Source organism: Rhipicephalus microplus, unplaced genomic scaffold (genome assembly GCF_043290135.1).
Source record: "Rhipicephalus microplus isolate Deutch F79 unplaced genomic scaffold, USDA_Rmic scaffold_41, whole genome shotgun sequence".
In the NCBI taxonomy this organism is placed as follows: Eukaryota; Metazoa; Arthropoda; class Arachnida; order Ixodida; family Ixodidae; genus Rhipicephalus; species Rhipicephalus microplus.
This window is the reverse complement of record NW_027464614.1, coordinates 299563-421927: the sequence shown is the minus strand read 5'-3', so window position 1 is coordinate 421927 and position 122365 is coordinate 299563. Positions and strand designations below refer to the sequence as shown.

The window sequence follows — 122365 nt, the reverse complement described above, 5'->3', positions numbered from 1 at the left end:
GAGAAATTTTCAGGAAGCAATACAGGACAGTTATTAACGGCAAATAAGTATTCCAAGTAAAAGTTTAGCCCCAAAGCAGACATTATACCGTCGATTATAAGTCTTTATCTTTTACACATTCATTCAAATGAGTTTTCATTTGGTAAGGACAATAGTTAGTTATTGTATTGCTTTGAGCAGTCTTTGGAATCTGGCGTCAGTTTCGAAACCGTAGCTGAAACCTTTTCTGTGGCCCGTGAACGATGATACTCGTACTTCCGTCTGAAGGACCCTTAATCTCAACATTGAAACCTGAAAAAATGAACAACACTAAGCCGATTTCAAGTTGTGTTCGGGGAAAATCTGTAGACAATCAGCAGGCTACGCCATATCTTTTCTTCGTGCGTATGTAGCATTTGGTGTAACGTTCCATATCGGAGAAATCCACATTCGTAGAACGCATCTCCGAACTACTTGCCATGCAACCACTTGCCGGCGCGCCTGTTCTTTTCAGTTGAAAGACGGTCGCGCACCTGATTTCTGCTCAATCTGCAAGTGTACGGTTGCCGGCGAATATGCACTATGCATATTACCGCGATAGCGCTAAAGAGCTCGTTATATTAAAGACGGTAATCTTTTTAGGATACTTGAACGCAGAAATATTGGTCTGTTTCTCCGTCTCTCTGCCGGCCTGTCTCTCCGTCACTTAATGCAGCCAGCCATCTTAATGTGATGACTGCGTTCATACTTGTTTACATTGTCGATCGAAATTTATGGTGCAACACCGAAACCCATTAGATGGTTAATTCAATTTCCTTTAAAATGCGTTGATACGCACTTATAAGGACCCTGGTTTTTCTTACGCTGTGCTTTAAGTGCGGCGCTTTGCTAAATAAACTGGCCCCGTATATGCATGTTACAGTGCAAATGTCGCCAAAAGATGATCTAGTCTTGCGCCTGAAGAGAGTGAACAAAACATTCATTTGATGTTCTGCGGAAGAAAATCAGTGCATGGTATTCTGGAGGCGCTGCGTTAGAGTGCCTCGAGCGTACAGCGGAGGCAAACGAGCGCATAAAGTCACGTCACACGTGAGACATGAGCGCATCCGGCAGTTATCTTGAAAAACGAAGCGCGCGCGTCCTGCGAGCCCGTTGTGGAGATGATAAGGTGTGGAACGCAAGGCGACGCGTAGGTGCCACCACCGTGTCGTCTTAGCAAAGCGTTGAAAACGCTTGCCTTTTCGTGCAAGTGCTGCATGGTCAGCACGACGTGATAAACGCTACGGTCTTTAGAATTACTCATGTATGCTTTTCTAGTAAGAGAAACATACAGAATATTGCGGTGTTGTTATGGTGCCTCAGATGTGCAGAATAATTGCTTTTTAATTGACAATCGCACAAAAATGAATGCTGAATCTTGAGCAATATTGGTGGGTGCTGCGGATGGGGTCGGCCGTTTGTAGTACTGTGTGACCACTTTAGAGCCGTTCAGTGTGCGGTTAAGGTCGGGAAAAGAGACAAAAGTGCAGACAAATAGACAAAAGACAGACCAAAATTTTTGCGTTGAAGGTCCCCAAGAACGACTACCGTGATTAAAAAGCGCTCTGCCGGCGAAAGAGTGCTGCCACGTGCCAGTGCTTCTGCAGAAGCACTGGACCCATGGGTTATGTGCAAGCACAGCTGGGCTAGACTGCACCTGCACGCTCTCTTTTTACAGCCTTCGCAACGGGTGTAGTACATACCTCTCGCCACTTTTTTGAGAAGGGCGCTGCGACCCTGCCATCTTCCGCTGCTCCGTACAGCGCGTGCAACGCCAGCACATGAGTTCAGGCGCACTTCTCCACTTACTACGTGTCGAAAAACAAGTTGCGTAATCATTGAAGACGCACAAATGATCTATGGCATTGCTCCTACCAGATGATACTGGGCTTGAACCGATACACCTTTGAAGAGTTCACCTTGCTGGCAGTGTCACACGCCCCAAAGTGCGCGCATGAACGTATCCTCCTTGTTACAAAAAAAGTGGCATACCACACAGCCCTTACAAAATCGTCTGGGTACGCTGAATGCTTTCTTATGTTTCATTCTATTTGATGCAAAAGAAGCACTGCCTTTCTTTCTCTTTTCTGTGCATCTGCTGCGATTTCGTTAAGGCCATGACATGATTAACGCCATGTCATGATTATCATGTTTGGATGTGTTGTTTACCTTCGTCATCTATTCACGTCACGTGACGCCAGATTTAGTATATGCGGAGCTAGCGAAGCGGACGTGAGCACGCTACGAGCGTGGTATGTTGTCATGTTCTTATGTGACACGTGTCGCATGATTATCATGTTTGCACCAGTCATATACCTTCGTCGTGCACTGACGTCACGTAACACCCAAATTTAAGGCCATGACATGATTAACGCCATGTCATGATTATCATGTTTGGATGTGTTGTTTACCTTCGTCATCTATTCACGTCACGTGACGCCAGATTTAGTATAAGTGGAGCTAGCAAAACGGCTTCGAGTGCATCATGAAGGGCCAAATATACTCCGACGTAACCTTGACGCAATCGCACGTGGGGCACAGCGACACTACGTTAGCAAATTGCACTCTTTAGTCTGACGCCAAGTGCGACCGGCGCGACCATCGTCCGTCGGCGCGGCCCGACAGCATCCGGCGCGAAATGCGATATGCTGCATTTGGCGCCAATGCGTTGCACAGACAGCAGCACTCCGTCTGCCTGTTTTCGAGACGGAAGGACGCCGGATGTGCTGAAACGCGCGCGCGTCAAAGCAACGCAGCGCGCGCCTGCGAGTATATGGCAGGACCAGCGCCTGGCGTTGCAACGCAGGCGTGACGCGACGAAACGAAAGCCGGTGCGCACGCGCCGCGTCACGTTGAAGTGTATTGGCGTCTTGACTGTGGCATGCAGTCATGTTCTCACATGACACGCATCTCATGACTATCATGTTTGCACCAGTCACATACCTTCGTCATCCATTGGCGTCACGTATTAACAAATTCAACGTATGTGAAGCTAGCGGAATGGCCGCGAGCGCATCATGAGTGTGGCATGTAGCCATGTTACATAACACGCATGTCGTCATTATCATGTTCGGATGTATCGTTTACCCACGACATCCGTTTGCGTCACTTAATACCGAATTCGGTATATGTGAAGCTAGCAAAACGGCTGCCAGCGCATCATGAGCGTGGCATGTAGTCATGTTGTTACATGAGACGCATCTCATGATTATCATGTTTGAACCAGTCAGATACCTTCGCTATATATTCACGTAATGTAATACCGAATTTGGTACATGTGATGCTAGCGAAATGGCCAAGGGCGCATCATGAGCGTGGCATGTAGTCATGATGTTACATGACACGCATCTCATGATTTTCATGTTAGGGTCATTCTCTTGCGTTCGCCATGCAATCATGTAATACCATACCAATTTTGCAACATGTCATGTGAATGAAACCGCCGCAAAAGCATCAAAACCATGAAATGTAAATCATAATAACATTGACATACATGTCATGATTTTCATGTTATGACAAATCAAATATGCTCGTCATTTAGCCAAGTTATTCCATACCTATACAAACGGCCAGGAGAGCTAAAAGTCGCAGGTGCACGGCTCGATAGATAGATACACTCAAAGTCACCGAAGTTCGCTAAGAAATGCCTCGCATTTTTTTACTTATTTTTTTATTTATTACATACTGCAGTCCTATAAGGACCAAGCAGGAGAGCAGATGGGAAAGTTACATGTATTGCATGGTAGCGTTGAATACATATCAATAACCATGCTTTGTTCATACACACGTGCAGTATAGATGTATAAACAAATACACCCATACAGACATTTATGCACACATTTTTTTCAGGTAAAGAAAAAACATTGCACAGTGCAAAACTCATTGTAAACTAGAAAGTTGCAACGATCACACTGTCTCTAGGTCAAGCAAAACAAAACCATTATACAGTAGAGCTCGTATTATGCAGTAGAGCTCGTAAAAGACAAATACGCACTTTTCCCAACAAACAATGAAAAACCCACGACTAAAACATCTTCAACCGTTCGAGAGCTACACAAAAACTAGAAAAGCACCAGCAATCGGTCAGCAAACCTCTGAAACAAAGATGATAATTATTCTAGGGCAGCAAGCACCTTCGCTGAAAAAGCAGCCGCAGTTCGCGCAGAGAAAACAGAACTCGGTAATGCATTTCAATCCACAATTGTCCGCGGGAAGAAAGTGTATTTGAATAGATTTGTGCGGGCCTTGTAAGGAAGAAGATTAAAAACGTAGGCGCGCGCACAGTGAGGAACAAGTTTTCTTATGTAGAACGCAGGCACATAGTCTTCATCGCGCAAGTGTCTGCTGCATACGACTGTCAATGCAGACTTGTCATTGATGATGAGGTTGTCTCCCGCAATATTTTTTTGTCAATTGCCGCATAGTTCGGTATTGTTCGGGAATTGGTGAGGAGGAACACCAGGTGTTTTCCCCGAACGGTAGTTGCAATACGGAACCACGGTGATCGAGTGGCCGTGACGGAACACAGCACTACACCTTCATGCAGCTAATACATATCCATGTGCGTAGTGCACACACAGAAAGCTGTGTGACTGCCTTTTCGACTAAAGAAATTACTGTTGTCTGAACACTGACGAAGCACCGAATTAAATGCAGCCGTGGTGGGTAAATCACAAAGTAAAGCAAGCCACACTAGAAATAAAAGGCAATTCACAACAACCTGCTGGTAGCCATGAACTACAACAGTATTTATACTGATTTCCCGAAAAACAGCTGCTTACTTGCCGAAACGGTGTAATGTTGTCAATTTTTATTTCTAATCTTGTTGCTCTAGGAAGTAGAAAGGTAGCGCAGAACTCATTCGCACTACAGTTTTAATTCCGGGGCAAGTGGCTTGCGAGCGTAAGCAGCTGCGTACTTCGTTCGCATTCTACATGGACGGGGCTTGCAGTACAAAGGAATGAAAAAGGGTTTGGAATCTCCGGAATCAATATTTCCAGGTGGTGTTAACATTTTGACAATACACACCACCGCACTATGTGCGTGCCATCTGAACACGTTATTGAGCAGCAAGGGCCCTCTCTTTTTTTTTTACTTTCTTTCTCTTATATATATAAGCAGTTGTTTAGTCATTAGATGTACAACAACGTATGTGTTTAAAAGAGTTTTCAGGCTGCAGACAGCAGCTATTAGCCCTAAAAACACTCTCAATGTATTTGAAAGAATAAAGCAAAATGGACAACAGCTAGAAAAAAGAAGGCACGCTTGTAATTCCGTGAGCGACCTCTCCTAATTGCGACGTCGTTGTCCGACAAAACCAAGGGTCAAAGGTGTTTAGTGCTCTCTGATTGCAGAACAGGTGCAGCATTGTTCTTATACCTCTCGGATTGTAGCTGGTGCTTTATGCCTTCTGTATTATGCCTCTCATTAGCCGATTCTTCCGCATTTTGAATGAGTTACAGCTCGTATTATTATCCACGAGCACATACATACCTACATTAGACGGCAAGGCGTCTGATAAATTAGTTTTATTTTAGTAGACAATCATCTCTCTATCCTCGATTTCTTTAATAATCCCCCCCCCTCCTTTTAGTAGAGAACCCTTAATTTGCGGTTTCAGGTCTACAAACTCTCTTGTGCTATGTGCGCGGCGCAGTAGATCTAATGTGTGGGTCGCTGCACCCCTACCGCCGTTGGGGGCTGAAACATACTCAAAAACTCTCCCATCGTAATCGCGATGCGTGAGAAAGCCGTAAGGAAAGAAGCGTCTTAGGTGCAGTCTAGCCCGGACGTGGTGCAAACTACCGTTTCCTGACATCACTGCCAGAATAAAGCAAATGTTTCATTTCTTTCTACGCAGCGCCTTCAAACAGAATACTGGGGTTTTTCGATGACATCAGCTGCACTGCACGGAGGCACGCTGCCAATTTAGTTAAGGGTTCGTGGTTATTTTACTAAATATGATGTTTGACTGCCACGTGGTGTAGAATTAATAAACAAAATTTACCAGAATGTTTAAATTTTCGAATTGACACAAGCGACGAAGTTCTTGGTCTTTATCGCAGCGGTTGTAGAAGCGCGGAGAAATGAACGGACTTGAGCATGAGACACTAAAGGCTTCCGCCGTATGTTTGTGCTGTTTCGTTATTGAGTTTATGGGGGCATTTCTTACTGAACGTTACATACGGACGTTAGCTATAGGAAACTTCAATTTGGTCTTAATGTAAACGTGAGTGCTCAGTAGGCCCGTGTGCTCAGATTTGGGTGCACGTTAAAGAACCCCAGGTGGTCGTAATTTCTGGAGTCTTACTTTACAGCGTTAAACCCCACATATCAATAAAAAACTCGAGTTCTCATCTGGGTTGCCAGCACCTCACAACATTGTCGTGATGAGCTTGCAACTGAGATGAGCACACACGAGTATTGTTATTGTGGATTATTGTCAACGCCACAAATGATTTACAGAGAGCACAGAATACTACGACTGCCACTCTACTCTGGCCACGAATGGTCTTTATTTTCGAGAGAGCACGTTCTGAACAGACGTAATATACCGATGCTCCCACATCGTTTCATTTCTTTCTACGCGCGGCACACGGGCATGATAGTGCGTGTTGTGGTCTTAGGTGGGTGCTTCAATATGACATGAAATTGGTCGCATTAATGTAGCTAGCATTATTTACACTATACGTTAGAAAACCCATGATTCAATTTCGGGATTGCGATTCACAAAAATACAGATACAGTAAACAAAACAAAACAAGAAAATCATAAACAAGTATCACATGTGAGCAGTCCTTCAACAATGGTAGAAACATCAGGACGTCCCGATGCAGACGCTACTGGTTGTGCTTGCAAACTCAGGCAGTGCCACGTGTACCTGCGCGAAGGCAGTGCGTTCTATAGTTTCCCTATTTCGCAAGACCATCCTGAGCCATTGTTTTAGGACAACCTGCACATTCAAAGTTATCAGAAGCATCTGTGCTCCGCGAACCTGCCTGTGCGCCAATCAGAGATTCATTGAAATAACTTATTTTGGTTACCTGGGAAGCATAACCCGGCAATGACTAACGGCACATTGGTTGATATTCAGAAAAGTTCGCACTATGGCTGTCTTATTTTAACATCACCACGAGCTTTCAACACAAAGATTAGTTGTAAGCTTCTGTATAAACTGATGGCACGCTTGTGACCCCTGTATTGAGTGAACATACGAAGATGAAATTGCTTTTTTGAAGACGACATCACTTTATGGGGAAATAAATAAAGATTTAAGTGACCTATTTCCGTCATAAAACTGCCCATATACAACCGACCTATATCGGTCGTAAAAACTGCAGTTGCTTCGCAAATGTGAAGCTTGAGCAAGTTCGTTGTGACGCGAATCCCCAGAGATTCACGTCACAATGTTGTTATTGTTTTGTTATTATTATTTGTGCTACGACTGCTGGTGTTGGAATGTCGGTATTATGGCGTCGTCCGTTTTTAGCCTTCTGTGGCATGTGGTAATGTGTAAATACGATTAGATGATGTTATTCTATGGTACAGTTTTCGCGCACAGGAGAGGCAGTTGGGTTTACTGGCGCATTGACGTTGCACCGCAGCTGCCTTTTTATACACCGCGGCTGTATTATTCAGGTGATGTGAGCGCCCTACTCAAGCTTGCTTTTTGTTGAGTCTAGAATGGTCTTAGCAGCGCTGACGAGCTGCCGTGGTCTGAGGGTGAACGGTGTTGAGCTTTTGTATTCGCCACTTACGTTTTGGAGATGCTCACTTAACTTTCCCTTGCAAAGGCACAGGCTGATATCGCTAACCTTGTCGCGCTTGGAAAGCTGCCGCTGTTGACTGAGCCTTCAGCTCGCGATTTTCGGGCGTCAACGCTGTCGTCCAGGGGTGGTTTCCAGATGGCGGACACTGATTTGGCGCTATGGAAGTGCCGTTAGCCGGAGGAATTGCGTGTCCGGCGAGGTGGTGTTGCCCTCTTTGTGTAGCGCCCCAGTTAGCCGCAGGTTTGTGAAACGTTTCTGACAATCTTTGGTTAATAATGCCGGTTACTTCTTGACTACTTCTGTTAACCGTATTGATTTTCTTCTTTTAGTTGATTGTTTCCATGGAAGAAAAACAGAGTAGAAAGCAACATCGCGTGAAATTTTCGAAGCTGATCGCTCAAAATGAAGCAGCAGCATGCTCGGCAATAAGCGCACCGTATAGGTAACTAGACGGGGGGGAGGCAGTGGGGGGGGGGGAGCGACATCTGAGGAGGTTGGCTTGTGGACGTTAGAGGCAATCGTTCGTCAATTTTTGTTTTGGTTTACGAGCCCACCAAAAAGGACAGAACAGGAGCATCGTGGAAAATGAGCACAAAAGCAAAGAGCAAGTGCTTTTAGAGGAGGTAGGCTTGTGGAAGTTTGACTTGCTCCTTCCCATTTGTACATGTGAAGACGCTTATAGCAGAGCTCAATCAACACCTTCTAAAAATTTTCCTAGGAAGTGCTGGTTCAATCCGGTGTATCTGGCAGTTGACCCAAGCACTGCCATAACGCGCCTACCCACTAGCAAGTTCGAACCGCCGTAAATGGCTTTGGCCGTGGCCTCTCCCCTTCACAGGATCTCCGCAATCATGTAATAACGTCGGGGAACGAGATTCTGCAGATGCGCGATAAAGCCACGTGCTCCTGCGTGGTGTGACGATTAATCCGCGTGGCATGCTCCAACAAGATTGCGGGACGAGTAACAGCAACATCTTGCAAGGAGGCGTTAACATCGGGAAAAGTGCCCCTGATGAAGGAAACTTTTTATTCAACACATGCGCTGCTTCGCGATCTACTGATGGTTCCCATTAGTGGGAGATGGCGTACTTTAAGGGCGAAGCTCCTTAACGTGACACCCGTTTGTCCCTCGTAGTAGTAGTAGTCGTAGTGTGTAACCAGTCTTACGTTTTGACCTGCAAGGTGGTGCCGGTGGGAGATTTCTCCTGTGCGTTGTTGAACAATCGAAAATTCGCAGCGTGTGTGTTACCTAAAAGCCGAATTCTCCTGTCTCTCAATCCACATTAACAGCCATTGGCAGGTACATTGAGCACTATCTGACAAGAAAGGGTTGCTATGTTACACTCGCTGGGCGTAACTTCCTTCGTTTTAGAAAGGTTTAGCGAGCATTAGGCCGCAGCGCCATTAATACAGTGAACCAGTATATACCATGAACTCGAGGTGGTTAAAGGTGGGAAGTAGACACGAAGCGCAAGCCGTAAGAAAGTGTGCTTGTGCCACCTCTCGTTTAGTCCTTCGAATTTCCGCTAGATGGCGGTGCTTCTATATGTGGAATATGTGATGAAAATATGCGAGATGTTGGTACTTGGAGTGTTAAATAGATGGACGAACGGACACACAGACAGATGCATGGACGGACGCACGAATGGCTGCATGGACGGATGGACGCGTGGACGGACGCAGTGGCGGATGCAAAGATGGACGTGCGGACGCACGAACAGACGCACGCACAGACAGTGGATGGACGCACGGACGGTTTCACAGATGGACGCATGGACGGACGGAAGCAAGCACGAATGGACGGACGGATGCTTTGCCCCACTCGCCATCATTCACTCCGTAGATATTCTGCAATTTTTTTTCTTGTCGCATAGGTGAATCACTCTAAATTCAATCAATCAATCAATCAATCAATCAATCAATGTTTCTTTATTAGCATCAGAAGTGTACATTGTGAGTAAGTATGCAGGAGGAGGTCCCAAGGTAATAAACCGCAGGCGGGACCTCCTATGTTATCACAATGAAAACGCTAAAATATGAATAACGAAAGAGCAAGTCACGGAACATTTCGAACTTTTTTCCTACAAACAAAGCAAGATATCAAAACTTAACAAAATCTAGCAGTTATACGCTTAATAGAGACTTTTTCAATTTCCTCTTAAAAACATGAATGTGCATTAAGTCTTTCACATCATGTGATAAAGAATTCCATAATGAGATTGATGAAAAACAATGCTCATTTTTTTCATAATTAGTGCAAACTTTAGGTAATAAAAGGTTATGGGCGACCGCGAATCTGGTATTAATGGAATTATCCAACAAGGTAATAGGAAAGATGTTGATAGTGAGGGTACGGTGGAAAATTTTGAAAAACAAAACACACAAATTGTAAACGTACATTTGGGAGATCGGTAATACGTCAAGCTGGCGAAAAATCTCATGTGATGGCGGTAGACGTGAAGCGAAAGTTATGAGTCGAATTGCTTGTTTTTGCAATACCTTTAACGGCCAAATGTGCACCGAATATGAATTACCTCATGATGTAATGCAATAACTGAGATGACTGTGTATGAATGCATTATACAATGCCTTCAGAGTTTTGATGTTAAAACACATCCGTGACTTGACCAATGCCCTGATAGCGTACGAAATCTTTTTGCAAACAGAATTGATATGTTGCTGAAATTTCAGATGTGTGTCCATTATAACTCCTAAAAATGACGTATGATCACTTAAAGGAATAACTACTGAGTTCACATAAAGGTAAGGAATAAATGCTAGTTTTTGTTTGGTGAATAAAAAAGCATAAAACAGGTTTTGCAAGGATTAATCAACAATCTATTACAGTTGCACCACTCAACAAGGCAATTAAGGTCAGCTTGAAGTCTTCACACGAGAGTCGCTAAATCCAAGTGATGAGAAAAGAGAGTCATGTCATCAGCGTAAAATAAACTAGAAGAATAATAAGGCAACGTGGTAAATCATTTATGAATAATAAAAATAATAATAGACCCAAAATTGAACCTTGCGGAACACCTCTTGTAATGGGGTTCGGAATGGATGTAAAATTATCGACCGAGACCACCTGCAACCTATTAAGAAGAAAGCTCTGTAATAGCGTTAATGCGTGACCAGTTACGCCGTAGTACTGGAGTTTGCGAAATAGGATGAAATGATCAATACTGTCAAATGTTTTAGTAAAGTCGACGAAGACAGATCCTGCGATGTTACCATTATCAATGAATGATCTGATTTTGTCAGTGAAACAAGTGATTGCAGTATCAGTAGAAAGACCAGCCCTAAAACCAAACTGACAAGGAGAAAGTATGCTAAATTTGCTTAAATATTTAGATACTGTTATTTTAATTAGTTTTTCCAAAATTTTATCCAGGAAGGGAAGGACAGATATGGGCCTGTAATTGCACATGCTGAGGGTATCACCTTTTTTAAATACTGGCACTACCTTCGCAACTTTTAATATTTCCGGGAAACACCGTTTTTCAAACAGCGGTTAAAAACGTGGCTTAATATAGGAGCTACAAGAGATCTTACAAGTTTTATGTGCTTTGAATGGATGTTGTCTAACCCAGCTCTGGTAGCTTTTAATCCAGAAATAATTGAGGAAATTTCAGAAGCAGATGTAGGAAAAAGAAACATCGACTGAGGGCTGTGAGAAAACGGAGGTACATTGTCTGAGGAGAAGGGGACGGCAAGGCTAGTGGAAAAGTGTACATTAAAAACATTGGCCACGTCACTGGCCGCAGTGATGGTGACGTTGTCGACACGAATAGAGGTCACTTTTCTGCGCGACTGAGTGGAATTTAAAAATTCTTTTAAAAGCTGCCATTTTTTTCCTGAGTTATGTCCACAATTCTGTAGTTCCCGCTCATAATAACTTTGTTTAGTCTTTCTCAAAAGTGTGGCTAATGTGCTGAAGTAAGTTTTATAGCGTGATTTCAAGCGTGAATTAAAAGGCTGACGTTTCGTCTTTTTATATAGGTTCTCTTTTTTGCGAAGAGATCGTATCAGTGATTGTGATAACCAAGGGCACCGTGGGGCGAAGTAGCGTCTGTTAGATGATTGCAATGTAGTTGAGCGCTCAACTCCTGAATAAATAGCGTCGTAGAACCTGGTCAAACCTCTTCAGGATCATTCGCGGCATATACACTGGACCAATCTTCATCGGCAATGAGCATGCAGTACTTGTCTGAATGAAAGCGATACTTTTGACGTATTATGTTGCTACGAGTGATGACCTGTTCAAAATATAGGAATACAAGAAAGTGATCTGTGATGTCACTGTCAATGACACCAGCGTGACTGACGCCATCAATGTTTGTGAGGATGTGATCGATTGATGACCGTGAGCCGTTATCAGAACAGCGTGTTTGTACGGATATTAGCGATTTAAACCCAAATCTATGAAAACACGTCCTATACTCGAGAGCAGAATGGTTAGAGGAATTCAGTAAATCAAAGTTCATATCGCCCATAATGATTATATTCTTGCGCTCAGCATTAAGTTTATCAAGCAAGTGATGAAGCACATTACAAAAAGCAGAGGGGTCACTGGAAGGGGATCGATAGACAGTAGCAAGAATAGTTTTTCGTTGATTCTGACAAAGACCCGGCGGATCGATTTCCAACCAAAGAGATTCACATTTCGCCACATTTAGGTTTAAATCATCGCGCCTTTTATACAGAATGTTGTTTGATATAAAAATGGCGGAGCCACCATGACGATCATCAGTTCGGTGAGCATATTCGCTTACATACCAGGGAAAGCCATACAAGTCCCCATGACCACGTGATAACCAAGTTTCGGAGCAACAGATAGCCGAGAGCTGACGATTAAGGGAAGCTAGTAGAGCGGTAATACTGTCATGATTTTTAGGGAGGCTACGAGCATTGAAATGAATCAAAGAAAAACCCCACTTTTGCGAAGAAATGTTATTAAAGTCACCCGGAAGAACATAAGCCATTATGTTTTTTTTTCAAGCTTACGTTATTTCACACCTATGAGTTGAACACATGTAGATCGACATCACTGACAATTCTGTGCACTACACTATCGAGAGTTTGTCTTGCCTTAATAACACAATTGTCAGTCCACAGAAAAGCCCACTTCATTTGTTTCTTGAGTGCAAGTGCTTTAGAAAACAGCCGCTTATTATCAGACGTCAGGTGCTCATTAACGTATATTGGCTTTTCCTGCGCTGCCGAAAAACCGAGCAAGTCTGTTTTTGGGCGGAACTTCCGAGCCTTCTTCAGAAACTCTCTGCACATGTCGCGCGAGCAGAAGCGCACAATGATGTTTTTGTTATTCATGTCGCGCGTTGGTACTCTGTGTACAGTATCGATGTCATCGGGTTTGATAGGACAACCGACCTTTTTGCCGAGAAGCTCGACAACGTTTTTGCAGTTTTCGCCTTGCGTTGTTGGAACACCCCTTATTTCCAAATTATTGAGGCGAGAGTACTGTTCCAAATGTCTAATCGTTTGCAGCAGCATCTGATTATTTTCATTTAGGAGCTTATTATCAGATTTGAGGCCGCTGTTTTCCGACTTTGCAGCCTCAAACTACTGCTCATAAAATCCATGGCTTTTTTGATGTCATCGATCTCAGATTGCAGTTTGTTCACACTTTCAGGATGACACCCAGTCACTGCAGATTTTACAGATTCCAACGTGTTATGAACGGTAGCTAATTTTCTTTCAATTGACACCTTAAAGTCTTCAAACTCTTTGGAATGCGATGCAACAATAGGAGCCATATTAAAACAAGCGATCAGAGCACTGCAGTCACGGGGGAAAATAATATAGAATAAAACGTAAGAATGAGGCACTTGAATCACCTGTGTAGGAAAGGTATACGGATTAGATGACCAAAATACAGCAGTCCGCAGGCTCTGATCGCTCGCTCAAATTGCTACCAGGCTCAAAATGAAACACATTTTTCTATGTATATGAGCCGTCAAATATAAACCACAGTGGAAGCAAGATGGATTTTTTTGTCATCCCATTAGCCATCTTGCGATGTCCCATCTTGCTGTTAAAAAAAAAAAGTCTTCTGCTGGCGTGCGTCTTGTCCCACTTTTTGCTCATAGTGTCCTGGCAGCACAAGAACACTCAAGTACCAGCGAACCAAACCATAGGTACCATCTGTGACACCACTGTGCGGGGAACTCGAGTGCTATGACTCTGCTTCAGCCCTGTTGAATTGTGTCATTGGTTTTACTTCGGTATGCCAGTTCACATCTCTCGAGCACCATCTTTGCCCTTACACAGATGACGCAGCGGCTTGGTGTTCAAGACACACTACCTAAACTCAAAAGGATAAAACTGAAAATGTGTTCAGCCATCTGGGTTATTACTCCTGTACAAAATCTAGAGTCGCGCACGTTACCGTTTCGCCACCGAGTCAGTAACGATATACGTTACAAAAGTAGACACGATACGTATGGAAGCGAAGCGCCTCCTTTATTTTTTCAATGTCACCCAGTTGCACCCGATTCCATTCGCCACTCCACCCTTTTCTCCTCTCACCCATCGCCTAGCCTTTGCGAGTGCTTTGCGGTGTAATAATATGAAAGGATTTATCGTTCAGTTGCGTATGTACCCGTGGGGCAGCGTCTTCTACTTCTCGTGATCGCAATGTTTGTGGCCACGCTGGCTCTGTAAAAGATGCGGTGTTTTGAGATAGGATGTACCCGGTTGTGGCGCTATGTGGGCAATCAATGGGGAAGCGTCATTATGACCCTGTTGCGTGCGCTGATTTTAAAGGGGTGGTGCCACCGAATTTGTGGCCTGCGTGCTCGTACTGTTTGCTGTAAACGTTTCCTTCAGAGCCAGGTAGCATGATACACGCACCAACATTCCTGTATTTTCGCGAAATAATTTAACATTGCTCTACCTATGTAAAATATTTTGGTTTCGCTTTCACGGCGCTCAGTCGGGCAGTGACGTCGATGCATAGGTGGATTAGTCACGTGACCTCACAAGGCTGTGACGCACATCGTGAGAAGTTTGGTCTGCTCTCTCACACACGTGACATACAAGCGCCAGCTAAACAAACGCCCTGACACTCGCCATGGCCAGCTGCTGTAGCGTCCAGGCAGTGGCAAGGCAAAAAGCAGCCAGAAAGAAACAAATTGTTTATATTTACAACGTATGTACATACCGAAGGCGAGGAAGCCGCCCGACGCTAGATGCGCCGGCTTTTTAGGCGCCTAGACGCTGAAGCAGGAAAGAGCAGCCACGCTTGCGGACGCGCGCAGCGTCTTTGACGGACGCCTCCGTTGTCCCTTAAAGACTCGTTAAATGGCTTTTAGAAAGCACCCAGTATCCTTGACGGACGCACACAGTGTCTCTGCAAGGGACGCCAGCACACTTGTAAAAGCAGGCATTCGAGCTCTTTCCTCGTTCACAACTTGCAATCCCATCCGTTGTACAACACAGTTCTTCAACAAAAAGATTATAGACAAGTATTTGGAAAGGAACGAAGTCTGTCCAGGCGTTTCTTTGTTGTTCGCCTTTGGCGAACTTGTGAAAATTCACTGGGTCACTGAATCTGCTCGGTCAGAAGTCTAGCACACAATAGCATACAGCCATGGTCGCTACGTGGGCAACCCACCGAGAACGCTGAATGCCTTCGCAGGTTTCGATGAGTAGCACTTCGCCAAGAAGCAATCGAAAATCGGCGAGTAATACAGAAACCGATCCTTCGTGGTACGTTGGGTCAATGTTTCCTACATTTCCCGTGCCTGCAAGATTATCGGTGGTCACTTGGGAAGCGGCCGTCGTCGGAACTACAGTGGTGGCGCTACTCAAGTAGAGCTGCTTTCAAATAGGTTTTTACATTTTTGGAGCTTATGTGAACAAAAATAACGTAAAAAGTTATTAAAAAGCGTAAACGTTGTTATGATTAACTCTACGTTAGTGACGCCGTCATTCAGCAAGCAACTTTTTAATACAAGGCATCCTGTGAAATTAGTAGCAAACACCAAAGTTGCTGATCTTAAAGGCCCAGTTAAAACACCCTTACTCCTACATAAGCAGCGCCGCCATAGATAATCGGCGTTTCGCACTCATTCGACAGGCACGGGAAATCTAGGAGGCGTTGGTTGAGTATGCTCGTTTCAGAGATGACGGAGGTCACTCACGTTACTAGAGATGAGTTTGACGTCATGACAACTGCCGTTGCTCCTCATATTCTGAAACGTTCATGTTGCTGCGCAAGCGATTGGCCTAGACCGTGAGATTGAGCGCTCAGCTACACTTTTAAAAATGAAAAAAAATATATTTTAGGCGTTTGTTGTGTGTCCGACCCTTCGCGTGGAGAGTCCTTGCATACAGAGGAAACCCACAGCATTCTTGGGATAAATTCAAAATTTGGTGACCCCGCCCATTTATAAGCGCTTTGAGGCAGTGGTGGCATTGCTTTGAGCGACGGAGAAGCACGAAGTAACAAATCTTCTAAACGTAAGATATCGGAGAGGGCAACACCTCTATCGTATTTCCGTGAGAAAGTGCTCGGACGCACGTGTGACGCATCATGACCACTACCTTAGCCCTTTCCGCCCTGGATTTTTTATTTTGGTCGGATGCACTTTTTGTGCGCGTTTTTCTCGTAATTAAGACCTCAGAACACCACAAATAAAAAATTCAGTCACTGATACAAGCGTTTTCGGATTATTTAACGTGGCACCGAATCAGATAATATGAGCCCATTGATTGTAAAATGAAGAAATGGCTTCTCTTTTTCTGCCAATCAATCGTGTACACACATTAAAAACCAACTTCTTACTTTTCTAATACTCACTGAAACAGCTTCGGTACGTTGTCCTCAAAATGGCGCTTACCCATCTCAACTTACGCACCTTGTCTTGATGATGATAATGATGAACCTTCAGCTTTGCTGGCACTCGCCCACAAAGGGGGATCGGCCAAGAACCGGGCGGCAGGATCATCAAGTGTGCTAAGTAGCCGTAAATAATAACAATAGGCTAACAAGGTAATCTCTTTGTTGCCCTTATGTACTCGCACACAGCAGAGAAAACCTCCCTGTGGCTGTAACCTAATGTAATGCCTCCGAAGGATAAAATTAGTTCCACGTTTTTTTTTAAACCTAGCTTCTCAAGTGGTTCGACCAGGTATCTTTTCCTTCGGTAAGCATAACGTTGACAGGATAAAAAGAAATGATCTATTGATTCCAATTCCTTGCAAAAGAGACACAACGGAGAGGCTGTTAGTCCAGCTTTATGTAGGTAGTAATTCAGATGCGGAATTCTGCATCGTAATCTCGTGATTGTAATTTCTAACTGCCGAGATACACAGCACTGTTTGTTCCAGCAATATTTTAGATGTACGAAGTCTCTGACTTTATGCAATGATAATTTTTTTTCTATTTCTTTGTGCAAAGAAGCCTTTCTATATCTGAGTGCTGTTACATAGGCGAAATCAGGTAATGCCCCTGACACACGGGCACCCTGAAGTCCTTTAGACAAGGGGACATCTTTCGGAAAGGCGTTCGGGCGCAGTGACACACGACAAAGGTGTAGCTCCTTTCCGGCAAAGAACCTTTTCGCAAAAGCAGATCCCGCATCTACTTTTCTGGCAGGAAGGGAGTACTCTCGCATACAGTGTGCATAATTCATCAATAGAAGAAAACGTGTCGCAACACTGCGGTGCCCTGTCAGTATTTTTTTGCGCTGAGAAAATGTTTTCGTTTTCATCAGCAGTGCAATTTGTTAAAAAGTAAAGGCCTATAGTCTGTCCATACTCTCAAACACCTGCATTACGTCCCTAGCGCGATCATGTTAGGGTTGGCAGCGGCAGTTGCTGTGTCGGCGACGTAGTATCTTGTAACAATGGAGTCGGCTCAGTCGGTGAAGAAAAAAACTGCGTGTCCAGTGGACTGAAAAGGAGACGTGGGCGCCGATAAAGGTATAAGAGGACCACTTGGGCGCCTTGCGAGGGCAAAACCACAACGGTGGAGTGCACCAGGCGATTGCCGAGAGCCTCACCGACGCCGGTATTCCCCGTAAACGGGCGCTTAGTCGCAGCGTTTAGCTCATCTTCGATGGAGCCGAGGGCGACAAGAGTCAGGTCCACCTCAACTGTTGCTTTATCTCTGTCTCTGCGCTGAGACATCGCAGGACCACGATGAAACGTGGCACGCCGTCATTGACCCAGCTGGACGCAGCCATGTAAAAAGCACGACAAAAAACAAAAACAGCTAAACATCGACTGTTCATAGTTGCCAGACGAACCTAAGTTGCTGCTAAAAACGCAAAAAAGCGAACGGAAATTACAGGTATGCGCATTATAAGCCACAAGACAATAAAAAAAACGGTTTTATGCTCCGGTGTCGATAAATGTGATGTACATCCATGCACTGATTCTTTTTAATATTTCCTATCTTGCTGCTTCCACAAACAGCGCCATTTTTTTCTGCAGCGTTCTTCTGAGGTACCGCCTAAAGCAGTAGTCTGGTGCCGTGTGTCATCAGCGCCACTCCTTTTTGCAAATGGTCCCCTTAAGCGACAAAAGGGGTTTACTTCAAAGTACTTTACCTTTGCCCGTGTGTCACGGGTATAAAATAGGTAAACGTTTTCTCGGAGAACCTCGGTCGCGCTTCTTCTTCTTTGTGACTGCTACCTCTGCAAACCTGCCGCAATACTGATGTCGATTGCGGTGGGGATTATTTAAGAACTATGCCCCCAAGAATGAGCAGTATTGGTCAGGTTTTCGAGATATTAGGGGAAATGTTGCATGGGGGTGTCAATCGGCACCCCCAGGGCCGAAAGGGTTAAGTAAGGCGCACCAACGGCTCCTCTGAGGAGCACGCGTCCCGCCCTGACTGCCATTGAAAGAAATAAAAGAGGCGTTAGGTGTGACCTTGCAAGATGCTATAGGATCACACAACTAGCAAAGCTCGAATAAATAACAGCTGTAGTAAAAAAAAATGTTGCTGCAATTGTTCCGGATTATCTTTAATGAAAAATAGTAAGAAATGTTGACAAAAACAAAGAAACGTTTTGTGTTGAAATGATTTCTCAGCGATATTTATTTTACTGATGTCAATTTTATACATACAAGATGAAATGCTTTTATTGTACATTCAAAATGAAATAGCGATGAAATATTTGACACTTCTGGATGAATTTATGTTTACCACTGCACTGGCACTTCATATAATTCAGTACTGCACCATGACAAGGTACGTTGGACGGGAATGTTTTCTCTCCTTGATGGCAAGAGGCGAGCACCTGCTGACACATTGTGTCATATTGTCTCAGTAAGAGCACAGTCAACAGGAGTCGATCGCCGCAGTTCAAGGAATCAATAGAGGGCCGTTATCGTGCTGGGTGCCCTCGTCTTTCCCGTCTCCATGTACCGACCATCGCCAATGTAGACGAGGCGGGGGTAATAGGAGAATCTGCCTGATGCCTGTTCCGATTTCTCTCCGAGGACTGTGTCTGGAGTCCACGTGCTGCGCTTTCGCCACATGAATAAGTTGACGAAGACCCACGCCAGTGACGTCGCTATGGCAACCAAGCCGCACGCCACGAACAAGAAATCGTAGGAGCCGAGCGTGTCTCGAAAGTACCCTGCAGTGAAGGCAAGTTAAAAGTGATGTAGTTAGCGTGCTTCACAATGACACTCGAATGAAAAAATGTTACCGTCTTGTGGTGAACTGCGCACCAGGCTGGGTACAAAGAAGGCACAAGAAAATACACGCTGCAAACATCTGCCGGTATTCGTTCCTTCTTTGTGTTCCGTCCGCGGCGCAGTTTGCTATCGACCAGCTTTCAACCCTTGTGACCCATGATCGGCTGTTTAGTTTTGCCTGAACAGAGTGCTAGGATCACCGTGAACAGCTATTTGATGTAAGACAATGCACACCTTCTTCGGCTTTCCGAAGAATAATAATCAAGTATATCTGCCCATGACGATACAGACGTTGTACATAAAGCCAAAGGAGGCACCGTATTATTGTTACTCATGGCTATAGCTCAGAGGTGAAAAACAGAAAAAAATAATGAACAGTGAAAGCACTGGCACGAACAGAGCGCAAACTCGCAAATAAAAAGAAATGCGAAGAAAAATGAGTAAATGAATTGTTCATTTCAATGTTTACACCAAGAAAAGTAATGGTTGTAGTTTGCAGTCTGGAATTATTAGTGTGGAAGGGAGCGTCAGTATAGTTACACTGCTATTAGTCTTCCTTATATCATCGTGTGCGTAAAACTCCATCCGCCTTCGGGGTACGTTCAGTACAGTCGCTGATAACGTCGATCCATTTACAGCCCTTCCGACCAGCCACTTTGACTAGAATAATACGAGAGTATCGTTATGCGTCTTGAGATAATTCTAAATAAGGTTATGACCAATACAGCATACATCGCTGTGTGTGCTTGAGAAATAGATCGGAGAAGGAGATATGATTACAAACACTACTACTCGATGCCAACGCTGCCTAAAATTATAAGAAGCAGCTTCCTGTCCTCTCATTTGAAGTTTTCAAGCGCTCTCTCACCCGTAAAATAAGTAAACCAACCAGTAAATCTCACTACCTAGCTGCTGATACGCCAAGGAGAAAAAAAGTCCACCTGTAAGAATATAGGTAATATACACGCGATATACAAGGTAATGGTAGCTGACACAATCTGTTTGGCAAGAGCAATGATGGGACGGCCTCAAAACTGTCTCATATTTCAAAGGTTTTTTTACTTGGACAGCTGTACTGATATAAAATGTCTCCAAACAATATGTCGTTTTGCGACTCTCACACCTGCGTAGAATGATTGTTTGTTGACGCCTAAAATTCCCAGATCTCCACAATAAACAGAACGTTAGGTATATTAAGCGTAAAATGCCCTGCTCCAGTGACCTGCGGGCTATCTTACTCTGGTTAAACGGGTCAGTGTCGTTATGAACGCTCGAAATAACACACTTATCAAATACGCTCATTCAAAAGCTCATAAAGTAGAAATAAAATGATGATAATCTTGCAAGAAACTGCAGGAACTACACATGTAAAACGAAATCTAGCTCATGTTTTATCGAAGATAGCTGCTTTGAAAAACCAACGCGAAAAATAATCGAAGCAATCAGAATTAGACACTTAAGCAAATTATATGTCGGCATGGTTTGTCTGTCTATATCTGAGAAGAAAATGAATAATCTTGTGTCCAGTGTGCAGTGATAAGGCACACAGCTTTATATCACGTGTACATGCACATATAATGTCCTTGTATTTACACAATTTAGAAATACCGCACTATGTTTCCTGGTCGCTTCTCGTCATGCGCGAAATACTATTTGATTCTATTGCATAAAAGAAGCGTAAAAAGCAACCTGAGAATTAAGTACTGTGAAATAATCGCAACTTCAAATGATTACTCTATTAAGTAGTGTGAATTATGCTGCTTTCAACTGGCTGTGTCTGAAAGAACCGGCTGCGTCTGTTTCGTATTGGGACAAGGGACATTGAAACAGTTTTCTCTATCTCGTACTAACGGAATGAGCACCCAGCAATAAAGATCAGCGTTGCAGTAGAAAAAAACCTTTAAGTTCATTGCCAGACGAATTTCAGTTTTCTTCATAAAATCTGTGATAACCATATAAACGTTCTGATATGTACATATGCATGAGCATTCAGAGCCCTAGGACGATGAGCGATAGGCGCGACATTTTATACTACCAACGCTGCGAGGATCCATGCTCTGCCTGCGGCCGTTTTCTGCGTGGAGTGCGTAGGGCGCATTTGATAATTTGTTAGCGTTTTTCAAGTGTATCAACTCTATAGTAACAGTAATGTTTATGCACTTGTCGAAGGTGGTGTCTTATTTATTACAGCTTAAAGCCAGGCTCAGGGCTGCAGAATGAAACGCCGCAGTTCCAATACAACCGTTGAGCGAGGCCTTTACGTAAATCACTGCGAAATTTCGAGATGAAGCTTTCACAGGGGTTGTTCAAAATTGTCACAGACCAGCAGAACATGTTGCTGTTTTTTGTTGAAGTCTATGAATGCTGGTCAATAACTGTAGCTGAGGTAGCATTTCCATCGAGTGGTGATGATCTGCTACAACAATGACTACCGTTGCACCAAGAATGGCGATCAATATCTGCATGCCCATCTGGTGTATTTCCTTAACACTGACATAAATAGCAAATGCTCTTTCGTGGCTATGAATTCCGCCACAGTTATAGGCCACCTGTAATGAAGGACGCCTCCAACTGTAGCAGCCAATATGAAACGTGAGTTAAAGGGTGGGAGACATAGTGCAACACTGTACAGCAGTCAGTTGGGCGTAATAGTAAAGAATGATGAACAGCGTCATTAATTCTTTGTGCCTTCTTACTATGCCTATTCATTATCATATCCTTTATTATCTGTCCTTCATTTAACTACACTTCATCTGTCTTTCTTCCCTAATACAGCAGTTGGGTTGGCTAAATTGAATGTCCTCTGTTCCCATCATAAACTTTTCGTACAATAAATTGAATAATGCAGTTGTACCACTAGATCATCAGACTTCGAAGCGTGTAAAGAGAGCTTTTCAAATGAATTCGCAGTTCTGTGTGAGCCCAGGTAGTCATTAGAGCTGCTTCGACTAAACAAACGAAGAAAAGCCGAAGTTTTTTTGCTATAAAAGAAGGTCATTGTGTACGGTTTTGCTGTAAATTTTTTACAGCAAAATAAAGTGACACTCCAATGCCATGAAGCGTTGTTGTTATATTCTTGTGAAATTTTGAGACCGTCTGAAACACGGAGGACCAGTACCAATAGATGTGCGAGGGTAAAACAGAATGCATTTGGTGAAATGAACGCGGCATTATCTTTCAACGCCATTCCAGTTTTCTGTTGATACAAAATGAACAATTGTATAAAACACTTGGCAATGCTTTCATAACCTGTTTTTTGAAAAAAAAATGGTTATGAACATATTGCCGAAGGAGTATACTTAAACCAAGTTTATTTGCTGAACAGTTGTGGGAATGGTAATGAGAGCCCACAATTTTGAAGCATTGTTAACATGTAAACTGACCCGTATTGTCAGTATTCGATATATGCACCATGCCCACAGTGAAGTTTTCAAAAAAAAAACTGAACAGTTATGTGTGGTGAAAAGCCATAAAGTTCACGCAAAATCACGCGAGAAGTATAATGCACAAGCAGGAATGGTGGCAAAGTAAATGGTGACAACTAGAGCTAAAGCTCGTTGCCTAGCCTGAATGTTGGGAATAGGAAGTGCGAGGTCACGTTATCGGTCGCCTTCTTGAGTCGCCCCTACTTAATGATTAACGTATCTGAACAGGCCAAAACATTTGCGAGAGTAGTTAACTTAAAGTACTGAAATGAAAAAAAAAGCGCCACGACAACTTCATTGGGATTATAAGTTAAAATATTACACCTGTACGTTTGCGCAATGTTCTGCGTTATACGCGGAGAGTTCATCCAAACAACAAAACCCCTGGGCTCGCTGAAATAACTCTCGCTTCAAAATATGGTGCTGCAAAAGCCATTGAAAATCGAAAGCGTCGTATGAGACCGAAGTTACTTATTTCGCATAGAACCATCGGGCGGCAATGCTAAGTGCGGTGTGACAAGACACGAAGGCACAAGAACTAAACAAGTCAAGCGCATTGTTGAGTGACCCTGTAATATTAATCGAGCATTCTTATTGTGCGACACTCTCTTCACACGGACATAAACTCACAAAAACGTTATATCCATGTTATTCAACCTGTTTTGCCTCATGAGTAGTAGCGTCAACAGCTCACGCAGAGCATTACATGATGCGTTCTACCACTGCGTCTGGTGCGACTGTGCGTGATTGGTGACACCTCGTCCCGAGTAGACGTTGGGCAGCGTATCAGTGTAACATAATTCTCCGTGTCTATCAATAAGAAAAAGACAAAAAGAGTACGCTGCCAGACGTTTTTTTTCCTTTAAAAAGAACACGTCATGCGAATGCGAATTCGAAAACCACCTGTTCGCTTATCGGAAGTTATCGCTGTCTCTGATTCAAAGCATCTAGGTTTTTTTTTCCTTGCAAAATAAAGGGTACATCCACTGACCTTCAAAGAAAAAAAGAACTGAAGTGACACTTCATCAGGAATTGCAGATATCTGTCACGTCATCATTCCTCCAAGTGTAAAATCAAATACATATTTCGACATGCTTGGAATACATATTATTGGATTGGTGGCATTCTCTTATGAAAATTAGGCTATATTGCATTGATGAAAAAGCAACCTATTCTGGTTTAGGTTACAACATGACAGACTGCCGTCATAGTCAGCCCTACGTTTGCTAAAGTGGTTCTGTCGAAATAGATAGTTTGGAAAACGCTGATTATTTGGCATCCAGTGCACAATAGTTGATATTGTGGTGCTACCGGTAAAGAAGTCGTGCGCAATATATGTACCAAGTGGACACTTTTTATTGCCATCAATGGCTTGAAAACATGCTCGGAAATTATTGACCAAGCCTACACGTGAATTTCGCAAGCCCTATTGAGTGATGAAAGACCGTACTGCATCATATAATAAATATTTTACCTGTACCTTTATACGTTACAACAATGTAGCTCTAGCGGCGCCGCTCTTGAAGCGTTTCGTATCTGTAATATAGTTGTGATATTCGAAGAAGGTAATACTTACGGTCTATACACTTTACCTGAATTGCAGCAATTTGCAGGTAGAACTGCTCCCAACTTTCGTTAACACTTTACTAAGCTTGCTGAAGTTATAGGCGCTTTCATTAATTTAATCAACCTCAAAGGCTATTACAGAATTCAAAGAGCTGGATTTTCGAAAAGAGGAACTTAATTGTAAACTTCTTAAATCCTCTTGTACTGTTCGTATTGAACCAATTATGTTTCTCAGTGGCAACAAATAATCCTTCCTGCCGCTATTTCAAAAGATCAGTAGTGGTGGGGTTAGCATTAACATAAAACTGCCTGAAATAATTCCAGACTTATGTTGCAAAGGGATACCCACTAGTGAGAAAGCTTAACCGCAATGTTAAGACAGCCTGGTCTTCGCAGAGTGCATTAAACCAAGAATGCATTGCTACATAAAAGGTCCTATGTGAGAGAAATCAAGATTTGGATAAAATCTCGGCTGGTCGAGATGAAATGGTACGGCATATATTAAAACAACATAAGTGCTTTCAAAAAAAGTTAAAAATAAAATAACGACGCCCACACGGAAGCCATCGGCTTATGTTTGAGCTTCCGCACAGAATCCATGCAAAATATAAGAGCGTGGGTAACAGTAAGTTTCCAGATAAGCTATGGTAATGGTTAGGTTGTCACATGGAAGCCAATGGGTTGTGTTTAGGAGCCGAAATTCTATCAATCTTTGGCATCCTTTTGGTGAGCTTTCGCTGTTTTTATTTTTCTCATGATATTGATGCAAGCCATGATGATTATCAGGGAATCGTCATCTTTGTCGCTTTGATGAAGCAGTCCTTGATGTTCATCATGGCTTGTATCATACACCCCGTAACAATATTTTGTACAAAAGCTCTGCAGGCCTACCAATAAAGCTGTTACCAACCAATCGCCTTCGGCAGCAAAGTAAACATGGTTCTATGTTTCTCACGTGTATTAAAATAAACCACACAATCTCATTATCTTCTTTTCGAAAACACTGGCGAAAAGCGAAGCTGGTGCCCCTCCTTAATCAGGTCATTGTAATTCTACGCGATTCAAGCTTTCCGTTCGTTGGCCCTCAGCATAGCCTTTCTTGCAGAAAATTCACCGGTGCCCCAGCTTCGACATGCCCGTTCCTACCCTAGCTTACGCTTCTAACGTGCGGTGGCTTCGTTTTGAGCACTATTGGTCATTATGAAAGTGCAAATTCGCAAATAACCAACGCCCTCCTGTGGACACTGAGATATTCACTCATTCTCCAGTGACCATTTATATAAGTCCACTAATACGTTCAGAAAGTCTAAAGCGCACTGGAAACAAACTTTCGAAGCGCTTACGTGAACGGAGAAGCCGGTGAGAACGAACTATGTATTGTCTCCCGTTTTACTCCTCGGCGCACGAGCATGCTATAAGTCAGTGAAAATTTGGCAACTGTGGGTACGTACATATCTCTCGTAACTTGATTTCAATGATTGGTTCTTTAACGTGACCATAAAGTGAAATAAAAGTTGCTCTCGATTTAAGAAAAGTTGTCTGAAAAGTATAAACGTTGTCAATCTTACTTTCATAAGTTCATAATTACAGGAGAGAAAAATGCTCAAAATACAGTTTTTAAATTTCGCTCTAAAACATGCATCCGTGACGTGACGAATGTCAAAGTGTGTCTATTTTCTCAATATTGGCACGATGGAAATTCCCTGAAACTTTCAATGGTACATAGGTATCTCACTCCATCAGCAGTCATTTTGCTTCATTTTTCCCCTATTAGGAGCCAAGTAGTCAGGCGCCCTAGTAAACACCATCAAAATTTATGACATCACGATGTTTAAAGCAGAAAATTCAAAGCGACATCGCGACCCAAATTTTTTGGCACGTTTTCTTGCTTACCAAGCCTCCTCTCGGGGTGAGTGCGGTGATTGTGGAACAGTATAGGGGTAACTCAATAACAACTAAAATACTTTTCCGCATTAGCATCCGTTTTAGAAGATAATAAACTTTCAGCCACCTCATTGGCGTTTGGCTGGCATATGCCAATTATGTCGAAGACCGAGCTTGTAATGTGGGTTGGGTAGGCACGGTGAATTAATGACAGTACCGACTGCTATTTTCTTCGTTGCGTAAATGCTCGTAAAAAAAATTGCCCGCAGCTTCCCTCGGAGGAACACTGAGGAGGATGCGGAGCATATAATTGGTTAACGGGGTGTTAAAGTGCGACTTACTTGGGTCGATGGCTAAATTGGTTAACGTGGTTGTGAAATGGGGTGTTAAATTGCGACTTACTTGGGTCGATGGCTAAATTGGTTAACGTGGTTGTAGGAGGGGGTGTTAAATGAGTGAACACGTACACACGTATGCGAAAGGGCGGCGCTGGTCGAAGGGACGTCGATCATTGTGTTTGTGGATTCGTTGGAATTCATTTCACCGCGACCTTGGACGTCGACGCGCCGTACAAACCAACCGACGAGCGGCAACTGAGCGAGCGAGCGCCGACCTTGAGTATATATACAGCACGACGGCGCATGCACTGTCAGCTGTTGAATGTTCTCGAAGCGCGACGCCACATGCGCGTCCACTGGAGAATCAGGAGAATTGTAGATGTCGAACGCGGTGTGTAGAGGAGGAAGGGTGCACAGATGGTGGAGTGAAGCGCGCGCGGTGTGTAGAGGAGGAAGGGATGCACAGATGGTGGAAGAGTGGGCGACGGCGCGACGGCGCATGCGCGCGCGTCAGGTGTCGAATGTTCGAGAAGCGGTGTGGACGGCGCGGACGGCGCGGACGGCGCACTACAAGACGCGAGTATAAGATGCTCCGCATCTAAAAGAAACAATTCAATAGAGTGCCATTTGGCACTCTATTGAATTTACACTCCCATTGAAGGTCAATTCAATATAAGTGTCACCTTGTAAGAGACTGTGTAGGTCATGTGCTTGCGAAGGTACAATTATATGCACTAAGTTGCTGCTTACAAAACTTACACCCTAATGTTTAAAAGTAATTTCAGGGAAAAGGTACGTCACAGACTATGGTGGCGAATTTTCGGAGGATTATTCAATATTCGGGGGGTTCATGAGCAACGTGGCGATGGCGTGCAGTGCGAAGGGTTTCTTTTTTTTGTTCTGTGTGTGGATCAATGTGTGGGGTGTGTGTTCTAACCTGTAGAAAACGTGTGACGCTAAGCACATGTAAGCACCACTACGTATACATCTACTATGCACGGCCTTTCTCCCACAGCCTGATACGCCGTAGGAGCCGAAGTGAAACAAAGAACAAAGAGTAGACCTTGAAAGCTAAAAGCGAACAAATGCGGCTTGTCGGAAGAGTTAAACGACGGAAGTTTCGACACGTTTTGCGGATGTATAATCTTTTTTTGCCGCGTAGGTTTTCCCGAGAAGAATATCTTTGCTGTGAAATGGCCTGTTGACGTCGACTTCAGAATACTGACGGCTGTCTTTCGTACTTCTCGGGGCACATATGACATTGCTTTTCGAGAATCAGCTTTAGTATGTAGTTCGACCATGACAATACGAATGGTATAGCAGCATAGAAAATGTGGTAAGCAATTAACGCTGAGCCAACGCTAAATCGCATTTGCACACGTTCAATAGTGGGAATGTGTTCTTGTCCGAAAAACAAGAATTCTATATTGTGGTAAACCAGTGACGTTTTTTTTTTCGTTACCGTTGCGTACAAAGCTCTGTGTGAGACCTCGATCGCATCTCCCTGCCCGGCCCCCACTTCTGATAAAGGATCCAACCCCTCCCTGAAAACTATTTCTGCCTAAGCCTCTGCCACGAATAGAAATTAGCGAACTTCCATTCCATAAAGCAGTGTCGGCAATGACCTAATCACACGAATGCATTGCTTTATGTACGGAAGAGTGTGCTTCTAGATTTTTGTGAGCCAGGTAATTGGTTCCAGCCACTCCTTCTCAATATCGAAGTAATGGCGGTGTTTTCGTTTTTTGGTGCTTCGCCCCCGTGTTACACTTCTGAGCAGCAACTTTTTTTGGTTGTTCAGTTGCTTTAGGATTTATTTCGGCATAAATTCTATTTGTTATACGAGGTGCCTCGAAAAAGAACTCCGTGTCAATGCTAAGATTGGGCAATATTAGTAAAACATAAACAGTGACAGCTTTAACGAACGAGCTCATTGTTTTTTTTTACATTAGGTCCCTGAATTTGGCTATTAAGAAATTGGAAGACTCTTGAGCTTCGCCTTGAAGAGCAGCTCGCGAAAGCGTAATCGGGTGTCATGCACACCGCATTCGGAACTCCTAGCTTGCTTCTGCTCTCGGTGCACGCCTCAATGGTGTCGTAAGGAAACGAACAACTGTGCACGTAACACTGACCGTTCACAAGTATCAAAGAACACCTACTGCATGCACAGTTTGAATTACCCAGTAGGCCATAATTATTCCTTTTGCGAATCGGCGGAGCAACCTATACTGCAACTCGTGAACCTATGCAGCTGTTGAACTTGTTGAAAGCTCTACTGTTGAGGATCGAAATACACGAGTGCTTTATGATAGAAGAGCCTTTAAAACACCCAGTATTTTCTGAATACACTGTTTTAACGCCTGCCGAGAATATCCACGTCTCCTATGTGGGATGCTCTAAGAACACCCATTCTGCTAAAAGACGTTATAATGGTGTTCTTTTCCAAAGTATTTTTAACAAACACGGTGGCTCTGCGGTTGAACTTATGCACTCCGTCTGTCTGTCGTTTTTACCTTTTCCGTTGCTTTTGTGCTCAGCAGAACACCTGCTAGCCGCGCAGATGACTTGAGTGTGATCGCCACTCGGAGAGAAAATTTTTACTGTTTATTTTATTCGCATTTTTTTATTTTTCGCTCACTGACAAGGTGTTCATTTTCGCTCAGAACCAATGACAACGACACCGATGTCTATATTTCTGCAAAACGAGCTTTATGCCGCTCTTGCGGTGAAGTGTGGGCCCGCACATACATTTTCTTAGGTTCATGTTACCGTTACACCTGCTACCAAAGTCCGCCGCAGGTGTCGTGGGAATGTAGAAAGCTTCATAGCTCTGCAATGGGGTAATAAAATTACGCACACCACGTGATAAGTCGATTTTTTTTAAACTAATGAAATCACTACACTTAAGGTGGAAGACTAGATTCCGACAGTATAAGAGATGACGCGGAAGATCATCCGACCGAAAACCGATGATTGTGTTCGCCCCTATTTTGCACTGAGTAATGTTTTCCTTTTTGCCGCCATCGCAAAATGAAACGACGCCTTGCTTAGCAGAGTAATCTTTACGTAATAAACTGTTTCAAAAGGAGTGCTGGCGATCATATGCGGCTGTTCTATCTTGAAAACAAACTCAGCGCTACCAAAAAAAAAATGTTCGCAAAGTCAATGCAGCACACAAATACGATAAAAAATAAAATAAAAGAGCGTGTTGCAGAAACAATGGCCATTTCTGTGTATACTTCATGAATACGCAGAGTTATTCACAACTGCCTCTTCGCCGCAATAAAAATGGCCCCTTTAACTTCCGCGAAGACTTAACGCCTAAGGGGTAGCAAGTCCATATTGATTTAACTTTTGCCAATTTGAAGTGTGCGAATGGAGATTTTAACCCGAATAATATACAAATGGAATTGTGATGTCTTCGAATCAAATACAAATATTCATCGAATACCATTCCAAGTGTTTTCGAACGGTGAGGTGACAATTTCTCAAGCAGCCCAATAACTTCTTATAACTGATTTGAAAGAAATAATCACCTATTTACCAATATAATGCTATGATTAAGCTTCACCGACAAAGTACAATACATTTATTCAAGCTGAGACGTAACTATATAGAGCTTTCGATATAGTTTTAACTGCAAGCTGAAATATAGCAGTTACTACAGTATTCGAAAAGACAGCTTATCAAGAGCTTTCAAATCAAGGTGATGCGCACTATAGAGCAATTTTTACGAGTAGACTGATCATGAACTTTACTGTGAAGATAGCTAACAGCTGACCCTGCAGTTTTGGGGAAACTGCAGTTAAAAAAAAAACGCCTTTATATCTTGATCAATATGGCGTCAATATAACCATAGGTGCATGGGCTGCATGCATCTGAGTAATTCGATGATGAAAAACGAAAAAAATAAATTACGCCTTTTTGTTCCCGCATCGCATGTCTTTGAGCATTTCCCGTGAGAGGTGATTATTGGAAAACAACACGAAAAATACTCGGTATTTCGTCGAATATGAACTGCCAAATCGGAAATCGAATAGAGTGCTTTAGATATATATATATATATATATATATATATATATATATATATATATATATATATATATATATATATATATATATATATATATATATATATATATATATATATATATATATATATATATATATATCGTTTTTTCGTTTTTCAGGATTTTCGAATACTTGCACATCCCTACTGCAAACTACTACATTCTATCGCAGAAGTACCTTGCAGCACTGTGGCAGCCTCAAGGCTCTTGTTAGCCAATAGGAATGGCGAAAGCCCTTCCAAGACGCCTTCATCCGAGTCGCATCGTCTGCTCGTCGTCTCTTTGGCGTCAACTGCGTGCTGAGGGCTGCTTAAACCTCGTCACGCTGAACGCTTCTACGCATGCAACACCGCTGTTCCCCTGCGACATCTGCAATCACAGCACCGGAAATCTGGTCTCGCAACCATTCAGCAGACTGCCATGTCATTCTACGTCATTGGATGCAGAGGACTACGCGCATGAGCTGCGCGGAGCGACACCTTTCAGGGAGCCTATAAAGAGACACCCATTCGACGACTCGGTCACAGGGCATGGTGGCACCGCAACGATGTGGATCGCTCACAACCCTTTTCTTCTTGCCGTGCAGGTGAGAAAACACTATGGCAAATGTCTTCGTTCAAGCGATCCCTTTTTATTGGTGCTGCCGTGCCCGCGGCCGAGTTGTTTGCTGCATGCTGTTCGTTTCTCACTGAGAAGGTTGCTACTTCTTGGGGGACATTGAATCAAACCCTGGCCCTGATCTTACTCGGATTTCAAAGCAGCTGAAAGAAATCTCGTGTGACATTAAGGATATTAAAGAGAAGCGGCTGTTTGAAATCGAAAAGCAATTAGGCACGCTTTCTAACCTGGACGACAAGATAAACACTTACCAGGAAAAACTGCGCAGCATTCGCAGTGTAGTTTAGTCACTCGAAAAGAAACTAGACGAACTAAAAAACTACAGCCGCCGATCTAACCTAATCATTTATGGACTAACTGAAACAAAAGGTGAAAATTCTGAAACTTTGGAAATGACCGTTAACAAAGATATTTTCCAGATTCTTCTGGAACTAGGAAAAAGTACCTATGGAACGAATACATAGATTAGGCAAGCCGGCAAGTAACAAAAACCGCCCAATTATCTGAGGCTTTCGAACTCGAGAGACAAGTAAAATATTCTAAAAAAGGAATATAAATTAAAGAACTCGAATATTTCAATCGGTGAAGATTTTTCTCGGAACACTCGGGAAGTCAGAGGAAAGCTGTGGGCAAGTGTGAAGCCAAACCGTGAAAAGCATGAGAAGGTTACGTTATCATCTGGCAAGTTGTACATTGGCGGGGTGGCATATGTCTGGGATGAAGAAAAAAATGATAAAGTACCGGTTAAAAAAAAACGAGGCTGGAAGGCCAATTCGCCCAATGACAAGAAGTCACACGCAAGTGTTGTCTTAGTTGGAGAAGCTAGCAAGGTTCCAAGCAGCGCGATAAGTTCCCCTTTCACAGATAACGACAATAGTATTGCTCACACGCGTTCACCACAAACAAAGCAGTTGCGTATCACCAACTTAAACGCCCGCAGTGTTATCAAAAAGGCAGATTCATTAGAAATTCAGCTGCTCCCACACGACCCTCATGTCACTATCATTACGGAGACATGGTTGCATGGTCAGGTAACAGATGATCTTGTATTTCCACCGTGTTATAAAGTTTTTCGTAGGGACAGAGCACATAGGGGCGGAGGTGTGGCTGTCCTTACTAAAGAACCAATTGATGCAACACTTATTGATGATTATCCTGACATCGAGTGCCTATGCATTCAGTTGTCATGCTGGGGACATTCCTTTGTATTGTTCGCATGTTATAGACTCCCAGACGCTACACCCGATTACATGATAACACTAAAAGAAAACATGTCTCCTCTTCGGCATAAAAAAATTTTCTCGTAGGCGATTTTAACCTGCCTAGTATTAACTGGGAACGTCTTCGGGCAGATTTAAAAAAGGTCAGAAATGCTAACATTATCTTTGACCTTATGCTAGAACACGACTTAGTTCAAGCAGTAAGTGAACCTACCCATGTACAAGGTTTCTCTAGCAATATTTTTGACCTGCTATTTGTGAATCGCGATTTTTCGAAATGCGTCGTTTCAGTTGATGAAGGTCTGTCCGATCACAAGCTTGTAAATGTTTCCTTGCCCATACCTACGCCTGATGTCTCTAAACGTACAAAAAAACATTGCTTCAAAAGCTTTGCTAAAGCGGATGATGCAAGCATATTAGATTACATGGAAACGTGCCTTGGTGAATTCACTGATGCTGACAACAACGCATTCACGCTCTGGGAAATGTTCCTCAAAATGTGTCGCCACTGCATAAATAGGTTTGTGCCTCACAAAACAAAGACGGTCAATAAACAAACGCCATGGATGACGCGTAACATATTGCAACTGAAGGGCAAACTAAAAAAAGCAAAAAGAAGGGTGACCCGTCCCAAGGTATCGGTGTTATAAAAATCAAATTGTCATCAGCGGTTCGAAGTTCAAAGGATTACTACTACAACGTACAGCTGCCTGGTTTCATGAAAAGTGCACCCGAAAAATTTTGGGGATATTTAGGCGAAGCTAAGAGACCTGTCTGTGAGATAATGGTCGATGGAACCACTGCAAAAGACGTGATTATAATCGCCGAGCATTTTAACACTTACTTCCACAGCGTTTATTCCCAGACAGGTTTAGGTAACGTGTTTCATTCTACTGTCTTTGAGTCGCACGAGGTGGACTTTATTCCATACAATGGTATTGTGTCAACGCTTTTAAACTAGAAGACAACGAAATCATGTGGCTCAGATGGTATCCCAAATATGTTTCTTAAGCGCTATGCGGAACGTATCGGTAGATTTCTTTTTATACTGTTCAAAGCTTCTTTTTTGTCTACTCAGGTACCCAAAGACTGGAGGACAGCGCGGGTAGTGCCAATTTTTAAAAAGGGCAATTTTTTATCTGAAGAAAATTATCGACCAATATCTTTAACTTCATCCTGCTGTAAACTAATCGAGCATATCATCGCCAACCAGATGACCAAATTTTTAGACAGAAATTCAGTGTTAACGAACTGCCAGCATGGCTTTAGGAAAGGCTACTCCACTACGACGCAACTGTTAACTGTAATTCATAGTTTTGCAAGAACATTGGATAGTAATAGCCAAATCGATGCTCTTTTTATAGACTTTAGCAAGGCGTTCGATAGAGTAGTTCACTCTAAACTTATACAAAAACTCAGAGATTACACTCTTCCTAGCATTATAGTATCCTGGATAGCAGCTTATCTTTCGGATCACGTGCAGTGTTTCACTATTGAGGGCAACGACTCAAGCTGTCTTCCAGTGACATCCGGAGTACCACAGGTTAGCGTCCTGGGGCCATTGTTGTTTTTGGTCTATATAAATGACATTGTCAACGTTGTTACACCTGGCACACAAATCAGATTATTTGCGGATGATTGCGTTTTATATCAGAAAATAACTACAGTGCGTAACCAAACCGACCTCGAGATTAGTTTGCATAACATAGAGGCGTGATGTGACAGATCAGGCATGTTTTTAAACAAAAAGAAAAAACTACCTGTCTTCGTATCACAAGGAAAAAAGCCCGTTAAAATACACCTACACACTGGCCGCCTCACAGCTAAAAGAAGTTGAAAACTTCAAATATCTGGGAGTAACATTTTCAAACAACCTTTCGGGGGATTTACATATAAGTAATATATGTTCCTCAGCTTTCCGTAAACTTTGTTTCCTGAAACACAAGCTTAAAAATTCACCCGTCCACATTAAACTACTGAGTTCCCTTACTTTCATTAGACCGAAGTTAGAGTTCTTGCATTACATGGGATTCCTACACTGAACACAACATTAAAATAATAGAGAAATTCCAGAGAAAAGCCGTTCGCTTCATTTACTCTAATTCTAAGCACACCGATTCCCCCACACAGATAATGACAGAAAATGACATCCCCCTCCTCGAAACGCGTAGGCAGATTCTCCGCCTCAATTTCCTACAATCACTTATTAAACGTGAATTATCCATCGACCCCGCATTATATGTAACACCTCTGTCCACAAGGCGTAAACGTCACGATCACACACATGCTTTAACCCCTCATTTCGCTAGAACAAATATTTACAAACACTCATTTTTTCCCAGGACAGTGTCGGAGTGGAACTCAAGGCATGAAAAGAATGACCTTTGTGTTACCACAATGCCCGCGTTAGGTGTTGTGTTTTGATTTTGTATGTTTTTTTGTATGTTGCGTTTTGATTTTGTATGATTTTGTATGTTGGAGTGGAATTCTAGGCATATAATGAAAGACCCTTTTTTACCGTAATACACGCGTTAAGTGTTGTGTTTACATTTTGTATGTTTTACTTTATTTTACTTACTTCTGTTGGAACTACAGTACTGCATTTTTTAATTTACTATAGAGTGCAGTCTGAGTGCCTTTACTAAGGTGAGTGTAAATATTTGCGCATATCTTGTACTAACTGTATTGATATTTTGGTATTGTATTATTTAGTGTACTATGAGTGCCCTTCTTGCAAGGACCGAATTCTGGTCTGCAGTATGTTATAAAAAAAAACTCGCCTAACTTGTGGACACTTGCTCCAAGCACACGCAAAAACTTTTTTGGTAACGCCACCTCACCGCTTATTTGATGTTCAGAAACCCACTTGTACGGAGTGTGTGCTGCCGTTTGTAGTTAGAAGCACTTTTCAAATGCGAAGCATTTCTTAGCAAACTTCGGCGACTTTCAGCGTATCTATCTATCTATCATCTACCTATTTAGCCGCCTACGGCTTTTAGCTCTCCTGGCCGTTTCGATAATGGTATTGATACCAAACTTGGCATGGCATAACATGACTGTATGAAGAACTTATTGACTAGTAATAACATGAGAATCATGACATGTATATTATGAATCTAATGATTTACATTTCATGGTCCTGCAGATCTTGCGGTGGTTTCTTTCGCATGAAATGTTCCAAACCGGGATGGTATGGCATAATTGCATGGCGAACACAATCGACAGACCCTAACATGAAAATTATTATATGCGTGTTATGTAACATTATGAATACATGCCACGCTCATGATGCTCTCGGGACCGTTTCGCTAGCATCACATATACCAAATTATGTATTACAGTGTGTGAATGAATGACGAAGGTATACGACTGGTGCAAACAAGATAGCCATGAGATGTGTGTCATGTAACAACATGACTACATTGCACGTTCTTGATGCGCTGGTGGCCGTTTCGCTAGCTTCACTTATACCAAATTTGATATTACGGGACGTGAAAGAATGACGAAGGTAAGATACGGGTGCAAACATGATAATCATGAAGAACGTGACATGTAACAACATGACTACATGCTACGCTCATGATGCGCTCGAGGCCGTTTCGCTAGCTCCACATGTACCAAACTCAGTGTTACGCGACGCGAACGGACGACATAGGTAAATGACACATCCAAACATGATAATCACGACATGCGTGTCATGTAAAAACATAACTACATGCCACTCTGATGATGCGCTCGCGGCCGTTTCGCAAGCTTCACATGTGCCAAATTTGGTATTACGTGACGCTAATGGATGACGAAGGTATGTGACTGGTGCAAACATGATAATCATGAGATGCGTGTCATGTCAGACAATGTGTGTCACGTGAGAACAAGACTACATGCCACGGTCAAGGCACCAATACTTTTCGACGTGACGCAATGCGCGTGCTCGCCGGCGTTCATTTCGCCGCGTCAAGCCGGCATGGCGACGCCAGGCGCCGTTCCTTCCATATACTCGCAGGCGCATGCCGCGCTGCGTTGCTTTACCACATGTGCGCTTGAGCGCGTCCGGCGTCTCTCCATCATGGAAAGAGGGAGACGCAGTATTGGGTAACGCATCGACGCGAAATTCAGCATGTCGCGCTTCCCGCCGGTTGCCGTTGGGCCGCGCCGACGGACGCTGGTCGCACCTGGCGTCAGACTATAGAGTGCTCGTGTTTTGCTAACGTCGTTGTGCCTATAGCGTGCGCGCGAATCAGCGCTACATTGGAGTATATTGGTCCCTTCATGATACGCTCGCGACCGTTTTGCTAGCTCCACATATACCAAGTTCTGTGTTACGTGACGTAAATGGATGACGAAGTATATCACTGGTGCCAACATGATAATCCTGACACGCGTGTTGTAGGAACATGACAACATTTCACGCTCATAGCTTGGTCGTGGCCGTCTCGCTAGCTCCACGTGTACTAAATTTAACATCACCTGACGTGAACAGATGACGAAGGTAAACGACACAATCAACCATAATGATAATGACACGGAAACCATGCACGGCGTCATTTACTTCCACCTCGTAACGCTGTGCTGATTTTAAAGTGACATATCAACATTCCCTATTCGTGCTTCTCATATCATCGATTCCCAGTGTACGTGGGATCTGCCAATTTTTCGTCCCCCTTGGTTTGTGAGAAATGCTTTTCCTTTCGTAACAATATTTCTTAACAACACTCCAGCGCTTTTTGCCTGGTTCTTTTCTGCCAGCACAAACGAATCTAGCGCTAAGAACCCCACTTTCAGTGAAGTCTCAAAGGGTCTAACCTTTGGGTGTCGCTGCAATTCGTCACCCGAAGCCATTGTACCTCTTTGGTAAGTTACGCTCAGTACTGTGCTATGGCCGCCTCAAGTATACCGCGCGTGCACTCGTCGTAGCTTGGGCAGTGCTGCTAGGTAGCTGCGAAACTGAGTATGGATGAGAGTGATGCGAACATTACTAATACTTATTGCACAATTACTGAGCTCAGTTTCTTGCCTAATGAATGTTACAGATGCCATTTTTTTTGTAAAACAACGTTCGTGTACTCGCTGCTTGGTTACAACCAAAGAAATATATTTTCTCGGTCCACAGTCCTCACCCTAACACGCAAAATTAACTGTCCTATTCAATACTAGTTGGTCCTTTTTCTGACGCGACAGTTCTTGCATGCTTCTATTCAGTCCAACTTCGCCACTCACACAGGAGGTCGTGCAGCTGTAATTACGCATGAAGCTTGACCATGGGAATCAGCGTTACTGGATCGTTCTGGTGTCAATATTTAGGCATTGTGGAAGAGGTCACAGCAGTTCACTCTACAGGCTCGGACTGACCCAAAAGCCTGGGCACAGCCTGGCCCACGATTAGAAGTGCCTTCTGGCGGGCCCTGGTCGGGCTTGATCTTGAAAGAGCGGTCCCGGGCCGGGTCCTGGCTTGTGGCTGCAGGCCGGGCAGGAATCGGGTTCACTCATTAAATGCCTGAGTTGGTTCGTCAAGCACACGCTATCATTATGTATTACGTGGTCTAAGGCATTCTGTGCCAAGCGGAAGTGACACGTGTAAAGTGCTCGCTAAAGCCTACGTAAGTAAAGTAAGCTTTCAAAAGAGAATAGAAAAAAAGCACTTAATATGCTTTCTCTTATTTGCATAAAAAATGGCTTATATGTGAGCAAAAATATATTATACAGAATACCGCTCGGCAGGAGATTTCTTCTTTGGCATTTCACGATTACACTCGATAATATTACATTATTATAACGCTAATGCTAAGCGCGTATATATATATATATATATATATATATATATATATATATATATATATATATATATATATATATATATATATATATTGGTACACAAGGCAAGGTAACTTAAAGAAGGTTTTTAATGGGCCCTGAGTCCGCGATCACAGTATAATGATGATAATCTCCACCACCATGGCTTGTACCCACTCAGAGGGATCGCAGTGGAAGCAACGTCGCCTTCATTCTCTACCCGCGCTTGCCTTGTTTTTCCTGGTAGTGATACTTCTTATCATTCCTCCGGTCTCAGACGAAGCCCTCTGGGCGAGTCATTCTTGCATCCTTCGTGTAAACGGCTTCAGGCGGGCAACATGCGTCACCTCTGTCTTGCATGAACGTCGGTTACTAGTGGTGACACGTGCAATTTCATAGTTGACCTCGCGGAGACGATGGAGTATCATGAAAGGACTGGCGTAGTGTGCCAGTAGCTTTTGGCTCAAGCCACGCCTGCGTTTTGGGGTCCACGCCCGCACTAGATCACCGGGAGCATAGGTTGCATGCCTGTGTTGACTGTCATAGCGAGTTTTGGAGGACTTTTGCGCTGCCAGTGTACGCAACCAGGCAAGTCGACGTGTCTCTTCCACACAACACAATGTTTCCGCAATTGTTAAATCGTCATGGATGACAAAAGGAAAGATAGTGTCTAGCGTATGTAGAGGTGAGCGAGCGTACGTAGAGCAGATAGAAAGGGCTGTAGCCTGTCCTTTTGTGTTTCAACGTGTTGAAGGGATACGTGACGAATGGTAATACTTCATCCCAGTTTTTGTGGTCGGAGACGACGTACATTGACAACATGTTGATCAACGTTCGGTTTGTGCGCACGGTGAAGCCGTTAGTTTGTGGATGATACGCAGTTGAGTGTCGGAACTTGGAGGCACACAAACAAAGTAATGATTCGACAATATCAGCGGTAAATTGTCGTCCACGGTCACATATTATCACGCGAGGAGGTCCGTGTCGGAGGATGACTGAATGCAACAGGAACTCCGAAACCTGCACTGCCGTGGCGGAGCATAAGGCAGCCGTCTCGCAGTACCGCGTCAGGTAGTCGGCGCATACAATTATCCACCGGCTACCTTTTGCGGAGCATGGAAATGGTCCCATCAGATCAATGCCGACCTTTTCAAAAAGGAAACCGGGAGGCTTTACAAGTCAGGTGACCAACTTGACCCGAGGAGGGCCGCTTGTGGCTCTGGCACTGCGTACAGCTGGCCACGTAGATCAGAATTGTCATGCTGGTTTTCAGCCAATATACCCGCTCTTTCGTTCGGCTAAGTGTTTGTGCCGTGCCTAGATGGCCAGAGGTGGGGTCAGCATGCTTGAGACGCAGAAGAGAAGTTTGTAGGGACGCAGGAACAATTAGCAGAAAGCGGGCGCCCGTCGTGGACAAGTTTCTCTGGTAAAGAAGACCATTTCAGACGCAGATTCAGCCTTCGCCTAATGAGTTTCTCGCTCCAGGGAAAAGAGCTTTCAAGCTTGGGTCATTACGCTGCTCAGCGGCGAAAGTCGCGGCATCGAAAAAGCCAGATGACAGAGAAGCGATTAGGTGGTCAAAGTTATCGCCTTCACAATCTGTCGATGGTAGCGTCATTCTGGAGAGGCAATCCACATCAGCGTGTAGACGGCCAGTCTTGTATGAAATGGTGAAGACATGTTCTTGTTAACGAATGGCCCATTGTGCGAGGTGGCCGGATGGGTCACGAAGGTTGACCAGCCAACACAGGGAATGGTGATCTGTAACGATAGTGAACGGGTGACCATAGATGTATGAGCGAAACCGTTGCACGGCAAAGACTACCACTAGGCATTCCTGTTCGGTCACTGTGTAGTTGCGTTCAGGATTGCTTAAAGAACGACTTGCGTACGCCAGAACATGTTCCTTCTTGCCAGAACGCTGAACGAGAACGGCACCGATACCGATGCCGCTTGCGTCTGTGTGAATTTCCGTGGGCGACGAACGATTGAAGTGCCCAAGTATTGGCTGTGAAGTTAACAACACTTCAGCTTGTTAAAAACGGTATCACACTCGGAGGTCCACTGATACGGGCTATTCTTGCGTAGAAGGCTCGTCTGGGGGTGAACGACATCCGCAAACCTGGGTACCAACCGGCGGAAATACTAGCAGAGCCCGATGAAGCTATGCAGTTGTTTCACAGATTTAGGACGCTCGAACGAGTCAATGGCCGCTACCTTTTGTCGGTCAGGTCTAAGGCCATCTTTGTCAGTGAGATGTCTTAACACCAATGTCTGTCGTTCGCCAAAGTGGCACTTTTTTGAATTAAATACAAGACCAGCTTTTTCAATGCAGCTGAGCACAGGTCTAGGCGAGTGTTGTGCTCCTCAAACGTACGTCCAAAAATTACGACATTATCAAGGCAACACATGCATATATGCCATTTTAAACCACGCAATATAGAGTCCATAAATCTTTCGAATGTTGCAGGAGCTATACATAATCCGAATGGCATAACGTTGAACTCGTAAAGTCCGTCGGTCGTAACGAATGCCGTCTTTTCTTTGTCAGCTGCGTGCATCGGAATTTGCCAGTAACCTGATCTCAGGTCGACAGATGAAAAGTAGGACGCGGAATGCAGGCAGTCTAGAGCATCATCGATGCACGGCAGTGGATGGACGTATTTCTTGGTAACAGAATTCAGTCGGCGGTAGCCAACGCAAAATCTCCACGTACCATCCTTCTTCCTCACTAGAATGACAGAAGCAGCCCGCGGACTTGCCGATTCCTGTATTATTCCCTTTTCCAGCATTTTTTGGACTTGCTCGTTGATCTTGCGCTTCGATGGTGCCACTCGGTGAGGTTTGTGCCTAATGGGATGCGCTGACTCAGTGTGGATCTGATAACGCATCCGGGACGCTGGGATTAAGAGCCTTCGGCTGTATTTAGAAAAATCGAACACTTTCGAGTGCTTAGATAGAACGTCAAGCAGTGTATGACGTTCGCTTTGGTCAAGAGACTTCCTGACCGTTTGTAGCAATCGGGCATCTTCTGAACCTTCCAAGCCTAGATGTTCATTTCGGTTTGTAGCATCAACAAGGGCAACCAGCGTCGTACATGACTCGGGTCTAAATACTGTAAGTTTCATGCCGCCTGGCAGAATCGCAAGGTCCATGAAACTGTTCATTGTCCACACACCTCCCCGTCCATCAACGACTGACACTATACAGTGGGGAATGAGAATGTTCTTTTTCAGGCATGCCAAGGGAATCGGTTAGAGCGTGGCGCCAAACTTGCCACAGTTTTTACTGGAACATGTCACGGGAACACACACAGCAGAAAATGCAGGAACAAATATATCCACGGAGACGAAACAGATGCATTCGTGCGGAAAGAAATTTTCCATGAGCGCCGTTGGGAAAGTACCGTGTATAGAAAGATGCCTACTTCTGCAGTCTACAGTTGCCCCACACTCACAAAAGAAGTCAGTACCCACGATAACGTTATCTGTAGACCGCGGAATAACCGCAAACTCTGTGCAAAACACCTTGCCACACAGCGAGACGTTTACAGTACAATATACCACCGGACACAACACGTCGCCACTTACACCACGAAATGTCACCCCACGGTTCAGGAAAAACATCACTTTTGGTCCTAGCAGGTTCTTAAAATTTACACACATCACCGAGACTGTCGCGCCTGTATCCACAAGTGCCATAGTAGCTATTCCATCGACAACTACAAGAACTTTGTTGTTCAACATAAACGCTGTCGGGGATATATCTGTAGATAGCACCTGTGATCTCGCAGCCCTACCCCAACTGGCCGCACCGACTAGTTTTCCGGCGGCGGTGTACGTGCGCGTCGCCGTGGCGATGGCGATCGTAGAGCACGGGGAGCTGGAGCTAATGGCGGCTTCAAACTTCGATCAGAGGCCGGCGAGGGGTAGCGTAACCCGGTAGGTGCACGTGGTTTCCGTGACGTGGAGTGTGGATGGTCTAAAAGTTTTTGAGACATGTGCCAAGACTGTCACTGATATGGGCGGTGGTCACAAAAACGTGCATAATGACCCGGGACACCGCAGTTGTAGCATACCAGAATCAGACGAGGGGCACGTGGCTGCTCAGAGTAACGACTCCTCTCGGAAGGCATGGGATATAGTGGTGCCACCTTTTAGGGGAACTTTATGCAGGCGATGTTGGGTAAACAGGCGGGCGAAAAATTCGTTCGTAATTGGGAGTTGGTTGACGGGGGAATCCAGCCTGCCGTGTGCTTTGATATTCATAAGCGTCTGCTGCGTTGATCGATGGTTGCCATGGTGGAAGAAAACAGGAGTCCGCACACGTTCTGGTTCGTTTACATACACATCCTGAAAATTGCTGGGGCGATGATAGGTCTGCTGATATCGAAGCAGCTTTTCTCTGACGATCTGCCGTATGGTCAAAGCAAGGTCGTTAGGCGGCACTGTTTCAACACTAGCCACAGTGGGGACGTTGGACAGGCGGCCGTATTTCGAAGAAATTCGTAGCATCTTGCGAGATTCAAAGGTACGACAGTGATTCATCACCTCGGACACGTAGTTCAAGCAGTCTTTCTCAATTAAGAAATTGTACACGTCTTCGGCTATACCCTTGAGAACATGTCCAACCTTTGCCTTCTTAGACATCCTCCCATTCACGATCTTGCACAGCTTCAATATTTCTTCAATGTATGTCGTACATGTTTCTCCTGGAAGCTGTGCCCTTTGAGACAATGTCTGCTCCGCGTGTTTCTTCTTTATGTCCAAATCACCGAAACACTTCTGCATTTCTTCAACAAAACGTTCACAAGTCAAGAACATGTCCTCGTGGTTCTCGTACCACAAGAGGGCGGTGTCAGTTAACGAGAATGCAACATGATTGAGCTGTTCGTTCGAGTCCCAGCCATTGCTTCTGCTCACCTGCTTGTAGTTCTTGAGCCACACGTCGATGTCTTCACCTGAGGCCCCGCCTAAGTTTTGTGGCACTCTGTAGTACGGCACCAAACTCATCAGAGTTGGCCTCGAAGCGTTGGATGGCTGCTCTTGGGTCATTACGATCGGCGAAAGTGGAAGTCCGGCGAGGCGGCGTCTGCGACGAAGTCCTGGTAGTGGAGCTCCCGTCTTTGGGTTCGTCCTACCCAGCACCTTCCACCAAATTGTTACACAAGGCAAGGTAACTTAATCGAGGTTTTTAATGGGCCCTGAGTCCGCGATCACAGTATAATGATGATGATCTCCACCGCCATGGCTCGTGCCCACTCAGAGGGATCGCAGTGGAGGCAACGTCGTCTTCACTCTCTACCCGCGCTTCCCTTGTTTTTCCTGGTAGTAATACTTCTTATCAATGTATATATATATATATATATATATATATATACATATATATATACACAGATGCGTTTTGTGAACTATTCACATTTCATCTGCCTTTGGTGGCTTTTCACCCTATATAACGCTAACGTTTTATATTTCCTGCAAGAAATCATTTATCAAAAATTATATGTCAATAGCCTCATTTGAAGTAAATGTGTAATTAGTGTTTCCAACACCAGTGTAGAAAGCAGCATTAAAGACAATGTCTGTGGTTTGCTTGCATCAGTCTTTTCATGTCATTTGTACACTTCTTTTTAATACATTTTGTTGCCATGCTTTATTGGAAGTAAACTGTCTCTGTAAGGACTTGTCTTGTGCCATATGGGCAACATTACATGTACATTTCTTGGTATTCCACGATAAACCCACGACGTGAATACAAGGCACGCCATAGTGGGAACCGCATTAACTTACACCACCTGGAATTGTTCAATGTGCAACTAAAGAGAAGTACACGGATGCCCTTGCATTTCGCCCCCATCAAACGCGTCTGCCGTGGCTTCGAGAATCGCATCCAGGTACTAGGAGATAACAGTGAAACAGCTTAACCGCTGAGATACCACTGCGGGCAGGCAAAACAATTTTTCAATGCATGTACAGGTGACGTTTCGTCCGATTACCTGCCACAAAGCGCAAGGCATCAATAAAAATATTCATCAACAGCTAATATTTATTAGCGGGCCCGGGCCGGGACAGGGTTTAGAACCATGCGCCCTGTTCACGCTCGTGCTGGGTTAATGTACACCTGGGCCCATGTCGGGCCTCAGAGTACGGGCCGGGCTTGGCTAGGGCTTTATAATGTGGGGCCAGGCTGGGCCCGTGTAGTGTTCAAGGTCAGAGTGCTCGAATATTGACAGACAATATCATCCACAAAGCTGAAGAAGGTGGAACCAAAATGCAGTGTGCTGATAGTCTTTTGTGCTCTAGAAAAGTGGATTTGCATATTTCAGGTGGTAGATTGGCGGAAATGCAAACGTTCATGCACTAAAAAGCATGCGACGTCGTTTGTGCCTCGCGAGATAGGTGTTGAGTGCAAGATATAGCTTTCATTCAGTAGATGCCACATCAGGCAAACCAGGTGCTGTCTTGTAGACTGCGAGAGCATCTTGCGGCAGCTAATGTGCAGGCAACAAAGGAACATACGGTTGACCGTATCTGCAGGTCCATCTGTGCTCCGGAAACTAATGCAACACGTGCGCTTCGGAATGGCAAAGACCAAGTGACGCCCGAAATAACAGAAGCGTTTCCTATCAGCGGGAACAAAAACATCTCAGTTGGTGTTCTTTTGGTTGCCCTATCACGGTAAGAGGTTGACTCTGTGAATGTATATCTTGCACATGCAAAGGGTTCACGTGTGATGTGGGCGAGTAGGAGAGTGTTGTTACACGCAAGCGCCTGTCCAATGTGTTGTGGGTAGTGTGTATTTCCTTGCAGCAACTTCAGTCGATGCAGAGTGCCCACCCTGTTTAGGCACCCTCTCCTGTGTCTGCGTCTTTATATTTTTGGCTACGGAAATGAATGTCGCGAAAAACCCGGTGCTAGCGAATTTACAAAAATGCGGGCAGACACAAATAGGCACTTTGTGGTGCGCATGTCAAAAGCATGTTTCAATGGCCTATTTTTTAATAACTGGCGCTCTCTCAACCAAGCTCTATTCGGTGATCAGCCGTTCCTGATATGACTATTATTTATTTTGCCATAGACACCTGTCGATTATTTTGTGGGTATTGCAGTGTTGACTGTCAAATAAATAATTCACGCATGGCCATCGTTCTTCTCTGTAGCAACAGAAGTGTTGGGCCGCTAAGCATGCGAGTGAATTTGCGATTCCCAGAGTATACAAAGAAGTGCTTTATTAAAGGATGGACGCACGTAGAGGAAAGATGGCGACGAGGAGGTTCCAATTGACATCATTTGTCTGCGTCAGCCTTTCGCGTTTCAATACCCCGCATAAAGGACTGAGTTTGGAGCGAACACCGAGTAATGTTGAAATAGTACACAAATGAATCAATGAATAAATAAAAATGGTTATGAAAGGCGCGCACATGCCAAGCTTTCCTTGCTCACACTTTCCCCGTAGGGAAGGCTTTGTTATGTTTACCCCACCGGTATGTTGAAAAGATTAAACAGGGAACTCTTCTGCCAAGGAAACGCCTCTGTTTTGACGAGTCTAGTGGAAAAAATTATCTAGCACGTTGTATTGCGCAAAAGACATTTTCCTTCAATGTTACAGAAGTGCACGAGGAGACTGGTTGCTCGAATTGTGCTTGCAATGACATAATAACCTTGAGCTCTTTTTTACTCGAGTTGCACGTTCTTGAAAATGCCGTACCATACAGTACGTCATACCACAAAGCATAGGCGTCTTGAAACGCATTCTTCCATAAAAATGTAAATTGCAAATATGTGCGAATCACTAAGCAGAGTTTAGCCAACGATGAACCTTACCTATAAGAGATGGTTTGGCGAAGGAGAACGTGGCCGACAAGGCCGTCAGCAGGCCCGTTGCTACGGCGATTCTGTCGAGCCCGACACAGTCAACGAGTATCACGGGAAACAGGACGACGCCACTGCCTAGCAGGAAGGCGACAGCCGTGGCCAGCGCGAACAAGGACCCGTACCCCGAGCACTGCGGCATAATGACGTACATCAGTCCGACTAAGGCCAACACCATGGCCATCAGGGTGCGCCTGGTGAGCAGCCGTCGGTCGGCAAGGACGGGCAACCCTAAGCGGCCCACGAGGTCGGCGAGAGAGCTGACAGACGTCATCGTGACTGCGCTGCTTTGAGCGATTCCTCTGTCCACGGCGAAGTCAACCAGCAGCGAGTTGTAGCAATCGTAGCCGAGGTTGAAGGCCACGGAGGAGAACATGACTAGATACAACATGGGAATCTGCAGCACGTCCAGACCGCACAGCAGGGAGATATTTCTACGGTGTTCATGCACGACTGCAACGGCTTGATCCAAACGTGCTTTGGCTTCAGGGTCCTTGGAATCTGGACAGAGCAGTAAAATTTCGAATGACACCTAAGGGTACATGAGATAAATTCCTATGCAAAGTTGGTTGCTGCAAGTACGCTTTGTTGAAATAAGGTTATGTTCAGTTTTTTTTGTGTGTGCTCACATAAACAGTGTCAAAGGAGAGCAATGCAAGGACAAGCACATCCTAAGAATTGGTTTATACTTTCAAAAGTATCCATTGTGTACTTGTCTGGTAGCGCTGATCTGTATCCTCTGAAGCGAACATTTTTGAAAAAAAAAGAGAACGATTTCGTAAAAAGCGCCCACTCTCATTATGCTCTTCTTTGTTCCTGTGTTTCTGTACGAAAAAAAAACTTTGTAAAAAATTTTTTGAATCGAAAGGATGACATTCATTTTAATGGTCATCGTAGTTCTTGAAAGGCAGGCCGTCAAATCAAAGCATTTGCGAGGTATTGAGTGAGTCTACAGTTTTAGGCAGTTTGGCTAAGGCTTTGGCAGTAAGACAGCTTGAACTTGAAAACGAAACGGCAGGAGCAGAAAAGCTTGTCGAACATGCATAGGAAATGCGTTGATATTAGATGAAAAAGAATCCGCGCATCATGTCGAGTAGGCGAAGGTCTGGGTAATGTATTAGAGAGTAACCGAACGTTACTAGTGTGTTGTCCCGTATAATCTATAATGAGTCGTGTAAAGTGTATTTAGAATGGTATATTTATTTCGCCTTCCAATAGTTTTAGGTCATTCAAGGAGGATTTAGAAAATAGCGGGAGTGAATGATACGCCTCCAAAGTGAATCCAAGAACCATTCATCTTATCGATGGTTGGATAACATTTTAATATGAGTAATTTGTTGGCACATGCAGTTCTCAACGTGTGCGTTTGTGTTACATGGGGCCTCAGGAAGCCTCAACGTCTAGGCACATTTTAGTAAATATCAACTAATCAATACTCTTTTTGGTATGTTATTTTTGCCGAGAAGACTGATCTCGTAACTTATAACTAGCCCATGCTTGCGTTAAAGTATACTGTATAGCTTTTTTTTTTGCGTCGCACATAATTTTGACTACAGAGCGGCTCTATACAGTAAGCACAACAAAAGACAAGGCTATATGTCCCATAGAGCTCCCCTTCTAATAAAAAGCAGTGTGATGTTAGCAATATTGTTATAGGGAACCCGTATATGTCGTTAGTGCGTCGTTGAAAGGAAAACTCGTTAACTATCAAACGCTTTTTTTGTCTTTCTTCTTCCTGAAGCTTTCACGAGGCGCCATTTCACATTTTTAATCTACACGCAGCCTTCCCTTAGTAAAACACCTGTCTTACAGCATCACCCGGTTGTCTTTTGAGCCTCAGTTTATTAATTTCTGGGATGGCTTTATACCATTTCTTGCACAAAAAGTGCACTTTGAGTACATGTTTAATTAGAAATACCTGTTAGAAAATGTATCCTGTAAGCTCATTGCATTGACAAGAAATAAACAACACTACGCCTAGATACAGGACACAAGGAGAAAGAAGTCGGTTGGAGGAGCGCACACTCAAAACAGCGCTGGTCGCATTCACTTGGTAACAGTTGTTAGTCTGCGCTGGTCCCGTTGACTTATTTCTCCTTGTGTCCTGTATCTAGGCTTAGCTTTGTGTTTTCCATTTGCTCACCAACTAGATCCCCACCGAACATTCCTTCAGTTCACCAACGCGGGCTGGCATTACGAAGTGCGCCGTGTGGCGTCTGAAACTTATGAACTACCATCGTGCTGTCTCTTTTGAAACAGTTTAATACAAGAGCGGATGCGCTTCTCTGCATAAACTAGCATCCAACGGAGCAGCAAGGCAGTCACTTTGTAAATGTATTTACACTAGGTGACGACGAAGCATTTCTTGTCAAAATTACTCCTTATACTGAGAGCGTGATAGCCTCGACTCCAAGACTTGCGTCTTTTCAACCAGGAATTCTGTCCGAATTGTTGGATTTGATCATCGCCACTATTATTTCGCGCAATGCCAATGGCTAAAATGTGGCGTTAGGGGTTCGAAATGTATATTCTCCACAGAAGGGGATGCGTTCAAGTTTCTGCACTTTGCTGTGAGACGCGCTAGAGCTAGCGTGGATTGCAAAATTCCCCCACCAGGGAAGGTTCAGTGATTACAGTGCTTGACAAGACACGCAGGTCTTGGGATCAAATCCTGGTCTCGTCGGTTTTCTTAGGGGCGAAGCTTCTTAAGGTGTGGGTCTGTCCTTCCTCCTGTTCTTGTCGTGCGTAGGCACCGGTGGCACGTACCCACTCTTAAGCGGCTATGCGCCGCAGGGGATGCCAGATGGCAGAGGGCGGTACTTGGAGTGTTCACTAGATGGACACACGGATGGACGCATGGACGGACGAACAGACAGACTAGCAGACTGACGGACGGATGAATGAATGCGCGGAGTGGGTATGTGCGGCAGGAAATGCGAGATGGCGGTACTTGGAGTGTTCACTAGATGGACGCATGGATGGACGGACAGACAGACTAGAAGACGGAAGGACAAATGGAAGCACGCGCAGACGTACGTACAGATGGACGCACAAACGGACGGACGGATTAACGGACGGACAGATGTACAGACGCATGGATGGACGCACGTGTCGTCAGGCGGGCGGACGGAAGCAAGAAAGAACGGACGGATGGAAGCATGGACGGCTGACGGACGCTTAGCCCCACTCATCATCATTCACTCCGTGGATATGCTCGAAGCCTATATATTTAGATGTACGTGTACATTAAAAAACCTCAGGTAGACAAAATTTCTACAGGCCTCCACTACGACGTCCTTCATAATAAGAAGGCAGTTTTATACGTTAAACCACAATTCCTTTCCATGTTCTTCTTCCTATTATTATTATTATTATTATTATTATTATTATTATTATTATTATTATTATTATTATTATTATTATTATTATTATTATTATTATTATTATTATTATTATGGTAACTCAACTCAAGCCCGAACATATGTTTTGTGGCCATTTAAGTGGGTAAGTATATGTTACCCGCGCGTATCTTTCTATGCCGACTAAGGCTGCCACGAGCGCTAACTTTTGTGACAAGCGATACATGTATTTAATGGTTTCATTGCCTGAATTAAATTTCAAGAAGCAACATTGAACGAACACTAGCTTACCTGTATCTCGACCCACTGGAATGATGTAAGGCAGCTGCGCCGAAGACTTCTCGTCAGTGCTATTCACAGTGATGAGTGACTCCACCGAAGTGCCGCATCGCTTGAGCCAGTGGGGTTGACGAAGGAAAAGGCTGAAGGCAGCCGCATTCAAGATGACAGCGCCGAAGATCAGCATTGCTTCTTGGAAGCCGTACCATGCGATCAGCTTCTCAATTAGTTTGGGGAAGACGAAGCTGCCTAGCGTGGAGCCGGCAAAGCACACACCCGTAGCCATCGTTTGGTACTTCACAAAGTGTTCGCTGATCAGCACAGGGTTCATAGCATACACAATTCCAGAGCCGAAACCTGTCAAAAAAAGGCACCCGGCAATAAGTTCAGCAAGTTGTACAAAAACTATTACGTTGTAAAGCGTGGTTTTTGAGAGAAAGAGAGTGACAAAGAGGAAGGTTAATTATATGCTAGCAGACAATTTGCTACCGAGAGTTGGGGTGGGAAACTGCGGATGACAGTGTAGGTGCTGTTTTGTCTTTTCTTTTCTTCTGCGGTATGATCGGCTACCTAAGGTTAACACTTTCCATAGCGCAGTCAGAAAATTTTCTAATAATACAGAATGGCCACAGTATTTAGACTAATCACTACCGCTTCTTTACAAAAAAAAAATTGTGACAACTAATATGCTGAGTAAGTGTCCTGCGTGAGCTACAGTTAGACGGAATGAGCCAGAACCGAGTGAATAGCTGCGTCCGGCCAGCCGTGGCAGAAACTAAGAACCGTAAAGCTCCTTCATCTTGGAAAAGTACCGTCAGCATTTCTTTGCGAACTTCGGCGACTTTGAGTCTATCTATCTATCTATCTATCTATCTATCTATCTATCTATCTATCTATCTATCTATCTATCTATCTATCTATCTATCTATCTATCTATCTATCTATCTATCTATCTATCTATCTATCTATCTATCTATCTAGCCACCTACGACTTTTAGCTCTCCTGGCCGTTTCGATAATGGTACCAATACCAAACTTCGTATGGCCTAACACTACTGTATGAAGAACATATTTAACTAGTCAAAACATGAAAATTATGACATTTACGTCATGAATATCATGATTTACATTTCTTGGTCCTGCAGCTCTTTCAGTGGTTTCATTCACATGGCATGTTGCAAAACTTGTTGGTTTGGCATGATTGCATGGCGAACACAAGCGACAGACCCTAACATCAAAATCAAGACATGCGTGTCATGTAACAACATGACTACATACCACGCTCATGATGCGCTCGCGGCCGTTTCGCTAGCGTCACATATACCAAAATTGGTATTACAGTACGTGAATGGATGACGAAGGAGTGTGACTGGTGCAAACGTGATAATCATGAGATGCGTGTCATGTAACAACATAACTACATGCCACGTTCATGATGCGCTAGCCATCATTTCGCTGGCTTCATTTATACCAAATTTGGTATGACGGGACGTGAATGGATGACGAAGGTACGATACTAGTTCAAATATGATAATCATGACATGCGTGTGATGTAACATTACTACATGCCACAGTGATGATGCGCTCGCAGCCATTTCGCTTGCTTAACAAATACCAAATTTGGTATTACCTGACGGCAAAGGAAGACGAAGGTATGTGACTGGTGGGAACATAATAATAATGAGATGCGTGCCATGTGAGAACATGACTACATGCCACAGTCAAGGCGTCAATACATTTCGACGTGACGCGGTGCATGTACTTGCTGGCGTTCATTTCGTCACGCCGGCGTTGCCATTCCAGGCACCGGTCCTGTCATGTACTCGCAGGTGCGCGCTGCGCTGCGTTGCCTGGACGCATGCGCGTTTCAACGCATTCGGCGTCCCTCCATCCCGAAAGAGAGGGAGACGCAGTGTTGTCTCGGTAACACATAGGCGCGAAATGCAGCATGGCACAATTTGCACCGGTGGCCGCGCTGACGGATGGCGGTCGCGCCTGGCGTCAGACTATAGAGTGCTCGTGTTCTGCTAACATAGCGTCAATGTGTTCAGCGTCCGTGCGCATCAGCGCGACATTGGAGTATATTGGGGCCTTTATGACGCACTCGCTGCCGTTTTGCTTGCTCCATATATACTGTTACGCCTGGGAGTCCACACCAAACGTCAATGCCTCTGCAAAGGCAATCTGTTTCAAGGCCAGCGGTCGAGCCTGCCTGACGCGGTCAACTTAACGACGTCATCAAGCGGTGGCGCTGGTCTGTCCTACGCATCGCACAGCGAGCTCCCTCAGCCCACGAGCCCAATAAAGCAATCGACGCGTTCCAGTCTGGCGAGTCTTACACAATGCGTGGCAACCTCACTCGTCTTTGGGTGCAACCTAGCGCAGCGGCTCCGAATTCAATGATGATGGCGCAGCCCAGCGGCTCCTATTGGAGGATTCTGACATCACTGCCAGCGACGCTTCTGGTTGGACGTTGGTGACGCAAAGGTCCACCGTGTACCTATAAAATTATGGCAGCATGTCCACGATGTAAATAATGGAGAGTGGGGCGAAGCATCCGTCCGTCCATTTGTTCTTGCTTCCGTCCGTCCATGCGCGAGTCTGTGTGGCCGCGCGTGCGCCCATCCACCCATCCTTGCGTGCGTCTGTTCGAGCGTCCGCACGTCCTTCTGTGCGTCCGTCCCTGCGTTCTTCCATGCATTCGCTCCTGCGTCCGTCCGTGCGTCCATCCGTCCGTGCTGCCATCCGTGCGTCCGTCCATGCATCTGTCTGTGTGTCCATTCGACCACCTATTAAACACTCCTAGTACCAAGATCTCGCACCTTTTCATCATATATTCGTCCTATAAAAGCACCGCCATCCAGCGGACATTCGAAGAACTGAACGAGAGAAGGCACACGCCCACTTTCTTACGGCTTGCGCTTCATGTCTACTTTCCACCTTTAACCACCTCGAGCTCATGGTATATACTAGTTCACTGTATTCATGGCACAGTGGCCGAACACTCGCTAAACCTTTGTAAAACCAAGGAGGTTACGCTCAGCGAGTATAACGTAGCAACCCTTTCTTGTCAGATAGTGCTGAATCTACATGCCAATGGCTGCTAGGGGGGAATAATAGACAGGAGAATGTGGCTTTTAGTTAACGCGCGCGCTGCGAATTTTTCATTGTTCAACAACGTACAGAAGAAATCTCCCATCGGCACCACCTTGGAGGTCAAAATGTGACTGGTTACACACTACTACTACTACTACTACTACTACGACTACAAGGGATGAACGGGTGCCGGTATACGGAGCTCCATCTCTAAAAGGCCGAACGGCACGTCGCCAGCAGCTGACTTATGCGTCAGAGAGCAGCCGACGTATTCGTCAGAGAGAACACATCTCGACTCTTCGAGTCCCTAAGGTGTTCGCCCCAGTGCCGAATTGGTAGCACCCCTATGCTGTACATAAACCTCGCCTTAACTCACCGTCGTCTTGTCCGCTCGTCTATCAGCTCTGCGCAGAAGCAGTCGCGAGCTGAGCAACAGACGATACCAAACGGATGGTGACCTAGGCGGCGATTTCCGGAGCAGTAGCGCCTTCGAGACCTTGTTGGCGACGTCGCTTCGTATCAGTGGTGGCAGCGGTGGGATTGGCTGGCATCACCGACATCAATGCGTTGAGTGCCTGATGTTTTCCCCCCGGTTCACCAGACTACTCTAGCACAGGTTATAGCAGTTTATAGAAGGGCTGTGTGAAGCATTAGAGTGAGCTTTGATTGTTTCAAGCCAAGTCGGAGAGCTTTGAAACCAAGGTAAGGCGGAGGATGTAAACACGGCAGTATTAAAAACTGCCTGCACGTCTTGCTAGTAGACTTATATTGGGTACGGCAAGTAGATTCTTAATAGGAGCAAACACCAAGACGCTAGTGTAAACGATGGAGAACTTTAAGGTGAAGGAACTAATCGAAATTTGTGAGGAACTTGGCCTTATTTTGGGCCGTGTGAAACAAAAGCAAGCGATGCTTGAGATCATGAGTGATGCAGGAGTGACGACTGAGGAACTTGATGAGGCCTAGGCAGATATCAAATCACGCAACGAGGAGGCTGAAAGGCGAGAAGTTTGCGAACGCGAAGGAGCTGAAAGGCGAGAAGTTTGCGAACGTGAAGAAGCTGAAAGACGAGAACGCCGTCAGGAGGCCAAGAGACAGGAGCGCCTTGTGTTGAAACGAATAGAATTGGCAATCCTACAGTGTTCGCAGGTGCCTAGCGAGGTTTCTGTGACAGTTCAGGTCAGTGGCCAGAAAATTCGCGACCAACAGCCATCGTTCATGGTAGGCGAGGACATGGCGAAGTATCCCGTCAAGTTCGAACACATGTGTGAGCGAAATGCCTTGGAGCGGTCTCTATGGGCGCAGAACTTGTTAGCTCTTCTTCCCGGCGAAGTGTCCAACGTGATAATGTGCTCGTCGAGGTAAGCGTTTGAGAGCTATGCCGAAGTTAATGAAGTGCTTTTGAGACGTCATAAGTTGTCACCCGAGGCTTTCCGGCGAAGGTTCTGGTAAGCTAAAAAGGCGAATGAGTCGCACGTTGACTTCGCGTTTCGTCTTAAAGTCGATTTAATTGAATAGCTCAAGGGTGAAGGGGTTTATTAGGATCACGATAAAGTGGTAGAATGCATTGCATATGAGTAATTCTACTGCTGCATCGAGGAGGATGTCAAGCTTTGGCTGCAGGACAAACTAAGTAAAGTACAGATAAACAAGGCAGCAGAGTTAGCTGAGGAGAATTACACTCAACGAAAGTTGCATAGCAGCGCAGTGTGCGTTGAAAAGAATGAAAGGAACGAGGGCTTCTAAAGAAAACCTGATCAATGAAAACCCACTCCGCACCGTAATTTCTGGAAGGACCCGTCTCCTACGAAGGACACTGTTGGGGAAGGGCAAACGAAAGTGGAGAAGTCGAGTGAGGTTTCTGAACAACGCACTGATACCATACGGGCGTTTGAATCAAGGAAGCCGCTAGTCTGCTACAACTGCAAAAAGGAAAGGCACATCGCGATAAACTGTAAGCAAAGTGTGCTTTCGCAACAATCCGAGAATAGGAAAATAACATGCAATATTTAGAGCCGTATCTTCAAGAAATTAGTGTAAGATGGAAAACGTGTCGAGCACTTTGAGACTCAGTGGCAGCCATGGACGCTGTCCACCCTTTGTTGGTGTCTCCGGATGACTTTACAGGAGAATGCGCGTGGATTAGGCGAGTCGCCGAGGAGCAGCGTGCTTGCTCACCAATCGCTACGGTTGTCATTAAAGGCCCGTTCCGTGAGCTTCGCACCCAAGCAGCTCTGTCTGCCGTGCTTCCCGATCGTTTTCCTCATCTTTTTTTTAATAACTCTGAACAGGTCGTCAAAAAGCAGGGTAAATCATTGTTCTTCAATTTAGCGTACATGGCCCTCACGCGATACGAAGCGCTGAAGCTTTCGCAGGAACTTGATCTTGTTCAATGTGGTGAAACACCACCTCCAAAAGCTGCTGATCTTTGTGACGGCGAGTCGATGGAAACTCAGACAGGAAATTTTTCGTGTAAGTCATTTGAGCAGTCACTCGAGCAGCCCGTTGCCGAAGCGACTGAAGTGGTCTCTGTCGGTGGAGGAGACGACATGGCACCATTGAGTCAGAGCAAGAGGGGTGCAACGCTCTTTCCTGTAGCAGAAAGTTGGAATGAGCTGTCGAAGGTTCATCGACAAACATTCATTCGAGAGCAGCGTGAAGATTTCTCGAATAAAGCGCTAATGGAAAGCGTAAACTTGGGGAAAAATGAAGGCTTCTGTATTTGAGAAGGCAGGGCTCCTGTATCAAAGCTACACAACTGTGCAAGGTCGCAAGTATGAGCAGCTCTTGGTGCCACAAAAGTATCGTAGCCAACTATTGAAACTGGCGCATGAAAATTCGTAGGCAGGGCATCTCGGCATAAAAAAGAGCAAGGTTATTGTTTCCCTTTAGTTTTATTGGTCGAAATGCTGGAAGCATATCGAAGACTTTGTACGCTCACGTGACACTTGTCAGAAAGCGGGGAAATCCATGGACAAGTGGAAGGTGTCCATGAAGCTTCTGCCAATTATCACAGAGCCTTATCGGCACCTAGTGATTGATATCGTCGGGGCATTGCCAGAGTCAAGGTAAGGTTGTCGGTACATCCTGACGGCCCTCTGTGTCACCACAAAACTTCCGGAAGCCATACCACTCAAAGGGGCCCTGCGACACTATTTGAGCATTTATTTTCCATTGGTTCTTCTGGTGCTGTGGAATGCGCCGATATCGTTGCGCACATGGCAACTCCAAAATTGACGCGGTTATAATTTCAATTCACGGGATAAACTACCTTGATTTCACCCTACTGCGACACACATCGGCTATTTTTTCATGGGAAGGGGCATCGTGTCGTGTGACGTGACGACAAGCACCACTCGCTTTTGATTCGCTTCACGCGAGAAATGGCGTGCAATATTCATACCGGGGTAGCTAGGCCATACGTGTTGATGCTAAAAACAGCAAAAACCTTTTTTAATAGTTTCTCAGGAAGTAAGCATTTCTATTTCTAAGTGATGTATTTTTAGAACAATGAACACAACACTTAGACTGCGAACCAGGCTACGGTACGCCAGCATTTAGAAGTGGAAATGTATGCGACATTTTTATTGAGCCGAAAATGCGACAGGGGGTGAGCGCTGGCGTTGCCGTTGAACCTGTCGGGTATGCAAACCGAGAAGGGACTCCGCACAAAGCGCATGTGTGGATCTTGCACAGTGTGACCGTGGGAGCGTCTGCTACCCAACACACGTTGTTCGTGATAGGCATGCTAACGACACCGTGAAAAGAGTGGTAGCGAGGTATTGTGTGAAGGCTACAATACGGCGACATTTCCGGAATGTCTTTTTGAGACGCGCGCTGTAATTTGAAGCAGTCTTTAACGTCAGCAGGCGAGTGAAATGCAAATAATAGCGTTTCTCGTCATCGCCTGCTCCAGTTTTCAACTTTGAGGACTCATATATAACTTCACTTTTCATGCACACATTTCCATCATTATGAATGCATTGATCTTAGTATTCATCGCTACACGCGTTACGGCGATAAATAAGACTGTCCTGAAAGTGTCGCAGGGCACCTTCAAGGAGCTCAATTCCCCTCATGTCGTGGATGCACTGCTATCTATATTTTCACGCGTCGGATTTCCTTCTGAATTCCAATGCGACAATGGTAGTGTCTTCACCAGCTGCTCTACCTTTACCTTTTTGAATAAATACGGGATAAATGTAGTGCACAGCTCGATCGATCACCCGCTATATAATCTGGTAGAGCCTATGCATTCCGTTCTAAAACGGATACTGAAAGCTCTTTTCTACGAGCACAAATGTGACTGGGAAGGGTGTATTCCTGCCGCTATGTTCGCTTTGAGATCAGCTCCTCATGAGAGCACTGGTTTTAGCCCTGCAGAGCTCGTGTATGGAAGGAGTTGGAGAACAGCATTGCGAATGCTACGCGAGTCTTGGGAGGGATTTGATAAATACTCTAATGTAGTTGCCTATGTTCTAGACCTCTTTCAGAGGCTTGAAACAAGGAAAAATCTTGTAAAAAGCCTCATGAAGGCCGCACAAGTATTGTCGAAGGTGTACTACGACAAATCGGCCAAGAAACGCACCTTTGAAGTGGGTAGTCAGGTAGTGCTGCTGCGGCCGTCCAAAAGGAAGAAGCTTGAGGTTCATTGGGAAGGGCCTGCCAAAGTAATATTGAAGCTTCCCGATACCAATTATGAAGTGAAAATAATAAGGCGGACGAACAAAACTTACCACAGTACCGTGACGAAACCCTAAGTTCTACGTCAAGCGGTCGTAAATCTGCTTTTCCATGCTTCAGAAGAAGAGGGAGCAGAAATTTTGAATTGTAGTAAAATAATCGAAAGGGGATCCTATGCAATCCTGGAGCAGTTGAACCTGGAGCCAAGCTTAAGGGCAGTCCAGAAGGAGGACTTCAGAAGGAATGTTTAGGAGTAAAAACGTGTTTTCGGAACGTCCCAGTTACTCGACGGTGATTGAGCACGATAACTAGCTAACTTGTGAGGAGACAATCCGTAGCAAGCTGTATCGAAGTTCTCCTATGCAAAAACAGATAATTAAAGAGGAGATCGATAAAATGCTAGACTTGAGAGTCTTAGTACCGGGTGAGAGTGACTACACATCCCCTCTAATATTGGTTCAAGTGCTAGGAAAACATCCGAGGCCATGCATCAATTATCGGCGTCTTAACGCCATATTTCGAGACCAAACTTACCCGATACCAAATCTGAAGGAGAGGGTACAAACTGTGTAACAGTCTAGTTTTATATTTACGTTAGACCTCGTGCGACGGTATTAACAGGTCCACCTTACGGAGTGCGCTAGCCACTATGCCGCATTCGTTTCTGCATTCGGGACAAATCGTCCAATTAAGCTGAGCTCTGTATCGAAAAATGCGCCCTTTTGTTTTTCAGTTAATGGACTGCGTGCCTAATGTCCGCTCTGAGTTCGCTCTGCTGTATCTTGACGATGTCGCCATCTTTTCAAATAACTGGGAAGAACATGTCGAGTATTTACGCGTCGTACTGAACTGGTTGAAAGCAGCTGGTCTTACCGTGAAACCTAATAAATGTCACCTAGGGTTCAGCGAGGTGTATTGCATTGGACACGTTGTGGGGCATTGCCGGCGTAGACCTTCAGAAATTAGAGTAGCCGCCGTTGCGAAATATCAATGACCAACCACAAAATCTGGGATAAGGGCATTCTCGGGCCTAGCTGGATACTATCAGTCTTACGTGCAAAACTACTCAAGCATTGCCAGCCCTCTAACTGTCGCACTTCGAAATTTCGAGCCTTTTAAAGCAGTATGGGACTCAGAAAAAGAGAAGGCGTTTTGGAAGCTTAAACAGGCCTTAAGCGAAAAGCCCATTCTCATGACACCCGATTTCTCTAAGAGATTTGTCATTCAATGCGATGCAAGTGATCGTGGCATGGGAGGTATATTGTGTCAGGAAGGCAGTGCTGGTAAGGAAAGGCCAGTAGGGAATGTCAAAACTCAACTGCAGGGAAGAGGCATACAGTACCTCTGAAAAGCAATGAGCTTGCCTCGTGTGGGCCATTGAAACCTAGCCTGTTTTGTCTGCGGTTCGAGGTTTGTGGTAGAAACGAACCACTGTCTTCTAACCTGGATAAATAACACGTCGCCTAAAAGTGGCCGGTACTGAGGTGGAGCGTGATACTCAAACACCACATTTTTCACGTTCGCTACAAAAAAAAGAAAGCTAAATGCTATATCAGACGCATTGAACCGTGCGTTTTAGCATGTACCTCCTTCACATTTCGGTCTCTCGCTGGCGAGTCGGGACAAAATTTTTTCCTCATCACGGCCTTGGCTGAGCGCTCTTGATCGTAGTTATCTCAAGGAGTCGACTTTATGTTGTATTCTATTTCATTACGTTCTTGTACGTGTGAAAATGAGTTCTAATTTTAAGAGTAGTGTGTCCCACATGTGCCTCTTGTTGTAGAGAGAACGAAACCGATAGGCACGTAGCTAGGTCTATGTTGAACTATACTTTGTGTGGTGTTCTGTCGGGTAAGCGAGGGCATTTGCTCGTGTCGTGTGTTGTCTGTTGTCGAACCGTTCTTGACAAGTTGCAGAACCATCTACAAGTGCTGAGACCGAAAATCGTCCGAAGAGACTACCGAAGCTAGCAGACAAGTTGTGGCGACAAGCCAGTATCTTGCCTTTCCGATGCATTGTCTGGCGGTGGGGGTGCTGTTACGCCTGGGAGTCCACACCGAACGTCAATGCCTCCGCAAAGGCAATCTGTGTCATGGCCAACAATCGAGCCCGCCTGACTCGATCAACTCAACGACGTCATCAAGCGGTGGCGCTGGTCTGTCCTACGCATCGCACAGTGAGCTCCCTCAGCCCACGAGCCCAATAAAGCAATCGCGCGTTCCAGTCTGGCGAGTCTTACACAATGCGTGGCAACCTCACTTGTCCCTAGGTGCAACCCAGCGCAGCGGCTCTGGATTTGATGATTATGACGCAGCCCAACGGCGGGTCCCCATCGGAGGATTCTGACACCATGGCCAGCAGCGCTTCTGGTTGGACGTTGGTGATGCAAAGGTTCACCCGATGGCTCTAAAAAAGTCAAGTGGCACGTCGCCTGCAGCTAACCTATCCGTCAGATAGCAGCCGACGTATTCGTCAGAGAGAAAGCATTTCGGCTCTTCGAGTTCCTAAGCTGTTGGCCCCAGTGCCGAATTGGTAACGCCTCTATTTCTATGCCGTAAATAAGCCTCGCCTTTACTCACCGTCGTCTTGTGCGCTCGCTTATCAGCCCTGGCAGAAGCAGTCACGAGCTGAGAAACACACGCTACCAAACGGCTGGTGACCTTCCCGGCGTAGTTCGAAGCAGTGGTGCCTTCGGGACCGTGTCGGCGTCGTCGCTTCGTAACAATACCAAATGGGTGTTATATGACGTCATTGAATGAGGAAATAAATGACTGGTGCAAACATGATAATCCTGACACACATGTCAGCTAAGAACATGACAACATACCACGCTCACAGCGTGCTGGCGTCCATTTCGCTAACTCCGCATATACTAAATTTGCACCTGACATGAATAGAAGACGAAAGTAAACGACACATCCAAACTTGATCATCATGACACGGAATTCATGTGCGGCATCATTTACTTCCACCTGGTAACCTTGTGCTTTTTTCAAAGTGACATATCAACATTTTCCATTCGTGCTTCGCATATCAGCGATTCCCACTGTACGTGGGATCTGCCAATTTTTACTGCACCATGATTGCTTTCCTTCGCGGTTGCACTTCGAGACACGTTCATCTTGCGCTTTGCTTGTGCTTTTCTTTTTTGCTTGTGCAATTTTTCGCCGATGCTCTGCATAACAAACGTAACGTGCGCTTTGTTTTCTGTACTTTGTGTGAGGGCTAAGCCATGCTGTTGCGCCTATGACTGCAAGAACTACAGAGAAAATGGTTACTGACCTGTTAGGATACCCCAAGGTAAACACGATGGCTTGCGCAAGCAACAGTGGCTGCACAACATCGGCCGAAAATCTTCGTCTCGACAAAGAACAGTGTACTTCGCGCCTTTCTTTTTGCTTGTATCAAAGCAACAACGAATTCTGCATTTGAAATATTGTTTCGATGTGCTCATCCACATGCGTGTTTTTAGGGGCGAAGCTTTTTGCGCCGTGGGTCGTATGTCCCGTGTCGTCGTAGTAGCCGGTTGCAAGGCATTGGATGTCAATAAAAACGATGTCACAGCATAACTACGGAGTGAATGATGATGTGCGGAATGAAGAGACCGTCCGTCAGTCCATTCATGCTTCCGTGCGTCCGTGTGTACATCCATTAATTCTTCCATGCGTCCATCCGTCCGTCCATCTGTGCGTCCGTCCGTGCGCACGTTTCGCCCCTCTCGTCATCATTCACCTCGCTGGTATGCTGTGAATTTTTTCTCGGCTATTCGCACGTTGCTTCGAAGTGGAATGGTCATATCAATTGGCTGAATTTCTTTGCTAGAAACAAAGAGAAAGTGGAATCGTTTAACGTTTTTTACAAAAGTTATGTCAAAAAATTTTGCCCTAAATGTACCTTGTTGCGTTCAGTCAGCCACTTCTGGGAATACCCGCCGTAAACATGATCTATCCTTGACACTGATATTTGAACGAAGTAATGCTTACAAATACAGTCATTTTCCCAGAACAGTTGATGACTGCGATTCACTGGCTCAGGAGATTTTTCAATTCCTTCAATTTACTTACTACTTTAGTACATGTCGTCAGCGCCGACTGGCTAGTTAGGATTTCATTACTGTAGCTGCCCCACAAACGATGCACAGAAGCCTACGTCGAGCTACGCCTCCTTTGTTGTTTCGAGAGGAGGGTGTTCGAATGGTGAAATGTCATCTAGAATTAAAGTCGAATGCAATAGTGCTGAATAGTGGCCAGAAATAGAGACTATAGAATGAAATACCCAGTGAAATATATCCTATACAATATGGTGAAAAACAAGGAAAAAAATCTGCTCATGTCTCCAAGCACACAGCGCGTTGAGTGACTGCTGCCAAAAAGTTATGAATTGTTATGCAGAAACACAAGCTGCTCTACATGAGCTGGCTTAAAGCTCTCTTGTCGTGATTTTACGATGTTTTGTGCAGTTCAACTGATGTGCTCCCATGAAATCTCAATAGGAGGCATGGGAAAACATTGCAATTATGTTTTAAAGAAACGTGGATAAACTGCTGTTCAATGCTCTTTTGACTATTTCAAAAAGTCGTCCATTAATTGATCTCAAGGGTTCATTGACGTATTGTTCAACATATTGACGGTAAGGTCTCTGCTCAGTGCGTTAGGCATTTTTGACGCTAGCAGTTTGACACTCTTCCAGGCTTTTCTCTGCCAGTCGTTTTTGAAGCCATCGTGCGCAGAAATGTATTTGGTGACATGTGTTCAGAAAACGTAGTGTGCATATCGGGCGTTTGCCAACGAGCAAGCTTAAGGGTGACTTTCTTAATGGAAAAAATTCTCTCCTGCAAGCCTCCCTGGCATCGTCTACAAGATCCTATGCAACTACTGCAATTCAGTATAAATCAGTGAAAGCGCAAATTTCTGCACGCGTCTGAAGCAGCAGCATAAAAAAGACTCCACCAAGGACCATGCAGAGCATGCCAAGAAGACGGGAACACGGGGTCAGATGGAAAAGCATGCGAACAATGGCCACGAAGAAGAACTTGAAAACCAGGCTAAATCTCGAATATACTGAAAAGTCAGACATCTGACGCCCAAAATCACGTGTGCCCCCACAGTTTGTGTGATGCGCTCCACAATACCTAAAAGCCTGCCGCTCAGCAGACATTCAATTGTGAACCAGGTACTGTCACGGATCTAGAAACGTCGCTTTGCTTTGTTTTGTTTTATAACATTGGAAATTCGACCACTTTTTACAAATTATTTTAGGGGGTCACTTCAATTGTTTACGTTTTATTATCAAGAGCATTCGCTTAAAGCACAAGAGCTACAAAGACACTGCCTCACCACGGCGCTGTGCACTCACCGTGAACAATGCCTAGCGTAAGGTGTAGGCTCCACATGTTTGTAGCGAAGTAGGCCAGCATGACGCCTCCAGCTGAAATGATGCTGCCCAAGAGAATGACCGGCCTTGTCGTGAAACGGTGCGCAAGGGGACCAGCCAGCAGACCTGCGAGGAGCAACGCCTGGTGTTCACTATCAATCACTTGAACTGGAAAGCGTGCATGCACACGAGAACCCGCGTATGGCATCCATGAGCAGTTCATCGTGCTGATGTATTTTAAAAATATTACCCCAACAGAGTATAAAACAATATCAATAAATTGATTAGATACTGTTGACACACAACTCTCCTTAAACGGACTATCGATAGCACCAATATCTTGCTTTAGAGTGACCCAGAACTCGCCAAAACGGGTGATTAGATTCAGGTGGAAAATAAAAGAGCAAAAATTATGGTGGCAGGTAGCAGCAAACTTTTCGCCATCTGAGTAGGATATATATTTTCGAATCGCGTTCATAACTAACAAATACCAGAATGTCGCGCCCCTAGCACTAGAGCTTTGAAAAACAAATGTGAATTCCTAATAACGTTGTTGAGTTTTTTAAAGCGCACCGGAATAAGGGCTTAAATTTGTAATATGTTTGTTATTGTTCATTTCGTTTGTTTCTACTAGGCTTACTAGTTAAAAGTACCACATAAAAAGTGGCGCTGCTTTCGTGGCCTCTGCTGAGAAACGGATGCGCGCAACCACGAGGGGTTTCCAGAGAAGCTCGATTCCCGCCGGGTCGGGCGCGTCGGAAAAAGCACGCGAGCTTGTGAATGCGATTGCTGCGGCACGCGAATTGCCATGGACCTAGTGCTCTGTGGGGAATAGCTTCATGCGTGCTGCTGGTGGTGGCGATGGTGGCGTTTCGTCGGATTCATCGCTACCGCTGTCGTCCGTCGAAGCATGTCACTCTCGTCCTACCTAATAGGGGTCCAACTTTTGCGCTTGCATGAGAGCCAAAATTCATTTCTCTAACTTGCTCAAGTTGTCAAGCGATGTCATATTGAATCCATCCAACTACACTACTATGCATGAATTGTGGATTACGTGTAAACGCGTCGTTTTGTTTTCGAAGACATGGCTTAGCTAGACTCGGCTAAAGTCTAAAAAACGATCTATTCGCAACCAAAAGTCCTTACATGAAGAGCCCCGGAAAAGTGCTGTAGTTTTGTAAAATAATTTAGCCCGCTATAAAGCAGTGGTCATGAGACTGCAGTCTTGAGAAACACACCATTACGTGTTTGTGCTTAGGTCTTCACTTTTCATCATTGCTGGCGTTGAACTGGCGTATAAATCGCTATCGTGATCACATTCACTGTTTTCTGCATACCTACTTAAGACTGCATAATTGCCACAAATAAAAAATATATAATTATAAATGTTTTGCGGAGTTTTTCGCGTTACCATGCCATGATTACAAGCTCTGACTGGTAGGCTTTTTGTTGCACTCATGAAAACAGGTACCATAAATATTGGTTACGGGTCCCTTCAAGCTCTTGCTACTGTAACAAAACTATAGGGAACACTCCTATATACTATCAATAAATCATCGGTTGGATTACCAATAAATCATTGGCACCATTTCTTCAGGTAATACTATTGAGTGGGGAGTCAATAATTACGTTGTTTCGGTTGAGAATAATGTCAAAAAATCCCCAAGAGCCGAGTGCAGCAACACTTAGATCGTTTACAGAAACTCTTTTAGGAAAATAAGTAGTTTATTCCGGCAGCAGAAATGCTGGATCATGGCCAATCAAAAAAATTTTGGCTAAAAACAGTCAGTTACACCTGAAAACGAACAAACTTAGTTGTTGATGTTCTTAGGTTGGAAAGTGAACGGTGAAACCCCAACCATTGCTGTTTGATATTTTTTCTTTCAAATCAGAAAATGTAACTTGAATTTGAGGGCTGGCAGTTCTCTCATATATATCTATATAACGGCTAGTTTGTCGCTACAGATGAACAGTTCAACCTAATTACAATGTGCCAGTGAAGCATTCTGCTGAAAGAACGCGAGCCTGTCAGTGTTTCTGCTTTTCAGCGTGCTGCTATTGCTCCGCCATTTACGAGGCACTGGAGAAACTCAGTTGATGCTGAATTGAGCTTGTGTGGTTGATATTACCTTATCAATACTGTACTATGAAACTAAGGGTCGATAGTGCTATTGACAGTTTTTTCACTCAACTATTGATAAAATTGATATTGTTATCATTAGTAGTGCCTCACAAGTAAACACGCTGGACCCATTTTATTGCTGCTACCTTCTGTGCTCTAGGGTACCAATACGAAGTGAGCACACACGCATTGCGTGTGGTCGACTTTCTTTGTTATTTGTCGGGTCAGCGTTGAATACTAAGACTGCCACTCATCATTCCTGTACGGTACCGTATAGGAAGATGCACTTTAATTCGAGGAATTTGTATATGCAGTTGAGCGTTCAATAACAAGACGTCTAACATCATTCATTTAAGGTATTGTATTGGAAGATGTACTCTAATGCGATGAATTTGTATATGCAGCTTTCATAAGATCTACAATTTAACAGTGCTCACAGACTTGAAAATTGCAGTGCTCGCAGAAATGAAAATTTCGTATACCAGCAAGGAAGCGCGAATCTAATTAGATGTTCTCTTCGGTTCTGCTTTTGCCCGTACGCTTGAAGTCACCATTAATTCAAGTTTTATATACAAGGATGAACCCAGTGCAACTTTTATGACTGCAAACTTTTCCGATGCGATTTCTTCTCTGCAGCTTTGTTTGAGAGTAATTTTGTGCGCATATATGTAAGTGCTGTTTTGTACCTTACCTATACAACGGTGACAAATTTCAAAACTTGGCGTGGGAAAACAGGGCGATTCTTTTGTGTTACTGTTATAACATTTTTTGTGCATTATTTAGGCGCATACATGACAACCTGCAGCCACAGAAGTGGTTATGCACTCACCCGACAGCACTCTCCCACCACCCAGTAGCATGATTGTCCACGAGGCCTCTTCTCTGTTGGCGCCGAACTCCTGCATAATGGCCACGAAAAGGACGCCGAAGGCCCGCAACGGGGCCAGAGCGAAGAAGGCTGACAAGGCACAGGCACCCGCCGTGCACCAGCTGTGAACGCTGTCCGGCCCATGCTGCGTGACACGTGGAGAAGAAAGTACAGTTCACACGTGACACCATGTACTGCACTTAAGACGCTGACTGCCACAGATTTCCATGTTTAAGGAATCTCGAGCACATGCTCACACAATAATGAGGAAAGCGTCACCGCGTGTACAGGCCTCACAATTCTCATAATGTCGCAGGTACCTAAAGTTCGCGGCATAGATATATAGCCAGGAGATGGATGGATCAGCACCTGAAGCTCTGCAGTTTGGGCCCAATAAATGTCTTTTCACTCTCTTTCTCGGATAGGACCACAATAAACAGGAACACAGGTGAGATGAAAACATTCATGACTTATAGAAATGGGTGTGAAACCTGTGCTACAATATAATATGTAACACGGCTAAGAGATAATAATATATGTATAATACTGATAAAACGCCAGAGGAACATGCACTCGTCTAACAATAGCATCGTTGTAAGCGGATTTCCTAACTGCTTCTTAATAGTTCTACTGGAATGAAGCGAGTGATAACAAGCGAGTGTTCATTAAAATATAAGCGTAATCGATGTAATTTTGGACTGAAATCACAACACGCAGAAATATTCTTCACCATTGCGTTCTGCATGGACACCAACAAAATGGACGTGACCACGTGCGTGCAGGCGAACAAACTCTTGCCAGAGTTTAAAGGCAGAAGCGCGGAATTCCGGAATTGGTAGATAAGACACCACCAGGCATGCTTGTCAAGGCTTACTTTTTATATGTATGTATAACGTGGAATCACTCCGCTGTTTATGTACGGATGACGCGTGGCTCTTTCCGTAAGAGTCAAGCACAGAGGCAAATGCCATTCAGCGCTTCCTAGCGTTGCGGCATAACGTGAATTTTTCGGTGATCTTTTGCTTGAACTTGAAAGAACTCGCAAGCCACGGGTTTCTACAGCCACAAGAGTTACACCATTCCGCAAAGAGCACATATTTCCCGCCTTTAGAACGACTTAGTTTGCTAAGTGTATTTTTCTTGAAGCCCTAATGTTAAAGACTGAAAAGTCAGACAAAACAGAATCGCGTCTGTTGGACCTTCATTCTGCTGACTTCTTCTGCCTCAGCATTCTGCGGCTCTAAACGGACATCAGGTGAGACGGAGTGTGTTGACACCACAGCAGTGTGTGCAAACGTGTTTTTCTTCGGACTATGAAGTTCAGCAACTGCAGCCGCTGGTGTATTATTGTAAAATAATTGCTCTTTAGTTCGAGTGGTTTTATATTTTGTCGACGTTTGGCCCATTCCGCCACGCTGCCTGCAGATCAGTCGAAAAGCTTTTTAGTCATGTCGTCTGTTTGAAATATTACAAAAATGATTCAACCCAGCACAAAAGAAAATGAAGAAAAAGTCAGCAAGACAAAAACAGTTTATAATATTTTCACAACGGAATGAATACGAGGATACTCCGTTGAGTAGATCCTTAATACACTTTCACTCCTTGTGTGTTTTAAAGCATAAACGAAAATCGCACCAATCTTCGCATACGATTTCTTTCACCACAAGAAAGAAGCCCGCCCCGGCCATGATCTAAGCGGCCTTTTTGAACTCGTTGACGCTTTGCATTGCTCACTGCATCGGCATTTACTATTGCATCGTTACCCAAGCTATCGTCTGAAGCACACATGATATGCTTGCTTTAAAACCTGGGAATTGAATCTGGTTAGCCGCAAATGCAATAATAATTACCAGCATTCCATCGAGAGAAAAACACTACGCTGCTGCATTGAATTAAACAAGCACTGTATCAAAATAGAGTGAGAGATGGAGTCAGCGAAGGGCAATAGCTATTGAGGAGTTACAAGTATACTTGCAAGGCAAAGTGGTGTAAGACATGAAGCTACCTAAACCATTTCGTGTTTCTGCAGATGTTGCACTGAACGCTTAGCGGGAGATCCTCCGCAACGAGGGGCGGTGGAAGTGACACTCAACCTGCTGACGAAGGATAACAGTAATCCAAAAGAGACATCTATCCTAAATAAAATAGTGCCCCTTCTCCCAAATTTCGCATACACCAGTGCATGCGGCGCAGCCTCATGCCCTGCTTTTGTTCACGTTTCGCCGCCTCCCTACACGCGGCCTTCTTGTTCACCGGTATGTTTGCAATCAGTAGTATATCCTGCTTTGCGTTCCAGTTGCTGAGCACCGAGCTTTTTTGCTCTTTGACGGCATCATTCGAGTTCCTAGAAGTTACCTCGTATCTGACTTATATGAACGTACGTTGTGCTTGTACGCGCAATAAAGCAAAACAAGTCACTGAAGCAAATATTTTATCAAAAGGAAGACAAAGCGGTAGTAAGTATTGTGTTCGGGGTTGCACACGTGAGATTACAGGGAATATGAAACTCAGAACGTAAGTGGGAAGAGAAGAGTGTGATACATAGGAAGCACAGTGCACGCAGGGGCACACGGTAAAGATCTTGCTTTCGAGTGTGAGCGATTTCATTCACTCTAGGGTGGCTCAGTGGCTATGACATCACGTTCCGAATCTGCAAGCCCCAGTTTTGCGGTCAAACCGTACCTTTGAGAACTAAATAATGACAGACAAAAAAAAATGAGCGTCACTTCTCGAAGCCTTCTTTTGTCAAAGTGGTTATAAAACATTCTGGGTGTATACTAAATGTGCCTGATCGAACTTTCACTTAAACGTACCCAAAGAGAAGTTTTGTCATAGGTGAGCCCGTATCAGTATTGTCTGTATGTTTCAGTGCTGAGACAGAGAAAAAAAGAAAGCACCAGGCCTGCGCGAAACATGTAGCGCACTCACAGAGCAGACAATCTGCTTCTTTTAAAAACACAAGACCTAGTTTATTTGGGCTTAAATGTTCGTCGTTGCATCAACATGTCTTTCGTTTATCCCATTACTATACCCCCTGCATGGAGTTGGTCAAACTAATCACTAATTTAGCTATATCAACACGTTTTCTTCTAAATGATCAAAAATGCCGCATTATTTACCAGAACGACCGCTGCACTTGATAACTGATTCATTTATAACAAATTAAGCTTTTTTGTCATTATTTTTGTCTGCCGTGGCCGGTGTCTGAAGGCAATAATCGAAAAAATAAGATAAAAACAAGTAAATGCAAGACAGTAAGCACACAAAAGGATTTGAACCCAGGTGCTCTGCACGCCAGCGCGGCATTCTACCACTCGACCACACCGGTGCTTGAAACGTGTTTCAACTGGCCTTAGGCAGGCTTGAAGCCGGGAAAAGAATCCCGCCATCTTGAGTAATAAAGCGTTTCAAAACATCAGAGGAACAAACAGGCATCACGCCATGTGAGTTGCGTAAAGAGTGGGTTGTCTAATATTCCAGCCCATTACAAAAGCTTGTTCTTGTTCACCTATTAACTGTAGCGCATACCCACTTCAGGCATAATTCTTCCTCGTCATTAGCCATGGCATAAAAATATTGCACAATCTTGCTATCAAGTGGGGAGTAGATACCACGCTTCTCCGAAGAATGATGAAGGATAGCCAGGCTACTACACATCAATCATAATTATCTATGACCTAGTGGGTACCCAGCAAGTGTGCTTGTAGCAGTTACGCAAAAGTGTTAAGAAAAGGCCGCTCTTCGTGCTTTCGCTGTGACAGTGGTTGTTGTTGGCTGTTCCTCAGAGTCCTGGCGCAACCCACCACTGGTGATCAGCCATGAAACGAGTGGCACCTCATCTTTGAGATTGAATTGTTCTACAAAGTGGGACGTTTAGATAGGGATTTATTGATCGATATGTGGGGTTTAACGTCCCAAAACCACCATATGATTATGAGAGACGCCGTAGTGGAGGGCTCCGGAAATTTTGACCACCTGGGGTTCTTTAACGTGCACCCGTTTAGATAGGGATGTTTAACAGAGAATACATTGGTAAACCATGGATTTGTATAAAATAAATAAACTTAACAAAAAATTCAAAAAGGTAGTATGGTAGGAAATAAAGTGAATTTATGCCTAAGCCCAACATTCTATTTGTTTTGTTTACTTTAGAGAACCGCACACGGCTTCGCAAGCGTTCTTGCCGCTATATCCCCTTTCAGTTGCTCCAGAAGAAAGCACCACCGGAAGGGATAAATTTAAAGCTAACCTACAGCAAGGATGTAAGGGTTCAGTCGTTTTTCACAGTCGTTTTTTTATTTATAAATAACCTGCATGTTAAGATGAAGTGAAGCGTAGATTCACTCTCGTTTTAGTGGAGGCACAGGGGAGACTGCGTCAGACGAGGTTTTTGTAGATAAAAACTCAGCGGAGGGGGAGAGAGAGGGAAGAATCAGATTCGTAGTCTAGTAAATGATATCTCCCTTCTTATAGAGAGGCACCATCGATTATTTCAGGGGTACTTGAAATGAGAAAACCCAGGTGTTGCCAAGCGAGACTTTTCAAAATTATCCGATGTGACAAATTTTTCAAAGCGTCCCACGACGATAACTGCTAGTGCCAGCAGTATAGAAATTATGGGACAAGTATGTGAGGCCACTGCAAGTGCATCTGCATATTCATTGAGGGTTACATCTTTATACCCTAATAACCACACCAAGATAATGACTCGTAAATATGTTGGGGCAAGGGCGTAAAACACTTCTAAAACATTGGACATATTAGGCGCCGTTAATGAAGTACATACGGACAGGCAGTCCGTTAGAATAATAGCATCTCTCATGAATTGAGGCGATTTCCGTAATGCTATGAGAATTGCAAGTGATTCCGCATGATGAATAGCTGTAAAATCAGGGGACAGTGCTGCGCGTTGCGTGCAGGGCTCGCGTTCTTTTTAATCTTCGATACAGCTTTTCGATTTTACATAATTTACCATATTCAGCAAAATTTGCAATGAAGAGAGAGAGCGCAATGTGACAGCACACGTTGGAGGATCGCAAATGCCACTACACTTGCCATGCAGCGCAGTTGTCATAAGATGACCGCAGATATGTGTATGCCTCCTGCAGTTATTTTTTTCGGTAAATTTCTCTGCGGTATTCCTACAAAAAGACATTGCTTTTTTTTGCCAGGAAGCAGGCTGATTTTTTTTTATCTCCTGGCAAAACTTCCAGTCGTTTCGCGAGCTGCGGTACACGTGATGCAGACCCTATAGAGAGAACACGATAAAGAAACAAACAGACAAGACCTGTTAGCTCATGTGCTGTGACCCGTAGCAGTTATTTCTGAAGTGTTGGAGCCAGTACAGCCAGAACTAAATAGCACTGTACGTTGTACCGAACGCAGCGCATTGCACCTAACGGTTGCGAACCGGATAACGAACCTTTATAGAAACTGTTTTACTGTACTAAGGCACAACCTCAAGCAAACGAAAAGTGTTTATGCTGATCGAAGCGTCCCTCGTACCGCAATGGTTGCTACATGCTTTAGAACGTCCGCCTAGAATGCGAGATGGACCGGCTTCGATTCTAGTTCCGACCGGGAACCCAGAGATTTTGCCCAATGAATAGAGGAGTACAGTGAGGTGGCGCTTGGTTGTTTTTGGGTACTCATCTCGAGAGGTAGCCGTATAAGGCTCTGCAAAGGCCCCTGGGCACACCTTAACCCATGACAGCCTTGGTGAAATAGTTGAGCATCCGCCGCCGCAGTGGGAGGCAGAGAATCGGTGCCGCGAGATACCGAACTTGTTAAATTAGTACAAGCGCACTTCTGGCCTGTGCTTGGCTGAACGAATTTTTTATCCTTTTTTTTTGCTCCTGGCCAGATTGAAGAAATGTGAACGTTTAGCGGTTAGCGTAATTCTTATTCAAGAGTTCTTCTAATACAAAAACTTTTTAGAAATAAAGCAAAGCACACTTTTCAGTAGAGTGAGTGTGCAAAACCTCTACAAAAGAGGTTATTGGTACGTGAATTCATTATAGGGTAGGCGAATATCGTAAGTACGTTGAGGCTTCCCTCAGCTAGAAATATCACATTCTTCGCTATTATTGTAAGGCAGTCCTGACTGTGGATTTTAAGTGATCGCCAATGTTGCAATGAAGAAGGTATGTGACAGGTGTACCATGTTATTGCGGTAACGATTTGAGCTTTGAAAAAATTTCCAGATATTTTCGGGAAAACCTTGGCAACAGGTTCCGGCGATTTAAAATGTCTTGTTTTATGTGAGCGAAGTTGCATGAGAAAAGATCGTGAAACATCTACGCTACTTTTTCTATATAGTTTGATGTCTTTACGCACTTAAGTCCCACACCTAAATTCACACTGATCACGGAAGTGTAATAGAGGCATGAATGCAGGCGAGTTAATGACGCACGTATCTCAATATCCTTGAATACTCCCAAATTTAGTGACACAACATTTCAACCGAGTACGTGAGCCAGGCAAATCTACGTTGCATTGATCTCGATGATTTGAAGTTGCATCGCAGCAACCAAGTTTCTCCAGTGCTCTCGACCGTGGCATCCCGTGCTGCGTGACGAAAGCACGGCAACATGATGCCTCGGGACGACCTCCAGCGCACAAAAATATTGGGACAACGCAAGCTTGACTCGACTTTCAACGATAGAATCCAATCCCATAGTGTAGAAGCTGTAGCGAATTCCTTGCACAAAAAGTCGTATCAGTTTTTCTGCGGGGATCACCTGCAGGTCGTTCGAAGTCGCTAGTCCTTGAAAACACGTGCTTACGTAAATAAAACGCTTGTATTGACCTCCAGTGAAGCCTTCGCTGTATCCTAGAAACACACACACACACACACACACACACACACACACACACACACACACACACACACACACACACACACACACACACACACACACGCGCGCGCGCGCGCGCGCGCGCCGGCACACACTGTGTCAGCTTTTTTTTTCGGACTGAGCACGCACGCACTAGCATGCTCTCCACGCAGCGAACTTGTACAGACGTTGCGTAATGAATTATAGCCCAGCAAACACAGCTGTCCATTGGCTATCAGCGTTGGCGTCGCACATGCCGCATGAGCGAGTCGTTGTTATTCAGGATTGAAGGGGCAGCATTGTGGCGTGTCTTTTCGCCACTCCCCGTGGTAGATTTTCCTTCCCGAAATGTGGCTGTGAGTCCATTTGTGTGGTACATTGACGCCACGCTTCACTTGAACGCAAAAGAGCCAGTGGTGCTTCGTATTCAATTTGAACACAACTCTATGAAGATATGAAATTGCTAAACAGCATATTTCTTTGTGGATGTGAAGGAAGGCGAGACAGCCATCTTGCTGCACTCGCACGCATAAACTGCAATAAAGTTTTACTCAGATGTAAAGCGTGGCGTCATTTTAGCATTTTCTTCAGCCCCGCTGCGAAGTGATACGCCAGCAAGCAGTTTTTGTCGGTGCTGGGTCTCATTAAGTTATGTGGCGCTATCCCCTGGTCTTAATTGCATATTGTACAAATTTCGTATGCAAGCTACCTGTCTAAATACTTCTGGCAAATACTGAGGTTTTCGGCACTGTCATACTTTCATCACTGGGCTCGAGATCAGCTCACGGTACTTTCAGTTTATTAAGGCTAAAACCTTAAGCGTGACACACAGTGAAAAACGGCAGGTGGATGAAGTTGTCAAGAAATGCACGCGCTCTTCTCTGAGGGAGAAGTGTGTAGAGAAAGTACGATTCAGTTTCGTTGTGGCATAACCATGACGTCACAGAAGGCCGAAATCGGTGACTTACACCACAGCGTTATCATATCATCACATGACATCAGATAACCATGGCGTATTCGTAGACAGAGAATTACGATATCACCTGATGATACAGTCACTTGGACAAAGGCTGGAGAATCCGCGAGGCAGTGCGACACCACGTGGCGCGCTGAGGTCGTAATGAGAAGTGTGAGGGCAGAGGGAAAGGGAGCACAACGATACCATAATGATTGTCACTCAGACTACGGGTCGTTATATCATGCAGACTGGTTATTTATTAAAAGCCTGCAGCAAACAAAGTTCACAGCGGGCTCTAACCTTCAGGGGTTACAGAATGTGCAACATGCTACAGAACTTCATGAACGTTCCCCACAATTTTTGCGGAGAAGTAGTTTTGTCTTGGTAGACTGTGCATCCCAAGTGAACAGCATTGTGTGTTCTATTGGTGCACGTGAGCATTTACAATTACCTGGCAAGAGAATCGTGTCACGTTACTGCTACCAATAGCGAAAGAACCCAACCCCAGTTATATGGCTTCTATAAAACAACATCCTTCCTCAGTAATGTAGATTCCCCTACTGAAGCTTTGCTAAGAAATAAAATTTACGTTGTTCCAAGTTCTGATTACTCCACATCATTAGGTAACAGGTTCCGAAAGACTACCGTGACGTTATATGAGTATTTTTGCAGAGAATCTGTTAGGTTTTTGATTATGCCGCATGGCAGGGCGTGGAGCCTATTGTCATCATAAGCAGGCACGTGATCTCTTCGCCCTCTTCTCGGTGATCTACTGCTTTGCTCGAATACACACTCAAAACTAAGACAGCAAGAAAGAGAAAATATAGCCGCGCATAGTAAAATATACTAAAGGGTAAAAAAGAAAAGAGAGGATGAGCGGGGAAAAAAGGAGGGGCTAATAGGGTAAAGCTTAGCATAATCTTGTATGGTGCAATAATGCAAGCGATGTGAGAGAGTAGTGAGGTGCAGGAAAAGTGGTAGGCGGTACCACCAGCTCTACTGCTACCTGTCGTTACTCCACTAATGCATGCCTGCGCCCATCTTATTTTTTTTGCTAAATCCTGCTCGATTTTTTTTTCTTTGTTTGTTGTGAGATATGACCTTTTGATTCGAAGTTTCCAACCTGATTCTCGGTTATAGGATTAAGTGCCATGCCTATCCACTTTATTGATTTTTTTACGCTTGTACACGTAGAATAATTTCTCTCTTGTTTTGCTCTAAATGTATGCATATTTTTTATACCTCCACCTTCTTTTCCATCCTCACTGAACAGCCTCTGCAGCGTCCCTATTATAATCATCAGCCTGTTGTGTGTGCACTGTAGAACAAAAGGCTCTACAACATTCAAAGACTTCGGGGGATGGCGGGTGTACCTTTCTCTCTGTTACACCAGTGCGGTTATCATGAAAAGATTCTTGGATGCATTCTACATTCGTAATATGAGCGGAAGGTAAGGTGCGAGTATTATTCCAGTCCTTGTCAGTGTTATGTACAATCGCAATTCATTTCTTTCACATTGCGCTCGAAGCAACATTACCACGTAATGCCACATGTCGCAGCACACGCATGCATTACTAGAATTTGCGGCGCAAAGAGAGGCCAGCTAGCTACATGTGACTAAACGTGATATCTAACACATTCGAAGTATAGGAAAGAAACTGAGAAAAAAAAGAGACAGCATGACAGGAAGAACACCACGGTTTAACTACAAGGAAGGAAATGAGAAATAAAAAATTGGCCCGAATCTACATGTTACACTGTAAATGTCGTCGAAAGACGATAGTCTTGCGTCTGAAGAGAGTGAGCAAAACGTTTATTTGATGTTCTGCGCAAGAAAATCGGCTAATGGTAGTCTGGAGGCGCTGCGTGAGAATGCCTCGAGCGTGTGGCGGAGGCGAATGAGCGCATCTAGGCACGTTAGACACAAGTGCCATCTGGCAGTTATGTTCGAAAACGAAGGAGTGCAGCCCGCGGAGAAAGATGCGCGCCAGTCTCGGAGGTGATAAGGTGTAGAACGCAAAGCGAAGGGCAGGTGCCACCACCATGACGTCGTAGCAAAGCGTTGGAAACACCTTTTTGAGCATCGCGTTGCACCGTCAGCGCAGCGCGATTAAACGCTATATTCCTTAGAGTTACTTGCGTGTGCCTCTTCTAGTATAAAGGCAGACATAGAAAACATCGAAGCGTTGTTGCGGCGCCTCAGATATGCGCAATAATTGCTTTTTAATTGACAATCGCACAACTATGAACGCTAAACCTTGAGCAATATTGGTAGGCGCTGCGGATAAGGTTGGTCATTTGATGCTGTTTGAAGTACCGTTAGGGCAGACAAACAGACAGACAGACAGACAGACAGACAGACAGACAGACCAAATTTTTTCCGTCGCAAGTCCACAAGAAAGACTATCGTCTTTGACAAAAGAAAGAGCATAACAGTAAGTACACCACGGTTTAACTATTTTGCTGTCAGAAAAATTTTTTAATCCTGAAACAGGAGTCCGCTAATTATACTGGTGGCGCGTGCTCGTTGATAACAATAGTAATTATATTTTATTCGCATTTTCAAATGGTATCGCATACTTGCGATACTTCCACAGTTTTTTTATTGTTTCAGAGAATAACGCAGTCCTAGCACATATATCATAACTTCTTTCGGATGCTGTAGGCCTTCATAGTTAATAAAATATTTCCTCCTCTCACGTGAGGTTCCTAAACAAGGGCACCAGTTTACTCACTTTTTATTAGCGCGATGTAAGAAGACGCTGACAAATAAATGAGGCTACTCTATATTTCTTAGATATGTCTAACGTAGAGCACGTAAAAAAAAGAAGCAGACAAATGAGTGCGCGAGCTTCAAGAATAAAGCATCTAAAGTTTTTCTTTGACCCTGCGTGCCCATTAGTTTTTTTTATTTTTCTATTGTCTCTTTTTCATCCTCAAAAACACTTTAAGTGCGTTAAGCTGTGTTAGACTAGGTTAAATTAGTGCGCGACAGTAAAAAATACTCTAAATAAGAACGATAATTTTTCTACTCTCTTTTGTGAGCTATAACTTGCCACTTGTCTACCGCCCTTTACTCTTTTTATGTTTTGCGTCGCAATAAAAAAGGTATCAACTGAAGTATCCAACTTTGAAGTGGTTTCTCTGAAAAGTGTGTAAAGTTTTTTTGTGCAAAAAATGAAGTTTTTTTATATGCGTTTGTTCTCTTTTTATGGGTGGGATGAATTTCAACAACAATGGTCAGTGGAATAGAGGCGATGACAAAATTTTATTGCCGCTGAAAGTCGAAAACTGAAATCACGTATGGTTATTGCAGGCTTCATCAGGTTTTGTCTATTACTTTAACAAATATCTTAGTGGTCATTCAGTTTATTAATATAACAAAAATTTTAGTGGTCATTCAAGGCACGCGCACACTTTATTGTTGCTGTTCTATTGAGCGGCCCCGTACGTCGTTGTCGCGTTTCTCCGTCGTTTGCAGGCAGACATGCAGACAAGCGAACACACCGCTGGGAGCGCCAGTGGGCCTCTATTCGAACACGTAAATTTTAGTTTCTATGGAACCAAAAGCTGCCTCAAGTGCATAAAGTGTAGTTGCACGTTATGCATGTCTCTCACTACTACATTTAGCACATAGATGTTGGTTGGCACTGGCGGTCCTTTTTTGTTGAGATTCAACATCATGTTAAATGTATCATTGCTCTTTTATGGACAAGCTCGTTGCCACTCATGTGTTGAAATATCTTCCCATTTGCACCAAAATCGGAAAAAGATTTTCCGATAGGTAGCCTGTCCTTTTAATGATGCGCTTGAACCCTCTTTGAAGATTGTCACGCTGGCACAGATGAGTAGTGGTACTGTAGAGCGAGTTATCGACGCCAAGTAAATCGCGAAGCTTTACTGTCGCACCCCAAAGGCGGTAAGCGAGAAGAAATGATGCGCGAAGAAGCACGCCTCGGTCTTTGTGAGACATGTGAAAGAAGTATACAGCATGACCCTGGCTTGTGCAAAGTCACGCAGAGGGCGAACAACCTGCTGCTTTTATTACTCATTCAGAGAGCATGTACAACATTTAATGTTGACAATCCTTCTTCCCCCTGTAGGAAAATGGCGGGTGACTTGATATTTCGCGAAGCTAAGATTAGAGGTAGAAGTTGGAAGAAATCAGACCGCAAACACTAGGAGGCTCCCCATGAACAAAGAAAAGGAACTGATTGTGCTAGCAAATTGTTCATCTCTCTTTAGGAGAGCGAGATAAAGTTTCTTGATGCCACATGTGAAATGCTTGGCAAGTGCTCATGCCTGGATACTCACTGTGTTCACCCCCACATCACTATGCTCTGTTTTTCAATACATCCAAATGCCACAAACTTGTTCTTGATAGAACTTAGGATGTCATATCTCATCCTTTTTAGCTGTAAAATTAATGTGTCGATAGCCATGGTGTCTCATTAAACATAGTCCTATGCGGGGCAAGTCAAGACAAATCCAATTAGTAACACACGCACAATTTTTCTAGTGTCATGTTACGGCAAATGTTAGTTTTAAAAGCATTAAATTTTTTCAAATTCATGTTCAGATAATCAAGAAGGCTTTGACAATAGCTGTACACACTGTACGGCACGTGTTGTGCCACCAGTGCGTGCGCGATATCCATTCGACAAATATATGCAGCGGCAACACCTTTGAAGGGACGTTTTCTTTAGCTTACACATGTCGTTTGCTGGTATCTCCAGTTGCTCCTGTATCAATCAACTAGAGGCGAGTTAGTTACAGGCGGCGACGCATTCTATTTGTACTGCTTGGACAATTAACTTCAATAAATACAGATTAACGTTCACTTTATACATTTGGAAAAATTCCTTTCAAAATGAATGCCGGAAACTGATACGAAGTACCCTGGTGTTAACAATTTTATGAATACGGACTGGATTCCCACCAAAAGGCTCCCTTTGAAACAACTTGTCAAAGTTTTGTGAGTACTAAGGTTTCTTGGCCTGTGAGCCAATTTATCGTGGTACAGAAGATAAATGAAGGCATTTCGAATAGCGCTAAAAAAAGGAACACAATGTAAAATATTTTGCAGGAATTGTCTTCTAACTCTCCTGTTGATGAATTTCACTTATAGTAATTAGGTGACGAGATCCAAAGGGCGATATGGCACTCATGCTACGTTCAATCAGCTGCCATCAACAAAACGCACCCATTGTGGGTGATTGCAGACACTGTGATCGAGGGCGGACGAAATTCTGGCCACGGCCGATATTTAGGCCCAGCCCCACGAGCATGTCAAGGGGAATGTCAATGCATTCGAAAGGCCACGCTCGTATCTGCATAGACATGCATCCATAGGCAGAGCTTCTGACGCAAAGCTCCGTTTTCTGCGAGGCGTGGTCTTTAGAGCGATATTACGGTCGCCGCAAGTTAAGCGCCTTGCGGTGCTTTGACCTTAAATGACAGTGGGTCGGAGAGTATGCAGAAAAATCTCAGTCGCAATCACACGTCCACTTCGTATGTTCCATCATGACGCAAGGGCCCACTAAGTAACCCCAGCTAGGTCGGAGCTATACGCTTTGCCCCGGCGTTGTGCTCTCCTATAGTTAAGGAAACACGAATGAAATATGATATGTGAACTATGATAATCTTGTTTTATAGTTTTTTCATGATTACGCTAAGAAAAAGAATTCACTACTTCGGATTCAAGTAATCTACACTCACGTTAAAGAACCCAAGTCGTCGAACTTTACGGAGCCAGCCTCTTCGGCGTCTCTCATAATCACATCGGACGTTTTGGGGCGAAAAAGCCTAGATGGTATTACTAATATCATACAGTAAAAAAAAACGTCCACTGCGTCTTAAAGGTCGCAAGAAATATCTAGTGGCACTTGGACTTGGCTTTCACGCCCTCATCGCTTCTTTTTAGGGAGGAGGGGGGAGCTGCTTGCAATATATATAGTCGATAAGCAGAACCGCAAGTGACTAAGATATGGAACGACACAGGTGGTTAAAGCACACGCGAATTGTGTACTGCGCATTGCGCCCCACAGTCATAGGCATTCGTGCCAGGAAGCCAACAATCAGACGTAGTAGAAAGCTGTCGAATAGGGCACGTCTCCTTTTGAAACCTGACATACAGCTTTTCGTTTACCGCAATATGCCTGAAAGTGGCGTCATCTAAGCTTTCCGCAGCACACAGGACCTTGCACAGAATTTCAGGTGGTACAAGGCTAAAAATATTCAGCTGCACATGGCAAAGAGCATCTTTGCTGGTTGGAAATAGAACGAATGCTAACTGCTGCAGTGCGTCGCAGCAGACTTTCGGAGACTTGTTATTCACAGCACTAAGAACACAGCAGTTAGCATTTTGATCGCACGTATACACGAAGAACAATGGCGCCTCCGATAAACTCAGTACATTTGATATACTTTATTTAAGTGGCATGCAAAGAACGGGAAAGTATATGAAGGCTTGAAATGCCATACACAGGCAAAAAGACGCGACTATTGCAACAAGAACACCACGGAAGAGACTCATTGACACCTACACCAGAAAACTACCAGGGCGAGGACAGTTAGCAGACAAAAACACACAAATAAAGGTCACATGCACCATGTCCCAAAAATATTGTGGAAAAAAATCGAAGAAAACAAAGTGTAAATAAATATATATATATATATATATATATATATATATATATATATATACAAGTGGCGAGCAACCGCACTGGCCGTCTAAGAGTCGCCCGTAATGGACATCGTGTTTACCAAAGTGCGAGGAGGGTGCAGTACGACTGTGACAGAAACTCAGTACCTCAAGGTACTGAGTATATATATATATATATATATATATATATATATATATATATATATATATATTGTGGGCAAAACAATTTTTATTTATTTTCAGCTATGAGAATTGAAATAAAATTGGTTTTGGCTCTATTACAAAATCAATGAATATCATACCGCCAAATTGAACTTTTATACGAAAGTTAAGCTAGCACCTGAATTCATCGGACCCAGAGTAACTCGGAGTAACTCGAGCAATTGACGGCTTGAGGGAACGTGGATCGATTTATCTATTGCTGTAAATTGAATGTGGGTGGTCAGAAGGCAGTACATACATAGGTACTGAGTGTAGGCTAATCAATGTTCTGGTAATGCGCGCGTGACCACACCCTACCACTCAAGCAAAATAGCCGGTAGACCTTTATCATAAAACAGAGCACAAATACCAAGACAAAATAGCTGAAGAAGTAACGACATCAGTGCTATCGACCCAAATTTTCAATTCAACAATCCCTTATACGTATGCAGATGGTGATCGCATAAAGCAACATAAGCGCATCAAGGCCACTCAAGTTACCGAGTTTCTGCCACAGTCGTACTGCCCCATCCTCGCACTTTGGTAAACACGATGTCCGTTTCGGGCGACTCTTAGACGGCCAGTGCGGTTGCTCGCCACTTGTACTGTGAACTTCGACTATCCTCCTGACCCGCTTTTGCCCTCACTTAGAACATACTAAGCGGATGGCGATAGATACGGCCTACCACTTTACCCGCAACGACAAAACGATGCCACTAGCGATGGCGAACCTGCACTAGTAATGTCCTGTTATATCCTTCACTGATCGCCTCCATTTTCCGACCCACAAGTGGATGAATACAACGTAGCTCAAACTCCGAGACAATGCACTGCTGCGAGAACTAAACGTGACATCCGCTCCCGGTTGTAAGCCGGCGCAGGACTATATACAGCGAAAATCGACTTTCAAGTCGAAGGCGTGTCAAAGCTTAGCCGAAGCTCCCTACGCTGTCGGCTGGCCACCTAGTCGCGAAGTCGCCCACGGCGTTTTTAGCACGTGACCTGAAGAGCTCACACTGCTCCGTCGAGAATGCGTGGGGCATCTCAAAGCGCTCGACGAGAGAGGATAGTGATTGAAAGGCCCACTATGCTCAAATGAGCGAGCGGCGGCGGACTTCGTAATATAGTCGTGGTAATTTGGGTATAGGGCATCATTTGTAGCGAGAAAAGAGAGCAATTTCTAGCTAACTTGGAGAATTCATTTAAATTTTACGTCCCATGGTGCATTAGAATGATATGCCAGCGTATTTTCAGCATCCTATGCTGCCGATCGGCAGCATTTTCTGATCCCGCTTAAGAAGCTTTACACGGCCCCTTTAGGGAACAGTGACATAAAACTATGGAGTCTGATTGCACCTTGCTCAATCTCATGCGATGGTTCTAACACTATTGGTACATTTATGATCATTGTCAGTAGCAACATCAGCTGTCGTAAAAGATACCAACAGCGCAAAATAGACAAAATGAACCAAAAACATACCGGACTAGCAGGTGCGTAGCCAGAAATTTTTTTCTAGGGGTGGGGGAATTACCACATTGATTTTGGCAGGGGCACCTCCTTTAAAAGTCCATTTTCACTCTCTTTGAAATGGCGAAAAAATTTTCTAAGGGGGGGCACATTTTCGGTATGCCACCCCCTGGCTATGCCCTGCGGACTAGCCCCGACCAACAACTTTCCGTCGTCGTGCTCATTGCAGGCATCCCCGAATGATTTTCAATTGATTCAATTCTGCTAGAGCTAAGTGCATTTCATGGCTTTAAATTTCTAAGTATAAATCCGCCGGTCTCAAGCTCACTTTCGGTTTGGGCTTTCAATCGTTTTTTTTAGTTTTAGTTCACTGTCATCATTGTTTAGGAACACGATGTTTCTGTAAAGGCAAAGTTACTCAGATGAACACATTGTATTTATTGTCATACGCCGTAGATTCTGTATATCAGCCGTTTGGTTACTTTAAAGTATGAAGCTATATACTGGAGGGAAGACATTTGCTTGTAAGGCAGATTTCGATATCGAAATTTTCCTCCTTTTCTTGTGGAGAGGCGGACCAGGTGTTCACATATTTTGGCTGAGGTATTCCCCTACGTATCACGTACTCGTAGACCATGCGGTGCCTCTCAAACTGATATAGGGTTTCTACTTATTCGAATGACTGATCGTAGGTAATCAAGACCATGTACAGTCGTGAACACGCTCTATAGGAATGCTACCACGCCCCACCGCGGTGGTCTAGTGGCTAAGGTACTCGGCTGCTGACCCGCAGGTCGCGGGTTCGATTCCCGGCTGCGGCCGCTGCATTTCCGATGGAGGCGGAAATGTTGTAGGCCCGTGTACTCAGATTTGGGTGCACGTTAAAGAACCCCAGGTGGTCAAAATTTCCGGAGCCCTTCACTACGGCGTCTCTCATAATCAGAAGTGGTTTTGGGACGTTAAACCCCACAAATCAATCAGGAATGCTACCACGAGTGAACTGAGCTACTTTGACTAATGCCAGCTGCCGACGCTGGGCGCTGTTTCCGAGATAACGCCTCGGTATGCTTGCATAGTGTGTCGGCATTCATGGGTAACATCTTGGCAACAGAACCTAAATATACGCGGTGTTAGCGTCAATGGAACTGTTCCAGGACACGTTCGCGTTAAATTTGCTAACGACTGTACAGGGATTTTTAGTATTATATAAGCTTTCAATTGTTTGACTGCGAACATCTCTGTAACCCATAGCAAACTATCTTTTTCTTAAGCTAGCTTGCTTTTCTTACGTTGAATGAAGTTAAGTGCACGCTATGCTTATGTCATTGTACATTACAGTTTCGAATATTATGTATGCTATACTGGAATAAGCTGAGAAGTAAATCGTTCATGAAGCTTTTGATCTCTTCGCTTATGTGCATTAGTACATTTGCGTTTTTTCAACCCACTGGTAAGTATGTGCAGAACGTCATGCTCTTTTTAAACAACTCCCGCAAATTTGATAAGACAGATAGTTCTCTTTTCACCGGGCACTTACTCCTGTACATGTATTGCAGGGCCTTTTTAGGTTGGTGCTGCTTACACGTGCAGTGAGTACACCTGTCCAAGTTTTATTTGTAAGAAATATTTTATTTATCTTTGAAAAGGAAGTTCGACTTTCAATCAATATGCTTCGAAGCATCGTTATAAAGTAAGCATTGAGCCTTGCGCTAGGCAGCATCAATGCTGTGTCTAAATTATCCGCCTTCTCAGCTGTAGAAAAAAAGGCAGTATGGCAGAACTAGATAGTAAAAAAACGTGAGGGATTCTGCTGAAGTTTCGGGTAACGCGTAAGCATCGAGAACAAGCTTGAGCGTGTGGTTTGGCAGCAGAAGCCCCTGATGCCATTGTTTTATGCTGCAGGAATATGTTCATCATTTGACGAAATAACAGTAGACATAGAATGGCACCTTCGGAGGTCCCGAAGTAAAAGCCACTGGGGCCACCTCCTAACAAGAAACAAATGGGGATGACGAAAACATCAGTAAGCAGTTAGATATATACATTATTATTTTGAGAGTATTAATAAAGAAAGAGAAGAATATTCACAAAATTTATAAAAATCACATGTGATAAAATTAAAGATTTCAAAGTAAAATTCAAGAAATTGCAAATTTGCATTAGTACAAACAAGAATAAACGACACGAGTAACCAGCAGCTTGAAAAAGCATCAAATATGACCGCAATAGGAACACTCAAAAATTGACACCAACCAAATTTTAAACGTTTAACAACAAACTGATTAAAAGCATATAAAAAATAACACTGGTTGGGAATATTCGCGTGGCGTACGCTGTATAAAGAAAGAGCGACTTACTGAAGGCACGAAATAACGGTGGACAGCAGCAACGCCGTGACGATGTCGCCTTACGTGCCTCTACTTGTGCAGGTTTTGGCGTGGTTCTTCGCGGACGCAGCAGCGGCCCATGTTATCGCTGGACAACACTATCAATGGACCCCGATGAAGAACGCGCACCAGCCCTCGAAGGAACTCAACCACTGCGCAACTAGATCATCGCCAGTGGCGTCAACGATGCTGTGCCACGTGGACTTCGTCGACTGCGCACCCCCGTGGAGCACGATGACGTCCTCCGCCTCCCCGATAGCAAGCTGCCCGGAGCATATAAAAGCAAGGGCCATGGTCTCGACCTTTAGTGGACGCGGCAGCAACGCCGTGACGATGTCGCCTTACGTGCCTCTACTTGTGCAGGTTGGTGATCGAAAGTATGGTTTTCGTAGTAACTGTACCTGCCTGATTGTGCTGCTGTGTCCACACACTGTTCCTGGTTGCTTAAATGACTGTGTTTCAGTTGTAAGCCTGTTACTGAAGTTGTCCGGTGACGTAGAGGAAAATCCTGGGCCCGAGGTTGAAAAAATGCTGGAGGAAATAATAAGTAACCAGAGTAAACTACTAGCAAAAGTTAATGAAATTCAGGCCAAGCAGACATCTACGGATGCCAGCATTTCCGACATGCAATTTAGGCTCTAGACTATTGAAAAACAACTTGAAGGGTTGGGTGAAACACAGGGCCGGCTTACAATGATAGAATCAAGTGTTGGTCGCCATGACAGTGAATTGACGGCTCTTGCCAGGCAGATCGATGACTTAGATAATCGTTCTAGACGCAACAACCTTATGGTACGCGGAGTGGAAGAAGAAGAATCTGAGGATGAGGCAGTACTCTTAAGTAAGGTGAATGACGATATCTTTGACAAATTACTTGGCTCAAAGTGTAGCTCCATTGAGAGAATCCACCGTCTAGGAAAGAAAATACCTGGAAGAAGCCGTCCGGTCATCTTGAAAGTAGGAGACTTCAGGGACAAAACCAAAATACTGAAAAACTGCCGCAACCTCAAGGGGACACAATTCAGTATCAGCGAAGATTACTCTAAACGAGTAGTTGAAATCAGAAAACAACTATGGATTTCATCAGTGGATGAAAGAGCAAAAGGAGCAAAGGTTAAACTAATCATCGATAAACTGAAAGTAAACAACGTTCTCTATGGCTGGAATGAGGCTACCAACGAGCGATTCAGATATGCTAGCCCAGGTATTACCAGCTCTGACTGACGCAAATCGAGACCGACAGCATCTGTTAAGGTTATTAATGAAAACGCCAGAAGTTTGCTGAATAAACCTGATGCAGTTGAAGCCGCAATCCTGGAGCATGAACCGGATATAATGGTCGTAACAGAGACTTGGTTACATACGGATGTAGCAGATTTCGAAGTAACACCTACAGGTTACACAATTGTTAGAAAAGACCGGCAAAGAAGAGGTGGTGGTGTTGCGTTTCTTATTAAAGACAACATTAGGTTTTCAGTGTTGGATGATAACTGTGACATAGAAATGTTGTGGATTAGGTGTGGGTTCAGCGAGCGAACTGTGTATATTGGAGGGATTTATAGAGTGCCGAATTCCTCTCTTGATATAATCGCAAAGCTAAGAAATTTTATGGATTCTAACTTTAGCCTCCAAGATAACGTATTATTATTAGGGGACTTCAATCTTCCGGATATTAATTGGCTATCCCAGTCTCCTGGATCGGAACAGGTTGCAAGTGCTGAGCAACTACTGGAGCTGGCATTCTGCTACGGGCTAACGCAAAGTGTCACTGAATTTACTCGGATAGAGACTACAAGGTCATCTATCCTTGATTTGGTTTTTGTGTCCCCAAAGCTGTTGCCGTTACTCAGCCGTTGTGAAGTTGTAGAAGGCCTATCCGACCACAGAATGGTAGTAACGCACCTAGCATTGTCCCCAGACACCTTGGGTAAACCCACACTTAGCACTGTATTGAATTTTATGGCGGCTGATGATGTGTCTATTTTGGACTATCTTGAAAGGTCCTTTGATGAATTTAAGGTCCTTTACAACACTGACTGCAGCACTGATAGGCTATGGCATTTCTTTTCAATTGTTGTAGGGAAGTGCATAGGTACCCAGGATTATGTACCCAGGATTAGAAAACGCATTTGTAAAACCAATCCCTGGATTACCAGAGAAATCATTCACACAAAAAGAAAACTAAAACGGAAACGAAAATCTTGTGCAAAAAATTGTACCCCTGAAGGAACAGCTTGCATTTCTTCAATGAGACAAGAACTGAAACGTCTGATCAAGCAGTCCAAGGATCGGTTTTTCAATGTGACATTGACGAAATACTTGAAGGAAGCCCCCTCAAGGTTTTGGCGCTTTATAACTCCCCCAGCAAGCTCTCCGAGGCCACCTGAAATTACTCAACAACGTGTTGATGATTTCAATTCTTTTTTTGCTTCTGTGTTTACTCATGATAATGGCATTTTGCCCGAGTTTTCTACGTCACCATTGCAGCGGCCGATCGATGATGTGGTAATTAGCGAAGAGGGTGTCCTAAATCTTTTACTTAATATAAATACAAGAAAAACCCCCGGCCCTGATGGTATACCAAACGAATTTCTGTACAGATACGCTGAATGGGCGGCTCGCTTCCTTACAAAAATATTTCAGTCGTCCCTGCGCAGTGGCTCTTTCCCACTAGCGTGGAAGCAGGCTAAAATTACTCCTGTTCACAAAAGTGGCTCCTCTCGGGACGAGCGCAACTACCGTCCTATTTCGCTTATCAGTACATGTTCAAAGATACTCGAGCACATTATTAACAAACACCTGATATCCTATCTTGATACGCACAATCTATTATTTTCGAAGCAGCTTGGCTTCCACCGAGGCTTATCTACAACAACACAGTTAATCGAATTTGTTCATGATCTTTCAAAAACAATCAATTTGCGTGGTCAAACTGATGTGGTATATTTGGATTTCGCAAAGGCATTTGATAAAGTGTCGCACTCAAAGCTCCTGTTTAAAATTGACAAAACGTTTCAAAATAATCACTTGACAAAATGGTTTTCATCCTATCTCAGCTGCCGTCAGCAGTTTGTTCAAATAAAAAATAAACAGTCTAGAGCAGCTGCAGTGAATTCCGGAGTTCCCCAGGGGAGCGTGCTGGGTCCCCTTTTATTTTTGTTATATATAAATGACCTGCCAAACCGCGTTACGGTCCCGATAAGGTTGTTTGCCGATGACTGTGTTGTTTAGAGCAGAATCGAGACTGAACATGACCAAGTTAATCTAAACAACAATCTTCAAAGAATAAAGGATTGGTGCGAAGAATGGCAAATTAGTTTGAACACAGAAAAAAACAGTCTTTATGACTATAACTAGAAAGAAAGCACCAATAGATTACAACTACCAGATTGGCAATGCTTTCCTCAAGCGTGTACAAAACTATAAATATCTTGGGTTATGGTTCACGCCCGACCTCCAGTGGAACACTCATATTGATAATGTATGCTCCAGGGCTACCAAGGCATTGTATAGCCTTAGACGTAACCTTTATACCGCCCCATCTGATATAAAGTGTCTTGCTTACAAAACCCTTGTCAGACCTATTATCGAATATTCTAAAATTGTCTGGGACCCTTACACAAAGACAAACTGCAATAAAATAACAAAAATACAGCGACTTGGTGCGAGATTTATTTTTAATAAATATCGCCGACGTCATTTTCCTACTGAACTCTGTAAAAAAGCTGGACTGGATAGTCCTGAACTTAGGACGAGGATTGAGCGTCTGAAATTCCTCTTCCAGGTAATTCATAATCATTTTAAACTAAACTATTCAGATTACTTCCAGGTCAACACACAAGAACACTCCAGACATCGCCATAATATGTACATACCACCCCTAGTCCCACGTAACGATTGCTTTAAGTTCAGTTACTTTCCACGTGCTATTGAAGATTGGAATATGCTGCCAGAGTCTATAATTGGTTGTTCCTCGCTTACATCATTTGAACAGAATCTAAAACGTTTATTTTCTGAATAACAGTGACAAATGTTTTTTTTTTGCGTGCGTGTGTACTTTTTGTTGGTTGCATGATTCTGCAGTAGTTGTCTTTCAAATCTTCAGCGCGGTGCAAAAGTGCCGCCTCAAATGCGTCATGTGCTGTTCTGCGCGTATGTATTGCATCGCATGTGTGTTCCATTTCTTGTTATGTATAACTTCGAGTTGCTGGTCACAACAATACCGAGAAATTATCTCGAGACCTGTACGGTACTTCTTTTTCGCAAATAATTGTTTGTACTTCCACCCTGTAACGGCCCACTTCTGGGCTAACAGTATAAATAAATGAAATGAAATGAAATGAAATAACGTCGCATGAACAGTTTCGCGGTAACCAACAACTGTCAATCTTACCGAGTTGCCACTGAGGTGCCTGAGTCTCAATGCGCTCAAATTAGAAGTGGGGAGAAGAAAAAAGGTGCAAATGTGAACAAAAAAAACAAATTGACAGAACAGAATGATAAAAGTGCTTATATCAAGAACGATTCGTATAAAAAATGTTGCCGAGAGTTCCTCCGAACACATGTTTCCACAAGAGCTGCGACTTGTCATTCAAAATGGCAATATCAACATTCCTTAGAGATAAATTTGGCGTACTTAAGTATGCACTGGAACGATAAGAAGGTATTAACACGCTGTAGATGTCCACTGTATCTTTCATTTTTCTGCTTTAGCGTTCATAACAGTATTTGTTAATCTGCTCAAAACAGAGTCCAGCCTCCACGCTCGAACAATGCGCAGACAAGTTTTCCGGTCCGCTATTCTACCCGCACACGTAATAGTACTCTCAGCCCACTGTTGATGCATGTCTGCTTATTCGACGTAAATCTTGGTGCAGATGAGAAGGTTGTGGCAAAGTGTAAAGGCATCATTCATAAAACGGTGTTTTACTACACTTGCCTGCCTTTTGCAGGATCCAGAGTGCCGCATCAAGTACACTGCCGGAACAGAATTGCTGCACGTACTCTTCAGACCTAAGATTATGGTCAAATTATATGGGTCGCGAAACTTGCAACTAAAATTGTGGAAAACTGATTGCCACAGGCTTTAACTGTGTGCGTGCCGACGATTGAAGCGCGACCAAGTGAGAGGGGCCAAATAACCAAAACTAAATACTCAAAATATCTTTTTTTTCAGTCATAATTTTATATATGTCAAAGATCATTACTATTTTGCTGGACACTTTAACTGACATTTGGATAAATAATTGATTATGTGAATTTTCGGTCAAGTGCCATGACCGGGGCGGAGGGGAGGGGCGTATTCAGGAAGTCAGCTATGAGAGCTCGTATTTAGTTTGGCGGAATGCCAGGTCAACGAGGCATCGCTCACTTTTAGGGTCGAATCTCCTTATAGCGGCACCTGTTCGTCCCTCGTAGCCGTAGTAATAGGCGTAGTGTGTAACCAGTCTTACATTTTGATCTCCAATGTGGTGCCGGTGAGAAATATCTTCTGCGCGTTGTTGAACAATGAAACATTCGCAGCGTGCGCGTTAACTAAAAGCCGAATTCTCCTGTCTCTCATTCCTCCTTAGCAGCCATTGGCATGTACATTGAGCACCATCTGACAAGAAAGGGTTGCTACGTTATACGCGCTGGGCATAACCTCCTTGGTTTCAAAAAGGTTTAGCGAGCGTTGGCCCGCAGTGCCATGAATACAGTGAACTAGTATATACCATGAACTCGAGGTGGTGAAAGGTGGGAAGTAGACCCGAAGCGCAATCCGTAAGAAAGTGTGCGTGTGCCTCCTCTCGTTCAGTCCTTGGAATAATCGCTGAATGGCGACGCATATGCGGAATATATGATGAAAAGATGCAAGATGGTGGTACTTGGAGTGTTGAATAGATGGACGAACGCACACACAGACTGATGCATGGACGGACTCACGGATGGCTGCACCGATGAATGGACGTATGGATGGACGCAGGGACGGATGCATGGACGTACGCAGGGACGGACGCACAGATGGACGTGCGGACGCACGAACAGATGCACGCACAGAGGGGCGGATGGACGCATGGACGGTCACACAGATAGACGCATGGACGGATGGAACAAGAACGAATGGACTTTCGGATGCTTCGCCCTACCCTCCAATATTCACCCCGTGGATATGGTGCCATTTTTTTTCATAGTGGTTTCGTGCGTGTCTTCTGTAGCTTATTTATTTGCTTAGGTGCTTTTTACTAGCGTGACAATTCGCAGTTGAACTAGCTCACAGAGTGTCTACAAAGCCGCTGCTGTGATTACCGAGTGTTCACTTGCGCACGGCCGGCGTGCCTTCGCCTTTGCTGACGATGATTGTGACACACTAAGGAACGAGACGGCCGCTACAATTTATGGCTGCCAAAGCTATTCTCAAGCCTGCCAAAACAATATTCTCAAGTAATTTTCCACGATTAGGCAACATGAGAATTCAAACTATTACGCTGTGCTCGGGAACAGTTGTGTCACAACTCCATCTGCGAAGCTTTCCGTGCATGTTGCAAATAGACCATTTGCCTTATAAAACAACTTCGTTTCTTCCATTTTTTTTGTCTTTTTTCTAGTGCTCGAAAATAGAGAGCCATAAGGTACAATGAGATTGCATATTTATAACGGCACGTGAAAGGTAAGCAATTAAAGTTAACTTTCAATTTCGCTTCATGTATTGCAAATGCACGACATCATTACCGCTGCCGGTTGTGACACCATTTTTAGTTTTTTAGTGGTGCTTTCTATACGCAGATGATGATGGCGGCGACGATTCGCCAACTATACTATATACATGGGCGTCCATGAAAGTTTTGCTACTAGTTTACATATACCTTGGCTAACACTGCTAAAGAGCTTCTATATAGAGACACGTACACCACACGAAGTGAATTGTCGTATTCATATCTGACTTGCCAAAGATCTAACAAACATGGTTGCCGTAACATAGCTAACTTCGTGCCACCCTAACAGGCCAACCGCATGCCAAATGTGCAATTCACCAGCTGTTGAAAAATGTTTAGGCAATACCTATGCTACCTAAACGATTATTTTAAGGGCAAACACTAATCATTAAAATCGACCATTCAGTTAACGTGTGTATCTGTAAGATCATGTGCTTAAGGCGACCACTCCGGTATTATCAGCAGTAGTAAGGAAGCTTCCTTGAAAGCGATAGTTTTAGGAGCATCTTGTAGGCTTGAAAGGGGCTGTTGGAAGCAGACACACGATTAAAAATGCAATTTGATACGTTTGAAAACCAATATGCTGATTTGTTACAAAATAAGTTATCAAATTAGCAAGCCAGGGGTCTTATGTACGCTTGCACTGGCTGGCACCCCAGGAGTCTTACAAAGGTCCTTTTTGAAAAGTTTGTCTACCAGCGTGGGCGATGAAATTAAAAAGCATTCGCGGTAATTATGTCCAGTTACATGTATTTTGTAAATTCTTATTTATTAACGTATGCTGAAACGATCGCTACTTACAATATTGCACTAACAGGAAAAGAGACAGGAGAAAGAAAATCAGATTTCGTGGAGAAATTAATGCTGGGAACATCACTCTATTGAAAGCTTTGAGTATGTCAACTTTGTTTTATTTTATTTGTTTAGGCAACCAAGCTTCATGCTCGGTTTAAGACTTTTCTTCTTATGTACGTTGGTTGATTTATTCACCTTCAATCAGTTTAATTTCAAGACTCCCATTCAATTCGCTTACCTATTGGTGTAATTTTTAGCATGTGTTAGGTATGTGTAGTCGTTTGCGCACCGCAAATCGCTAAGTCCAGGCAGCTAATCGAAAACATTGCAAGCGTTGTTAGTGCGCGTGTAACCTCCTCCCTTGTCTTTTTCATCTTGCTCTAATAAAAGAGAGTCTATGGAATGTACTTTATTGTTCTGATTTGCGCATTTAAAAAGAATGTTCTACATGCGGCCGTTTTTATGGTGTACATATATGGTATCTGTCTGACAATGCTTCTCAAGTAATCCCTTGTTTCCGCTTCTTAACGCTTGGTTTTATATTGCAGTGGAAATTTTATATGATGTCGCACAAGCTAACCGAAATTTCCGTTGTCCTATGTCGTGAATTTAAAATCTAGCAATTCATTTTATTGTGACTTGAAAACTTGCCTGAGCTTTTGTTATACTATGTTATACTTCAGTTATACTAGCATTCCACACTTACAGGCTCATGCCTGTTTCCTAAATGTTCGAAAAATAAGGCTCGTGGACTTTTTCAGTCAACCACGAGGCCACGCTCCTTCAAGAAATTCAAGTATCAACAAAGCATTTCACATGTGGTACTCAAAGGTGCTTGTAGAGTCTTCAGGTAGTGTTTTGAGCTTAGTAAAAGCTCACACAAACAGCTTTTTTTTTTCACTTGTTGCAACATAGATGACCCACGATTGCGTACATTTCCAAAGACTCTACGCGATCTGAAGCCTTATGGGGCTGGATCAAGCTCCTCTTCTGCACAAAATATTCTCACGACATGCAAAGTCAACGACTCAAATTATGCCTTTTGCACTCTCTTAGTCAGATCTAGAGAAGCATGTAGAAACGGCAATTTCGTAGAATACATGAAAAGTAATCTTATTTGACCAATTAGTTTGAGGCGTTCCGATTCTAGCTTCTCTCGTGAATGAAAGGAGACCGTGAGGCTGTAATCATAATGAGTTCATACATGGCCTCCGAGATTGCGTGCCGACGTCTTAGTGTGTGTTTCTATAGCGTGGTATATCTGGCATAAAACCAAAACATATTCTTCTAGATTGCGAGCCGGCGGATTTTCGCCAGCACACTATCTCATAGGTCATGATTTCATATATTCATATCGGATAAACCACGCTATCAAAATACGCGGTTAATGTTACTGAAATCTTGTTTAAAAAGACGAGTGTCACTCACGCTCGAATTCGCTCCACCGGCCGTGGCCTCTTGAGAGGGCTTCAGCGTGGCTCCCTTTGACTTACAATATAACAAGGCACAGGTAAATTCACGCAGGTTATACAAGACCCACTGTGTCTCCGTTGGGCTCATCAGTGGAAACACCACTCTTGAAGAGAGCTCATGCGCGGAATCAGTCGTCACTGCTGTGCGGCGGCTAGTGACTGCAGCTGCAGCTGCCGTGCTTGACGACGCACGGGGCTCCGGCAGATGCTCCCAACTGGGCCACATCTAGGGCTTCCGCCTCGCGAGTCGCGCGGGACGCGCAGGAGCGCCCTGCTTCGTATCGAGCTCCACTCGGTATATACTTTGAGCATCCCGAGCCTTTTCTTTGTATTTAGAGCGCGCGCCCAAGCGATGCATCTCTCTGCGGCGGTTTCTTAATTCAAGAGCGCCCGAAAGCACAGTGCAAAGTTTCCCTGTTGCCTCGTATAAGCAAGCTCCTGCTGTGCGAGCGACGGGTATCGCACGGCGTATGCTTCGCGCTGCTCGTCGCCTCCCGATGTAAGAAAGTCTCGACCTGACATAGTTGTTAAATTATGAAGCTTTGCGTACCAAAGCCGCAACATGATTGTCCGGCACGCTTTAGTGGTGGACCGCGGGTTACTATTAACTACCCGCGATTCGTTGATGTGCGTCTGAATGGGAGTGCACTATTTTTATTGTATTTTGCGCTTGTTGAAATACGGCCGCCACGGTCACCAAGCGAGCCGCTTAGCTGCGCAAATACCATGGCGGGTGACGTGGCACGCTCGCGCTCTTTATGCTGTCGTCGAATCTTTCGATTGCCACTGGTTCGCTTGTGAAACAGAAAAAAAAGAGTCATGTTGTTGAGGGATGAGGTTTGTAGATGACAGGGTTTTGTTAATGTAACTCTGTTCTATAGTAAAAGGTTAGCAAATGAACTGGTGACAACGTCACTTCTAAAGCCTCTTTTTAAAAGTAATTACAAGCAGGAGCACTCAACAACGAGTAAATCAGAGCGTCAGAGATATTGAAGCATTATGAACGAATTTCGTAATAGCTTGCGCTATACTTATACTACCTAATGTATTACATGCGAGAACGCTCGAGAATTGTTAGATGCAGTAAAACGTGCAATATTTGAAAAGCAATTAGGTACGACGTGAGGTATTGTATCATATGACATTTTACAGCCTCAGAGGCCAACGATTGAAATCTCTGTATATCGAGAAAAGCTGTCGCCTTCATTTGTATTGTATGGGTCTGGCTAAGTGCCAAAAGCGCACACTCTCGAGGAAAGGTGGCGCCTTCATTTGAATCGCGTGGTTCTGGCTAAGTGCTAAAAACACGTCTTCTCTATGACCCTTTTGCTCAAGTGTACATCACAGTGAGCCCAAACTTTTTTTTTAAAGTCTGATCTATAGAGTGATTGATATTGATATTTGTGTTTTAAAAGTCCATAAGCCACCATGTGATTATGAGAGACGCCGTGGTGGAGGACTCCAGAACTTTCGACCACCTGGGGTTCTTTAACGTGCACCCAAATCTGAGCACACGGGCCTACAACATTTCCGCCTCCATCGGAAATGCAGCCACCGCTGCCAGGATTCGATCCCGTGCCCTGCGGTTAAGCAGCCGAGTACCTTAGCCACTAGACCACCCCAGCGAGGAGATCTATAGAGTGCACAAAGCGCAGTAAAGCCACCGAAATCACGATTTAGCACTACTTACCAACTCGCACTAAAGATGAAAAATAGGCAAGGACCTGAGTTTTTCCCGATAAAGGAGCATCGCTTGAAGTTCAGCAAAACGTACGCGCCTGAAGAGGCACATACGTATCCGCGGGTATATGCCACTGTTGGCCGGAAAGTTTTTGACGACGTGCGCTACAAGATTGTGACATTATTCGGATGAAATTCTTCATATTCAAGTTATATTCGTCAAACTGTGTACCTTTTCATACTAGTTACGGTTCACCTCAAACTAAGGTGGTGTTCACGATAGCACCCAGACTTAGGCGGATAGATAAATAGATAGATAGATAGATAGATAGATAGATAGATAGATAGATAGATAGATAGATAGATAGATAGATAGATAAATATATAGTGATGCGCGTATGTGCCAGAAGTGAGGACAACGAAGGAGCGCGAGTGTCTTTGGCCGAGGGAAAAAGACGAAGAAGTCGTTGCAGTCTGTTTCCTGCGATCGGTAAATCGTATTTGTTTGAGGCGCTTTGTGTGCTCGTCAATCTCGCGTCGTCACACTGGTGGAGGTGCTGGGTACGTCTTCATGCTTGGCACCCCTTCGCGGACCCGACATTCAAGCCCGGAATCACTACCACCCGTCGACACACCAGTCCACCGTTCCAGTCGCCGTCTGCGAGGCCTAGCTTCCGAGCTCAATCCCTTTCCAGAAACTGCCAGCAATCGCTTGCCTCCTTCAACCACCATGGCCACTGCAGCTACATCGCACATGACACTTCAGAATCCCATGTTTCCTGACTGCTTTCATGGTGAGACCTATGCATATGCACAAGACTGGCTGGACCAGTTCGAACGCTGCGCGAAGTACAACCAGTGGGCCACCCCAGAAGACAAGCTCGCGAATGTGTACTTCTACCTGAAAGACAACGCCCAGACGTGGTACATTAACAGGGAAAGAAGCATGGCTACGTGGGATGACTTCCGCAACCAGCTGATTGACACCTTCAGCAGTCTTGACAGAAAGGAGAATGCGCAACGTCTCTTGGAAGCTCGAATTCAAAAACCAAACGAGAGCGTCGCTATGTTCGCCGAGGACATGACCCGTCTTTTCGGCAGGGCAGATCCCGAGATGCCGGAAGACAGGAAGCTCCGGTATCTAATGCGAGGCGTGAAGGAGCAACTGTTTGCTGGGCTTGTGAGAAATCCGCCAACAACAGTAGCTGAGTTCACGAAAGAAGCCACAGCTATTGAACGGGCCTTACAGCAACGGTACCGCCAGCAGAACCCGGTCAACGTTCGAGCGAGTAGCCCTGTCACGACTGCGGCGAGCCTCTGCGACAACGACAGGCCTCTGCGGGAAGTCATCCGGGAGATTTTGAGGGAGGAGCTTCGGCAGCTTGGTTTAATTCCAGCAACTGAACCGACGCCGGCATTGTCTTTTGTCGCTGATGTTGTCCGGGATGAGGTCCGCCATGCTCTCTCTTCATCCGGCTATAATGGTGTGCGACGACATTTTACTTATGCTGATGCAGTCCGACGCCCCGTCGTCGCTCCTTCAGCACAGCAGACCCCAATGACTGGACCACCACCAACCCTGCAAACACAGCCACAGTCAGCACCGACCACTTTCGCAACCTCACCGATTACTCCGACAAGACGAATGCCGTATAACCAACATGCCCCACAACGTCACCCCACAACGTGGCCCAATAGTGAGTCTCCACTTACCTATCAGCGTCGGAAAACCGATTTGTGGCGTACCGCTGACCGTCGACCGGTATGCTTTCATTGTGGCGAAGCTTGGCACGTCTACAGAGTTTGCCGTTATCGCGACGCTCAGTACTCGAGATTTCCTCGCTACCCTGATTACGTTGCGTACGACGATCAACGCATGTACAACTACGCCCATGTGAACACACCGCCGCAGAATCCAGTAATGCCCAGATCACGTTCTCCATCTCCCGCGCGGCCCAGTTCACCTAATCGTCGCAGTTTTGCCGACGTCACCAGGAGCAGGTCCCCTAGCCCGCGACGGGGAAACTAGACGCAGCGACCTCGGGGGGTGGGGTTGCCAATATTCGAAATTCCGAACAGCCCCCATTGCAGACAAGTGACAGCTCGAAGCCATCAATACCGAAGAAGACGACAGCAACGACTAATTCGACGAATGAGACAACTGCCGACGTAACCGACGTTATCAGCGCTGACCTCGTCGTTCACATTGACGGCCACCAAGTGACGGCACTTGTGGACACTGACTCCCACTTTTCTATAATAAGCCTACAGCTAGCCGAAAGACTCAGGAAGGTGAAAACGCCATGGCAGGGACCCAATATAAGAACCGCAGGAGGTCACTTGATGACACCGGTTGGAAAGTGCACGGCCCGACTCTTCATTGCTGGTTCCACCTTTGTCGCCACCCTCGTCATTCTCCACGAGTGCTGTAAACAGCTCATATTGGGAATGGATTTCTTGCGCGAATACGGGGCTGTGACTGACATCCGTGACAGAAGCGTAACGTTCACTGTAAGCTCGGAGACTGCTACAGATAAGGAACACCAGCCACCTCACTTCCGTATTGCCGATGACGGCGTCATACTGCCGCCACGAAGTTGTTCTCTTGTATCCGTGAACTGTGACAAATTACGAAATGGTACTGGCGTCGCTGAACACATCAAAGGGCTCGCATTCACTAGCGGCATTTCTGTTGCCAGGGCTGTCATCACTGTTATTGACGGATGCGCTGAACTGCTATTGACAAATTTCAGCAGAGAACGCCGACACATAGTTAAAGGCACGGCTATTGCCTATTTTGACGAACTCTCGCAAACAGAAGATTGTCATTTAGTGGAGGAAGCAGCAGCGTCTACTATCACTACACCGACACCTGTAGACGTTGGTCCAATGTTATCTCCCATTGAGCGAGACCTCCTTCTCACGCTGATCAGCAAGTTCCACGGCTGCTTCTCATCCACATCAAGAGTTGGTCAAACGGCACTGACGAAACACCGCATCATCACGGATTCCGATGCCAGACCCATCCGGCAAAATCCTTATTGAGTCGCCCCAAAGGAGCGTGAGGTAATTCAAAAACAGGTGAAAACGATGCTAGAAGATGGTGTTATTCGGCCGTCTAACAGTCCTTGGGCATCACTGGTAGTACTCGTCAAAAAGAAGGATGGTAGCTTGCGTTTCTGCGTCGACTACCGTAAGCTTAATCAGATCACAAAGAAGGACGTCTACCCTCTGCCGCGTATTCATGATTCATTGGATAGGCTACGAAACGCACGCTACTTTTCGTATATGGACTTAAAAAGCGGCTACTGGCAAATTGAAGTGGATGAGAGAGATCGTGAGAAGACTGCCTTTGTTACGCCCGACGGACTTTATGAATTTCAGGTTCTTCCTTTCGGTTTGTGTTCGGCGCCAGCAACATTCCAGCGTCTCATGGACACGGTTCTGTCGGGACTGAAGTGGCAAACCTGCTTGGTGTACCTCGATGACGTGATTGTCTTTTCGGCGACTTTCGAGGAACACTTACGAAGGCTCGAAGCAGTTTTTGAAGCAATACGCTTGGCCGGTCTTACTCTAAAACCAGAAAAGTGCCACTTCGGCTTCCACGAACTTCGATTCCTCGGTCACGTCGTGAGCAGCCAAGGGATCCGACCCGACCCGGATAAAATCGCCGCCGTGGCAAACTTCCCGACGCCATCAGACAAAAAATCAGTGCGACGTTTTTTAGGTCTCTGTGCCTACTACCGGCGGTTTATTGCTAATTTTTCGCGCATCGCATGGCCATTGACACAGCTTACTCGGGAAGATACCCCCTTCAGATGGGGCGAAGACCAACAGCAGGCATTTCACGAGCTTCGTCAACGAATGCAAACACCCCCCGTGTTGGCCCACTTCGATGAAGACGCACCGACAATACTTCATACAGACGCTAGTAATGTGGGTCTTGGAGCAGTGCTCGTACAGTCGAAGGACAACAATGAAAACGTGATCGCCTATGCCAGCAGGACGCTGTCCCGAGCTGAAGCTAATTACACTACGACAGAAAAAGAATGTCTTGCAATGGTATGGGCAGTCCTGAAGTTCCGTCTTTATTTGTACGGCCGCCCATTCACCGTTATCAGCGATCACCACTCTCCCTGTTGGTTAGTCAACTTGAAAGATCCGTCTGGCCGCCTTGCACGATGGAGTCTTCGGCTCCAAGAATTTGACTTCACTGTTGCCTACAAGTCGGGAAAACGACACACCGATGCCGACTGTCTTTCTCGGTCTCCGGTTGAGACGGCATGCCCGGACAACGACGATGACGACACGGCCTTTCTCGGAATTGTGGACACTGCCACCTTTTCTCAACAGCAGCGTGGCGATGCTGAGCTGCTACCACTTATAGATTACCTACAAGGGCGAGCGAATAGCGTTCCGAAGTTATTTGCGAGAGGGCTGCCGTCGTACTGCTTGCGAAATGACGTTCTTTATAAGAGGAACTTTTCGCCCACCGGCAGCAGCTACTTGCTCGTCGTTCCTTCTTCGCTTCGCCGTGAGGTACTGCAAGCCTGTCACGACGAACCTACTGCTGGTCACTTGGGTTACGCAAGAACATTGGCGAGGATAAGGCAGAACTATTACTGGCCAAGACTTGCCGAAGTTGTCAAAACTTACGTGCAGGCATGTCTAGATTGCCAGCGCCGCAAGCCACCATCCATCAAACCAGCTGGCCTGCTGCAGCCTGTTCGAGTGCCGGCGACACCGTTTGCACAAATTGGCATGGATTTTCTGGGCCCCTTCCCAAAGTCTGCCACTGGAAACAGGTGGATAATCGTCGCCACGGATTACCTGACCCGATACGCGGAGACAGGCGCTCTGCCACGGGCAACGGCAGCTGAAGCGGCGCAAGTTTTCATCGAAGCCATCGTCTTAAGACACGGTGCCCCCGCAATAGTAATCACCGACAGAGGTACTGCGTTCATGGCCGAGCTTTTGAACACCATTTTCCGACTAAGTGGTACAGCTCACAGGAAGACAACGGCGTATCATCCCCAGACCAACGGGCTCACCGAACGCCGGGCTCACCGAATGATAAGCATGTACGTAGATGTAGAGCACAAGAACTGGGACATCATTTTGCCCTACGTCACGTTCGCCTACAACACGGCTCGTCAAGAGACCACTCGGAAGACACCCTTTAGTCTCCTCTACGGACGCGAGGTTACAACAACGTTAGACGCAATGCTCCCTCATGAAAATTATGGCAATGAGACAGACGCCCAAGAGTTTACCCAGCTAGCAGAAGAAGCCAGACAACTTGCCAGGTTGCTAATCACCAAACAGCAAGACGAAAATGCCAAGTATTACAACCTCCGGCACAGACCCGTCATATACAACGTGGACGACTAAGTATGGGTCTGGACACCTGTTCGTCAGCGTGGGCTTTCCGAAAAGCTGTTGCGAAGATACTTCGGACCCTACAAGGTTCTGCGACGCATTAGTGACGTCAACTGCGAGGTTGTTCAGGACGGCGTGCAGTGTTCAAAGCGGCGCAGACATTCACCAGAAATTGTCCACGTGCTTCGGATGAAGCCTTACTTTCAGTGACTAACTGTGCAGTTTTGGTTTCGCCTTGCTTCTCAAACGTTTAACATCGGGACGATGTTTTTTTTAAAGGGGGAATAATGATGCGCGTATGTGCCAGAAGTGAGGACAACGAAGGAGCGCGAGTGTCTTTGGCCGAGGGAAAAAGACGAAGAAGTCGTTGCAGTCTGTTTCCTGCGATCGATAAATCGTATTTGTTTGAGGCGCTTTGTGTGCTCGTCAATCTCGCGTCGTCACAATAGATATATAGATAGATTTATTGAGCACTCCAAGTACCGCCATGTCACAACCCTTGTGGCACATCCGTCCGTCCGCCTGTCTGCTAGTCTGTCTGTTCGTCCGTCCATGCGTCCATCCATGCGTCCATCTAGTTAACACTCCAAGTACCGTCATCTCTCATCTCTCATCCCGGTGGCTACGACCGACAACGACGGAGGATGGACAGACCCACGCCTCATGGAGCATCGCCCCTGAAATTCATGGTAGCCTTGACTTTACATCAACCCCAACATCACAAACGAACTCTTTTATAGTGCACCTCGCATCTTCGTCACGTATAGGTGTTAGGGAGCTCAACACGAATTCTGAGTGGTGTAGTAGCAGGTGCCGTCATAGTCTTTCTGTTCACATAGGCGTTCAACATAATAAGCCTCTCGCTATGTGTATACTGTGTCCTGTGGCCCGGTTGAATGTTTATCGAATGATCTCTAATTAACACGAATACTCCGACGTGTGACCTGGACTACTTTGATGGCAGCCGCGAAGCGCTGGGCGCTGTTCCCGAGAGAATGCCTCTGTTTGCTTTGATGGTATGTTGGCATGCATGGGTAAAATCTCGGTGAAATAGCCCAAACCTATACGTGGTGCTAGCGTCAAACTGCTTCAGAATACGCTGCGAAGAGTTTGTGTTAAGCTTGTGGGTGACTGTTCATCATGGACAGCAAGGCGATAATAGACGCACCTGCCTAAATAAGATGAATGCTTTCATTGCTGCAAACGCCTTCCCATTGAACGCATTTCATGTTTGGGTGGGTTGTATGAGCTCGGCTTCCATACAACTTACTGATAAGGAGATGACGTATCTATACGAATGGCGTATCCTTCTGCTCATTGCGTGTATCTTGCTCTGTAGTGTGGCATCTTATATCGTGACGTCATGACATAAAATCATTGCCTGTAAAAAGGTGGGCTGATTCCGGAGGCATAGCAAAACAAGTTGAGACACAGAAAGCTTACCGCGCCTCCAGTCTTAAAGGTCATGCAAAGCCATGTTAGTGGCAAAATGTTCCTTAGTGGTGCGCGGAAGGTTCAGTACAACGACTCAGAAGAGAAGGCTGGCTTTCGCCTTTGGGTAGGCTAAAGGAAACGCACTAGGGAGCATGTCAGGCTTTTTTGAACGACCGATGCTGTTGTCGTACCTTGAGTGGTACTTACTTTGCTGCGCTCTATTTAACCGAACAAATTATTCAACCGTGTCGGCTTGAGTGCGGTTTACCTAACAGTCGCGACCACGTGACTAAATAACACCCTCCCTCAAACAAACGCGCACCGTGGTGTAGTTCTTGTTAACATCTTCTTTGTTGTATCCTGCGTCTCATCTTTTTGGCTTATTCTATCGAAAAAAGTCTCCCAGCGATAACCTGCTCAACACCTCTAAAACAGCACGATCGTGCCTGCCAGCGCGTACGCAGTTTTTTACTACATTTACTAGAGGGAACTCTGGGGCTAGTGTCTATGTGGGCTACAACACACGTCACTTCAGCCAGCATGGATATCATGGGTAGTATATGTATTTTATTACGGTTCGTTCTCTCGTCCCCATTTGGTACCGTGTCGACTGCGTTCGTTGTTTTCACAAAACGGTGTTGAGCAAAGCTTTAAGAGTTCCAATTGCCACCTGGACTGGTTTAGGCTCATCAATTGAAGTTTGCTCACGAAGTTTGCAAATGCTCATTCTTTGATCCAAAAGAAACGTCAAAACAAAGCACTTATCAATGCCACTAGTGCGTTGCAAGCCGACAGCGCGAAGATTAGGTGAATTCGTGTCATTTATTCCAATAGAGGCCGAACGATCACCGCACCACAGTTCTCTATAGGGAATTGTAGAAAACTCTACGAGTGCTCTTACCATGGCTCTTTGTTTTGGTCTCGTTTGTGTCAGCAAAATATACAGAGACAACTTCTCAGAAAATATTGCCCTTTCCGGTTGACGGCATAACCGCGTGTCTGACGATATGTCCAACGCGCCGTCTGTTCAGGCAATCGTTTCCGGTCGCCTCTCCCGTAACTCAATGTGACACAATACGCAGGCCAGCTCGGGCACCTGTTGCAACTCACTCGAGTTACCGTTGTTGCTGTCACGTTTTTTTTCGCGCATGATGAAAACATTGAGATGACTCCAGCCACACAGTGCGCGCTTGGTGACTCAATCGTGACGTCACATTTTTTAAAAAATAGTAAGCCGTATTTGCATGAAGATTTTTATAAAACAGACCATGCGGAAGCGTGCCACGGTGAGAGTTCGGCTTCCATATGAAATATTACAAGCACAAAAAATAATTGAAATCCTCAAGCTTCTGGGTTTAGGACGTCTCTGAACCATCATTTGTGGCGACGGCACATGCATCTTCTCTTTGTTCATAAGAATTTTGTTTTTTAAAGTATGGTGGCATGATGACTTAGGCAAAATATGTTCTTATTCCAACATTTTCTCGAAAAAAGCCATTCTGTTGTGTTTTATAAATCCATCAAGACATTGAAATTGATCAGGACAGATGTTCAACAAAGTGTAACAATATCCTTACACTAGAGTGGGATTCAATTGAAACATAGTGTTGCCTTTGTTTACATATTTTGCTAAAGCGAGCCTTGCCATGGAACTCCCTTTGAGGAACATACGTAATAAGAAGCTGTACCTTCTCCACTCTTGTTCAATATGGGCGCGTACAAAAAACGTCCTAGAATGCTTAAACTTCACCATTAAGATTAAAACGCGAGAGCCTATCAGGCTGTGTTCGGCTCACCATTCACTTTCCATACATTTCTCCTCCATCTACTCCTCAACTACTGTAGCGGAAAGCATGCGTGCGTGACATTAACCATCGCACGCTTTCTTGTAGGAGCGCCTACTTGAATTGCAGTCGCAAAAGACACGTTACGGGTGGGCGTAGCGGTGTGACGCTTGGTGCGCCTCTGCCTCGCAATTTTATCTTCGCTAGCGTGACTCTTTTTCTCGCGTCACAACAGCACGGGGTCTTTTTTTGCTAAGCATTTCCACGTACAGGTGTGACCACATTTCAGTGCCACGCGGAATGCTCGAACGCTGCATATCATTCCTTGTATCCATCGAGATTTTTCGCTGAAGGTCGACATACAAATTTCTTTTTTAACAGCCAGTGCACCCAAAAGCGACAGTTACTATGGCGTTCAAAAAATCGCAAACTCCTATATTCCCACCTTCGGCACCTAGAAATATGAAGACAGTTTCTACGCTTCTATGTATTTTTACCGTGCATGGTGTGTCAAAAAACCGCCTCTGGACCTTTCGCTAGTGGCCCGGCCCGCACAATACTGCATTTGTTTCATTGTTCTAAATGCAAAACATTTTTAGTGATCTTCGGTGACTTAGAGCGTATCTATCTATCTATCTATCTATCTATCTATCTATCTATCTATCTATCTATCTATCTATCTATCTATCTATCTATCTATCTATCTATCTATCTATCTATCTATCTATCTATCTATCTATCTATCTATCTATCTATCTATCTATCTATCAAGCCGCTTACGTTTGGGAGCTCTCGAGGTCACCCTTTTAACGTAGCTTGAACCAAAATTGCCAAGAGAGGGTAAGATGGTTTGACAAATATGATGCGCTGCTTAAGACGTGAATAATCTCACAATCCCGTCGCGGACGTCATCAAACACTTCCCGCGAGGCAGTGGCACAAACTCACGCGTGGCTATGTGCCGCTGGACTATGGGTATGTGGCACAGGCGATTGAGACTTAGTATTTACCCAAGAACAACGAGAGCACACATGGGAAGAAGTAAATGGAAGAAGCCCGTAGCTTCAGTTAGCTTTTTTAATTCAGTTATTATCTTGAGTTGGGGATCTTTTTACGGTGTGTGCAGTGGGTGGACTGTCTCCAGAGTGGCAGCTAAACATCGGTGAGTCCGAGTTTCACTACGCATCGCGATCAGAATTGCCCCTTAGCGGGCCCGTGCCTCATACCTGGCAAAGCCCGGGTATGGGGACAACGAGATGCCGCTAGCGCCAAGCAGAGCACCACTTATCCATCCCGCTCGACTTCAAGTTGCTGCAGGCTCGGCAACAATATCGACGTCCCATACAGAGAACAGCGAGGCCTCGCAGTGTAAAAAGAGGCGTACAGAGGAGGAAGAAGAGGTTGACAACAATGACTCCACATCGACGTACTCCCTTAATGACAGACACATATGGATACAGAAGTACCCAAGGAAGACGAGGGAGCTTACACGGTGGTCACCCATCACAAGAACCGAGCTACGGGCATACTGGTGGTGTTCAGACCAATCGCTGCCGAGGACTCCTTCTGGAAGGTGAATCCCAATCACATGGCTTTTGAGATAATATCTGCTATCAATGAGAAAGTTACATCATCAAGAATCAACAGAGACGGAAGTTTTTGTGTTGGAGTACGGTCTTCGTACTCGGCAAACAAGTTGCTGCTGATCAAGGGTCTGGCTGGATTGTACATGTGATGATACCTCAGTCTTACATGAAGACCCTAGCAAAGATAAGAAATGTTCCACTCGAATACAGTGATTATGACCTACTGGAATATCTTAAAGATGCTGGAGTAATCTCAGTCACATGACAAAAGAGAAGGGCAAGAAATGGAGATGGAAGAGCCACAATGCAGCCCATACGTAATGTAATACTCCAGTTTAGACATGACATGCCATTGCCAAAAAAGAGTTGCTCTCGGCTTTACGGTTCCCACTGTCGAGGTATACATTGAACCGGTGGTAAGGTGTTACAACTGCCAAAGATATGGGCATAAGGCTAAGACTTGCAGGGGAACCAAGAGATGCAAGGTATGTGCGGGTGCACATGATTACAAAGAATGCACATCGAAGCGTCAACCTAAGTGCGCCAACTGTGCTGGACCACATCCGGCGTCGTTTTCAGGCTACTCTCGAAACCGTTTGGCATCAGCGGCACAAAGAGAGAGAATCGTAAAAGGGTACCATAAGATACAAAGAGGTCCAGCACCCAATGCGGATATAGTCGAAGATGTTCCTGCGGCACAAAAAAAATGCAAAACAGTGGCGCCACGACTCCTACTCGGAAGTATTGAAGTGCTCAGCACCAAAACATCGCGTTGGCAAAGAAGTCCGGGCCCAAGAACATGCTGAAGTGGAACGTTCTGCCGGGCCAGACACAGCCAAGGAGCCAGTTACTACCAAAGGGAAGGGTCGCAGCAGCTTGCTGAGAAAAAATTCTTCAAGAAATGCGATCTCGGCGGAGACAGCCGGAAACGAGCAAGTCATTTTGCCAATAATCTTTGCGGCTCTTAAAGCAATTCTACGATCCCTGCGACAAGCAGGTTCTTTACCAGAAGTGAAATTGCTGCTAGATGTTAAGCATCTTCTCTTGTCGTAATCATGGCTACCGGACTATCTACCTGGTACAAAAGAAGTGCAATATTCCAGTGGAACTGCAACGGTTTGCAGAATAATAGTGGAGATTTTCGGAGCACGGGTTTGCAATTTTGTGTATTTCCGAAACAAGAGTCTCTACTAACTTTCGTTTGTCCAAATATGTGGGGTACCAAGCAGAACGTCCTGCTGCAAAAAGCAGAGTGTTGTTGTGTGTGAGACGCGATATTCCGTCGACACTTGTGGCTACTTCTAAAACAGATGTGCCGGAATTTGTTAGATGCAAGGTGAAGTTTAAAACGTTAATGTAACTGTAGTTAGTGTTTACATACGCCCTCAAGCAAACGTTCCATACGCACAGTTGGTTGCAGTGTGTAGATCTGATCATGATAAGATAATTATATGTGGTAGTTTTAATGCACACCATGAGTTGTGGGGTAGTGAGCGTTGTAATGTAAGGGGATCTGCTGTAGTAAAAATATGTTACCATGACTACACTATACTAAGACCATGGTTACACTATACTAAATGATGGTTCTCCGACGTTTCTACGGGGGCATAACTACTGCAGCGTACTAGACATCACTGTGTGCTCCTCTGAATTTGCGGTTGGAGCAGACTGGACTGCTGACGCTGATACAAGAGGAAGTGACCACTTGCCAGTATTCGAATATCACCCAAAGTAGAAGAAAACAAGAAATAACCGCACAACAAGAATTACAAATTGGGCAATCTTTCGAGAACTATAGAGACAAAATCTTGAACCTTGTTCTGACGCAGAAAAGTATGCATCGAAGATAAAAAATTTTCTAACAAAAGCAACTCGTGCAGTACCCATTCCAGATGGGTATTCGGGTGTTGACGCTGAGTATGAGAGGCTTCGGGCAATACGACGCCGATCTGAAAGAAGATATCGCCGGTCGGGTAATTTAGAAGATTTCAAGGTTGCACAAAAAGTACATTCTGCAATGCATAACCAACTGCAGAAGCTTTCAACCTAAAGGTGGCAAGATTTATGTGCCTCACTTTCTCCATTTACCTCGGCGCCTCAACTGTGGAACATAGTACGCACCCTCCGACAGCCAGTAGTCCACTCGAGACCACTACAGGCTCTAGCGCTGTCTCGAGGAGTTAGCGAACGTGTGATTGCCGAAGAATTTTGCGATCTTATACTGAGAATTGGAGAGACCGCCCAAACTAGCGAATATAAATCCTCAGCAGAATCAGCTTCGGCGGTTGTAACGAAGTTCTCTGCGATCAGTTCATCAAAACTGGATGACAGATTCACACCAGAGGAGCTCCAATATGTGCTGTGTTCAGTAAAACGAACAAGTTCACCAGGAACAGATGGAGTTACTTACGCTGCTCTTGCTAATTTGTGCGAAAAAGAAAAATTACACCTGTTAGACATCTATAATAAATGTTGGCAAGAAGAAAAAGTTCCGGAATGTTGGAAGATATTAAAAGTAGTACCGTTGCTGAAGCCAGAGAAGAGCCCTGGGCAAATGGCCTCGTTTAGGCCGGTTAGTTTAGCAAGTTGTTTTTTAAAGTGATGAAAAAAATAATCAATGAACGAATTTTATGGTGGCAAGACAAGAAAAAACCACTATCAAAAAGCATAGCCGGTTTCAGAAGAGGTAGATGCTCAATGGAGTGCATTCTGGATTTGGTCACACATGTGGAAAACCAACGAACGCAAGGAAACATCACTGTCGCTGTATTCCTTGATGTCCACCGAGCATACGACACAGTGAGTCACGTTCACGTTCTGGAAGGCCTGGCGTTACAGGGATTCAAGGGCAAGATACTGCGTTGGATCGCTGACTTCCTGAATTACCGGAAAATTTTTGTAGTTACGCAGGAGGGCCCTACGTCAGAACATGTCGTCAACCAAGGAGTGCCACAGGGCAGCGTGCTAAGCCCTACTCTCTTTAATGCAGTCATGGCGCAGCTCCCGTATAATCTTCCACCTAACATCAGAAGTTCAGTATATGCTGATGATTAAGTATATGGACGTCTGGTCCATCGTTTTTGGATATAGAACGAACTCTACAAGAAAGATTGGATTATGTAGACCGTTTTAAAAAAAAAAGGTATGGCATTGACTCTCGCTAAAACAGCTATACTTCCGTTTACATTAAAAAAAACTGAAAATTTCCAAATTATTCTGCGAAATCGGCCTATTCAAATGGTTAAAACTCAAATTCTTGGGAGTAATTTTACACCGGAGACTAACATGGTCGCCTCATGTCCAGTCCCTTGAACAAAAAGTGAATCAGGCCATTCGAATCCTCCGGCATCTCTGCGGGGCCAAATGGGGTGGTACTACAGAGTCGTTATTAGCCCTACATGTTGCCTGGATGCGCCCCATCGTAACTTACTCACTGCCTCTGCTGCACGGACTTCCAGCCACCACCGAAAGGAGACTTCACTTGTTATTGACAAGGAGCTTGAGGGTATGTCAGTGTTTACCATGGTCAACTTCCAGTGCTTTAGTGTATGCGGAGGCTCGAGAGCCACCTTTGGCGGTACTCCGAACTAAAGAAACATCTCGAAATTTATTTAGAATTTTCACGCAACATGAAAGTCATTTTTTATCTGGTGCACTAACACAAAGGACGGCAACGAGACTACAGGACACTATATTGTAACGGGTGCAAGAGAGGAAAAGTCAAAAACTAGTTTATTATGGGCGAACTTGTGCCCTGAAAATTATGTGCGAAAAGATGGAAGAGTCTGCTAGAGCGTTCCAAAAACAAAAACTGTTCCTCTGCCCACTCACCTTTTTCTTCTTCGCAGCTCCAACCCACACTGGCTCGTGCCTGTGAACAAGAAGCATGAGTCGTGCGGCCCCAAGCAAGAGTGCGCACAAGACTGTGGACGCTGATTTTTCATAATGTCGGATATTGTAAACAGTCTCTGTGGCAATATCATCATTTCAAGCAGTAGTACCAGAATTTAAACAACGGAAACCTCCTTCAAAACCACCTTGGACACGGCCACTTCTCAACGTTATCCGCGAAATAGACGGCATAGAGAAGAAAGCAGACATGGCACCTCTAGTAGCGGCACAGTTGGTACTTCATCTGCTTTATGTAATGCATAATAAAAAAACAAATATTTATACAGACGGATCATGCACTGAAGTAGCGTCAGCCTGTGCGGACTTTATACCCGAAATTCAGAAAAAGATGTACAAATTATCGCACAATTCTTCATCGACGACAGCAGAATTGGTGGCTATCTTTGAAGCAGTTAAGCTTATCTGCAAGAGTCCTGAGCCACGAAAATGGGTGATATGCACGGATAGCAAACCTGCTCTTCAGCTAATCAGAAATGTGAGATCACCTTACAAAAATGGTGAAATAGCACAATGTGTCGCAGAAACTGTGAAATATGCCTCATCGCAGGGTCACAACATCGTATTCCAATGGATGCCCAGCCACATTGGAATAAAGGGAAATGAAGAGGCTGATAGCCTCGCGAAGAAAGCATTGAAGGAAGGACGGGATTGCGCAATTCCTATGTCTGGGGCGGATATTCTACATTTGATATCGCAAGGAGCTAACCATTGTTCGATGGAGAAGTGGTTTGAGAGCCCTAAATCAAAAAATGGTACTCTATGCAGTTGATCCACACAGAAAATTTTCCATAGCTACAGACCTCCCACGACACCTAGAGACATTAATCCACCGTCTTCGATTGGAAGTAGCATACACAAACAGCTTCCTGCACAAGATACATCGATCCAACTCACCGGAATGCCACTGTGGTCATGCAGAAGAAAATTTTCGTCATATTCATTTGGAGTGCGTTAAATACGTGAATGAAAGCGAAAAATAAAGAACAAATTAGCAAGTTTCGACAGACGGCCCCTCGCAGTAAAGAAACTACTTGGACCATGGCCTGAGATGCATCTCCAGAAAACGGCAATAATCTTCCTAACAGACTTTTTAGTGGAGACCGGACTGGACAAGCGCCTATGACAGACAGCCAGAGATGGATATATATAAAATGTGGTCATGTATATACTGACAGTAGAATAGTAAGGTGTGCGTGTAAATAGTTTATGACTGTGTGAACTGCGTGAAGAAAACTGTGTATTGGCATGATATTTGAACTGGTTTCAGTGTGCTATTATGTTTTTTTTTTCTTTTCCGTATTGTTAATTTTTGGGTACCGTTCTGTATTATTATTTTATTTTTCGCTGCAGAACTTTGTGATATGGAGTAGCCGAGGCAATAGGCACCTCAACCTCTCCACAGCAAAACAGTTAAAACAGAACAGAACAGAACAGATAGGCGATTTCAACGCGCGAGCGTCAAGAAATACCCGACGTCAGTAGCGTCGACCCGACGAATGCAAGGAATGAATGTCAGGGTCTCAGCTGGAATTGCACCCAAGCATTCTGCGTGGCAATGAAGCATTTTACCACAGAGCTACGCCAGGTCTGGCAACTACTTTTCAAATACACGCTAATCTTCGTGAAACGTCAATAGTAATTGCAGAGCTGCATACCCAATTTTAGAAAACTTTCATATGTACCCTTTGATACAGCCGTCACGTCGGGTTGTGTTTGGAGTGCATGGACAGCGCATGGCAGCTAACCAATTGTGGGTAATTGCCATGCGCTGAAGTTAATTTATTCATGAGTGTCCAGGGCCAGGATCCTGGCGAGCATCAGTGCTTGATATCAGATTCTAGTGTTGCTAATGCGCATGTTCCAGTTGGCATCGTTGCGCAAGTGCAAACAGCTGGTTATATAAACATCTGCAACTCTTCAACCTATGTATGTGCGTGCACAATTTGCACGCACATACATATACTTAGCGTCATTTCATAATGTGTCGCTCAATAAAAAAATTGCAACACAGTCACTTTCCCTCCTCCTGTTTTGCATAACGTCCATTCCCAGGTACGTGGGTTCTGCCGAATGTTTTATTCCCAAATGTTCGTATTAAGTATGTTCATGACCCATAGAAGTATCGTTGGTCTCACGAATTTTTTTTGTTAGGCGTCTAGTCCGTCAACCATTCCTTGAAACATAACCGTAGCACAAAAGCTTCTTATTTCAGAGTGGGCGTCTTCAGTTCAGTCATCCTGCAAACTAATGTCGATATGTTTCTCTAAACCTGAAAAGACGACCCATACAGTAGACACAAAAACAGCCATTTCAAGGTGGCAATGTCTGCTGACATTATCCTCAAGCTTCACCCTCCTATCCTGTGAATCGTACCGGTTCATCGGGAAAACAGCGCTATACTTGTCGTAGAGCCTTAATTAACGTATAGCCGATGCTGTCGTAAAGTATGCTCTGGTCTAAACCATCCGTTCAGAGCTATGTTGAACGTTTTGCATATAATCAGGAGAGCTTCGTTTTGAACCAAAATCACTTTTTGATAGCACCGTACCTTTCCATCAGTCGTTAATCTCGTATTCGTAGTACCTGAAGAAGCTCTCTATGCGAGAATGCATTATGTGTATTGAGAACACCGAAAGTAATATCATCACTGCTTAAGGTAGCATGATAGCTGCAACTTGAATATGAGGGCAGAGTCCTTAGCTTGAGGTTTCTGGTAACCAGAGGGGTCACGGTACTAACACTCACTACGTGCTTCACCACAATTACGTCTATCGATTCTATTCGAACTAAAATGAAACAAAAAACTCAGAACATATAAGTAGCACGAAAAAATAGAAAATAATCTACGGGTGATTATCACAAGAGCAATACAGAATTGAGCTTGTTGGTTTGGTCCGTAATCATTCTGAAAGTAAGGGTGTGCGCACACGGAAAAAAGAAGCTACGACAAAGTAAGGCCGATAACTAATGTTGACGAATATTTAAAAAGATGTGCTTAGTTTTTTTTATTACGTGGACATTTACTTGATTTTTCGCAGTGGTAAGGACGTCTAATAGAGGTTATCGTAGAGTATTTTACAGCGCAATGCGTTAGATACGGACAGAGAAGGGACAAGGTGCTGAATCCTGGTTACCTCAGTGAGCGAAAAAAAACGAAATGAATGGAAGAGGGCTCAATTTCACAAAATAATTATCTAAGAGTATTGAAACACAATTTCTACTTCCTTAACGCCACAGAAAAACCACGTATGCTGGCGGTATTCTCCCCGTTCTTCAACACTGGTGTTAAATTTTTGCCGAATAATTGTAATGATGTAAAAAACAGTATAACCATTTCATGAAAAACCAGCCGTGCCTCTGATGCTCGAGGCAATGCTAGGTGCGTGAAGCTTCCGGAGAGTGATGGAGCAGGATCAATGGTTTGACTGCATCAATGCATTAGAGCACGCAAATCAACGGTTTGGCTGCATACTAAATATTTTGCACACACAACACGAAGGCAAAAAGGTTTGTGAATTCGTGATGTGTGCGCAGAAGTACCAACTTGAATGAGGCCTGTTTTTCAAGACGTCATATTTTAGGGGCGAAGCTCCTCAGGATAAAGCCTTGCTCGATGATGTACCGGCGTCCACACTAGTATCAAAACACCTGTTATACAGCTACAAAAAAACCACCTGCGCCATCCGTCTGTCCATCCACCAGTCCGTCTGTGCGTTCGTTTACCTGCAGTCAATCCATCCTATCCATCCGTGCGTCCATTTGTCTGTCCGTCCGTGCATCTGTCCACCTTTTATGCTAGTCGCCGACTTCAATGTCGGCATTATGGACCTTAGGACTCAGCTTTTCTTTCAGTCAATGTATCTAAATTTGTTGAGAGTTAAGAGTTGATGCAAAGTTGGCGTTGTTCGCTGAGCTTCGTCAGATGTTCTATTTACCTTGAAAAATAGATTCACCTTGTGTCCTAGGGGAGGCAAACACCACAAGTATTTGTACAGGTAGCAGGCTTAAACCGCTAATAATATAGAAGTACTGCTTGTTTTAACTTATTCTGGACGAAATGGCATTAGATATGCTGTACATGTACACTGATGGGCCAGTAAAGAGGTTCCAACATTTCTTACCCCCCCCCCCACTCCAAGGAAACTCCCAAGTTCGTACAGTAGACCACAGCGATAGCATTTGCGGAATATTTGCGGCACAGACTTTGCCACGCAGAATATTTGCCGCACAGCATTTGCCGCGCAGACACTCCATTTATAAAAGAAGCAACCCCGCACTTGTTTTCTTCGCAGGACCAATTCACTCGTACGCACAGTACGACGAAAGCTTGCCCATGGGCTACGTTACGCACCACCGAGCTTGTCTATCGGTTCTTTCCCCTACGAAACAGTGTCTTCGCCCCGCAGCGATGCAGGTTCATCTGCGCAGTCCGCATTTTGATTTTGCTGTGCGGCCCTCTGCCGTACTGTGGCACCCGAAACTCCAGAAGCGCGGGATTGCCAGAACGAAAGCCTGTAAGATGTCTCAATACCGCCAGGAAAAATGTGTTTTTCACGCAGCGTTTCTTGTCTGTGCCACTATGAAACGTCTTCATGTGAGGGAAGCAGGGTATACGCTGTGGTCGGTCGTTGGTTGCGCGCCAATGATGCATGACGGACGTTGTGTTACGGAGCTGAAGTGGCCGCCGTCACGATGACGAGCTACTTCTTCCCTGCTCTATTGCGAATAAGTGTGGCCAGTGGCAGCACGAAAATTCGAAATCGGCTGAAACGCGTACTCTAAACCCTGTAACTTTCTTATTACAGTGCGTATTCGCAATATTCTTGCAGCTATATGCGAACATAGCAAAAGTGTGCATACTTCTCTTCATTAGAATGTTGAATCTTGGGATCGGTTAGTCGCACACTAACAAGTCTATACGGTTTTATTTTTCTTTTCTTTACAACGGCCCGTTGTCTCAATTTCTGATCATCCACTGAGGGGTGACAAGAAGTGACATAAGTCTTTTGCAATGACAATGTCCTGGCTATATTTATAGGTAATGCACTAACGAATATAATTTTTTATAGTCGTCCTTGTAGAAACGTTTCCTTGTTCCTTTTAGGAAACAATCACAGCGCCGTATTCATGCAGCAACAAAAATAAACAAAATGAGCCTAAACAGCGTTCATTAGACCACAATATTTTTATTTTTTTTGCGCAAACGAGAATGAGCGATGAACTTAACGAATAGGCTTCTGTGATGGCTTTTCACAGATAGTGTCTTCAGTCTTGGAAACCAAGGCTCACTGCTGCATGTATTATCCCGGTTACCAGAATTAGCTGGTCATTGTGGTCAGCTGTCATTACGCAACTTCGTATTGCAACTGAGTTGGCGACTGGTCTTCATGAGCTCTAGATGATGTCTCGTACTACCGTACAACGAGTAGTCTTGGCAGTGCCCACAGAATTTCGGAGTTTCTTTCATACGTGCTGAACTGCATTGCATTTAGTAACAGACTGTAAAAACGTGTTCTATTTCAAAGCCGTCACAAGCTGTACGGTCTCTTCTTTGTTAACAAAAATACGAGAGCCAGGGTAGTGATTTGATAAATCTTTGTTGAGATATTTGTATATTCTTTGGGAGGGGGAAGGGGCTCACCGCCATCGTCCCCTAAAGATTGAAAACTATTTTAAACAATATTTGTCAGCAACTTCGCTTGACATCAACGCGAAGGAACACAGTCATGTAGACGTAGTAATGAAAAACAGGCAACGATCACACCACTGGTCGTTAAGCAGATGTGTGGACAATCTTTGAGTGGAAGAAATAGCGACAAAGAAAAGTGCGGCTCTTAGCATAACAATATATGAGTCGCCACATCGAAGGTTACGAGTATGTGGCAGTCAAGCCTAGATTATTTCACTCTGGTTGGTTGTTTTTGTCGCTAGTGTCACGAGTGTCACTCTCGGCACCTGAAAAAATTCCACGCAAGACACGCGTATTCTTGCGATTACAACTAGAACATGCCGTTTCCGTTCTTTCTACTATGTATATAACTTTCCTATGGCATAAACAGGATGCTGCAAATGACGTCAGAGATTGTACTATTGTTACAATAGTGCGCAGCGTATACCAGAGTGGCTGCCAGATATCGGTGCCACAGCCTAACCATTGTTTCTTCGTAGCCAGCCATCCGCTATTACAAAACATCCTGGATGTCTCATTTTAAACCGAGACAAACATGCAATTTTTTCACAGTGACAAGGAACAGTAGTACTCATTTGTGTCGGTCTTTCCACGCCTAACGTCTAAGCCATTTGAGCGGTCTTGTAAATTGCATTACAAAACATTTTGCTGAGTTGTTTCATTGAAGACATTGAAGTATTGGTATGTTTCCGACAGGAAAAATTTTCAGCCACGTGGGAGCCCTCCCAGGTTTGCAGAATGTCGTCCGAAAAATTTGTTTGTCAGAACGAAATGTCCTAAAGATGTCGTTCTTCATTTGAATGCTGAATTCGGTTTACGTACTGGCCAAATGCGTTTGTCTGGGGTGTTTGAAGCCCCATAATATTTTTTCTTTCGTGTGGTCGTCAACGAATTAGGCCAAAATCTTCTCTGTATCTATTTTTCTTCTAATATTTAAAAACATATGAATGTCTGTGTAATATATGCTTACTTTGCAAACGGTGTAACAACTCACGGTAAAACATTTTCTGGGCACTAAGGTTTTTACACTTTTGAAGGAAAAACTATGAACTGCAGAAAATTCCAGAATCACCATTTTTGTCCATGTTGAGAGGCGATTCAAAACATGTCATTTTCTAACTATAATCTGGTCTATACCTCGATCGAGAGAAACAGTTCTTTCAAGGTAAACTTTGTCAGATTAACGTTTCTTTTAACAAAGAAAACAATTATTCAAGTTCCCGATTGATGGATATCTTCCCATTTGGTCACACAGTGGCTTTCTCGTTGACGTTCCCCAGTGCCATGGGAAACTTCACTGGAAACAAAAACTTGCAGGACACTTAAAATTCTCATTTAGAAGTAGTACGCGATAACGTAATTGGGCTTCGCGCTCATCGCTTTCTGTAATGCTGGCCAGGCTGCGGTTCACAATGGATGTCTCAACCATGCCGCAAGAAAACTAATGTCTGTGTAGGTAACAGTGACTGCTTCAAAATGTCCTGGAATGCGTACTGCAGTTCGTTCGTTAGCTGGTTGGCCACTAGATGCCTGGCGCAAATCACCGCGGGGGTCAGCCATGAAACGGATGCTACCTTATCTTAGAAACAAAATTGTTTTACTAGCTGAATACGTTTATATAAGGATGCTGTTTTGAAAAGAACAAATTGGTAAAACATCTGCACTTACAGTTGTCAAGTGCTTAGCACGCCTTGATTTTTTTCTTCGAATCAGCGAAGGACCCACTACACTTCTGTTAGGCAACATGCGAACCTACACAGCTGGTCACTTCGTTGATGCTTTTGCTAATGATTACAATTAAATATGCCAGAGCACTTTGCAATGAATGGGCCTTTAAAACACTCTCTCTTTGCTAAATTCACATGTTTCGATGATTTGCTCGATTTCAAGCTTTAGCTACGCAATATTGCATGCATTAAGAAACCTCCGCCCACTACTTGACACTGTTATAGTGTATTCATTTTTCTGAAGCGGTCTCTGTGGCAGAGCACCTGCTTGCTATGCATACGACCTGGGACCGACTTTTTTATTTTTTTTTTGCTTGAAACACATCATTGGTTTGCGTGATGGCCTAAAGCTGGTCGGCCAGTGAAGTGCTGGCTGACCAGCTTCATCATCACCGATAGAAGGTGAAATGACTCAGCGGTTCGAGCCCCTCTTCCCTCTTCCCCCGCCCCACTTCGCCAGCCTCACCCAAACGAAGAATTAATAAAGTTTATTCGTTCATTCATTCTCAATTTTTTGCTCACGTACGACATGTGTTTTTTAGCATTAATGAAAGACGCCTCTACACCAAAGCCAACGTCATAATGCCTGAAAAGTGACCTATTTAACTAAGTAGCTATTTAACGCTACCGCGTTAGAATGTACACTGAATGAATCTGCCGTCAGCCCTTTGTGGAAGATTCCTATGAAGATTTTTTTTTTTGCCTCAAAGCATTACATAGCTTTTGTATTGCTTGTCAGTTTCACAGACTTTAAGATACAACTATTATTTTTACACCTCCACGCTTTAAATCTGAGAAAGAAAAAACACACCAAGTTCTGGCCGGTGAGAGATAACGCGCGTTTAGACTCGTACATTGGCGCCCACAACCACGCTGTATCCTGCTGGAAACAGAATGATAACATACACGACGTATACACATGATGCGCAGTGATAAAACAAATACTTCTGACCTATTGTAGAGAGATTGAGTAGTGACGTTTGCGTTCATCAACAAACGAGCGTGTATACAAACTGCTTCACACGATTAGCCACACTATCGACGGTGTTTAAAACATCACAGAATGTAATACCAGTGACGCGAAAGATGCTAAAATATTCTATGGGCAGCGCCAATGATGTTATACCGGTCTGTTAAAAACCAGGTTGGTTGAGCCCTTCGGGACCCTCTGCCTTCTCGTGTATTTGTGCTTGCAAATGCAATAATAATAATAATAATAATAATAATAATAATAATAATATTAATAATGTGTTAATAAAAATAACCAATGATATACTTAACATGCCCTAGAATAACCATGAAGTCTTAGTGCAGGGGTACGCAAACATAAAACAATACAAATGAAGAATACAATACAGGCAGTCTTTAGAAAATGATTTCAAGTAAAAAGGTGATAACGCACAGACAAAAAGAAATTAACGCAGTATGAGAACAATGGATAGAAAACAGGAGAATCAAAAAAACGCGTGAAAAATAAAGGAGACAATACAAAGTTATGTAGAAACATTATTGAAAGATGGAAATTGGAAGAATCTGTACATTGTGAAAAACTATAATACCACAGCGTAGAGCTCAGATAAAAAAGTGACAGTAGACTGTGAAAAGTATTAAAATCATTGAAATTATTAATATAAAGACTTCGCTTTATGTGAGCAGTAGTGTTGAAAGAATTTGACAGGCACATTAAATGGTTGATTCTCTGTGATTAACTTATGGCGAATCCAAACATTTACACAACTGAGAAGTAAAGGGCGGGATATCATACCGTGAACTAGGTTGTAAAGAAAGGACAGGACAGTGCGGCTTCGTCGCCAGTGAAGTGATGGCAATGACAATCATCTGGTAGTGTTACAGTGAGATCTAGAGTAATTTCTAGCGAAACGATGTTTGTAGATGTTTATCAGTATTTCTTGGACTCGCTCAAAGACGTAACTGCCAGATTTAGCAATGCTGTTCCAGATCACAGATGCATATTGAAGTTGAGGAAGACATATTGCGGTGTAGAATTTGTAGAAGGCTGTAGGAAAAGTGAATTCTCTAGAAATTCTGTAAACACAGTGGGAAGAACGAAGGCCACGCATGGCAGCACATTAAGTGTGAGCAGAAAAATTTCACATGCTGCCAAGAAGAACACCAAGATCACTGAATTCATAACCATTACATAACGACATGGTAATGATAGAGTATGGAAACGACACAATGAATCTTTTGCGAGATATACTTATGAATTTGGTCTTTGAGATATTGAGAGCAAGGTTGTTGCTGTCTCATCATTCTGAGAACGAACAAAAATCTGACTAAAGCAAACGACAGTCAATAACTGAATAAATTTTCCTAAATATCTTGACAGCATTGGCATACAAGAGAAAAGAGGAATAACAAATTGCAAAAAAGGTACTGTTAAAGAAAACTAAAAGTAAGAGTTGGGCTAAGGCCGATACTTGAGGGACTACAGTAGTCACTTTATACAAGGAAAACATCCATTCACGGCAGCATATTATGATCTATTAAGCAGATAGTTCTCTGGAGATGCGCAAGATACGAGTCAGAATCAAAGTTTGCAAGTTCGACCAGAAACATTGAGTGGCTTACTACGTCAAAAGCCTTTCTCTGGACACAACTTGCCCTCTTTGAGAAATAGCTGAGGAGATTTGCGTCATGAAACTAGCAAGATTTCTGGGAGCTGAGCGGCCAAGGAGAAAGCCGTGTTTATTATAGATCAATTATATATTCACGCTAACATACAATATATTGTGAATAGCCAGCTTAAAGATCTTGAAAGTGGCACACAGTAGAGAAATCGGGCGATAGTTAGAAACATCAGTTTTGCAGTCTGACCTTAAAAAAATAAAAAAAAGCACGTGCAGTTTTTCATACGCTGGGAAATGCGGAAGTGGTCAGGCTGCTATCCAACATTTTAGTCAGCACTGGGGCAAATATACTACCATAAGCCTTTAGTATGACAGAAGGGATCCCAGCTGAGCCAGACAAAAAAGACGGTTATAAGCGTATGATGCATGAGCAGATGAACTTTTCATCCAGTGACAGACCACTAGATGTGAAACTGCCTTGTGCTGTGGTCTTATTTCAGTTCTAGGGTCTTAGGCCTTCTAAACGAATGAAAAATGCGTAGAAAAACAACCAAGAACGTCACGCACTTCGACACCGTCCGAGTCCAGAAGCCCGAAGGACTCCCCCCTTTTTCTACGCCGTTTGCGCACATACTTCCAAACCGCAGCTGGGCTGTGAGAAAGATTTGTTCTAGTAATGCAATATATGAGCTGTGGTCCCTTTATATAGGCGTTTTAAGAAAGTTCTGAAAGAGCTGTAGTGTTCCTTCTTACTGCCGAATGAAAAATATTCCGATCTTTGTGCGCGAGTGCCCTAAGTTTAAAGGAGAACCAGCAGGGATATTCGTTGTTTATGTGCATGTTGCGGTATAAACGCACGCATCCTGTTTAGTAAAAGCTCCGTAAACTCCTCAACTTGGTCATGAATATTTGGTTTCTGAGTAGCCTGTGCCCAATAAACAGTGGACAAGTGTTGATGAAAGCACGCGTCACCTCTCTTGAAAGCAAATCTTGGAGATTGGTTGAAGTGACGGCTGTATAGCTCAAAGTTTTAGCACATACTGATACGAATTACATTAAGTGGCGGGCGGTATTTGTCAGGGCGAACAATAGAGATGTCGGAGCGTGAAACCTCAACGGTCTGATCGTTTGACTGACATGGGACCTAAGACATTGTCTCTGCGACGGACGATTGCACTATGTTTCAGTAGAGAATTAAACGCCGAAAAGTGTAAGAGCAGACTGTACTTTTTCTCAATGAATCTATTATAATGACAAATGGTATGCGTGCTCCAGTCAATTCTTGACACATTGAAGTCATCAAGAACAATAAATCTGTGCCCGCTATGAGACAAAATCAAATGTTCATTGGGAGATATGACATCATGAATCAAGGCAGGGGAAATACTCGGTGGTAATTGGAAACGTCTAATCAACCCTTTTTGTCGGCGCTGCAGGCTGATTTCTAACCAAATTGATTGTTCTGAAGATTGCACGTCTTTGCGTCTAACATATTTCAGCGAACTGTCGATGGAAATCCGCACGTCACCGCCTGTCTGTTTGTTTGCACTAAAATCTCGGTCGCTGCAGAAAGTCAGAGAGGGGATTCCAGGGCCCAGCCAAGTTAAAGAAATAGTGATAGTAATAAGAGGAGACTAAAGAACATTGGTGAAAAACTTGTTTCTCTTGGTATGCAGACCACGATCATTCTGCGGGAGAATGTTCTCCTTACACTGCACTTTCAACACTAGGCACTAGCTTAGAAGGACGAAGAATGTCATTGTGCAGCAACCACCCAAAAACTTGAAGATCCATCTCATTGAATGGTCATTCAAGCGTTGTAGTGTTTCCTCGTCAACTTTGACGTAGATAAAACAAGGTCTGAAAATTAGTCTGAAAGCGCCGGCAAGAAATGGGAGACAGATCTGTTGAAGTTATATGTTTTTTTTATGTCAGTAGCAGTGTTGTTCGGGCTCAGCTGCGAAACGAAAATGACCCTTGGCCATTGCAGTCGATGTGGCTATTGAGAGACAGCAATAGCCGAAGTCGTCATTGCCTCAAATGAAGCAGGTTTCCTGTTTCTTTTCGCTTCAGGTGCAAGAAAAGTGGCAGGAGAGGCTGCCGCAGGAATCGGGCTGCGTCACTTGGAAGTGTCTTTAGCTGGCAATGAATTGGATGGAGAAGTATTGGATAGAGGTTGTCACAGTACGCAGGTGGCTTGAAAATTGTAGAGCCGTGACGGTTATTCTGCGCGGGAAGGGCCACAGCTACCTTCCCTAGCGCGGCGGCCGTATGGTTCGACAGCACGTCATGCAGGAAGCTTGAGGTGGTGATAAGGATGTCACGCTCACTCGCGTGCCCTTATCTCACGGCGGGGAGAATCGTACGTCTTGGCCTCTCCTCGTAGGCTTATTACGTGGCCTTGTTCTTGAACACCCCGAGGCTGCTCCTTACGCAGCCGTTCTTTTTTTATTACGATAGAAATTATCTGGACACACTCTGCTTGATTTTCCTGTCCACGTCGGTGTCATCGTCACTCATCGTATATGTATACATATCGATCTATATAAATAAGCAAGAAAGAAAAATAATTCAGAAAAACACCCAGGCGCGTGGAATCAAACTTGAAGGCTCTGCATCGTGAGTGCGAGGCGTTAACTGCTGAGCCACCGAGGAGTACGTCTTTTAACACTCAAACTGCAAGCTATTTCATCCACCGCTTACCGCTGGTGACGGGCATTGAGGGCGGGAGGACTATCGTATTCTCAGCATTACCAGCAAAATGGCACAATGAGTGCGCTTAGCCACATCGCCACAACGCGGCGGAGCGTGCTCTGCTCTTCCACGTGCACTTTGCCCTATGGAGAGCAGGGCGTCACGCTCACCCACGCGCCCTTAACTCACGATAGGGATTATCGTATGTCTTGGCTGGCGTTCAGCCTTCACCAGAACGTTTCTGTTGTAGTTACCAGGAGCACAAAGGTCACTGAAAACGTGGCACAGTCTCCGTTTGCGAAGAGAGTATTGTTTTCAGACACAGCGAAGCAACATTTGAGACGCTGATTTGCGTCAATCTATGCTTGAGAGTAGGTTTCGTGCCTGATTTG

The 122365-nt window shown here is 44.4% G+C and overlaps 1 protein-coding gene and 1 pseudogene across 1 annotated transcript; one reads left to right on the top strand and one right to left on the bottom strand.

The window, feature by feature from the left end:
• Nucleotides 1–18865: 18865 nt before the first annotated feature.
• Nucleotides 18866–67710, bottom strand: LOC142786996 (monocarboxylate transporter 12-like). The gene is made up of 6 exons (XM_075884613.1): nucleotides 67672–67710; nucleotides 65984–66167; nucleotides 63015–63158; nucleotides 49893–50237; nucleotides 46195–46743; nucleotides 18866–19399 (listed from the first exon to the last, which is right to left on the bottom strand). The coding sequence occupies exons 1-6, from the start codon at nucleotides 67708–67710 to the stop codon at nucleotides 19131–19133; spliced, it is 1530 nt and encodes a 509-aa protein (XP_075740728.1). The 3' UTR covers nucleotides 18866–19130.
• Nucleotides 67711–84650: 16940 nt separating this feature from the next.
• On the top strand, nucleotides 84651–85760 carry LOC142786995 (uncharacterized; annotated as a pseudogene).
• Nucleotides 85761–122365: the final 36605 nt, after the last annotated feature.

Coding starts and splice junctions, on each gene's coding strand:
- LOC142786996 (XM_075884613.1), bottom strand. CDS start 67,710: ATGGCCGGGGCGGGCTTCTTTCTTGTGGTGAAAGAAATC. Junction 46,744..49,892: donor TCCAGTGGGTCGAGATACAG/GTAAGCTAGTGT, acceptor TGCTCTGTCCAG/ATTCCAAGGACCCTGAAGCC. Junction 19,400..46,194: donor CGCCAAACCATCTCTTATAG/GTAAGGTTCATC, acceptor CCTTCACTGCAG/GGTACTTTCGAGACACGCTC.